At 55.7% G+C, this 136,493-nt stretch overlaps 24 non-coding genes across 24 annotated transcripts; all 24 read left to right on the forward strand.

Moving 5' to 3' along the window:
• Positions 1-17,699: 17,699 nt before the first annotated feature.
• On the forward strand, positions 17,700-17,795 carry trnai-uau (transfer RNA isoleucine (anticodon UAU)). The gene is made up of 2 exons: positions 17,700-17,737; positions 17,760-17,795. It is a non-coding gene; the product is annotated as a tRNA-Ile (tRNA).
• Positions 17,796-19,073: 1,278 nt separating this feature from the next.
• trnai-uau (transfer RNA isoleucine (anticodon UAU)) lies at positions 19,074-19,169 on the forward strand. The gene is made up of 2 exons: positions 19,074-19,111; positions 19,134-19,169. It is a non-coding gene; the product is annotated as a tRNA-Ile (tRNA).
• A 1,277-nt stretch (positions 19,170-20,446) lies between these two features.
• Positions 20,447-20,542, forward strand: trnai-uau (transfer RNA isoleucine (anticodon UAU)). The gene is made up of 2 exons: positions 20,447-20,484; positions 20,507-20,542. It is a non-coding gene; the product is annotated as a tRNA-Ile (tRNA).
• A 1,278-nt stretch (positions 20,543-21,820) lies between these two features.
• Positions 21,821-21,916, forward strand: trnai-uau (transfer RNA isoleucine (anticodon UAU)). Its single transcript has 2 exons — positions 21,821-21,858; positions 21,881-21,916. It is a non-coding gene; the product is annotated as a tRNA-Ile (tRNA).
• A 1,278-nt stretch (positions 21,917-23,194) lies between these two features.
• Positions 23,195-23,290, forward strand: trnai-uau (transfer RNA isoleucine (anticodon UAU)). The gene is made up of 2 exons: positions 23,195-23,232; positions 23,255-23,290. It is a non-coding gene; the product is annotated as a tRNA-Ile (tRNA).
• Positions 23,291-24,568: 1,278 nt separating this feature from the next.
• trnai-uau (transfer RNA isoleucine (anticodon UAU)) lies at positions 24,569-24,664 on the forward strand. Its single transcript has 2 exons — positions 24,569-24,606; positions 24,629-24,664. It is a non-coding gene; the product is annotated as a tRNA-Ile (tRNA).
• A 1,278-nt stretch (positions 24,665-25,942) lies between these two features.
• On the forward strand, positions 25,943-26,038 carry trnai-uau (transfer RNA isoleucine (anticodon UAU)). The gene is made up of 2 exons: positions 25,943-25,980; positions 26,003-26,038. It is a non-coding gene; the product is annotated as a tRNA-Ile (tRNA).
• A 1,278-nt stretch (positions 26,039-27,316) lies between these two features.
• trnai-uau (transfer RNA isoleucine (anticodon UAU)) lies at positions 27,317-27,412 on the forward strand. Its single transcript has 2 exons — positions 27,317-27,354; positions 27,377-27,412. It is a non-coding gene; the product is annotated as a tRNA-Ile (tRNA).
• A 1,278-nt stretch (positions 27,413-28,690) lies between these two features.
• Positions 28,691-28,786, forward strand: trnai-uau (transfer RNA isoleucine (anticodon UAU)). The gene is made up of 2 exons: positions 28,691-28,728; positions 28,751-28,786. It is a non-coding gene; the product is annotated as a tRNA-Ile (tRNA).
• Positions 28,787-30,064: 1,278 nt separating this feature from the next.
• Positions 30,065-30,160, forward strand: trnai-uau (transfer RNA isoleucine (anticodon UAU)). Its single transcript has 2 exons — positions 30,065-30,102; positions 30,125-30,160. It is a non-coding gene; the product is annotated as a tRNA-Ile (tRNA).
• Positions 30,161-31,438: 1,278 nt separating this feature from the next.
• On the forward strand, positions 31,439-31,534 carry trnai-uau (transfer RNA isoleucine (anticodon UAU)). Its single transcript has 2 exons — positions 31,439-31,476; positions 31,499-31,534. It is a non-coding gene; the product is annotated as a tRNA-Ile (tRNA).
• Positions 31,535-32,812: 1,278 nt separating this feature from the next.
• Positions 32,813-32,908, forward strand: trnai-uau (transfer RNA isoleucine (anticodon UAU)). Its single transcript has 2 exons — positions 32,813-32,850; positions 32,873-32,908. It is a non-coding gene; the product is annotated as a tRNA-Ile (tRNA).
• A 1,278-nt stretch (positions 32,909-34,186) lies between these two features.
• Positions 34,187-34,282, forward strand: trnai-uau (transfer RNA isoleucine (anticodon UAU)). Its single transcript has 2 exons — positions 34,187-34,224; positions 34,247-34,282. It is a non-coding gene; the product is annotated as a tRNA-Ile (tRNA).
• Positions 34,283-35,560: 1,278 nt separating this feature from the next.
• Positions 35,561-35,656, forward strand: trnai-uau (transfer RNA isoleucine (anticodon UAU)). The gene is made up of 2 exons: positions 35,561-35,598; positions 35,621-35,656. It is a non-coding gene; the product is annotated as a tRNA-Ile (tRNA).
• Positions 35,657-36,934: 1,278 nt separating this feature from the next.
• Positions 36,935-37,030, forward strand: trnai-uau (transfer RNA isoleucine (anticodon UAU)). The gene is made up of 2 exons: positions 36,935-36,972; positions 36,995-37,030. It is a non-coding gene; the product is annotated as a tRNA-Ile (tRNA).
• Positions 37,031-38,308: 1,278 nt separating this feature from the next.
• trnai-uau (transfer RNA isoleucine (anticodon UAU)) lies at positions 38,309-38,404 on the forward strand. The gene is made up of 2 exons: positions 38,309-38,346; positions 38,369-38,404. It is a non-coding gene; the product is annotated as a tRNA-Ile (tRNA).
• Positions 38,405-39,682: 1,278 nt separating this feature from the next.
• Positions 39,683-39,778, forward strand: trnai-uau (transfer RNA isoleucine (anticodon UAU)). Its single transcript has 2 exons — positions 39,683-39,720; positions 39,743-39,778. It is a non-coding gene; the product is annotated as a tRNA-Ile (tRNA).
• A 1,278-nt stretch (positions 39,779-41,056) lies between these two features.
• trnat-ugu (transfer RNA threonine (anticodon UGU)) lies at positions 41,057-41,152 on the forward strand. The gene is made up of 2 exons: positions 41,057-41,094; positions 41,117-41,152. It is a non-coding gene; the product is annotated as a tRNA-Thr (tRNA).
• A 1,278-nt stretch (positions 41,153-42,430) lies between these two features.
• On the forward strand, positions 42,431-42,526 carry trnai-uau (transfer RNA isoleucine (anticodon UAU)). The gene is made up of 2 exons: positions 42,431-42,468; positions 42,491-42,526. It is a non-coding gene; the product is annotated as a tRNA-Ile (tRNA).
• A 1,278-nt stretch (positions 42,527-43,804) lies between these two features.
• Positions 43,805-43,900, forward strand: trnai-uau (transfer RNA isoleucine (anticodon UAU)). The gene is made up of 2 exons: positions 43,805-43,842; positions 43,865-43,900. It is a non-coding gene; the product is annotated as a tRNA-Ile (tRNA).
• Positions 43,901-45,178: 1,278 nt separating this feature from the next.
• On the forward strand, positions 45,179-45,274 carry trnai-uau (transfer RNA isoleucine (anticodon UAU)). The gene is made up of 2 exons: positions 45,179-45,216; positions 45,239-45,274. It is a non-coding gene; the product is annotated as a tRNA-Ile (tRNA).
• A 1,278-nt stretch (positions 45,275-46,552) lies between these two features.
• trnai-uau (transfer RNA isoleucine (anticodon UAU)) lies at positions 46,553-46,648 on the forward strand. The gene is made up of 2 exons: positions 46,553-46,590; positions 46,613-46,648. It is a non-coding gene; the product is annotated as a tRNA-Ile (tRNA).
• A 1,278-nt stretch (positions 46,649-47,926) lies between these two features.
• trnai-uau (transfer RNA isoleucine (anticodon UAU)) lies at positions 47,927-48,022 on the forward strand. The gene is made up of 2 exons: positions 47,927-47,964; positions 47,987-48,022. It is a non-coding gene; the product is annotated as a tRNA-Ile (tRNA).
• Positions 48,023-49,300: 1,278 nt separating this feature from the next.
• trnai-uau (transfer RNA isoleucine (anticodon UAU)) lies at positions 49,301-49,396 on the forward strand. Its single transcript has 2 exons — positions 49,301-49,338; positions 49,361-49,396. It is a non-coding gene; the product is annotated as a tRNA-Ile (tRNA).
• The last annotated feature ends 87,097 nt before the right edge of the window (positions 49,397-136,493 follow it).

Genomic DNA, 136,493 nt, shown 5'->3' on the forward strand with positions numbered 1-136,493 from the left:
CGTCTGCAACACAAATTCCCAGCTCGGCGAACAGAACCACAACACACTTTAAACTTTGCACTTCAGAAACAGTGTCCCCAATTCGTCAATCATGTCATAGCAAATTCGCGTTCACAAACATGCATTGTAGCAGAATGTACAAAGTTTCATCAAGGAGAAATCACTGTAACGTGGTTGACGATTTGGGGACATCGTTTCTAAAGCACAAATTTTTAAAACGGTGTTATGTCTAACACGATTACATTGCCAACACTTTAAACGTGATTTTTATATAATGCAGGAGAAAGTGAGGGCTGCAGATGCTGGAGATCAGAGCTGAAAATGTGTTGCTGGAAAAGCGCAGTAGGTCGGAAGAATGGCTTATGCCAGAAACGTCGAATTTCCTGTTCCTTGGATGCTGCCTGACCTGCTGTGCTTTTCCAGCAACACATTTTCAGCTTTTACATAATAATGCAGGCTTGCACAAGAATGCATCTATCGCATTATGGAAGAACCACCTGCAGTCGAGCCTGAAGGTAAGGAAGAGTTTCAGGTGGATTTCAGCAGCAACTACACTGAGATGGAGACAGGCTCAAATGAGGTGACTGAGGTGCATACAGATGGTCTTAGTGCTGACACAAATATGAGATCAGAAGCTCCTCATTCCTGATGAAGGGCTTATGCCCGAAATGTTGATTCTCCTGTCCTTGGATCCTGCCTAATCTGCTGTGCGTTCCTAGTACCACACTGAATCTCAATGGTTTACAGCGGAGAGGGACAAAAGCAATAGCTTAGGAATTAAGCTTGGTGTAGGGATTGGAAACACTGGCTTAATTCTTCCCATCATTCAATTGAAGTTAATTCATCAGCATGAGGAGTCTCAGGAATCTGAATGGACCATGAGACTGGGAAGGTGAAGGAACTGCCTTCAGATGAATGGCTCTGGCAGTGAGAAATTGCAGCCATAAAGTTAGATTGGAGAAGGCTGAGAGGAGATTTAAAAGAAGGTTTCAAAATAATACATGGTCTCTACGGAGTAGCTGATGAGAAACTCTTCAGTCTGGTAAAAATCATCGAATTCTTACAGTGTGGAAACAGGCTCTTCGCCAAGAGGAGGAAGTGCTGGATGTCTGAAAATGCATAAAGGTGTTTAAATCCCCAGGACCTGATCAGGTCTACCCTAGAACTTTGTGTGAAGCGAGAGAAGTGATTGCTGAGCCTCTTGCTGAGATATTTGTATCATCGATAGTCACAGGTGAGGTGCCGGAAGACAAAGTTGGCTAACGTGGTGCCACTGTTTAAGAAGGGCAGTAAGGACAAGGAGAAAGTGAGGACTGCAGATGCTGGAGATCAGAGCTGAAAATGTGTTGCTGGAAAAGCGCAGCAGGTCAGGCAGCATCCAAGGAACAGGAGAATCGACGCTTCGGGCATAAGCCCTTCTTCAGGAATGAGGAAAGTGTGCCCAGCAGGTCAAGATAAAAGGTAGGGAGGAGGGACTTGGGGGAGTGGCGTTGGAAATGTGATAGGTGGAAGGAGGTCAAGGTGAGGATGATAGGCCGGAGTGGGGTGGGGGCGGAGAGGTCAGGAAGAAGATTGCAGGTCAGGAAGGCGGTGCTGAGTTCGAGGGATTTGACTGAGACGAGATGGGGGGAGGGGAAATGAGGAAACTGGAGAAATCTGAGTTCATCCCTTGTGGTTGGAGGGTTCCTAGGCGGAAGATGAGGCGCTCTTCCTCCAACTGTCGTGTTGCTATGGTCTGGCGATGGAGGAGTCCAAGGACCTGCATGTCCTTGGTGGAGTGGGAGGGGGAGTTGAAGTGTTGAGCCACGGGGTGGTTGGGTTGGTTGGTCCGGGTGTCCCAGAGGTGTTCTCTGAACTGTTCCGCAAGTAGGCGGCCTGTCTCCCCAATATAGAGGAGGCCACATCGGGTTCAGCGGATGCAATAGATGATGTGTGTGGAGGTGCCGGTGAATTTGTGGCGGATATGGAAGTATCCCTTGTGGCCTTGGAGGGAAGTAAGGGGGGAGGTGTGGGCGCAAGTTTTGCATTTCTTGCGGTTGCAGGGGAAGGTGCCGGGAGTGGAGGTTGGGTTGGTGGGGGGTGTGGACCTGACGAGGGAGTGGTCTTTTCAGAACAGTGATAGGGGAGGGGAGGGAAATATATTCCTGGTGGTGGGGTCCGTTTGGAGGTGGCAGAAATGACGGCGGATGATCCGCTGTACATGGAGGTTGGTGGGGTGGTAGGTGAGGACCAGTGGGGTTCTGTCCTGGTGGCGGTTGGAGGGGCGGGTCTCAAGGGCGGAGGAGCGGGAAGTGGAAAAGATGCGGTGGAGGGCATCGTCGACCACGCCTGGGGGGAAATTGCGGTCCTTGAAGAAGGCGGCCATCTGGGTTGTACAGATTTGGAATTGGTCCTACTGGGAGCAGATGCGGCGGAGACGAAGGAATTGGGAATATGGCATGGTGTTTTTACAGGGGGTAGGATGGGAGGAAGTGTAGTCTAGGTAGCTGTGGGAGTCGGTCGGTTTATAGTAAATGTCCGTGTTGATTCAATCGCCCGAGATAGAAATGGAAAGGTCTAGGAAGGGGAGGGAGGAGTCTGAGACGGTCCAGGTGAATTTGAGGTCGGGGTGGAAAGTGTTGTTAAAGTGGATGAACTGTTCAACTTCCTCATGGGAGCACGAGGCAGCGCCGATACAGTCATCGATGTAGTGGAGGAAAAGGTGGGGGGTGGTGCCAGTGTAGCTGCGGAAGATGGACTGTTCCACATATCCTACGAAGAGGCAGGCATAGCTGGGGTCCATGGCTACTCCTTTGGTTTGGAGGAAGTGAGAGGATTGGAAAGAGAAGTTGTTCAGGGTGAGGACCAGTTCAGTCAGTCAAAGGAGGGTGTCAGTGGAAGGGTACTGGTTGGTACGGCGGGAAAGGAAGAAGGGGAGGGCTTTGAGTCCTTCGTGATGGGCTTTGGAGGTGTTGGGAGGTCATGTTTTCCCTGAAGCATCGAAGGCTGAGGGGTGATCTTATAGAGGTTTACAAAATTATGAGGGACATGAATGGGGTAAATAGGCAAAGATTTTCCCCTGGGGTTGGGGAGTCCAGAACGAGAGGGCATAGGTTTAGGGTGAGAGGGGAAAAAGATATAAAAGAGACCTAAGGGGCAATGTTTTCACACAGAGGGTGGTATGAGTATGGAATGAGCTGCCAGAAGAAGTGGTGGAGGCTGGTACAATTGCAACATTTAAGAGGCATTTGGATGGGTATATGAATACGAAGGGTCCGGGTGCAGGCAGGTGGGACTAGATTGGGTTGGGATATCTGGTTGGCATAGACGAGTTGGATCAAAGGGTCTGTTTCCAAGCTGTACATCTCTCTAACTCTTTTGTTCCACTCCTCCTTATTTCCATCACCCCCAAATGTCCAGTTCTATTTTGAAAGCTTTGAATAAATCTGCCTCGACCATACACTTAGCAGTGTATTCCCGATCATACCCAGCATTGAGAATAAGAGTGCAGATTTCAAATACGTTATAAGAGAAGGAAATGTGAGGTGAGAAAGAAACATCACACCATGAGTAATTAGATCTAGAATAAGTTGCATGGAACAGTGGTTTGGAAAGGTTCAGTCAAGCGCCTGAGATAATTGTTTATCATCAATTAATGTTCAAGATTACGTAGAAAACTCAGGAGAATGGTACAAGGTCAGAAAGCTTATTTAGAGAACCATATGGACACAATGGTCTGAATGGCCTGCTTCCAAGCTTTAGTAGTAGAGTGGTTCACAATTGTTCATTGAGTCTCCAGCCAGTCAGTTATGAACATCAGGCTGATGTGCTAATCTGTATGGTCAGTCAGGGAGGATCGATCAGATCAATGTTCGGTGACAATTAATGACTGGGGTACTGTATTGATTGGTACTAGGACCTCAGCTATTCACAATATATGTCAATGATTTAGATGGGAGAACGGACTGGAATATTTCAAAGTTTGCATAAGACACAAAGCTGGGTAGATGGCTCCACGGTGAGGAGGATGCAATGTTTTTTGGATTGGCGCAGTGAGTGGGCAAATATATGGCATTTGCAGTCTGTGTGGAAAATGTGAGATGATTCACTTTGGTAGCAAAAATAGAAAAGCAGATTATTTGAATGGCTGTAAATTGAAAGAGACGAATTTTGACCGAGACCTCTGTGTCCTTGTGCACCAGTCACTGAAATTAAGTGTGCAGGTGCAACAAGCAGCAAAGAAGGCAAATGGTATCTTGGTCTTCATAGTGAGAGGTTTCTAGGGCAGGAACACAAGGCAGTCTTGCTGCAATTATACAGGGCTATGGTGAGGCCACAGCTGGAATACCGTGTGTAGTGTTGGTATCCTTATCTGGGGAAGGATGCTCTTACTATGGTGGCAGTGCAGCGAAGGTTTACCAAATTGAATCCTGGGATATGAGAGGAGATTGCATCAGTTAGGATTGTATTGACTGGAATTAATAATAATGAGGGATGCTTCTCACAGTATTCAAAAGTTTTCTCCAGTGTGTAATCACAAAATGAATAAAACAAGCTCATAACTAAGGACTAGCTGGGTCAGTCAGAAATCAGTGGTCAATAAGGAGATTCCGTTCTTGAGGTTGGGAGATTTGTTAACAAAAAATTCACCATCTAATAATCTGATCAAATCTTAAACATTGTATTCAGAGCAGGAGATAGCCACTTGGCCCATCGATTCGAGAATGTGGTGCTGGAGAAGCACAGCAGGCCAGGCAGCATCTGAGCAGCAGGAAAATCGACATTTTCGGTAAAAGTCTTTCATCAGGAATCTTGTACAAATCATTGAGCCTGCTGTATCATTCAATACAATCAATGTCTACTTGACACATACTCAAAACCTAAGCTTCCACAGCCCTCTGGAGTACAACATTCCAAAATCTGGGGGCATAAAAAGGGGAAGTGGTGGCACAAACACATGAGGTGGGTGCACAAAAATGGAGGAGGGATAACATTTGGGAGAGATCAACAGTTGGGAGAGGATGAGTCCCAAATACATGTGGGAGTGGGGGCAAGTCTCATGATTGTTGGGGTTGTGAAATCTGAGGATTGGAGAGGTGCAAAATTTAGGAACATAAAAGAGGGGGAACATAAGGGCTTGAAAATATTTTCAGGGGCTGCAAATTGTAGAGGTCACAAAATAGTGGGGTGGGGGAGTAGAATGTTGCAAAATTGTTGCAAAGGCAACACTTGGGGAGGTGCATCATTTGGGAATGGCCCTAATTTGAGGAGGGGCCACAAAACCTGGGATGGGTCACAAAATCAGAGGAGGTACTTTGCAGAGGGCTGCATAATTTGGTGACGGTGCTGCAAATGCAGCAATAGTTTGGAGGAGGAATACTTGGAGGTGCAAAATTTGGCAGGACCACAAAACCTGGGAGTGTGCAAAATGTGGAGAAGGCTGCAAAATGTTGGTTGTCATAGAAAAATGGAGAGGGGTGCAAAATTTGGGGAGGCATGCAAATTTTGAGGGAGGGCACAATATGAGGGTTGCAAAATTGGAGGGCGCCACACAAACCAGGGAGGGGGAACCAAACATAGGTGTATAAAACTTATAAGAGGATGCAATACTGGAGGTGGGCTGGAAAATTTGGGCGGGGGGGAGGTGAATGCATAATTTTGGAGGTGAATAATTTGTGGAGGGACTACAATACCTGGTGGGATCTGCAAAGAGACAGAAAAATAAAAAGTTACAATGGAAAAGAAAGAGGGAGTGGAAAATGGGAACAGGACATAGGGCAAAAAGACACAAAGGCCGAAGTGAAGGGGCACAAAAACTGCAAAAAATAGCAGGAAAAGTGGAGATAGGAAGAAAAAGAGATGGGGAAAAGGGAGCATGAGAGAAGACAGGGAAAAAAGAGGTGGAGGGATAAAAGAGAAGGAAAAAGAAGAAAGAAAAGAGTGGGGAAGAACAGAGATAAAGCCAGAAAGATGAAGAGTCAGAAATACAAGAGAAAAGAAACAGAGAGAAAAAAAGACTGAAGCGAGGAAGAAATGAAGTAGTGAGACAGGGAAAGAAAAAATAAAGAGCAAGAAAGAACAGAAACATGGAGTAAAGACAGAGAAAGTCACAGCGATGCAAAGAGACACAGAGAGAGCAAGAAAATGGCAGAAAGATGTCAGACTGCGAGATAGACCAGTTAAGAAAAGGCATGGAGAGACTCAGGAAAGGATTGTCACCATTACAGTAGATCCCAACACTCTCAATGGTTTCTCCTATTCTCTCTCTCCCATGAGGGATAGACCCTGCTCCTGGAGCCTGCTTCAGCTTGGATGGTTCAGGGAAGGTCGGGGGAGGATAAAAATTCAAAACTGGCACTGAGGTTCTAACAATACCTCACACACACACAGAGGCAAACCCACTGATACTCACCCCTTCTACTCCGTTCAAATGGCACAAGGAGCTATGGCTGCCAGGGTCTACTTTAAATACCTTCAGTTCTGTCACTCAAAGCCCTCTCTCAACCAAAATCCCAGCTCATCCGGTCAACTCCCAGTTCCCTGTACCTGGAGTAACTTCCCCCAGGAGTAGAGCATACTAAGAGGCACTTTGTGTGAGATTAAAGAGGGGAGGGAGGAGGTGTGAGAGAAAGCAGCAGGTCAATAGTTTAGTTCGGACTGGATGCCAAAACGCTTTTTAAAGATGTACTGACCTGCTTTAATAAAGGTAACAAGGAAAAGTGAGAGTGATTGCCTTGACATCTACGTAACATTTAGTTGAGTGTGGCACCAAGGAGTCCTACTAAAACTGAAATCAATAAAGTTCAGAATCAAAACTCTCCATAAGCCTTCTTCCAACATAACTTCCAACATCACGACGTTCATTGATAATTTTTGTTCATTTTACAATTCATCAGTCTTCTGAAGCAAGAGCTGGGAAACATCCAGGCTTGGGCAGTGAATGTCAAGAAAGATCTATGTCATATGAGTGCCAAAAGGTGACCATCACCAATAAGAATTCTGTCTGTCCCTCTCCTGTCCCACATACTCATCTCATACACTGGCCACAGACTTAAAACCCACATCAAGACAAAGCTGCAGTTTCAAACCAGCAGCAGCCAGAACACATGTTAATTTAGACAATGGAAGAAAGGCTTCTGTAACCAATGGACAAATTTGTTCCACAAGGGAACACAGGATTTTCACATCCACCAACACAAGGTGTAAGTGGGACTGCAAGTCAGCAAGTTTACTTTAAACAAGATTCTGAAAATTCTATTGATGAATCAATGCAGCTTACAAACAAGTTGTGATTACACAAATCTCTTGTACGAATTAACATAGTTTGTTATACAAATGAACCTGAGCTTACCGAATAGATCAATGATATACTTTGGGACATTGTGTGCATCTGTATATGGCGGTGTTTGTGAGTGTCTGTGTCTCGATATGTCTATGACCATGTGTGTTTCTGTGTCTCTCTATCTGTACATGTATGTTTCTGTATGTATTTTTCTGTGCCTGTTTGTAATTGGTGTGATTAGCTCTGTCTGCAATAGGACACACAATCCGTGGAGGGGAGTTTGAGTGTGGCTGTGTTTACCCGTCGATGTGTGTGAGTCTCAGTCTGTGTCTCTCTGAATCTGGTTTTGTGCCTGTCTGTGTGTCAGTGTGTGCATGTGAATGAATGAAATAAACTGTAATGAATCAATCACGGTCTCTCTCTCTCTGTCTCTCTCTCTCTCTCTCCCTGTCCGACTGTTGTCGAGAAATGGCACAATGCCACCCTCTGCTGGCCACCCAACGTAACATCACAAGCATCGCATATTTCCTTATTCCACTGCTCTGCTTACTGGTACTCCTCCAACGTATTGGTAACCCAGTTCTCCAGGGGATTGGATCAATTCACCGATCACATCGATCAACTAGTCCTCCATTACTTTCAGCAGAACCAGATCCCAATGGGCATGTTTCAATCGTCAATGCAGAAATGAGAAAAAAAAAATCAAACCGCGCTAGCAAATCTTAGCAGGACACTTAATGGGAGTGCTAGGGAATGTTGCTGAACAAAGAGATCTTGGAGTGCAGGTTCATAGCTCCTTGAAAGTAGAGTCGCAGGTAGATAGAATAGTGATGAAGGCATTTGGCATGCTTTCCTTTATTAGTTATTGAGTATAGGAATTGGGAGGTCATGTTACGGCTGTACAGGACATTGTTTAGGTCACTGTTGGAATATTGCGTGCAATTCTGGTCTTCCTATCAGAAAGATGTTGTGAAACTTGAAAGGGTTCAGAAAAGATTTACAAGGATGGTGCGAGGGTTGGCATATTTGAGCTATAGGGAGAGGCTGAACAGGCTGGGGCTGTTTTCCCTGGAGCGTCGAAGGCTGAGGGGTGAACTTATAGAGATTTATAAAATCATAGAACATAGAACATCAAAACGCAGTAAAGGCCCTTTGGCCCTCGATATTGTGCCGACCTGTGAAATTAATCTGATGCCCATCTAACCTGCACTGTTCCATTCTAATCCATATGTATGCCCAATGCCCATTTAAATGCCCTTAAGGTCAGCGAGTCTACGACTGTTGCGGGCAGACCCTTCCACTCCCCGACTACTCTTGAGTGAGGGAAGTGCCCCTGATATCTGTCCTAAATCTATCACCCCTCAATTTAAAGCTTTATCCTCTCTTGTTAGCCTTCACGATCCGAGGGAAAATGTTCCCCCTATTTAACCTCTGATTATTACGTCTCGATTAAGTTTCCTCTCAACCTTCTCTCCAACGAAAACAGCCTCAGCCTTTTCAGGCACGACTTTCCTTCCACACCAGGTAACATCCTAATAGAACATGGAACGTGCAATGAGGGGCATGGATAGGATAAAGCCCTGGGGTGGGGGAGTCCAGAACTAGCGGGCATAGGTTCAGGGTGAGAGGGGAAAGATATAAGAGAGACCTAAGGGGCTTTTCTTTCATGGAGAAGGTGATGCGTGTATGGAATGAACTTCCAGAGGATGTGGTGGAGGCTGGTACAATTACATCATTTAAAAGGCATCTGGTTGGGTATATGAACAGGAAGTGGTCCGAGGGATATGTGCCAAGTGCTAGCAAATGGGAATAGATTATGTTAGGATATCTGGTTGATATGGACGAGTTGGACAGAAGAATGTGTTTCCGTTCTGTACACCTTTATGTCTCCATGATTCCAAAACTCAGACGAAGGACAACCTCGGGAATCTGGTGCCCCACATGCGGTGGAGATCATTCATTGAATCTGTTCAATAATGAGATTGACTGGTTCCTACAGACTAAAGACATCGATGGCTCAGGGGAGTGTTGAGAAAATATTGGAATGCATTTTTCAATATCAATCCAGTTTAGCACTGTGTAGTTAAGCAATTTCCTCAAATAAGTCAGGAACTACCGGTGAAGTCGATCGAAGAACCCCACGTTACAACCAATTCGCCAACCGCTCAGGTATAACCCGACACATTAAGCAACCGAAAAGAATCTAGCTCCAATGGAGGAATCGTTCCGCGCGCTGTACTTATATGGCGGAGTGAGCAATACCGAGGTTGTGAGTTTAAGCATCACATGGAGCAGTTTCATCTTCTCATCGCCGATGCTGAGTTGACTAAAAAAATACCAGTTTCCGTGGATTTAATGGCTCACCAATCAACCAACACGTCCTGGAAATAATCAAAACGTGAAGAAATATATCGGGAGAAGCAAGAGAAGGTGATCTTGTTCAATTCGATGATGATTCTCAGAGAGCTGACTGCACTGAGTTAAATTGCGGGGAAAAGCTGTTTAGCTGGTACCTTTTAGTTCAATTTGCAGCAAACTCGCACAGGTTGTTTTGATAATCAAAAATGAATTAGATTTATCTCAATGAACAGGTGAATGTTGTATTCAACTTTGTTTGGAACATTTATCAGCTTAAAATACAGAACTGCTGAGAAGAAGAGGATTCAAAATGCAAAAAGACAGCGCCTTGTTTGTGGGTTTCTTGGGTGGAGGTCAGAGTGTACTAAATGGACCGAGCATCATCTGAATGTGATCAAATCTTTAAGGCACCACGGTAAAGCAGGGATTGCATCTCCGAGAGACGGTTCACATCAGACTCACGAGGGTCCAACTTTTCAAAACGATCAGCTTTTTTGCAAGTGTTCAATAAACCTCTCCACACGTGAAGTCAAAGAAATTCAGAGTTGTTCTCCATCCACTAATCGACTTTCTCCCACTGTTAAATTCTTTCCTTAGGGAACCGGGGTCCAGCCACATAATTCTTTGAAGTTTGAGGCACAATTGACAGGATGTTTAACAGTCTTTTGGTAAGTTTGCCTTTGTTGGCTCAGTGTTTGTGGAATGGAATTCGGAAGCCAGGTTGAGATTGTACAGGACACTGGTGAGGGCTTTTCTGGAATGCTGTATCCTGTTCTGGCATTATCAAGCTGTTGAGGGTTCAGAAGAAATGTACCAAGATTTTGCCTGGTATGGAAGATTTTAATGGAAGGTTAGTCAGACTGGGACTTTTTGTGTTCGAGGGTAGGAGATGGAGAGGGGAGCTTGAGAGAAGTTTATAAAATAATGAGAGGTATAGGTGATGTTAACGATAGTTGTCTTTTCCCTAGGTTGGGAGGATTCAAGATGCAGAGGCACATTTTTAAGTTGAGAGATATTTTTAAAAAACATGAGAGGCTTTTTTTGTTTCACACAGGGTGCTTTGCGTGTGGAATGAACCCCTTGAGGAAGTGTGGATGCAGGTACAATTACAACGTTTAAGAGTCATTAGAACAGGTACACGAATAGGAAAGGTTTGATTAGATTAGATTAGATTACAGTGTGGAAACAGGCCCTTCGGCCCAACAAGTCCACACCGACCCGCCGAAGCGAAACCCACCCATACCCTTACATTTACCCCTTACCTAACACTACGGGCAATTTAGCATGGCCAATTCACCTGACCCTGCACATCTTTTGGACTGTGGGCGGAAACCGGAGCACCCGGAGGAAACCCACGCAGACACGGGGAGAACGTGCAAACTCCACACAGTCAGTCGCCTGAGGCGGGAATTGAACCCGGGTCTCAGGCGCTGTGAGGCAGCAGTGCGTGCCACTGTGCCGCCCACTTTTTTTTATCAACAAGTTTTATCCCACCAAACTCATCATGGAGGGACAGGGAGCAGGATCTGGCAGGTAGGACTAGTTTAGCTTGGGATTCTGTTCGGCATGGAGTCTTTGGACTGAAGCGTTTGTTTTAGTGCTGTATGATTCTGTGACTCTATACTCGTGTGAATTTTAAAACATGCTGGAATCAGCTTCTGTATACGGTTTCTGGGAAAAGAAAAACAAAACATTCAGGAGATAAATAATTCTCTGAGTGAAAGAAACTCTGCTCTCGTCCTATATTTATCATACACCGTTTTAAATCTCTGACTTATTGATTCACCTGAAAGAGGAAATTCACTTCCTACTCAGTTAGTTCGAACATCACATCATCTGGAAAATCTGTTAGTTTACTTCCCAATTTTTCCTGTTTCTGCTACAGCATTTCCAGAATCTCGTGAATAAAATCCTTCAGCCTTCCCACCATCCCGATAAACCCCGTCTGTGTCCTTTCTGTCTTCATATCCCAGGAAACACTTCTTTGTCCTTTCCAAATTTTTCACATTTGTGGTGAAGATTGAAGATCAGGATTACACACAGTGCTCTAAGTGAGGCGGAATCATGGATATTACACTTGTACAAAGATCTCTACGCTTCTGTAGTATGATTTATTCAATTATAAACTCAAGTAATCCAATTCGTTATCTAAGCACATCATGAACATTGTCTCTATGGCGACCAAGATCTCTCCACTGACTTCTCTTTATTCGTTCATAGAATATGGGACTGGCTTGGAAGGTCAATCCCCGTGATCCCCGTGACTCTCAATTGTTTCAAAACGTAAGTGAGATTTAACCACCTCACTGTGGGGTATAATCACTCCTACTGCAGGTTGAATAAGGACAATAACGACCTTTAAACTGTCATTATGATTCGGAAATCGACACTTCAATGCAAACCTGTCCTATATATCGTGTGCTTTCTTTCTATATCAGTGTCCCGTTTGTGTACATTTCTTCATTTTACCCTTGGTCGAATTGTACACGATGATTAATTTTTGTGGATGAAGATATTGTCCTCAAATCTCATTATTCTAAACTCCATGGCACATGGACTGATTTTTTTGATATGCTCCCGGGGGACAATCTTCCCATTCCTTTGAATCCACTGAATATTTCTGATATGATCTTGAAGGCATATTTCCTTCTCCGGGTTTGGTAATCATCACCACACTGGCCGACATCGGTGTGCTCGTTAATACCAAGACAATTGCAGTTAGAGTCATATCCAAATTTCACAATCTGATTTCAAGAAAGTTTGTCCCAACAGTTACATTCCTCACTGTTGTTTGTTTGTGGATGATAAGCTTTCCTGAATTGTACAGCTTCCTGACTCACTGTGCACAGTGATTTACAAAATTCTGAGAATGCTATCACTCACTGTTATCCCTTTCGAATCCCGTTCTATATATTGCTATCACATAATTGATCGAATTACCTTAGTTTTCCAACTATTCCAACCAATCTCACTCATGATTATCATGTGGAGATGCTGGTGTTGGACTGGCACGGACAAAGTCAGAAGCCTCACGATATCAGGTTTATTTGAAATAACAAGCTTTCGGAGCGCTGCTCATTGATCAAGATAAATTATTAATTTATTAGAGCGGTACTTTCTAGACGCAACCACGAAAATGAAACTGAGGTAATTAATGACCTCAGAGTGCAGGACCCCCTCTGTAACTGAGTTTCCCGTTTACTTTGAGGGAGAGCAGGTTGGCCCTAAGCCAATCGTTTAAATCCTAAGCAAGGGCAATGGTATCAGGATGATGTTAGGGCTGAAGTTAAGTTGAAAATTAAATGAAGAGAGGGGTCAGCGTAGATGCTTTGCTGAAAAACTGTATGAATCCATGTAAGATAGTGTTAATTCATTTTTTTAAAGATTAGAATCAATCCAAACATTTTGACACAGAGAGCAGCACACAGAGGTGCTAATGCCCAATACATTATCTGGGCTGACACCAATTGTTAAAGTTCACTTGATAATGTAATTTTTTTTAAAAAAAGTTTTGCGATTTACATATGAAAGAAATGACACTATCACGGTCATTCTAACAGGTGAGAGATTTAACAAACAATCAAGATATTTTTCAATCTATAATTTCAGTTACATCACACTGTAAACTTTTACTATAAGTTCTGTGTCTTACAATCGTGGACTCCACAACCACCTGCTCAAGGAGCAGCACACGGAAAGCTAGTGTTTCCAATTAAACCTGTTGGGCTGTAACCTGTGATTTTTAACTTTGTACACCCCAGTTCAACACCGGCATCTCCAAATTATGAAGTCAGGCCAGTTTAACACAAGCTCCTCAGCGACGATCGTGACCCGAGACAAAGGAGCCGGTGAAATTGTGGCATTTCGACCACCGAACCAGCTGAGAGTCGCTCAGAGCGAAGTACATCCCACGTTGCAGCAGGAATTCCAAGCAGCAAAGAATGTCAAGAATATCTGCTTCTCGTTCTGTCTCCTTGCTGTCGGGACGGTGCTGTTTGTCCCTTCCCCCTCGGACCAAGCTGTCTCCATTATCGGAGAATTCAGCCATTTTCTCCCACTGACAGGCAGCGCCAGGGCAGGGAAGAGCAAATGCTGCCCTTTTGCCTCCTCCAACTTTGATTGTGAACTTCCTCATTTACCTGAGACAGAGACAAAGATACTGAGCTGGTGGGAAAGAGCGAAATGGACACCAGGGACACGTGGGTAACTTAATATGGGATCTTTCTATGCAGCCTATTTGCTGTTGAGGATCCGTCTTCACACAGTATTCCTGCAGAAAGATCTTCGCAATGCGGGGGTCGCTTTCTCGGCTGTGATCGGGCAGCAGTTAGTATCTGATCCCCAACGGTCCCAGATTAAGAGAATCCGATGGAAACCCTCACTCCCGGAGAGTCACCCCACGGCCCGGAGCTGGGGGGCTGCGGACAGTCGAAAGCGAAAGGTAGGGTTAAAAATGGGCCATTGCTTCTCCCTCAGCCGCTCTGTCCCAGAGACAGGGAGAGGGGCTTCACAAACATGTGGGTTCCTTCCCGCACAGATAGAAGCTGTTCAGCCCATCGAATCCACTGCGATTGTCTGTTGCTTCTGTCTCTCTGAGGTCATTCACAATTGGTGATATCTGTCGGAATGATGGGGAACTGTGTCTGTGTGGTGATGCTGTCTCCTATTTGTTGTTATTTACAATTTCCCATCTTCCCGGGAGGAGGCTGCTGTGTGGAACAGCGTGGGGAATTACTGCAGGGCGTCCTGAGCATCAAACACACTGTAACTGATGTGTTTCACCTTCACGCATTTATTATGGAGGATTCATTCAAGGTCGGATTGCGAGGGCAAACAACGTGAGATATTTAACAAAACCCAACAGTGCTGCGGATGCTGTAAGTCAAGAACAGCTGAAACGTATCAGCAGGTTGAAAACAGCTACCATCATGCACTCCCCACACAACGGGAGCAAGAGACAGGGCTTGTAGGGGATTTGAACCCGGGACATCTCACAGATGCGAAAGTTTACCCCAAGCGAGAATCGTACCGGGAGAGCAACGAGTGCGCCGTAGCATAGCTGTCTTTGAATATAAACCCAGTGACACTCAGGCGGTGACAATGTCCCCACCTCGGATGCAGGGGACCCGGGTTCAAGTTCCATCTGCTTCAGAGCTGCGCAGGGTGTTTCCATAAAAATACTATTGTCGTTGCTTCAGCCAGTAAAAACTACAATGAACAGCTCCTTCCCATTCTGTCTCTCTGCTCACAGGAGGCTTCCCTTTGCTCCCTCCCCGCGGGACCGGGATCTCTCCACGGGAAGATAGATGCAACCATTTCCCTCCGCGGGGAGGCAGTGCTGGGGGCTAGTCCAAGCTCTGCAGCTCCCTCTCAAATCACTGGAAGCGGGGAGATGCAGGAGCAGCAGAATCAGGCGACTGGGATCTTCTGTCAATGACATTGATCAAAGACAGAGAGAAGGATACGGAGCTGCTGGGAAAGAATGAAGTCAAAATGGGATCCTTTTCTCTGGTAACTTAATGTGGGATCTTTCTGTGCAGCCCTTTTGCTGTTCAGGATTATTTTTCACACATCAATCCTGCAGTAAGACTTTAGCAATACGAATGTACGTTCATTTGCTTGGACCGGGCTTGATTTAAAATCTGACATGAATGGTCCCAGATTACCAGAATTTGAGGGAAGCCCTCACTCACCGAGAGTCATCCCCATGGCCCAGGCTGCGGGGCTCCAGACAGTCCAACACGGAAGGGTGAGTTAAAAATGGGCCATTGTTTCTCCCTCAGCCGCTCTGTCCCAGAGACAGGAGAGGAGCATCACAACCGCGTTTTGTCATTCAGACAGAAGCCGTTCAACCTATCGAGTTCACGGCCACTCTGTCGCTTGCATTTGTCTAAGGTTATGACTAATGGGGAATTGGGGAATTGTGTCTTTGTGGTGATGCGGATTCAACATGCTGATCCTTTTGTTATTCACCGCTTTCCATGTCACCGGGAGGAGGCTGCTGTGTGGAACAGCGTGGGGAATTACTGCAGGGCGCCCTGAGCATCAAACACACTGTAACTGAGGTGTTTCACCTTCGCCCGTTTATTCCTATCTCAGAGAGCAGCGTTTGCAAATTAGATCAGAGCAGACCCATCGAGAACAGAAGAGCATCCAGACCTTCACAAGCGCGTCACCCCACCCTGTGTAAATGTGGCCCGTGTATCAATATGAAAGATTTATTTCAGATCCATGGAGTGACGGGAAGCAGAAAGCTGATTAAAAATGCAGCGAGTAGAACAGAGTTGTGTTACAGAGGAACACTGACGGGGACGGGGCACACATGCAGCAACATGCAGCTCGCTCACAGACCCGGACCACTCCCTGTGTGAAAACAGTCTTGCTCATGGCACTTTTACTCCTTTTCCCGGAGACTTCAAATCTCTGTCTAATCGTTCTCGATCCTTTCAGATGTGGCAGCATTTTCACTCCCGTATTTCCTCTGTCCAGATCCCCCATGACTTGGAAAGCTTCAATCAGACCAGCTTTCAGATTTCTGTTCTCCAAGGAGAAGTGTGTCTACTTCCCAATCTCTCTTCATTGCTGACATTCCTCAAACACTGCACCTTTCCTGTGAACCTGTCTCCAACCACTTCACCGCTTCCTGACGTTTCACACCCAGAATTCAGCAATGATGCAGCTGGGGGGATTCACTCAGAGTCGGATGGCGGGGGCGAACACTCGGAGACACTTGTTTTCACTTTGACCAAGTGATAGCCAATGCCCCATCTCTACTTCAGGTAGTCCAACCGCATTGAGCGAAGCTGTTTTGTTGGAAAGCGGATCGTGCATTTTGGCGAAACTGAGAACAAGCAACAAGAGCTCGTCCGGGATTGGAACTGCTGACCTCTCCCATATGCACAATATAACAAAGCGGAATCACAGGCTTCTAAGACCGAACCATCGGAGAAAACGAACATCGCGCGTCTTATCAGCTGAGACTGTCTCAGAGCGAAGTCCATCCCACCTTGTTCCGGGAATTTGAAGCAGGGAAGAGTTTCAAGAACAGACGTTTCGTCCCCTGTCTAGATGACATCCTCAGTGCTTGGCAGCCTCCTGTGAAGCGCTTCTGTTACCTCCAACATTTATAGTGGTTTGTTTCTGCCGCTTCCGGTTGTCAGTTCTAGCTGGCCGCTTCAGTGGCCGGGAAATTGGATCCAGGTCGAAGTTTTTTTGATAGAATCTATGGATGAGTGCCATGCCGCTAGGAATTCCCTGGCTGTTCTCTGTTTGGCTTGTCCGATAAAAGTAGTGTTGTCCCAGTCGAACTCATGTTGCTGGTCATCCGCGTGTGTGACGACGAAGGATAGCTGGTCATGTCGTTTCCTGGCTAGTGGGTATTCACCAGCGGCAAAAATATGCGGCTCCAGAGACGCAATCAGTCGGCGCGCAGAACTCATACGTGAATGTTTCGGCGAGCGCAATGCCGAGGGAGTAAATTCGAGCCTCACCTGGAGCAGTTTTGAGGTTTGAGGCACACGTAGACACGTTGTTTGAAGGTCACCACTCAGCCTCCGATGATCGAGGGAAAACAGCCCAAGACTGTTCACCCTCGGACTTTAGCTCAAGTCTTTTTAACCTGGCAACCTCCTTGTAAATCTTTTCTGAACACATTCATGTCGGAAGGTTTGAGAGGGATATAGGACAAATGCTGGCATACAGACGAGGTTAGATTAGGATATCTGCTCGGCATGGACGGATTGGACCGAAGGGTATGTTTCTATTTGTGTATGATGCCAAAACTCAGAGCAAGATCAACTTCTGGAACTTGGTGCCGAAGATAAGATCAGTAATTGAGGCTAACAGAGAATGAGATTATAAGGTTTCTCCTGACTAAAGACCTCAATGGCTCAGAGAACAATCGAAGAAAATATTGAAAATACATTTTCCAATATCAATCCAGTTTAGCATTGCGTAATGAAGCAAATTCCTCAAATAAGTGAGGAACCACATGTGAATACAACCGGAAAATATTACATCACATTCAATTTGTCAACCGCGGAGGTATAACACGTGATATTGGGAGCCGTGTCTTTATGCAGCTCCAGTGGCGCAATCGGTCAGCGCGCGGTACTTATATGTCAGTGTCTCGGCGTGCGCAATGCCGAGGTTGTGAGCTCGAGCCTCACCTGGAGCGGTTTTGTCTGCTCATGGCCAAAGCGTCTATTGGAAATTTCCAGTTTCTCTGCTTTGACAAATGTCTCGGCAATCAACCAACGTATCCGGGAAATATTTGAAATCTGAACAGATATCTGGGGAAGGACATGAGCAGGTGATCTTGTTCAGCTCAAAAATGCTTCGAATCAGCGGCCTGCTTGATTTAAATTGCCGGCAAGCCATGTTTAGTTGGTATTTCTTTATTCAACTGGCTACAAACTCACACAGGTCGATGTAGTAATCAAAAAGGAATTAGATTTATCTCATTGAACCGTATGAATGTTATATTCGGCTTTGCTTGGAACATTTGTCTGATTCAAATAAAGAACTGCTGAGAAGAAGAGGATCAAAATGCAAAAATACAGAACCTTGTTTGTGGGTTTCTTGGGCGGAGATCAGAGTGTTCCAAATGGACCTAGCATCATCTGAGTGTGATCAAACCTTTAAGGCACCAGGGTAAAGTAGGAAGTGCGTCTCCGGGAGATGGTTCACTTCAGACTCACGGGGGTCTAACTTTTCAAAACTCTCAGCTTTTTTCATACTCAATCTGAAGTGTTCAATAATCTTCTTCACACGTGAAGTCAAAGAAATTCGAAATTGTTCCCCAACCACCGCAAGTGGCTTTCTCTCACTGTTAAATTCCCTCCTGAGGAACCGAGGGTTGCAGGCACATAATTCTTTGAGGTTTGAGGCACACGTAGACACGTTGTTTGAAGGTCACCACTCAGCCTCCGATGATCGAGGGAAAACAGCCCAAGACTGTTCACCCTCGGACTTTAGCTCAAGTCTTTTTAACCTGGCAACCTCCTTGTAAATCTTTTCCGAACACATTCATGTCGGAAGGTTTGAGAGGGATATCGGAGAAATGCTGGCATACAGACGAGGTTAGATTAGGATATCTGCTCGGCATGGACGGATTGGACCGAAGGGTATGTTTCTATTTGTGTATGATGCCAAAACTCAGAGCAAGATCAACTTCTGGAACTTGGTGCCGAAGATAAGATCAGTAATTGAGGCTAACAGAGAATGAGATTATAAGGTTTCTCCTGACTAAAGACCTCAATGGCTCAGAGAACAATCGAAGAAAATATTGAAAATACATTTTCCAATATCAATCCAGTTTAGCATTGCGTAATGAAGCAAATTCCTCAAATAAGTGAGGAACCACATGTGAATACAACCGGAAAATATTACATCACATTCAATTTGTCAACCGCGGAGGTATAACACGTGATATTGGGAGCCGTGTCTTTATGCAGCTCCAGTGGCGCAATCGGTCAGCGCGCGGTACTTATATGTCAGTGTCTCGGCGTGCGCAATGCCGAGGTTGTGAGCTCGAGCCTCACCTGGAGCAGTTTTGTCTGCTCATGGCCAAAGCGTCTATTGGAAATTTCCAGTTTCTCTGCTTTGACAAATGTCTCGGCAATCAACCAACGTATCCGGGAAATATTTGAAATCTGAACAGATATCTGGGGAAGCACATGAGCAGGTGATCTTGTTCAGCTCAAAAATGCTTCGAATCAGCGGCCTGCTTGATTTAAATTGCCGGCAAGCCATGTTTAGTTGGTATTTCTTTATTCAACTGGCTACAAACTCACACAGGTCGATGTAGTAATCAAAAAGGAATTAGATTTATCTCATTGAACCGTATGAATGTTATATTCGGCTTTGCTTGGAACATTTGTCTGATTCAAATAAAGAACTGCTGAGAAGAAGAGGATCAAAATGCAAAAATACAGAACCTTGTTTGTGGGTTTCTTGGGCGGAGATCAGAGGGTTCCAAATGGACCTAGCATCATCTGAGTGTGATCAAACCTTTAAGGCACCAGGGTAAAGTAGGAAGTGCGTCTCCGGGAGATGGTTCACTTCAGACTCACGGGGGTCTAACTTTTCAAAACTCTCAGCTTTTTTCATACTCAATCTGAAGTGTTCAATAATCTTCTTCACACGTGAAGTCAAAGAAATTCGAAATTGTTCCCCAACCACCGCAAGTGGCTTTCTCTCACTGTTAAATTCCCTCCTGAGGAACCGAGGGTTGCAGGCACATAATTCTTTGAGGTTTGAGGCACACGTAGACACGTTGTTTGAAGGTCACCACTCAGCCTCCGATGATCGAGGGAAAACAGCCCAAGACTGTTCACCCTCGGACTTTAGCTCAAGTCTTTTTAACCTGGCAACCTCCTTGTAAATCTTTTCCGAACACATTCATGTCGGAAGGTTTGAGAGGGATATAGGACAAATCTGGCATACAGACGAGGTTAGATTAGGATATCTGCTCGGCATGGACGGATTGGACCGAAGGGTATGTTTCTATTTGTGTATGATGCCAAAACTCAGAGCAAGATCAACTTCTGGAACTTGGTGCCGAAGATAAGATCAGTAATTGAGGCTAACAGAGAATGAGATTATAAGGTTTCTCCTGACTAAAGACCTCAATGGCTCAGAGAACAATCGAAGAAAATATTGAAAATACATTTTCCAATATCAATCCAGTTTAGCATTGCGTAATGAAGCAAATTCCTCAAATAAGTGAGGAACCACATGTGAATACAACCGGAAAATATTACATCACATTCAATTTGTCAACCGCGGAGGTATAACACGTGATATTGGGAGCCGTGTCTTTATGCAGCTCCAGTGGCGCAATCGGTCAGCGCGCGGTACTTATATGTCAGTGTCTCGGCGTGCGCAATGCCGAGGTTGTGAGCTCGAGCCTCACCTGGAGCAGTTTTGTCTGCTCATGGCCAAAGCGTCTATTGGAAATTTCCAGTTTCTCTGCTTTGACAAATGTCTCGGCAATCAACCAACGTATCCGGGAAATATTTGAAATCTGAACAGATATCTGGGGAAGCACATGAGCAGGTGATCTTGTTCAGCTCAAAAATGCTTCGAATCAGCGGCCTGCTTGATTTAAATTGCCGGCAAGCCATGTTTAGTTGGTATTTCTTTATTCAACTGGCTACAAACTCACACAGGTCGATGTAGTAATCAAAAAGGAATTAGATTTATCTCATTGAACCGTATGAATGTTATATTCGGCTTTGCTTGGAACATTTGTCTGATTCAAATAAAGAACTGCTGAGAAGAAGAGGATCAAAATGCAAAAATACAGAACCTTGTTTGTGGGTTTCTTGGGCGGAGATCAGAGTGTTCCAAATGGACCTAGCATCATCTGAGTGTGATCAAACCTTTAAGGCACCAGGGTAAAGTAGGAAGTGCGTCTCCGGGAGATGGTTCACTTCAGACTCACGGGGGTCTAACTTTTCAAAACTCTCAGCTTTTTTCATACTCAATCTGAAGTGTTCAATAATCTTCTTCACACGTGAAGTCAAAGAAATTCGAAATTGTTCCCCAACCACCGCAAGTGGCTTTCTCTCACTGTTAAATTCCCTCCTGAGGAACCGAGGGTTGCAGGCACATAATTCTTTGAGGTTTGAGGCACACGTAGACACGTTGTTTGAAGGTCACCACTCAGCCTCCGATGATCGAGGGAAAACAGCCCAAGACTGTTCACCCTCGGACTTTAGCTCAAGTCTTTTTAACCTGGCAACCTCCTTGTAAATCTTTTCCGAACACATTCATGTCGGAAGGTTTGAGAGGGATATCGGAGAAATGCTGGCATACAGACGAGGTTAGATTAGGATATCTGCTCGGCATGGACGGATTGGACCGAAGGGTATGTTTCTATTTGTGTATGATGCCAAAACTCAGAGCAAGATCAACTTCTGGAACTTGGTGCCGAAGATAAGATCAGTAATTGAGGCTAACAGAGAATGAGATTATAAGGTTTCTCCTGACTAAAGACCTCAATGGCTCAGAGAACAATCGAAGAAAATATTGAAAATACATTTTCCAATATCAATCCAGTTTAGCATTGCGTAATGAAGCAAATTCCTCAAATAAGTGAGGAACCACATGTGAATACAACCGGAAAATATTACATCACATTCAATTTGTCAACCGCGGAGGTATAACACGTGATATTGGGAGCCGTGTCTTTATGCAGCTCCAGTGGCGCAATCGGTCAGCGCGCGGTACTTATATGTCAGTGTCTCGGCGTGCGCAATGCCGAGGTTGTGAGTTCGAACCTCACCTGGAGCAGTTTTGTCTGCTCATGGCCAAAGCGTCGATTGGAAATTTCCAGTTTCTCTGCTTTGACAAATATCTCGGCAATCAATCAACGTATCCTGGAAATATTTGAAATCTGAACAGATATCTGGGGAAGCACATGAGCAGGTGATCTTGTTCAGCTCAAAAATGCTTCGAATCAGCGGCCTGCTTGATTTAAATTGCCGGCAAGCCATGTTTAGTTGGTATTTCTTTATTCAACTGGCTACAAACTCACACAGGTCGATGTAGTAATCAAAAAGGAATTAGATTTATCTCATTGAACCGTATGAATGTTATATTCGGCTTTGCTTGGAACATTTGTCTGATTCAAATAAAGAACTGCTGAGAAGAAGAGGATCAAAGTGCAAAAATACAGAACCTTGTTTGTGGGTTTCTTGGGCGGAGATCAGAGTGTTCCAAATGGACCTAGCATCATCTGAGTGTGATCAAACCTTTAAGGCACCAGGGTAAAGTAGGAAGTGCGTCTCCGGGAGATGGTTCACTTCAGACTCACGGGGGTCTAACTTTTCAAAACTCTCAGCTTTTTTCATACTCAATCTGAAGTGTTCAATAATCTTCTTCACACGTGAAGTCAAAGAAATTCGAAATTGTTCCCCAACCACCGCAAGTGGCTTTCTCTCACTGTTAAATTCCCTCCTGAGGAACCGAGGGTTGCAGGCACATAATTCTTTGAGGTTTGAGGCACACGTAGACACGTTGTTTGAAGGTCACCACTCAGCCTCCGATGATCGAGGGAAAACAGCCCAAGACTGTTCACCCTCGGACTTTAGCTCAAGTCTTTTTAACCTGGCAACCTCCTTGTAAATCTTTTCCGAACACATTCATGTCGGAAGGTTTGAGAGGGATATCGGAGAAATGCTGGCATACAGACGAGGTTAGATTAGGATATCTGCTCGGCATGGACGGATTGGACCGAAGGGTATGTTTCTATTTGTGTATGATGCCAAAACTCAGAGCAAGATCAACTTCTGGAACTTGGTGCCGAAGATAAGATCAGTAATTGAGGCTAACAGAGAATGAGATTATAAGGTTTCTCCTGACTAAAGACCTCAATGGCTCAGAGAACAATCGAAGAAAATATTGAAAATACATTTTCCAATATCAATCCAGTTTAGCATTGCGTAATGAAGCAAATTCCTCAAATAAGTGAGGAACCACATGTGAATACAACCGGAAAATATTACATCACATTCAATTTGTCAACCGCGGAGGTATAACACGTGATATTGGGAGCCGTGTCTTTATGCAGCTCCAGTGGCGCAATCGGTCAGCGCGCGGTACTTATATGTCAGTGTCTCGGCGTGCGCAATGCCGAGGTTGTGAGTTCGAACCTCACCTGGAGCAGTTTTGTCTGCTCATGGCCAAAGCGTCTATTGGAAATTTCCAGTTTCTCTGCTTTGACAAATATCTCGGCAATCAATCAACGTATCCTGGAAATATTTGAAATCTGAACAGATATCTGGGGAAGCACATGAGCAGGTGATCTTGTTCAGCTCAAAAATGCTTCGAATCAGCGGCCTGCTTGATTTAAATTGCCGGCAAGCCATGTTTAGTTGGTATTTCTTTATTCAACTGGCTACAAACTCACACAGGTCGATGTAGTAATCAAAAAGGAATTAGATTTATCTCATTGAACCGTATGAATGTTATATTCGGCTTTGCTTGGAACATTTGTCTGATTCAAATAAAGAACTGCTGAGAAGAAGAGGATCAAAGTGCAAAAATACAGAACCTTGTTTGTGGGTTTCTTGGGCGGAGATCAGAGTGTTCCAAATGGACCTAGCATCATCTGAGTGTGATCAAACCTTTAAGGCACCAGGGTAAAGTAGGAAGTGCGTCTCCGGGAGATGGTTCACTTCAGACTCACGGGGGTCTAACTTTTCAAAACTCTCAGCTTTTTTCATACTCAATCTGAAGTGTTCAATAATCTTCTTCACACGTGAAGTCAAAGAAATTCGAAATTGTTCCCCAACCACCGCAAGTGGCTTTCTCTCACTGTTAAATTCCCTCCTGAGGAACCGAGGGTTGCAGGCACATAATTCTTTGAGGTTTGAGGCACACGTAGACACGTTGTTTGAAGGTCACCACTCAGCCTCCGATGATCGAGGGAAAACAGCCCAAGACTGTTCACCCTCGGACTTTAGCTCAAGTCTTTTTAACCTGGCAACCTCCTTGTAAATCTTTTCCGAACACATTCATGTCGGAAGGTTTGAGAGGGATATCGGAGAAATGCTGGCATACAGACGAGGTTAGATTAGGATATCTGCTCGGCATGGACGGATTGGACCGAAGGGTATGTTTCTATTTGTGTATGATGCCAAAACTCAGAGCAAGATCAACTTCTGGAACTTGGTGCCGAAGATAAGATCAGTAATTGAGGCTAACAGAGAATGAGATTATAAGGTTTCTCCTGACTAAAGACCTCAATGGCTCAGAGAACAATCGAAGAAAATATTGAAAATACATTTTCCAATATCAATCCAGTTTAGCATTGCGTAATGAAGCAAATTCCTCAAATAAGTGAGGAACCACATGTGAATACAACCGGAAAATATTACATCACATTCAATTTGTCAACCGCGGAGGTATAACACGTGATATTGGGAGCCGTGTCTTTATGCAGCTCCAGTGGCGCAATCGGTCAGCGCGCGGTACTTATATGTCAGTGTCTCGGCGTGCGCAATGCCGAGGTTGTGAGTTCGAGCCTCACCTGGAGCAGTTTTGTCTGCTCATGGCCAAAGCGTCTATTGGAAATTTCCAGTTTCTCTGCTTTGACAAATGTCTCGGCAATCAATCAACGTATCCTGGAAATATTTGAAATCTGAACAGATATCTGGGGAAGCACATGAGCAGGTGATCTTGTTCAGCTCAAAAATGCTTCGAATCAGCGGCCTGCTTGATTTAAATTGCCGGCAAGCCATGTTTAGTTGGTATTTCTTTATTCAACTGGCTACAAACTCACACAGGTCGATGTAGTAATCAAAAAGGAATTAGATTTATCTCATTGAACCGTATGAATGTTATATTCGGCTTTGCTTGGAACATTTGTCTGATTCAAATAAAGAACTGCTGAGAAGAAGAGGATCAAAATGCAAAAATACAGAACCTTGTTTGTGGGTTTCTTGGGCGGAGATCAGAGTGTTCCAAATGGACCTAGCATCATCTGAGTGTGATCAAACCTTTAAGGCACCAGGGTAAAGTAGGAAGTGCGTCTCCGGGAGATGGTTCACTTCAGACTCACGGGGGTCTAACTTTTCAAAACTCTCAGCTTTTTTCATACTCAATCTGAAGTGTTCAATAATCTTCTTCACACGTGAAGTCAAAGAAATTCGAAAATGTTCCCCAACCACCGCAAGTGGCTTTCTCTCACTGTTAAATTCCCTCCTGAGGAACCGAGGGTTGCAGGCACATAATTCTTTGAGGTTTGAGGCACACGTAGACACGTTGTTTGAAGGTCACCACTCAGCCTCCGATGATCGAGGGAAAACAGCCCAAGACTGTTCACCCTCGGACTTTAGCTCAAGTCTTTTTAACCTGGCAACCTCCTTGTAAATCTTTTCCGAACACATTCATGTCGGAAGGTTTGAGATGGATATAGGACAAATGCTGGCATACAGACGAGGTTAGATTCGGATATCTGCTCGGCATGGACGGATTGGACCGAAGGGTATGTTTCTATTTGTGTATGATGCCAAAACTCAGAGCAAGATCAACTTCTGGAACTTGGTGCCGAAGATAAGATCAGTAATTGAGGCTAACAGAGAATGAGATTATAAGGTTTCTCCTGACTAAAGACCTCAATGGCTCAGAGAACAATCGAAGAAAATATTGAAAATACATTTTCCAATATCAATCCAGTTTAGCATTGCGTAATGAAGCAAATTCCTCAAATAAGTGAGGAACCACATGTGAATACAACCGGAAAATATTACATCACATTCAATTTGTCAACCGCGGAGGTATAACACGTGATATTGGGAGCCGTGTCTTTATGCAGCTCCAGTGGCGCAATCGGTCAGCGCGCGGTACTTATATGTCAGTGTCTCGGCGTGCGCAATGCCGAGGTTGTGAGTTCGAGCCTCACCTGGAGCAGTTTTGTCTGCTCATGGCCAAAGCGTCTATTGGAAATTTCCAGTTTCTCTGCTTTGACAAATGTCTCGGCAATCAATCAACGTATCCTGGAAATATTTGAAATCTGAACAGATATCTGGGGAAGCACATGAGCAGGTGATCTTGTTCAGCTCAAAAATGCTTCGAATCAGCGGCCTGCTTGATTTAAATTGCCGGCAAGCCATGTTTAGTTGGTATTTCTTTATTCAACTGGCTACAAACTCACACAGGTCGATGTAGTAATCAAAAAGGAATTAGATTTATCTCATTGAACCGTATGAATGTTATATTCGGCTTTGCTTGGAACATTTGTCTGATTCAAATAAAGAACTGCTGAGAAGAAGAGGATCAAAGTGCAAAAATACAGAACCTTGTTTGTGGGTTTCTTGGGCGGAGATCAGAGTGTTCCAAATGGACCTAGCATCATCTGAGTGTGATCAAACCTTTAAGGCACCAGGGTAAAGTAGGAAGTGCGTCTCCGGGAGATGGTTCACTTCAGACTCACGGGGGTCTAACTTTTCAAAACTCTCAGCTTTTTTCATACTCAATCTGAAGTGTTCAATAATCTTCTTCACACGTGAAGTCAAAGAAATTCGAAATTGTTCCCCAACCACCGCAAGTGGCTTTCTCTCACTGTTAAATTCCCTCCTGAGGAACCGAGGGTTGCAGGCACATAATTCTTTGAGGTTTGAGGCACACGTAGACACGTTGTTTGAAGGTCACCACTCAGCCTCCGATGATCGAGGGAAAACAGCCCAAGACTGTTCACCCTCGGACTTTAGCTCAAGTCTTTTTAACCTGGCAACCTCCTTGTAAATCTTTTCCGAACACATTCATGTCGGAAGGTTTGAGAGGGATATCGGAGAAATGCTGGCATACAGACGAGGTTAGATTAGGATATCTGCTCGGCATGGACGGATTGGACCGAAGGGTATGTTTCTATTTGTGTATGATGCCAAAACTCAGAGCAAGATCAACTTCTGGAACTTGGTGCCGAAGATAAGATCAGTAATTGAGGCTAACAGAGAATGAGATTATAAGGTTTCTCCTGACTAAAGACCTCAATGGCTCAGAGAACAATCGAAGAAAATATTGAAAATACATTTTCCAATATCAATCCAGTTTAGCATTGCGTAATGAAGCAAATTCCTCAAATAAGTGAGGAACCACATGTGAATACAACCGGAAAATATTACATCACATTCAATTTGTCAACCGCGGAGGTATAACACGTGATATTGGGAGCCGTGTCTTTATGCAGCTCCAGTGGCGCAATCGGTCAGCGCGCGGTACTTATATGTCAGTGTCTCGGCGTGCGCAATGCCGAGGTTGTGAGTTCGAGCCTCACCTGGAGCAGTTTTGTCTGCTCATGGCCAAAGCGTCTATTGGAAATTTCCAGTTTCTCTGCTTTGACAAATGTCTCGGCAATCAATCAACGTATCCTGGAAATATTTGAAATCTGAACAGATATCTGGGGAAGCACATGAGCAGGTGATCTTGTTCAGCTCAAAAATGCTTCGAATCAGCGGCCTGCTTGATTTAAATTGCCGGCAAGCCATGTTTAGTTGGTATTTCTTTATTCAACTGGCTACAAACTCACACAGGTCGATGTAGTAATCAAAAAGGAATTAGATTTATCTCATTGAACCGTATGAATGTTATATTCGGCTTTGCTTGGAACATTTGTCTGATTCAAATAAAGAACTGCTGAGAAGAAGAGGATCAAAATGCAAAAATACAGAACCTTGTTTGTGGGTTTCTTGGGCGGAGATCAGAGTGTTCCAAATGGACCTAGCATCATCTGAGTGTGATCAAACCTTTAAGGCACCAGGGTAAAGTAGGAAGTGCGTCTCCGGGAGATGGTTCACTTCAGACTCACGGGGGTCTAACTTTTCAAAACTCTCAGCTTTTTTCATACTCAATCTGAAGTGTTCAATAATCTTCTTCACACGTGAAGTCAAAGAAATTCGAAAATGTTCCCCAACCACCGCAAGTGGCTTTCTCTCACTGTTAAATTCCCTCCTGAGGAACCGAGGGTTGCAGGCACATAATTCTTTGAGGTTTGAGGCACACGTAGACACGTTGTTTGAAGGTCACCACTCAGCCTCCGATGATCGAGGGAAAACAGCCCAAGACTGTTCACCCTCGGACTTTAGCTCAAGTCTTTTTAACCTGGCAACCTCCTTGTAAATCTTTTCCGAACACATTCATGTCGGAAGGTTTGAGATGGATATAGGACAAATGCTGGCATACAGACGAGGTTAGATTCGGATATCTGCTCGGCATGGACGGATTGGACCGAAGGGTATGTTTCTATTTGTGTATGATGCCAAAACTCAGAGCAAGATCAACTTCTGGAACTTGGTGCCGAAGATAAGATCAGTAATTGAGGCTAACAGAGAATGAGATTATAAGGTTTCTCCTGACTAAAGACCTCAATGGCTCAGAGAACAATCGAAGAAAATATTGAAAATACATTTTCCAATATCAATCCAGTTTAGCATTGCGTAATGAAGCAAATTCCTCAAATAAGTGAGGAACCACATGTGAATACAACCGGAAAATATTACATCACATTCAATTTGTCAACCGCGGAGGTATAACACGTGATATTGGGAGCCGTGTCTTTATGCAGCTCCAGTGGCGCAATCGGTCAGCGCGCGGTACTTATATGTCAGTGTCTCGGCGTGCGCAATGCCGAGGTTGTGAGTTCGAGCCTCACCTGGAGCAGTTTTGTCTGCTCATGGCCAAAGCGTCTATTGGAAATTTCCAGTTTCTCTGCTTTGACAAATGTCTCGGCAATCAATCAACGTATCCTGGAAATATTTGAAATCTGAACAGATATCTGGGGAAGCACATGAGCAGGTGATCTTGTTCAGCTCAAAAATGCTTCGAATCAGCGGCCTGCTTGATTTAAATTGCCGGCAAGCCATGTTTAGTTGGTATTTCTTTATTCAACTGGCTACAAACTCACACAGGTCGATGTAGTAATCAAAAAGGAATTAGATTTATCTCATTGAACCGTATGAATGTTATATTCGGCTTTGCTTGGAACATTTGTCTGATTCAAATAAAGAACTGCTGAGAAGAAGAGGATCAAAATGCAAAAATACAGAACCTTGTTTGTGGGTTTCTTGGGCGGAGATCAGAGGGTTCCAAATGGACCTAGCATCATCTGAGTGTGATCAAACCTTTAAGGCACCAGGGTAAAGTAGGAAGTGCGTCTCCGGGAGATGGTTCACTTCAGACTCACGGGGGTCTAACTTTTCAAAACTCTCAGCTTTTTTCATACTCAATCTGAAGTGTTCAATAATCTTCTTCACACGTGAAGTCAAAGAAATTCGAAATTGTTCCCCAACCACCGCAAGTGGCTTTCTCTCACTGTTAAATTCCCTCCTGAGGAACCGAGGGTTGCAGGCACATAATTCTTTGAGGTTTGAGGCACACGTAGACACGTTGTTTGAAGGTCACCACTCAGCCTCCGATGATCGAGGGAAAACAGCCCAAGACTGTTCACCCTCGGACTTTAGCTCAAGTCTTTTTAACCTGGCAACCTCCTTGTAAATCTTTTCCGAACACATTCATGTCGGAAGGTTTGAGAGGGATATAGGACAAATGCTGGCATACAGACGAGGTTAGATAAGGATATCTGCTCGGCATGGACGGATTGGACCGAAGGGTATGTTTCTATTTGTGTATGATGCCAAAACTCAGAGCAAGATCAACTTCTGGAACTTGGTGCCGAAGATAAGATCAGTAATTGAGGCTAACAGAGAATGAGATTATAAGGTTTCTCCTGACTAAAGACCTCAATGGCTCAGAGAACAATCGAAGAAAATATTGAAAATACATTTTCCAATATCAATCCAGTTTAGCATTGCGTAATGAAGCAAATTCCTCAAATAAGTGAGGAACCACATGTGAATACAACCGGAAAATATTACATCACATTCAATTTGTCAACCGCGGAGGTATAACACGTGATATTGGGAGCCGTGTCTTTATGCAGCTACAGTGGCGCAATCGGTCAGCGCGCGGTACTTATATGTCAGTGTCTCGGCGTGCGCAATGCCGAGGTTGTGAGTTCGAGCCTCACCTGGAGCAGTTTTGTCTGCTCATGGCCAAAGCGTCTATTGGAAATTTCCAGTTTCTCTGCTTTGACAAATGTCTCGGCAATCAATCAACGTATCCGGGAAATATTTGAAATCTGAACAGATATCTGGGGAAGCACATGAGCAGGTGATCTTGTTCAGCTCAAAAATGCTTCGAATCAGCGGCCTGCTTGATTTAAATTGCCGGCAAGCCATGTTTAGTTGGTATTTCTTTATTCAACTGGCTACAAACTCACACAGGTCGATGTAGTAATCAAAAAGGAATTAGATTTATCTCATTGAACCGTATGAATGTTATATTCGGCTTTGCTTGGAACATTTGTCTGATTCAAATAAAGAACTGCTGAGAAGAAGAGGATCAAAGTGCAAAAATACAGAACCTTGTTTGTGGGTTTCTTGGGCGGAGATCAGAGTGTTCCAAATGGACCTAGCATCATCTGAGTGTGATCAAACCTTTAAGGCACCAGGGTAAAGTAGGAAGTGCGTCTCCGGGAGATGGTTCACTTCAGACTCACGGGGGTCTAACTTTTCAAAACTCTCAGCTTTTTTCATACTCAATCTGAAGTGTTCAATAATCTTCTTCACACGTGAAGTCAAAGAAATTCGAAATTGTTCCCCAACCACCGCAAGTGGCTTTCTCTCACTGTTAAATTCCCTCCTGAGGAACCGAGGGTTGCAGGCACATAATTCTTTGAGGTTTGAGGCACACGTAGACACGTTGTTTGAAGGTCACCACTCAGCCTCCGATGATCGAGGGAAAACAGCCCAAGACTGTTCATCCTCGGACTTTAGCTCAAGTCTTTTTAACCTGGCAACCTCCTTGTAAATCTTTTCCGAACACATTCATGTCGGAAGGTTTGAGAGGGATATCGGAGAAATGCTGGCATACAGACGAGGTTAGATTAGGATATCTGCTCGGCATGGACGGATTGGACCGAAGGGTATGTTTCTATTTGTGTATGATGCCAAAACTCAGAGCAAGATCAACTTCTGGAACTTGGTGCCGAAGATAAGATCAGTAATTGAGGCTAACAGAGAATGAGATTATAAGGTTTCTCCTGACTAAAGACCTCAATGGCTCAGAGAACAATCGAAGAAAATATTGAAAATACATTTTCCAATATCAATCCAGTTTAGCATTGCGTAATGAAGCAAATTCCTCAAATAAGTGAGGAACCACATGTGAATACAACCGGAAAATATTACATCACATTCAATTTGTCAACCGCGGAGGTATAACACGTGATATTGGGAGCCGTGTCTTCATGCAGCTCCAGTGGCGCAATCGGTCAGCGCGCGGTACTTATATGTCAGTGTCTCGGCGTGCGCAATGCCGAGGTTGTGAGTTCGAGCCTCACCTGGAGCAGTTTTGTCTGCTCATGGCCAAAGCGTCTATTGGAAATTTCCAGTTTCTCTGCTTTGACAAATGTCTCGGCAATCAATCAACGTATCCTGGAAATATTTGAAATCTGAACAGATATCTGGGGAAGCAGATGAGCAGGTGATCTTGTTCAGCTCAAAAATGCTTCGAATCAGCGGCCTGCTTGATTTAAATTGCCGGCAAGCCATGTTTAGTTGGTATTTCTTTATTCAACTGGCTACAAACTCACACAGGTCGATGTAGTAATCAAAAAGGAATTAGATTTATCTCATTGAACCGTATGAATGTTATATTCGGCTTTGCTTGGAACATTTGTCTGATTCAAATAAAGAACTGCTGAGAAGAAGAGGATCAAAATGCAAAAATACAGAACCTTGTTTGTGGGTTTCTTGGGCGGAGATCAGAGTGTTCCAAATGGACCTAGCATCATCTGAGTGTGATCAAACCTTTAAGGCACCAGGGTAAAGTAGGAAGTGCGTCTCCGGGAGATGGTTCACTTCAGACTCACGGGGGTCTAACTTTTCAAAACTCTCAGCTTTTTTCATACTCAATCTGAAGTGTTCAATAATCTTCTTCACACGTGAAGTCAAAGAAATTCGAAATTGTTCCCCAACCACCGCAAGTGGCTTTCTCTCACTGTTAAATTCCCTCCTGAGGAACCAAGGGTTGCAGGCACATAATTCTTTGAGGTTTGAGGCACACGTAGACACGTTGTTTGAAGGTCACCACTCAGCCTCCGATGATCGAGGGAAAACAGCCCAAGACTGTTCACCCTCGGACTTTAGCTCAAGTCTTTTTAACCTGGCAACCTCCTTGTAAATCTTTTCCGAACACATTCATGTCGGAAGGTTTGAGAGGGATATAGGACAAATGCTGGCATACAGACGAGGTTAGATTCGGATATCTGCTCGGCATGGACGGATTGGACCGAAGGGTATGTTTCTATTTGTGTATGATGCCAAAACTCAGAGCAAGATCAACTTCTGGAACTTGGTGCCGAAGATAAGATCAGTAATTGAGGCTAACAGAGAATGAGATTATAAGGTTTCTCCTGACTAAAGACCTCAATGGCTCAGAGAACAATCGAAGAAAATATTGAAAATACATTTTCCAATATCAATCCAGTTTAGCATTGCGTAATGAAGCAAATTCCTCAAATAAGTGAGGAACCACATGTGAATACAACCGGAAAATATTACATCACATTCAATTTGTCAACCGCGGAGGTATAACACGTGATATTGGGAGCCGTGTCTTTATGCAGCTCCAGTGGCGCAATCGGTCAGCGCGCGGTACTTATATGTCAGTGTCTCGGCGTGCGCAATGCCGAGGTTGTGAGTTCGAGCCTCACCTGGAGCAGTTTTGTCTGCTCATGGCCAAAGCGTCTATTGGAAATTTCCAGTTTCTCTGCTTTGACAAATGTCTCGGCAATCAATCAACGTATCCGGGAAATATTTGAAATCTGAACAGATATCTGGGGAAGCACATGAGCAGGTGATCTTGTTCAGCTCAAAAATGCTTCGAATCAGCGGCCTGCTTGATTTAAATTGCCGGCAAGCCATGTTTAGTTGGTATTTCTTTATTCAACTGGCTACAAACTCACACAGGTCGATGTAGTAATCAAAAAGGAATTAGATTTATCTCATTGAACCGTATGAATGTTATATTCGGCTTTGCTTGGAACATTTGTCTGATTCAAATAAAGAACTGCTGAGAAGAAGAGGATCAAAATGCAAAAATACAGAACCTTGTTTGTGGGTTTCTTGGGCGGAGATCAGAGTGTTCCAAATGGACCTAGCATCATCTGAGTGTGATCAAACCTTTAAGGCACCAGGGTAAAGTAGGAAGTGCGTCTCCGGGAGATGGTTCACTTCAGACTCACGGGGGTCTAACTTTTCAAAACTCTCAGCTTTTTTCATACTCAATCTGAAGTGTTCAATAATCTTCTTCACACGTGAAGTCAAAGAAATTCGAAATTGTTCCCCAACCACCGCAAGTGGCTTTCTCTCACTGTTAAATTCCCTCCTGAGGAACCGAGGGTTGCAGGCACATAATTCTTTGAGGTTTGAGGCACACGTAGACACGTTGTTTGAAGGTCACCACTCAGCCTCCGATGATCGAGGGAAAACAGCCCAAGACTGTTCACCCTCGGACTTTAGCTCAAGTCTTTTTAACCTGGCAACCTCCTTGTAAATCTTTTCCGAACACATTCATGTCGGAAGGTTTGAGAGGGATATCGGAGAAATGCTGGCATACAGACGAGGTTAGATTAGGATATCTGCTCGGCATGGACGGATTGGACCGAAGGGTATGTTTCTATTTGTGTATGATGCCAAAACTCAGAGCAAGATCAACTTCTGGAACTTGGTGCCGAAGATAAGATCAGTAATTGAGGCTAACAGAGAATGAGATTATAAGGTTTCTCCTGACTAAAGACCTCAATGGCTCAGAGAACAATCGAAGAAAATATTGAAAATACATTTTCCAATATCAATCCAGTTTAGCATTGCGTAATGAAGCAAATTCCTCAAATAAGTGAGGAACCACATGTGAATACAACCGGAAAATATTACATCACATTCAATTTGTCAACCGCGGAGGTATAACACGTGATATTGGGAGCCGTGTCTTTATGCAGCTACAGTGGCGCAATCGGTCAGCGCGCGGTACTTATATGTCAGTGTCTCGGCGTGCGCAATGCCGAGGTTGTGAGTTCGAGCCTCACCTGGAGCAGTTTTGTCTGCTCATGGCCAAAGCGTCTATTGGAAATTTCCAGTTTCTCTGCTTTGACAAATGTCTCGGCAATCAATCAACGTATCCGGGAAATATTTGAAATCTGAACAGATATCTGGGGAAGCACATGAGCAGGTGATCTTGTTCAGCTCAAAAATGCTTCGAATCAGCGGCCTGCTTGATTTAAATTGCCGGCAAGCCATGTTTAGTTGGTATTTCTTTATTCAACTGGCTACAAACTCACACAGGTCGATGTAGTAATCAAAAAGGAATTAGATTTATCTCATTGAACCGTATGAATGTTATATTCGGCTTTGCTTGGAACATTTGTCTGATTCAAATAAAGAACTGCTGAGAAGAAGAGGATCAAAATGCAAAAATACAGAACCTTGTTTGTGGGTTTCTTGGGCGGAGATCAGAGAGTTCCAAATGGACCTAGCATCATCTGAGTGTGATCAAACCTTTAAGGCACAAGGGTAAAGTAGGAAGTGCGTCTCCGGGAGATGGTTCACTTCAGACTCACGGGGGTCTAACTTTTCAAAACTCTCAGCTTTTTTCATACTCAATCTGAAGTGTTCAATAATCTTCTTCACACGTGAAGTCAAAGAAATTCGCAATTGTTCCCCAACCACCGCAAGTGGCTTTCTCTCACTGTTAAATTCCCTCCTGAGGAACCGAGGGTTGCAGGCACATAATTCTTTGAGGTTTGAGGCACACGTAGACACGTTGTTTGAAGGTCACCACTCAGCCTCCGATGATCGAGGGAAAACAGCCCAAGACTGTTCACCCTCGGACTTTAGCTCAAGTCTTTTTAACCTGGCAACCTCCTTGTAAATCTTTTCCGAACACATTCATGTCGGAAGGTTTGAGAGGGATATAGGACAAATGCTGGCATACAGACGAGGTTAGATTAGGATATCTGCTCGGCATGGACGGATTGGACCGAAGGGTATGTTTCTATTTGTGTATGATGCCAAAACTCAGAGCAAGATCAACTTCTGGAACTTGGTGCCGAAGATAAGATCAGTAATTGAGGCTAACAGAGAATGAGATTATAAGGTTTCTCCTGACTAAAGACCTCAATGGCTCAGAGAACAATCGAAGAAAATATTGAAAATACATTTTCCAATATCAATCCAGTTTAGCATTGCGTAATGAAGCAAATTCCTCAAATAAGTGAGGAACCACATGTGAATACAACCGGAAAATATTACATCACATTCAATTTGTCAACCGCGGAGGTATAACACGTGATATTGGGAGCCGTGTCTTTATGCAGCTCCAGTGGCGCAATCGGTCAGCGCGCGGTACTTATATGTCAGTGTCTCGGCGTGCGCAATGCCGAGGTTGTGAGTTCGAGCCTCACCTGGAGCTGTTTTGTCTGCTCATGGCCAAAGCGTCTATTGGAAATTTCCAGTTTCTCTGCTTTGACAAATGTCTCGGCAATCAATCAACGTATCCTGGAAATATTTGAAATCTGAACAGATATCTGGGGAAGCACATGAGCAGGTGATCTTGTTCAGCTCAAAAATGCTTCGAATCAGCGGCCTGCTTGATTTAAATTGCCGGCAAGCCATGTTTAGTTGGTATTTCTTTATTCAACTGGCTACAAACTCACACAGGTCGATGTAGTAATCAAAAAGGAATTAGATTTATCTCATTGAACCGTATGTATGTTATATTCGGCTTTGCTTGGAACATTTGTCTGATTCAAATAAAGAACTGCTGAGAAGAAGAGGATCAAAGTGCAAAAATACAGAACCTTGTTTGTGGGTTTCTTGGGCGGAGATCAGAGGGTTCCAAATGGACCTAGCATCATCTGAGTGTGATCAAACCTTTAAGGCACCAGGGTAAAGTAGGAAGTGCGTCTCCGGGAGATGGTTCACTTCAGACTCACGGGGGTCTAACTTTTCAAAACTCTCAGCTTTTTTCATACTCAATCTGAAGTGTTCAATAATCTTCTTCACACGTGAAGTCAAAGAAATTCGAAATTGTTCCCCAACCACCGCAAGTGGCTTTCTCTCACTGTTAAATTCCCTCCTGAGGAACCGAGGGTTGCAGGCACATAATTCTTTGAGGTTTGAGGCACACGTAGACACGTTGTTTGAAGGTCACCACTCAGCCTCCGATGATCGAGGGAAAACAGCCCAAGACTGTTCACCCTCGGACTTTAGCTCAAGTCTTTTTAACCTGGCAACCTCCTTGTAAATCTTTTCTGAACACATTCATGTCGGAAGGTTTGAGAGGGATATAGGACAAATGCTGGCATACAGACGAGGTTAGATTCGGATATCTGCTCGGCATGGACGGATTGGACCGAAGGGTATGTTTCTATTTGTGTATGATGCCAAAACTCAGAGCAAGATCAACTTCTGGAACTTGGTGCCGAAGATAAGATCAGTAATTGAGGCTAACAGAGAATGAGATTATAAGGTTTCTCCTGACTAAAGACCTCAATGGCTCAGAGAACAATCGAAGAAAATATTGAAAATACATTTTCCAATATCAATCCAGTTTAGCATTGCGTAATGAAGCAAATTCCTCAAATAAGTGAGGAACCACATGTGAATACAACCGGAAAATATTACATCACATTCAATTTGTCAACCGCGGAGGTATAACACGTGATATTGGGAGCCGTGTCTTTATGCAGCTCCAATGGCGCAATCGGTCAGCGCGCGGTACTTATATGTCAGTGTCTCGGCGTGCGCAATGCCGAGGTTGTGAGTTCGAGCCTCACCTGGAGCAGTTTTGTCTGCTCATGGCCAAAGCGTCTATTGGAAATTTCCAGTTTCTCTGCTTTGACAAATGTCTCGGCAATCAATCAACGTATCCTGGAAATATTTGAAATCTGAACAGATATCTGGGGAAGCACATGAGCAGGTGATCTTGTTCAGCTCAAAAATGCTTCGAATCAGCGGCCTGCTTGATTTAAATTGCCGGCAAGCCATGTTTAGTTGGTATTTCTTTATTCAACTGGCTACAAACTCACACAGGTCGATGTAGTAATCAAAAAGGAATTAGATTTATCTCATTGAACCGTATGAATGTTATATTCGGCTTTGCTTGGAACATTTGTCTGATTCAAATAAAGAACTGCTGAGAAGAAGAGGATCAAAATGCAAAAATACAGAACCTTGTTTGTGGGTTTCTTGGGCGGAGATCAGAGGGTTCCAAATGGACCTAGCATCATCTGAGTGTGATCAAACCTTTAAGGCACCAGGGTAAAGTAGGAAGTGCGTCTCCGGGAGATGGTTCACTTCAGACTCACGGGGGTCTAACTTTTCAAAACTCTCAGCTTTTTTCATACTCAATCTGAAGTGTTCAATAATCTTCTTCACACGTGAAGTCAAAGAAATTCGCAATTGTTCCCCAACCACCGCAAGTGGCTTTCTCTCACTGTTAAATTCCCTCCTGAGGAACCGAGGGTTGCAGGCACATAATTCTTTGAGGTTTGAGGCACACGTAGACACGTTGTTTGAAGGTCACCACTCAGCCTCCGATGATCGAGGGAAAACAGCCCAAGACTGTTCACCCTCGGACTTTAGCTCAAGTCTTTTTAACCTGGCAACCTCCTTGTAAATCTTTTCCGAACACATTCATGTCGGAAGGTTTGAGAGGGATATAGGACAAATGCTGGCATACAGACGAGGTTAGATTAGGATATCTGCTCGGCATGGACGGATTGGACCGAAGGGTATGTTTCTATTTGTGTATGATGCCAAAACTCAGAGCAAGATCAACTTCTGGAACTTGGTGCCGAAGATAAGATCAGTAATTGAGGCTAACAGAGAATGAGATTATAAGGTTTCTCCTGACTAAAGACCTCAATGGCTCAGAGAACAATCGAAGAAAATATTGAAAATACATTTTCCAATATCAATCCAGTTTAGCATTGCGTAATGAAGCAAATTCCTCAAATAAGTGAGGAACCACATGTGAATACAACCGGAAAATATTACATCACATTCAATTTGTCAACCGCGGAGGTATAACACGTGATATTGGGAGCCGTGTCTTTATGCAGCTCCAGTGGCGCAATCGGTCAGCGCGCGGTACTTATATGTCAGTGTCTCGGCGTGCGCAATGCCGAGGTTGTGAGTTCGAGCCTCACCTGGAGCAGTTTTGTCTGCTCATGGCCAAAGCGTCTATTGGAAATTTCCAGTTTCTCTGCTTTGACAAATGTCTCGGCAATCAATCAACGTATCCTGGAAATATTTGAAATCTGAACAGATATCTGGGGAAGCACATGAGCAGGTGATCTTGTTCAGCTCAAAAATGCTTCGAATCAGCGGCCTGCTTGATTTAAATTGCCGGCAAGCCATGTTTAGTTGGTATTTCTTTATTCAACTGGCTACAAACTCACACAGGTCGATGTAGTAATCAAAAAGGAATTAGATTTATCTCATTGAACCGTATGAATGTTATATTCGGCTTTGCTTGGAACATTTGTCTGATTCAAATAAAGAACTGCTGAGAAGAAGAGGATCAAAATGCAAAAATACAGAACCTTGTTTGTGGGTTTCTTGGGCGGAGATGAGAGTGTTCCAAATGGACCTAGCATCATCTGAGTGTGATCAAACCTTTAAGGCACCAGGGTAAAGTAGGAAGTGCGTCTCCGGGAGATGGTTCACTTCAGACTCACGGGGGTCTAACTTTTCAAAACTCTCAGCTTTTTTCATACTCAATCTGAAGTGTTCAATAATCTTCTTCACACGTGAAGTCAAAGAAATTCGAAATTGTTCCCCAACCACCGCAAGTGGCTTTCTCTCACTGTTAAATTCCCTCCTGAGGAACCGAGGGTTGCAGGCACATAATTCTTTGAGGTTTGAGGCACACGTAGACACGTTGTTTGAAGGTCACCACTCAGCCTCCGATGATCGAGGGAAAACAGCCCAAGACTGTTCACCCTCGGACTTTAGCTCAAGTCTTTTTAACCTGGCAACCTCCTTGTAAATCTTTTCCGAACACATTCATGTCGGAAGGTTTGAGAGGGATATCGGAGAAATGCTGGCATACAGACGAGGTTAGATTAGGATATCTGCTCGGCATGGACGGATTGGACCGAAGGGTATGTTTCTATTTGTGTATGATGCCAAAACTCAGAGCAAGATCAACTTCTGGAACTTGGTGCCGAAGATAAGATCAGTAATTGAGGCTAACAGAGAATGAGATTATAAGGTTTCTCCTGACTAAAGACCTCAATGGCTCAGAGAACAATCGAAGAAAATATTGAAAATACATTTTCCAATATCAATCCAGTTTAGCATTGCGTAATGAAGCAAATTCCTCAAATAAGTGAGGAACCACATGTGAATACAACCGGAAAATATTACATCACATTCAATTTGTCAACCGCGGAGGTATAACACGTGATATTGGGAGCCGTGTCTTTGTGCAGCTCCAGTGGCGCAATCGGTCAGCGCGCGGTACTTATATGTCAGTGTCTCGGCGTGCGCAATGCCGAGGTTGTGAGTTCGAGCCTCACCTGGAGCAGTTTTGTCTGCTCATGGCCAAAGCGTCTATTGGAAATTTCCAGTTTCTCTGCTTTGACAAATGTCTCGGCAATCAACCAACGTATCCGGGAAATATTTGAAATCTGAACAGATATCTGGGGAAGCACATGAGCAGGTGATCTTGTTCAGCTCAAAAATGCTTCGAATCAGCGGCCTGCTTGATTTAAATTGCCGGCAAGCCATGTTTAGTTGGTATTTCTTTATTCAACTGGCTACAAACTCACACAGGTCGATGTAGTAATCAAAAAGGAATTAGATTTATCTCATTGAACCGTATGAATGTTATATTCGGCTTTGCTTGGAACATTTGTCTGATTCAAATAAAGAACTGCTGAGAAGAAGAGGATCAAAATGCAAAAATACAGAACCTTGTTTGTGGGTTTCTTGGGCGGAGATCAGAGTGTTCCAAATGGACCTAGCATCATCTGAGTGTGATCAAACCTTTAAGGCACCAGGGTAAAGTAGGAAGTGCGTCTCCGGGAGATGGTTCACTTCAGACTCACGGGGGTCTAACTTTTCAAAACTCTCAGCTTTTTTCATACTCAATCTGAAGTGTTCAATAATCTTCTTCACACGTGAAGTCAAAGAAATTCGAAATTGTTCCCCAACCACCGCAAGTGGCTTTCTCTCACTGTTAAATTCCCTCCTGAGGAACCGAGGGTTGCAGGCACATAATTCTTTGAGGTTTGAGGCACACGTAGACACGTTGTTTGAAGGTCACCACTCAGCCTCCGATGATCGAGGGAAAACAGTCCAAGACTGTTCACCCTCGGACTTTAGCTCAAGTCTTTTTAACCTGGCAACCTCCTTGTAAATCTTTTCCGAACACATTCATGTCGGAAGGTTTGAGAGGGATATAGGACAAATGCTGGCATACAGACGAGGTTAGATTAGGATATCTGCTCGGCATGGACGGATTGGACCGAAGGGTATGTTTCTATTTGTGTATGATGCCAAAACTCAGAGCAAGATCAACTTCTGGAACTTGGTGCCGAAGATAAGATCAGTAATTGAGGCTAACAGAGAATGAGATTATAAGGTTTCTCCTGACTAAAGACCTCAATGGCTCAGAGAACAATCGAAGAAAATATTGAAAATACATTTTCCAATATCAATCCAGTTTAGCATTGCGTAATGAAGCAAATTCCTCAAATAAGTGAGGAACCACATGTGAATACAACCGGAAAATATTACATCACATTCAATTTGTCAACCGCGGAGGTATAACACGTGATATTGGGAGCCGTGTCTTTGTGCAGCTCCAGTGGCGCAATCGGTCAGCGCGCGGTACTTGTATGTCAGTGTCTCGGCGTGCGCAATGCCGAGGTTGTGAGTTCGAGCCTCACCTGGAGCAGTTTTGTCTGCTCATGGCCAAAGCGTCTATTGGAAATTTCCAGTTTCTCTGCTTTGACAAATGTCTCGGCAATCAATCAACGTATCCTGGAAATATTTGAAATCTGAACAGATATCTGGGGAAGCACATGAGCAGGTGATCTTGTTCAGCTCAAAAATGCTTCGAATCAGCGGCCTGCTTGATTTAAATTGCCGGCAAGCCATGTTTAGTTGGTATTTCTTTATTCAACTGGCTACAAACTCACACAGGTCGATGTAGTAATCAAAAAGGAATTAGATTTATCTCATTGAACCGTATGAATGTTATATTCGGCTTTGCTTGGAACATTTGTCTGATTCAAATAAAGAACTGCTGAGAAGAAGAGGATCAAAATGCAAAAATACAGAACCTTGTTTGTGGGTTTCTTGGGCGGAGATCAGAGGGTTCCAAATGGACCTAGCATCATCTGAGTGTGATCAAACCTTTAAGGCACCAGGGTAAAGTAGGAAGTGCGTCTCCGGGAGATGGTTCACTTCAGACTCACGGGGGTCTAACTTTTCAAAACTCTCAGCTTTTTTCATACTCAATCTGAAGTGTTCAATAATCTTCTTCACACGTGAAGTCAAAGAAATTCGCAATTGTTCCCCAACCACCGCAAGTGGCTTTCTCTCACTGTTAAATTCCCTCCTGAGGAACCGAGGGTTGCAGGCACATAATTCTTTGAGGTTTGAGGCACACGTAGACACGTTGTTTGAAGGTCACCACTCAGCCTCCGATGATCGAGGGAAAACAGCCCAAGACTGTTCACCCTCGGACTTTAGCTCAAGTCTTTTTAACCTGGCAACCTCCTTGTAAATCTTTTCCGAACACATTCATGTCGGAAGGTTTGAGAGGGATATAGGACAAATGCTGGCATACAGACGAGGTTAGATTAGGATATCTGCTCGGCATGGACGGATTGGACCGAAGGGTATGTTTCTATTTGTGTATGATGCCAAAACTCAGAGCAAGATCAACTTCTGGAACTTGGTGCCGAAGATAAGATCAGTAATTGAGGCTAACAGAGAATGAGATTATAAGGTTTCTCCTGACTAAAGACCTCAATGGCTCAGAGAACAATCGAAGAAAATATTGAAAATACATTTTCCAATATCAATCCAGTTTAGCATTGCGTAATGAAGCAAATTCCTCAAATAAGTGAGGAACCACATGTGAATACAACCGGAAAATATTACATCACATTCAATTTGTCAACCGCGGAGGTATAACACGTGATATTGGGAGCCGTGTCTTTATGCAGCTCCAGTGGCGCAATCGGTCAGCGCGCGGTACTTATATGTCAGTGTCTCGGCGTGCGCAATGCCGAGGTTGTGAGTTCGAGCCTCACCTGGAGCAGTTTTGTCTGCTCATGGCCAAAGCGTCTATTGGAAATTTCCAGTTTCTCTGCTTTGACAAATGTCTCGGCAATCAATCAACGTATCCTGGAAATATTTGAAATCAGAACAGATATCTGGGGAAGCACATGAGCAGGTGATCTTGTTCAGCTCAAAAATGCTTCGAATCAGCGGCCTGCTTGATTTAAATTGCCGGCAAGCCATGTTTAGTTGGTATTTCTTTATTCAACTGGCTACAAACTCACACAGGTCGATGTAGTAATCAAAAAGGAATTAGATTTATCTCATTGAACCGTATGTATGTTATATTCGGCTTTGCTTGGAACATTTGTCTGATTCAAATAAAGAACTGCTGAGAAGAAGAGGATCAAAGTGCAAAAATACAGAACCTTGTTTGTGGGTTTCTTGGGCGGAGATCAGAGGGTTCCAAATGGACCTAGCATCATCTGAGTGTGATCAAACCTTTAAGGCACCAGGGTAAAGTAGGAAGTGCGTCTCCGGGAGATGGTTCACTTCAGACTCACGGGGGTCTAACTTTTCAAAACTCTCAGCTTTTTTCATACTCAATCTGAAGTGTTCAATAATCTTCTTCACACGTGAAGTCAAAGAAATTCGAAATTGTTCCCCAACCACCGCAAGTGGCTTTCTCTCACTGTTAAATTCCCTCCTGAGGAACCGAGGGTTGCAGGCACATAATTCTTTGAGGTTTGAGGCACACGTAGACACGTTGTTTGAAGGTCACCACTCAGCCTCCGATGATCGAGGGAAAACAGCCCAAGACTGTTCACCCTCGGACTTTAGCTCAAGTCTTTTTAACCTGGCAACCTCCTTGTAAATCTTTTCTGAACACATTCATGTCGGAAGGTTTGAGAGGGATATAGGACAAATGCTGGCATACAGACGAGGTTAGATTCGGATATCTGCTCGGCATGGACGGATTGGACCGAAGGGTATGTTTCTATTTGTGTATGATGCCAAAACTCAGAGCAAGATCAACTTCTGGAACTTGGTGCCGAAGATAAGATCAGTAATTGAGGCTAACAGAGAATGAGATTATAAGGTTTCTCCTGACTAAAGACCTCAATGGCTCAGAGAACAATCGAAGAAAATATTGAAAATACATTTTCCAATATCAATCCAGTTTAGCATTGCGTAATGAAGCAAATTCCTCAAATAAGTGAGGAACCACATGTGAATACAACCGGAAAATATTACATCACATTCAATTTGTCAACCGCGGAGGTATAACACGTGATATTGGGAGCCGTGTCTTTGTGCAGCTCCAGTGGCGCAATCGGTCAGCGCGCGGTACTTATATGTCAGTGTCTCGGCGTGCGCAATGCCGAGGTTGTGAGTTCGAGCCTCACCTGGAGCAGTTTTGTCTGCTCATGGCCAAAGCGTCTATTGGAAATTTCCAGTTTCTCTGCTTTGACAAATGTCTCGGCAATCAACCAACGTATCCGGGAAATATTTGAAATCTGAACAGATATCTGGGGAAGCACATGAGCAGGTGATCTTGTTCAGCTCAAAAATGCTTCGAATCAGCGGCCTGCTTGATTTAAATTGCCGGCAAGCCATGTTTAGTTGGTATTTCTTTATTCAACTGGCTACAAACTCACACAGGTCGATGTAGTAATCAAAAAGGAATTAGATTTATCTCATTGAACCGTATGAATGTTATATTCGGCTTTGCTTGGAACATTTGTCTGATTCAAATAAAGAACTGCTGAGAAGAAGAGGATCAAAATGCAAAAATACAGAACCTTGTTTGTGGGTTTCTTGGGCGGAGATCAGAGGGTTCCAAATGGACCTAGCATCATCTGAGTGTGATCAAACCTTTAAGGCACCAGGGTAAAGTAGGAAGTGCGTCTCCGGGAGATGGTTCACTTCAGACTCACGGGGGTCTAACTTTTCAAAACTCTCAGCTTTTTTCATACTCAATCTGAAGTGTTCAATAATCTTCTTCACACGTGAAGTCAAAGAAATTCGAAATTGTTCCCCAACCACCGCAAGTGGCTTTCTCTCACTGTTAAATTCCCTCCTGAGGAACCGAGGGTTGCAGGCACATAATTCTTTGAGGTTTGAGGCACACGTAGACACGTTGTTTGAAGGTCACCACTCAGCCTCCGATGATCGAGGGAAAACAGTCCAAGACTGTTCACCCTCGGACTTTAGCTCAAGTCTTTTTAACCTGGCAACCTCCTTGTAAATCTTTTCCGAACACATTCATGTCGGAAGGTTTGAGAGGGATATAGGACAAATGCTGGCATACAGACGAGGTTAGATTAGGATATCTGCTCGGCATGGACGGATTGGACCGAAGGGTATGTTTCTATTTGTGTATGATGCCAAAACTCAGAGCAAGATCAACTTCTGGAACTTGGTGCCGAAGATAAGATCAGTAATTGAGGCTAACAGAGAATGAGATTATAAGGTTTCTCCTGACTAAAGACCTCAATGGCTCAGAGAACAATCGAAGAAAATATTGAAAATACATTTTCCAATATCAATCCAGTTTAGCATTGCGTAATGAAGCAAATTCCTCAAATAAGTGAGGAACCACATGTGAATACAACCGGAAAATATTACATCACATTCAATTTGTCAACCGCGGAGGTATAACACGTGATATTGGGAGCCGTGTCTTTGTGCAGCTCCAGTGGCGCAATCGGTCAGCGCGCGGTACTTATATGTCAGTGTCTCGGCGTGCGCAATGCCGAGGTTGTGAGTTCGAGCCTCACCTGGAGCAGTTTTGTCTGCTCATGGCCAAAGCGTCTATTGGAAATTTCCAGTTTCTCTGCTTTGACAAATGTCTCGGCAATCAATCAACGTATCCTGGAAATATTTGAAATCTGAACAGATATCTGGGGAAGCACATGAGCAGGTGATCTTGTTCAGCTCAAAAATGCTTCGAATCAGCGGCCTGCTTGATTTAAATTGCCGGCAAGCCATGTTTAGTTGGTATTTCTTTATTCAACTGGCTACAAACTCACACAGGTCGATGTAGTAATCAAAAAGGAATTAGATTTATCTCATTGAACCGTATGAATGTTATATTCGGCTTTGCTTGGAACATTTGTCTGATTCAAATAAAGAACTGCTGAGAAGAAGAGGATCAAAATGCAAAAATACAGAACCTTGTTTGTGGGTTTCTTGGGCGGAGATCAGAGGGTTCCAAATGGACCTAGCATCATCTGAGTGTGATCAAACCTTTAAGGCACCAGGGTAAAGTAGGAAGTGCGTCTCCGGGAGATGGTTCACTTCAGACTCACGGGGGTCTAACTTTTCAAAACTCTCAGCTTTTTTCATACTCAATCTGAAGTGTTCAATAATCTTCTTCACACGTGAAGTCAAAGAAATTCGAAATTGTTCCCCAACCACCGCAAGTGGCTTTCTCTCACTGTTAAATTCCCTCCTGAGGAACCGAGGGTTGCAGGCACATAATTCTTTGAGGTTTGAGGCACACGTAGACACGTTGTTTGAAGGTCACCACTCAGCCTCCGATGATCGAGGGAAAACAGTCCAAGACTGTTCACCCTCGGACTTTAGCTCAAGTCTTTTTAACCTGGCAACCTCCTTGTAAATCTTTTCCGAACACATTCATGTCGGAAGGTTTGAGAGGGATATAGGACAAATGCTGGCATACAGACGAGGTTAGATTAGGATATCTGCTCGGCATGGACGGATTGGACCGAAGGGTATGTTTCTATTTGTGTATGATGCCAAAACTCAGAGCAAGATCAACTTCTGGAACTTGGTGCCGAAGATAAGATCAGTAATTGAGGCTAACAGAGAATGAGATTATAAGGTTTCTCCTGACTAAAGACCTCAATGGCTCAGAGAACAATCGAAGAAAATATTGAAAATACATTTTCCAATATCAATCCAGTTTAGCATTGCGTAATGAAGCAAATTCCTCAAATAAGTGAGGAACCACATGTGAATACAACCGGAAAATATTACATCACATTCAATTTGTCAACCGCGGAGGTATAACACGTGATATTGGGAGCCGTGTCTTTATGCAGCTCCAGTGGCGCAATCGGTCAGCGCGCGGTACTTATATGTCAGTGTCTCGGCGTGCGCAATGCCGAGGTTGTGAGTTCGAGCCTCACCTGGAGCAGTTTTGTCTGCTCATGGCCAAAGCGTCTATTGGAAATTTCCAGTTTCTCTGCTTTGACAAATGTCTCGGCAATCAATCAACGTATCCTGGAAATATTTGAAATCTGAACAGATATCTGGGGAAGCACATGAGCAGGTGATCTTGTTCAGCTCAAAAATGCTTCGAATCAGCGGCCTGCTTGATTTAAATTGCCGGCAAGCCATGTTTAGTTGGTATTTCTTTATTCAACTGGCTACAAACTCACACAGGTCGATGTAGTAATCAAAAAGGAATTAGATTTATCTCATTGAACCGTATGAATGTTATATTCGGCTTTGCTTGGAACATTTGTCTGATTCAAATAAAGAACTGCTGAGAAGAAGAGGATCAAAATGCAAAAATACAGAACCTTGTTTGTGGGTTTCTTGGGCGGAGATCAGAGTGTTCCAAATGGACCTAGCATCATCTGAGTGTGATCAAACCTTTAAGGCACCAGGGTAAAGTAGGAAGTGCGTCTCCGGGAGATGGTTCACTTCAGACTCACGGGGGTCTAACTTTTCAAAACTCTCAGCTTTTTTCATACTCAATCTGAAGTGTTCAATAATCTTCTTCACACGTGAAGTCAAAGACATTCGAAATTGTTCCCCAACCACCGCAAGTGGCTTTCTCTCACTGTTAAATTCCCTCCTGAGGAACCGAGGGTTGCAGGCACATAATTCTTTGAGGTTTGAGGCACACGTAGACACGTTGTTTGAAGGTCACCACTCAGCCTCCGATGATCGAGGGAAAACAGCCCAAGACTGTTCACCCTCGGACTTTAGCTCAAGTCTTTTTAACCTGGCAACCTCCTTGTAAATCTTTTCTTAACACATTCATGTCGGAAGGTTTGAGAGGGATATAGGACAAATGCTGGCATACAGACGAGGTTAGATTAGGATATCTGCTCGGCATGGACGGATTGGACCGAAGGGTATGTTTCTATTTGTGTATGATGCCAAAACTCAGAGCAAGATCAACTTCTGGAACTTGGTGCCGAAGATAAGATCAGTAATTGAGGCTAACAGAGAATGAGATTATGAGGTTTCTCCTGACTAAAGACCTCAATGGCTCAGAGAACAATCGAAGAAAATATTGAAAATACATTTTCCAATATCAGTCCAGTTTAGCATTGCGTAATGAAGCAAATTCCTCAAATAAGTGAGGAACCACATGTGAATACAACCGGAAAATATTACATCACATTCAATTTGTCAACCGCGGAGGTATAACACGTGATATTGGGAGCCGTGTCTTTATGCAGCTCCAGTGGCGCAATCGGTCAGCGCGCGGTACTTATATGTCAGTGTCTCGGCGTGCGCAATGCCGAGGTTGTGAGTTCGAGTCTCACCTGGAGCAGCTTTGTCTGCTCATGGCCAAAGCGTCTATTGGAAATTTCCAGTTTCTCTGCTTTGACAAATGTCTCGGCAATCAATCAACGTATCCTGGAAATGTTTGAAATCTGAACAGATATCTGGGGAAGCACATGAGCAGGTGATCTTGTTCAGCTCAAAAATGCTTCGAATCAGCGGCCTGCTTGATTTAAATTGCCGGCAAGCCATGTTTAGTTGGTATTTCTTTATTCAACTGGCTACAAACTCACACAGGTCGATGTAGTAATCAAAAAGGAATTAGATTTATCTCATTGAACCGTATGAATGTTATATTCGGCTTTGCTTGGAACATTTGTCTGATTCAAATAAAGAACTGCTGAGAAGAAGAGGATCAAAATGCAAAAATACAGAACCTTGTTTGTGGGTTTCTTGGGCGGAGATCAGAGTGTTCCAAATGGACCTAGCATCATCTGAGTGTGATCAAACCTTTAAGGCACCAGGGTAAAGTAGGAAGTGCGTCTCCGGGAGATGGTTCACTTCAGACTCACGGGGGTCTAACTTTTCAAAACTCTCAGCTTTTTTCATACTCAATCTGAAGTGTTCAATAATCTTCTTCACACGTGAAGTCAAAGAAATTCGACATTGTTCCCCAACCACCGCAAGTGGCTTTCTCTCACTGTTAAATTCCCTCCTGAGGAACCGAGGGTTGCAGGCACATAATTCTTTGAGGTTTGAGGCACACGTAGACACGTTGTTTGAAGGTCACCACTCAGCCTCCGATGATCGAGGGAAAACAGCCCAAGACTGTTCACCCTCGGACTTTAGCTCAAGTCTTTTTAACCTGGCAACCTCCTTGTAAATCTTTTCTGAACACATTCATGTCGGAAGGTTTGAGAGGGATATAGGACAAATGCTGGCATACAGACGAGGTTAGATTAGGATATCTGCTCGGCATGGACGGATTGGACCGAAGGGTATGTTTCTATTTGTGTATGATGCCAAAACTCAGAGCAAGATCAACTTCTGGAACTTGGTGCCGAAGATAAGATCAGTAATTGAGGCTAACAGAGAATGAGATTATAAGGTTTCTCCTGACTAAAGACCTCAATGGCTCAGAGAACAATCGAAGAAAATATTGAAAATACATTTTCCAATATCAATCCAGTTTAGCATTGCGTAATGAAGCAAATTCCTCAAATAAGTGAGGAACCACATGTGAATACAACCGGAAAATATTACATCACATTCAATTTGTCAACCGCGGAGGTATAACACGTGATATTGGGAGCTGTGTCTTTATGCAGCTCCAGTGGCGCAATCGGTCAGCGCGCGGTACTTATATGTCAGTGTCTCGGCGTGCGCAATGCCGAGGTTGTGAGTTCGAGCCTCACCTGGCGCAGTTTTGTCTGCTCATGGCCAAAGCGTCTAGTGGAAATTTCCAGTTTCTCTGCTTTGACAAATGTCTCGGCAATCAATCCACGTATCCTGGAAATATTTGAAATCTGAACAGATATCTGGGGAAGCACATGAGCAGGTGATCTTGTTCAGCTCAAAAATGCTTCGAATCAGCGGCCTGCTTGATTTAAATTGCCGGCAAGCCATGTTTAGTTGGTATTTCTTTATTCAACTGGCTACAAACTCACACAGGTCCCTGAATGTGTCCCTGAAGAGGCCAGTGTGGGAGTGTGCCTCAGTCCAGGCCAGTGCGGGAGTGTGTTCCAGACCAGACAAATGCGGGAGTGAGTCCCAGACCAGGCCAGTGCGGGGTTGAGTCCCAGACCAGGCCAGTGCGAGAGTATGTCCCAGACTAGGCCATTGCAGGAGTGAGTCCCGGAACAAGCCAGTGCGGGAGTGTGCCCCAGACCAGACCGGTGTGGGAGTGAGTCCCAGACCAGGCCAGTGTGGAAGTGTGTCCCAGACCAGGCCAGTGCAGGAATGAGTCCCAGACCAGGCTAGTGCGGGATTGAGTCACAGACCAGACTAGTGCGGGAGTGAGTCACAGACCAGGTCAGTGTGGAATTGAAAACACCGACCAGGCCAGTGCAGTGGTGTGTCCCAGACCAGGCCAGTGCAGAGTGAGTCCCTGTCTAGGCCAGTGCAGTGGTGTGTCCCAGACCAGGCCAGTGCAGGAGTGTGCCCCAGACCAGGCCAGTGTGGGAGTGTGTCCCAGGCCAGTCTAGTGCAGGAGTGTGTCCCAGACCAGACATGTGCGGTATTGAGTCCCCGATCAGGCCAGTGTGGAAGTGACTACCAGACCAGGCCAGTGCAGGTGTGCGTCCCAGACCAAGCCAGATTGTGAGTGTGTCCCAGAGCAGGCCAGCATGGGAGTGTGCCCCAGACCAGGCCAGAGCGAGAGTGACTCACAGACCAGGCCAGTGCGGGCGTGTGTCTCAGACCATGCCAATGCGGGAGTGTGTCACAGACCAGGCCAGTGCGGGAGTGAGTCCCAGACCAGGCCAGTGTGGAAGTGAGACCCAGACCAGGCCAGTGCAGGGGTGTGTCCCAGATCAGGCCAGTGCGGGAGTGAGTCCCAGACCAGGCCAGTGCGGGAGTGATTCGCAGACCAGGCCAGTGCAGGAGTGCGTCCCAGACCACGCCAGTGCGGGAGTGAGTCACAGACTAGGCCAGTACAGGAGTCTGTCCCAGGCCAGGCCAGTGTGGGAGTGAGTCCCAGACCAGACCAATGCGGGAGTTACTCCCTGACCAGGCCAGGGCAGTGTGTGTCCCAGAGCTGGCCAATGCGGGATTGAATCTCAGACCAGGCCAGTGCAAGAGTGAGTCACAGACCAGGCCAGTGCGGGTGTGAGTCCCAGACCAGGTCAGTGCAAGAGTGAGTCCCAGATCAGGCCAGCGTGAAAGTGAGTCCCAGACCAGGCCAGTACGGGTGTGTGCCACAGACTAGGCCAGCGTGGGAGTGAATCCCAGACCAGGCCAGTGCGGGGGTTAGTCCTACACGAGGCCAGTGTAGGGGTGTGTCCCAGATCACGTCAGTACGGGAGTGGGTCGCAGACCAGGCCAGTACGGGAGTGAGTCCCAGAGTAGGACAGTGCGGGAGTGAGTCCCAGACCAGGCCAGTGCGGGAATGTGTCCCAGACCAGATCAGTACGGGAGTGTGTCCCAGACCAGGTCAGTACGGGAGTGGGTCCCAGACCAGACCAGGATGGGAGTGAGTCCCAGAGTAGGACTGTGTGGGAGTGGGTCCCAGACAAGGCCAGTACAGGAGTGCGTCCCAGACCACGCCAGTGCGGGAGTGAGTCACAGACTAGGCCAGTACAGGAGTCTGTCCCAGGCCTGGCCAGTGTGGGAGTGAGTCCCAGACTAGACCAATGCGGGAGTTACTCCCTGACCAGGCCAGGGCAGTGTGTGTCCCAGAGCTGGCCAATGCGGGATTGAATCTCAGACCAGGCCAGTGCAAGAGTGAGTCACAGACCAGGCCAGTGCGGGTGTGAGTCCCAGACCAGGTCAGTGCAAGAGTGAGTCCCAGATCAGGCCAGCGCAAAAGTGAGTCCCAGACCAGACCAGTACGGGTGTGTGCCACAGACTAGGCCAGCGTGGGAGTGAATCCCAGACCAGGCCAGTGCGGGAGTTAGTCCTACACGAGGCCAGTGTAGGGGTGTGTCCCAGATCACGTCAGTACGGGAGTGGGTCGCAGACCAGGCCAGTACGGGAGTGAGTCCCAGAGTAGGACAGTGCGGGAGTGAGTCCCAGACTAGGCCAGTGCGGGAATGTGTCCCAGACCAGGTCAGTACGGGAGTGTGTCCCAGACCAGGTCAGTACGGGAGTGGGTCCCAGACCAGACCAGTATGGGAGTGAGTCCCAGAGTAGGACTGTGTGGGAGTGGGTCCCAGACAAGGCCAGTACAGGAGTGCGTCCCACACCAGGCCAGCGTGGGAGTGAGTCCCAGTGTCGGACACTGCAGGAGTGAGTCCCAGACCAGGCCAGTGTGGGAGTGAGTCTCCGAGCAGGACAGTGCGGGAGTGTGTCCCAGACCAGGCCAGTGCTGGAGTGAGTCCCTGAGTAGGACAGTGCGGGAGTGAATCCCAGACCAGGCCAGTTCGGGAGCGTGTCCCCGAGCAGGACAGTGCGGGAGTAAGTCCCAGACCAGGCCAGTGTGGGAGTGAGTCCTAGACCAGGCCAGTGTGGGCATGTGTCCTAGACAAGGTCAGTGGGGCAGTGAGTCCCAGACCGGGCCAGTGCGGGAGATTGTCCCAGACCAAGCCACTGCAGGAGTGAGTCCCTGACCAGGCCAGTGCGGGAGAGATTCCCGGACCAGGCCAGTGTGGGAGTGAGTCACAGACCAGGCCAGTGCGGGAGTTACTCCCAAACCAGGCCAGTGTGGAAGTGAGTCCCCGACCAGTCCAGTACGGCAGTGTGCTCCAGATCAGGCCAGTGCGGGAGTGAGTCCCAGACCAGTCCAGTGCGGGAGTGAGTCCCAGACCAAGACAAGTGTGGGAGTGTATCCCAATCCAGGCCAGTGTGGGAGAGAGTCCCAGAACAGGCCAGTGCAGGAGTGTATCCCAGACCAGGCCATTGTGGAAGTGTGTCCCAGACCAGGCCAGTGCGGGCATGTGTCCTAGACAAGGTCAGTGGGGCAGTGAGTCCGAGACCGGCCCAGTGCGGGAGATTGTCCCAGACCAAGCCACTGCAGGAGTGAGTCCCTGACCAGGCCAGTGCGGGAGAGATTCCCAGACCAGGACAGTGCAGGAGTGAGTCCCAGTTCAGGCCAGTGCGGAAGTGAGTTCCAGACCAGGCCAGTGTAGGGGTGTGTCCCAGACCAGGCCAGTGTAGGAATGAGTTCCAGACCAGACCGATTAGGGAATGTGTCGCAGACCAGGCCAGTGTGGGAGTGTGTTCCAGACCAGACAAGTGCAGGAGTGAGTCCCAGTCCAGGCCAGTGCAGGAGTGAGTCCCTGACTAGGCCAGTGCAGGAGTGAGTCCCAGAACAGGCCAGTTCCCGAGTGAGTCCCAGACCAGGCCAGTGCGGGGGTGAGTCCCAGAGCAGGCCAGTGCAGTGGTGTGTCCCAGACTAGGCCATTGCAGGAGTGAGTCCCATAACAAGCCAGTGCAGGAGTGAGTCCCAGTCCATGCCAGTGCAGGAGTGAATCACAGACCAGGCCAGTGTGGGAGTGTGTCCCAGACCAGGCCAGTGCGGGAGATTGTCCCAGACCAAGCCACTGCCGGAGTGAGTCCCTGACCAGGCCAGTGCGGGAGGGATTCCCAGACCAGGCCAGATGCAGGAGTGAGTCGCAGACCAGGCCAGTGCGGGAGTGAGTCACAGACCAGGCCAGTGCGGGAGTTACTCCCAGACCAGGCAAGTGTGGAAGTGAGTCCCCGACCAGTCCAGTACGGCAGTGTGCTCCAGATCAGGCCAGTGCGGGAGTGAGTCCCAGACCAGTCCAGTGCGGGAGTGAGTCCCAGACCAAGGCCAGTGTGGGAGTGTATCCCAATCCAGGCCAGTGTGGGAGAGAGTCCCAGAACAGGCCAGTGCAGGAGTGTATCCCAGACCAGGCCAGTGTGGAAGTGTGTCCCAGACCAGGCCAGTGCGGGGGTGAGTCCCAGAGCAGGCCAGTGCAGGGGTGTGTCCCAGACTAGGCCATTGCAGGAGTGAGTCCCATAACAAGCCAGTGCAGGAGTGAGTCCCAGTCCATGCCAGTGCTGGAGTGAATCACAGACCAGGCCAGTGTGGGAGTGTGTCCCAGACCAGGCCAGTGTGGGAGTGTGTTCCAGACCAGACAAGTGAGGGGTGAGTCCCAGACCAGGCCAGTGCAAAGAGCATTCCAGACCAGGTTAGTGCTGTAATGTGTCCCAGATCAGGCCAGTGCGGGAGTGTTTCCCAGGCCAATCTAGTGCAGGAGTGTGTCCCAGACCAGGCCAGTGCAGGTGTGTGTCCCAGAGCAGGCCAGCATGGGAGTGTGCCCCAAACCAGGCCAGTGCGAGAGTGACTCACAGACCAGGCCAGTGCGGGATTAAGTCCCAGACCAGGCCTATGTGGGAGTGTATCCCAGACCAGGCCAGTGCGGGAGTGAGTCACAGACCAGGCCAGTGCGGGAGTTACTCCCAGACCAGGCCAGTGTGGAAGTGAGTCCCCGACCAGTCCTAAACGGCAGTGTGCTCCAGATCAGGCCAGTGCGGGAGTGATTCCCAGACCAGTCCAGTGCGGGAGTGAGTCCCAGACCAAGGCCAGTGTGGGAGTGTATCCCAATCCAGGCCAGTGTGGGAGAGAGTCCCAGAACAGGCCAGTGCAGGAGTGTATCCCAGACCAGGCCAGTGTGGAAGTGTGTCCCAGACCAGGTCAGTGCAGGAGTGAGTCCCAGACCAGGCCATTGCAGGAGTGAGTCCCAGGCCAGGCCAGTGCATGAATGAGTCCAAGGCCAGGCCAGTGCGGGAGAGGGTCCCAGAACAGGCCAGTGCAGGAGTGTATCCCAGACCAAGGCCAGTGTGGGAGTGTATCCCAATCCAGGCCTGTGTGGGAGAGAGTCCGAGATCAGGCCAATGCAGGAGTGTATCCCAGACCAGGCCAGTGCGGAAGTGTGTCCCAGACCAGGCCAGTGCGGGAGTGAGTCACAGACCAGGCCAGTGCGGGAGTGAGTCCCAGACCAGGCCAGTGTGGAATTGAAAACCGAGACCAGGCCAGCGCAGAGGTATGTCCCAGACCAGGCTAGTGTGGCAGCGAGACCCGGACCATTCCAGTACAGAGTTAGACCCAGACGGGGCCTGTGCGGGTCTGAGTCATAGACCAGGCCAGTGCGGGAGTGTGTCCCAGATCAATCCTGCGCGGGTGTAAGTCAAGACCAGGCCAGTGCGGGAGTCTGTCCCAGACCAGGCCTGTGCCAGAGTGTGTCCCAGACCAGGCCAGAGCAGGAGTGAGTCCCAGATCAGGCCTGTGCCAGAGTGTGTCCCAGACCAGGCCAGAGCAGGAGTGAGTCCCAGGCCAGGGCAACGCGGGAGTGAGTCCCAGACGATGCCAGTGCAGGAGTGAGTCTCAGACCAGGCCAGTGCGGGAGTGAGTCCCAGACCAGACCTGTGCGGTAGTGAGTCCCCGACCAGGCCAGTGTGGAAGTGACTACCAGACCAGGCCAGTGCAGGTGTGCGTCCCAGACCAGGCCAGTGCAGGTGTGTGTCCCAGAGCAGGCCAGCATGGGAGTGTGCCCCAAACCAGGCCAGTGCGAGAGTGACTCACAGACCAGGCCAGTGCGGGATTAAGTCCCAGACCAGGCCTATGTGGGAGTGTATCCCAGACCAGGCCAGTGCGGGAGTGAGTCACAGACCAGGCCAGTGCGGGAGTTACTCCCAGACCAGGCCAGTGTGGAAGTGAGTCCCCGACCAGTCCAGTACGGCAGTGTGCTCCAGATCAGGCCAGTGCGGGAGTGAGTCCCAGACCAGTCCAGTGCGGGAGTGAGTCCCAGACCAAGGCCAGTGTGGGAGTGTATCCCAATCCAGGCCAGTGTGGGAGAGAGTCCCAGAACAGGCCAGTGCAGGAGTGTATCCCAGACCAGGCCAGTGTGGAAGTGTGTCCCAGACCAGGCCAGTGCGGGCATGTGTCCTAGACAAGGTCAGTGGGGCAGTGAGTCCCAGACCGGGCCAGTGCGGGAGATTGTCCCAGACCAAGCCACTGCAGGAGTGAGTCCCTGACCAGGCCAGTGCGGGAGAGATTCCCAGACCAGGCCAGTGCAGGAGTGAGTCGCAGACCAGGCCATTGCAGGTGTGAGTCCCAGACCAGGACAGTGCAGGAGTGAGTCCCAGATCAGGCCAGTGCGGAAGTGAGTTCCAGACCAGGCCAGTGTAGGGGTGTGTCCCAGACCAGGCCAGTGTAGAAATGAGTTCCAGACCAGACCGATTAGGGAATGTGTCGCAGACCAGGCCAGTGTGGGAGTGTGTTCCAGACCAGACAAGTGCAGGAGTGAGTCCCAGGCCAGGCCAGAGCAGGTGTGTGTCCCAGACCAGGCCAGTGCGGGAGTGAGTCCCAGACCAGGCCATTCCAGTAGTGAGTCCTAGACAAGGCAAGTTATGGAATGTGTCCCAGACCAGGCCAGTGTGGGTGGGTGTCACAGACCAGGCCAGTGCGGGAGTGTGCCTCAGTCCAGGCCAGTGTGGGAGTGTGTCCCAGACCAGGCCAGTTCGGGAGTGTGTTCCAGACCAGACAAGTGCGGGATTGAGTCCCAGAACAGGCCAGAGTGGGGGTGCGTACCAGACTAGACCAGTGCGTGAGTGAATCTCAGACCAGGCCAGAGCGGGAGTGTGTCCCAGAACAGTCCAGTCGGGAGTGAGTCTCAGGCTAGGCTAGTGCAGGAGTGAGTCCCAGACCAGGCCAGTGCAGGAGTGCGTCCCACACCAGGCCAGTGTGGGATTGTGTCCCAGACCAGGCCAGCGCGGGAGTGAGTCCCAGTCCAGGCCAGTGCAGGAGTGAGTCCCTGACTAGGCCAGTGCAGGAGTGAGTTCCAGAACAGGCCAGTTCCCGAGTGAGTCCCAGAGCAGGCCAGTGCGGGGGTGAGTCCCAGAGCAGGCCAGTGCAGGGGTGTGTCCCAGACTAGGCCATTGCAGGAGTGAGTCCCATAACAAGCCAGTGCGGGAGTGAGTCCCAGTCCATGCCAGTGCAGGAGTGAATCACAGACCAGGCCAGTGTGGGTGTGTGTCCCAGACCAGGCCAGTGTGGGTGTGAGTCCCAGACCAGGCCTGTGCGGGTGTGTGTACCTGAACAGGGCAATGCCGGAGTTAATCCCGGGCCAGGCTAGTGCGGGAGTGAGTCCCAGAGAAGAACAGTGCAGGAGTGAATCAAACTCCAGGACAGTGTGGGAGTGTGTCCCAAACCAGGCCAGTGCGGGGGTGAGTCACAGACCAGGCCAGTGCGGGAGTTACTCCCAGACCAGGCCAGTGTGGAAGTGAGTCCCCGACCAGTCCAGTACGGCAGTGTGCTCCAGATCAGGCCAGTGCGGGAGTGAGTCCCAGACCAGTCCAGTGCGGGAGTGAGTCCCAGACCAAGGCCAGTGTGGGAGTGTATCCCAATCCAGGCCAGTGTGGGAGAGAGTCCCAGAACAGGCCAGTGCAGGAGTGTATCCCAGACCAGGCCAGTGTGGAAGTGTGTCCCAGACCAGGTCAGTGCAGGAGTGAGTCCCACACCAGGCCATTGCAGGAGTGAGTCCCAGGCCAGGCCAGTGCATGAATGAGTCCAAGGCCAGGCCAGTGCGGGAGAGGGTCCCAGAACAGGCCAGTGCAGGAGTGTATCCCAGACCAAGGCCAGTGTGGGAGTGTATCCCAATCCAGGCCTGTGTGGGAGAGAGTCCGAGATCAGGCCAATGCAGGAGTGTATCCCAGACCAGGCCAGTGCGGAAGTGTGTCCCAGACCAGGCCAGTGCGGGAGTGAGTCACAGACCAGGCCAGTGCGGGAGTGAGTCCCAGACCAGGCCAGTGTGGAATTGAAAACCGAGACCAGGCCAGCGCAGAGGTATGTCCCAGACCAGGCTAGTGTGGCAGCGAGACCCGGACCATTCCAGTACAGAGTTAGACCCAGACGGGGCCTGTGCGGGTCTGAGTCATAGACCAGGCCAGTGCGGGAGTGTGTCCCAGATCAATCCTGCGCGGGTGTAAGTCAAGACCAGGCCAGTGCGGGAGTCTGTCCCAGACCAGGCCTGTGCCAGAGTGTGTCCCAGACCAGGCCAGAGCAGGAGTGAGTCCCAGATCAGGCCTGTGCCAGAGTGTGTCCCAGACCAGGCCAGAGCAGGAGTGAGTCCCAGGCCAGGGCCACGCGGGAGTGAGTCCCAGACGATGCCAGTGCAGGAGTGAGTCTCAGACCAGGCCAGTGCGGGAGTGAGTCCCAGACCAGGCCAGTGTGGAATTGAAAACCCAGACCAGGACAGTGCGGGGTAAGACCCAGATGAGGCCAGTGCGGGAGTAAGTCCCAGACCAGGCCAGTGCTGGAGTGAGTCCCTGAGGAGGACAGTGCGGGAGTGAATCCCAGACCAGGCCAGTTCGGGAGTGTGTCCCCGAGCAGGACAGTGCGGGAGTGTGTCCCAGACCAGGCCAGTGCTGGAGTGAGTCCCTGAGTAGGACAGTGCGGGAGTGAATCCCAGACCAGGCCAGTTCGGGAGCGTGTCCCCGAGCAGGACAGTGCGGGAGTAAGTCCCAGACCAGGCCAGTGTGGGAGTGAGTCCCAGACCAGGCCAGTGTGGGAATGTGTCCTAGACAAGGTCAGTGGTGCAGTGAGTCCCAGACCGGGCCAGTGCGGGAGATTGTCCCAGACCAAGCCACTGCAGGAGTGAGTCCCTGACCAGGCCAGTGCGGGAGAGATTCCCAGACCAGGCCAGTGTGGGAGTGAGTCCCAGACCAGGCCAGTGCGGGCATGTGTCCTAGACAAGGTCAGTGGGGCAGTGAGTCCCAGACCGGGCCAGTGCGGGAGATTGTCCCAGACCAAGCCACTGCAGGAGTGAGTCCCTGACCAGGCCAGTGCGGGAGAGATTCCCAGACCAGGCCAGTACAGGAGTGCGTCCCACACCAGGCCAGCGTGGGAGTGAGTCCCAGTGTCGGACACTGCAGGAGTGAGTCCCAGACCAGGCCAGTGTGGGAGTGAGTCTCCGAGCAGGACAGTGCGGGAGTGTGTCCCAGACCAGGCCAGTGCTGGAGTGAGTCCCTGAGTAGGACAGTGCGGGAGTGAATCCCAGACCAGGCCAGTTCGGGAGTGTGTCCCCGAGCAGGACAGTGCGGGAGTAAGTCCCAGACCAGGCCAGTGTGGGAGTGAGTCTCAGACCAGGCCAGTGTGGGCATGTGTCCTAGACAAGGTCAGTGGGGCAGTGAGTCCCAGACCGGGCCAGTGCGGGAGATTGTCCCAGACCAAGCCACTGCAGGAGTGAGTCCCTGACCAGGCCAGTGCGGGAGAGATTCCCAGACCAGGCCAGATGCAGGAGTGAGTCGCAGACCAGGCCAGTGCGGGAGTTACTCCCAGACCAGGCCAGTGTGGAATTGAAAACACCGACCAGGCCAGTGCAGTGGTGTGTCCCAGACCAGGCCAGTGCAGAGTGAGTCCCTGTCTAGGCCAGTGCAGTGGTGTGTCCCAGACCAGGCCAGTGCAGGAGTGTGCCCCAGACCAGGCCAGTGTGGGAATGTGTCCCAGGCCAGTCTAGTGCAGGAGTGTTTCCCAGACCAGACATGTGCGGTATTGAGTCCCCGATCAGGCCAGTGTGGAAGTGACTACCAGACCAGGCCAGTGCAGGTGTGCGTCCCAGACCAAGCCAGATTGTGAGTGTGTCCCAGAGCAGGCCAGCGTGGGAGTGTGCCCCAGACCAGGCCAGAGCGAGAGTGACTCACAGACCAGGCCAGTGCGGGCGTGTGTCTCAGACCATGCCAATGCGGGAGTGTGTCACAGACCAGGCCAGTGCGGGAGTGAGTCCCAGACCAGGCCAGTGTGGAAGTGAGACCCAGACCAGGCCAGTGCAGGGGTGTGTCCCAGATCAGGCCAGTGCGGGAGTGAGTCCCAGACCAGGCCAGTGCGGGAGTGATTCGCAGACCAGGCCAGTGCAGGAGTGCGTCCCAGACCACGCCAGTGCGGGAGTGAGTCACAGACTAGGCCAGTACAGGAGTCTGTCCCAGGCCAGGCCAGTGTGGGAGTGAGTCCCAGACCAGACCAATGCGGGAGTTACTCCCTGACCAGGCCAGGGCAGTGTGTGTCCCAGAGCTGGCCAATGCGGGATTGAATCTCAGACCAGGCCAGTGCAAGAGTGAGTCACAGACCAGGCCAGTGCGGGTGTGAGTCCCAGACCAGGTCAGTGCAAGAGTGAGTCCCAGATCAGGCCAGCGTGAAAGTGAGTCCCAGACCAGGCCAGTACGGGTGTGTGCCACAGACTAGGCCAGCGTGGGAGTGAATCCCAGACCAGGCCAGTGCGGGGGTTAGTCCTACACGAGGCCAGTGTAGGGGTGTGTCCCAGATCACGTCAGTACGGGAGTGGGTCGCAGACCAGGCCAGTACGGGAGTGAGTCCCAGAGTAGGACAGTGCGGGAGTGAGTCCCAGACCAGGCCAGTGCGGGAATGTGTCCCAGACCAGATCAGTACGGGAGTGTGTCCCAGACCAGGTCAGTACGGGAGTGGGTCCCAGACCAGACCAGTATGGGAGTGAGTCCCAGAGTAGGACTGTGTGGGAGTGGGTCCCAGACAAGGCCAGTACAGGAGTGCGTCCCAGACCACGCCAGTGCGGGAGTGAGTCACAGACTAGGCCAGTACAGGAGTCTGTCCCAGGCCTGGCCAGTGTGGGAGTGAGTCCCAGACCAGACCAATGCGGGAGTTACTCCCTGACCAGGCCAGGGCAGTGTGTGTCCCAGAGCTGGCCAATGCGGGATTGAATCTCAGACCAGGCCAGTGCAAGAGTGAGTCACAGACCAGGCCAGTGCGGGTGTGAGTCCCAGACCAGGTCAGTGCAAGAGTGAGTCCCAGATCAGGCCAGCGCGAATGTGAGTCCCAGACCAGACCAGTACGGGTGTGTGCCACAGACTAGGCCAGCGTGGGAGTGAATCCCAGACCAGGCCAGTGCGGGAGTGAGTCCCAGAGTAGGACTGTGTGGGAGTGGGTCCCAGACAAGGCCAGTACAGGAGTGCGTCCCACACCAGGCCAGCGTGGGAGTGAGTCCCAGTGTCGGACACTGCAGGAGTGAGTCCCAGACCAGGCCAGTGTGGGAGTGAGTCTCCGAGCAGGACAGTGCGGGAGTGTGTCCCAGACCAGGCCAGTGCTGGAGTGAGTCCCTGAGTAGGACAGTGCGGGAGTGAATCCCAGACCAGGCCAGTTCGGGAGCGTGTCCCCGAGCAGGACAGTGCGGGAGTAAGTCCCAGACCAGGCCAGTGTGGGAGTGAGTCCTAGACCAGGCCAGTGTGGGCATGTGTCCTAGACAAGGTCAGTGGGGCAGTGAGTCCCAGACCGGGCCAGTGCGGGAGATTGTCCCAGACCAAGCCACTGCAGGAGTGAGTCCCTGACCAGGCCAGTGCGGGAGAGATTCCCGGACCAGGCCAGTGTGGGAGTGAGTCACAGACCAGGCCAGTGCGGGAGTTACTCCCAAACCAGGCCAGTGTGGAAGTGAGTCCCCGACCAGTCCAGTACGGCAGTGTGCTCCAGATCAGGCCAGTGCGGGAGTGAGTCCCAGACCAGTCCAGTGCGGGAGTGAGTCCCAGACCAAGACAAGTGTGGGAGTGTATCCCAATCCAGGCCAGTGTGGGAGAGAGTCCCAGAACAGGCCAGTGCAGGAGTGTATCCCAGACCAGGCCATTGTGGAAGTGTGTCCCAGACCAGGCCAGTGCGGGCATGTGTCCTAGACAAGGTCAGTGGGGCAGTGAGTCCGAGACCGGCCCAGTGCGGGAGATTGTCCCAGACCAAGCCACTGCAGGAGTGAGTCCCTGACCAGGCCAGTGCGGGAGAGATTCCCAGACCAGGACAGTGCAGGAGTGAGTCCCAGTTCAGGCCAGTGCGGAAGTGAGTTCCAGACCAGGCCAGTGTAGGGGTGTGTCCCAGACCAGGCCAGTGTAGGAATGAGTTCCAGACCAGACCGATTAGGGAATGTGTCGCAGACCAGGCCAGTGTGGGAGTGTGTTCCAGACCAGACAAGTGCAGGAGTGAGTCCCAGTCCAGGCCAGTGCAGGAGTGAGTCCCTGACTAGGCCAGTGCAGGAGTGAGTCCCAGAACAGGCCAGTTCCCGAGTGAGTCCCAGACCAGGCCAGTGCGGGGGTGAGTCCCAGAGCAGGCCAGTGCAGTGGTGTGTCCCAGACTAGGCCATTGCAGGAGTGAGTCCCATAACAAGCCAGTGCAGGAGTGAGTCCCAGTCCATGCCAGTGCAGGAGTGAATCACAGAACAGGCCAGTGTGGGAGTGTGTCCCAGACCAGGCCAGTGCGGGAGATTGTCCCAGACCAAGCCACTGCCGGAGTGAGTCCCTGACCAGGCCAGTGCGGGAGAGATTCCCAGACCAGGCCAGATGCAGGAGTGAGTCGCAGACCAGGCCAGTGCGGGAGTGAGTCACAGACCAGGCCAGTGCGGGAGTTACTCCCAGACCAGGCAAGTGTGGAAGTGAGTCCCCGACCAGTCCAGTACGGCAGTGTGCTCCAGATCAGGCCAGTGCGGGAGTGAGTCCCAGACCAGTCCAGTGTGGGAGTGAGTCCCAGACCAAGGCCAGTGTGGGAGTGTATCCCAATCCAGGCCAGTGTGGGAGAGAGTCCCAGAACAGGCCAGTGCAGGAGTGTATCCCAGACCAGGCCAGTGTGGAAGTGTGTCCCAGACCAGGCCAGTGCGGGGGTGAGTCCCAGAGCAGGCCAGTGCAGGGGTGTGTCCCAGACTAGGCCATTGCAGGAGTGAGTCCCATAACAAGCCAGTGCAGGAGTGAGTCCCAGTCCATGCCAGTGCTGGAGTGAATCACAGACCAGGCCAGTGTGGGAGTGTGTCCCAGACCAGGCCAGTGTGGGAGTGTGTTCCAGACCAGACAAGTGAGGGGTGAGTCCCAGACCAGGCCAGTGCAAAGAGCATTCCAGACCAGGTTAGTGCTGTAATGTGTCCCAGATCAGGCCAGTGCGGGAGTGTTTCCCAGGCCAATCTAGTGCAGGAGTGTGTCCCAGACCAGACCTGTGCGGTAGTGAGTCCCCGACCAGGCCAGTGTGGAAGTGACTACCAGACCAGGCCAGTGCAGGTGTGCGTCCCAGACCAGGCCAGTGCAGGTGTGTGTCCCAGAGCAGGCCAGCATGGGAGTGTGCCCCAAATCAGGCCAGTGCGAGAGTGACTCACAGACCAGGCCAGTGCGGGATTAAGTCCCAGACCAGGCCTATGTGGGAGTGTATCCCAGACCAGGCCAGTGCGGGAGTGAGTCACAGACCAGGCCAGTGCGGGAGTTACTCCCAGACCAGGCCAGTGTGGAAGTGAGTCCCCGACCAGTCCAGTACGGCAGTGTGCTCCAGATCAGGCCAGTGCGGGAGTGAGTCCCAGACCAGTCCAGTGCGGGAGTGAGTCCCAGACCAAGGCCAGTGTGGGAGTGTATCCCAATCCAAGCCAGTGTGGGAGAGAGTCCCAGAACAGGCCAGTGCAGGAGTGTATCCCAGACCAGGCCAGTGTGGAAGTGTGTCCCAGACCAGGTCAGTGCAGGAGTGAGTCCCAGACCAGGCCATTGCAGGAGTGAGTCCCAGGCCAGGCCAGTGCATGAATGAGTCCAAGGCCAGGCCAGTGCGGGAGAGGGTCCCAGAACAGGCCAGTGCAGGAGTGTATCCCAGACCAAGGCCAGTGTGGGAGTGTATCCCAATCCAGGCCTGTGTGGGAGAGAGTCCGAGATCAGGCCAATGCAGGAGTGTATCCCAGACCAGGCCAGTGCGGAAGTGTGTCCCAGACCAGGCCAGTGCGGGAGTGAGTCACAGACCAGGCCAGTGCGGGAGTGAGTCCCAGACCAGGCCAGTGTGGAATTGAAAACCGAGACCAGGCCAGCGCAGAGGTATGTCCCAGACCAGGCTAGTGTGGCAGCGAGACCCGGACCATTCCAGTACAGAGTTAGACCCAGACGGGGCCTGTGCGGGTCTGAGTCATAGACCAGGCCAGTGCGGGAGTGTGTCCCAGATCAATCCTGCGCGGGTGTAAGTCAAGACCAGGCCAGTGCGGGAGTCTGTCCCAGACCAGGCCTGTGCCAGAGTGTGTCCCAGACCAGGCCAGAGCAGGAGTGAGTCCCAGATCAGGCCTGTGCCAGAGTGTGTCCCAGACCAGGCCAGAGCAGGAGTGAGTCCCAGGCCAGGGCAACGCGGGAGTGAGTCCCAGACGATGCCAGTGCAGGAGTGAGTCTCAGACCAGGCCAGTGCGGGAGTGAGTCCCAGACCAGACCTGTGCGGTAGTGAGTCCCCGACCAGGCCAGTGTGGAAGTGACTACCAGACCAGGCCAGTGCAGGTGTGCGTTCCAGACCAGGCCAGTGCAGGTGTGTGTCCCAGAGCAGGCCAGCATGGGAGTGTGCCCCAAACCAGGCCAGTGCGAGAGTGACTCACAGACCAGGCCAGTGCGGGATTAAGTCCCAGACCAGGCCTATGTGGGAGTGTATCCCAGACCAGGCCAGTGCGGGAGTGAGTCACAGACCAGGCCAGTGCGGGAGTTACTCCCAGACCAGGCCAGTGTGGAAGTGAGTCCCCGACCAGTCCAGTACGGCAGTGTGCTCCAGATCAGGCCAGTGCGGGAGTGAGTCCCAGACCAGTCCAGTGCGGGAGTGAGTCCCAGACCAAGGCCAGTGTGGGAGTGTATCCCAATCCAGGCCAGTGTGGGAGAGAGTCCCAGAACAGGCCAGTGCAGGAGTGTATCCCAGACCAGGCCAGTGTGGAAGTGTGTCCCAGACCAGGCCAGTGCGGGCATGTGTCCTAGACAAGGTCAGTGGGGCAGTGAGTCCCAGACCGGGCCAGTGCGGGAGATTGTCCCAGACCAAGCCACTGCAGGAGTGAGTCCCTGACCAGGCCAGTGCGGGAGAGATTCCCAGACCAGGCCAGTGCAGGAGTGAGTCGCAGACCAGGCCATTGCAGGTGTGAGTCCCAGACCAGGACAGTGCAGGAGTGAGTCCCAGATCAGGCCAGTGCGGAAGTGAGTTCCAGACCAGGCCAGTGTAGGGGTGTGTCCCAGACCAGGCCAGTGTAGAAATGAGTTCCAGACCAGACCGATTAGGGAATGTGTCGCAGACCAGGCCAGTGTGGGAGTGTGTTCCAGACCAGACAAGTGCAGGAGTGAGTCCCAGGCCAGGCCAGAGCAGGTGTGTGTCCCAGACCAGGCCAGTGCGGGAGTGAGTCCCAGACCAGGCCATTCCAGTAGTGAGTCCTAGACAAGGCAAGTTATGGAATGTGTCCCAGACCAGGCCAGTGTGGGTGGGTGTCACAGACCAGGCCAGTGCGGGAGTGTGCCTCAGTCCAGGCCAGTGTGGGAGTGTGTCCCAGACCAGGCCAGTTCAGGAGTGTGTTCCAGACCAGACAAGTGCGGGATTGAGTCCCAGAACAGGCCAGAGCGGGGGTGCGTACCAGACTAGACCAGTGCGTGAGTGAATCTCAGACCAGGCCAGAGCGGGAGTGTGTCCCAGAACAGTCCAGTCGGGAGTGAGTCTCAGGCTAGGCTAGTGCAGGAGTGAGTCCCAGACCAGGCCAGTGCAGGAGTGCGTCCCACACCAGGCCAGTGCGGGATTGTGTCCCAGACCAGGCCAGCGCGGGAGTGAGTCCCAGTCCAGGCCAGTGCAGGAGTGAGTCCCTGACTAGGCCAGTGCAGGAGTGAGTTCCAGAACAGTCCAGTTCCCGAGTGAGTCCCAGAGCAGGCCAATGCGGGGGTGAGTCCCAGAGCAGGCCAGTGCAGGGGTGTGTCCCAGACTAGGCCATTGCAGGAGTGAGTCCCATAACAAGCCAGTGCGGGAGTGAGTCCCAGTCCATGCCAGTGCAGGAGTGAATCACAGACCAGGCCAGTGTGGGTGTGTGTCCCAGACCAGGCCAGTGTGGGTGTGAGTCCCAGACCAGGCCTGTGCGGGTGTGTGTACCTGAACAGGGCAATGCCGGAGTTAATCCCGGGCCAGGCTAGTGCGGGAGTGAGTCCCAGAGAAGAACAGTGCAGGAGTGAATCAAACTCCAGGACAGTGTGGGAGTGTGTCCCAAACCAGGCCAGTGCGGGGGTGAGTCACAGACCAGGCCAGTGCGGGAGTTACTCCCAGACCAGGCCAGTGCGGGAGTGAGTCCCAGACCAGTCCAGTGCGGGAGTGAGTCCCAGACCAAGGCCAGTGTGGGAGTGTATCCCAATCCAGGCCAGTGTGGGAGAGAGTCCCAGAACAGGCCAGTGCAGGAGTGTATCCCAGACCAGGCCAGTGTGGAAGTGTGTCCCAGACCAGGTCAGTGCAGGAGTGAGTCCCACACCAGGCCATTGCAGGAGTGAGTCCCAGGCCAGGCCAGTGCATGAATGAGTCCAAGGCCAGGCCAGTGCGGGAGAGGGTCCCAGAACAGGCCAGTGCAGGAGTGTATCCCAGACCAAGGCCAGTGTGGGAGTGTATCCCAATCCAGGCCTGTGTGGGAGAGAGTCCGAGATCAGGCCAATGCAGGAGTGTATCCCAGACCAGGCCAGTGCGGAAGTGTGTCCCAGACCAGGCCAGTGCGGGAGTGAGTCACAGACCAGGCCAGTGCGGGAGTGAGTCCCAGACCAGGCCAGTGTGGAATTGAAAACCGAGACCAGGCCAGCGCAGAGGTATGTCCCAGACCAGGCTAGTGTGGCAGCGAGACCCGGACCACTCCAGTACAGAGTTAGACCCAGACGGGGCCTGTGCGGGTCTGAGTCATAGACCAGGCCAGTGCGGGAGTGTGTCCCAGATCAATCCTGCGCGGGTGTAAGTCAAGACCAGGCCAGTGCGGGAGTCTGTCCCAGACCAGGCCTGTGCCAGAGTGTGTCCCAGACCAGGCCAGAGCAGGAGTGAGTCCCAGATCAGGCCTGTGCCAGAGTGTGTCCCAGACCAGGCCAGAGCAGGAGTGAGTCCCAGGCCAGGGCCACGCGGGAGTGAGTCCCAGACGATGCCAGTGCAGGAGTGAGTCTCAGACCAGGCCAGTGCGGGAGTGAGTCCCAGACCAGGCCAGTGTGGAATTGAAAACCCAGACCAGGACAGTGCGGGGTAAGACCCAGATGAGGCCAGTGCGGGAGTAAGTCCCAGACCAGGCCAGTGCTGGAGTGAGTCCCTGAGGAGGACAGTGCGGGAGTGAATCCCAGACCAGGCCAGTTCGGGAGTGTGTCCCCGAGCAGGACAGTGCGGGAGTGTGTCCCAGACCAGGCCAGTGCTGGAGTGAGTCCCTGAGTAGGACAGTGCGGGAGTGAATCCCAGACCAGGCCAGTTCGGGAGCGTGTCCCCGAGCAGGACAGTGCGGGAGTAAGTCCCAGACCAGGCCAGTGTGGGAGTGAGTCCCAGACCAGGCCAGTGTGGGAATGTGTCCTAGACAAGGTCAGTGGTGCAGTGAGTCCCAGACCGGGCCAGTGCGGGAGATTGTCCCAGACCAAGCCACTGCAGGAGTGAGTCCCTGACCAGGCCAGTGCGGGAGAGATTCCCAGACCAGGCCAGTGTGGGAGTGAGTCCCAGACCAGGCCAGTGCGGGCATGTGTCCTAGACAAGGTCAGTGGGGCAGTGAGTCCCAGACCGGGCCAGTGCGGGAGATTGTCCCAGACCAAGCCACTGCAGGAGTGAGTCCCTGACCAGGCCAGTGCGGGAGAGATTCCCAGACCAGGCCAGTACAGGAGTGCGTCCCACACCAGGCCAGCGTGGGAGTGAGTCCCAGTGTCGGACACTGCAGGAGTGAGTCCCAGACCAGGCCAGTGTGGGAGTGAGTCTCCGAGCAGGACAGTGCGGGAGTGTGTCCCAGACCAGGCCAGTGCTGGAGTGAGTCCCTGAGTAGGACAGTGCGGGAGTGAATCCCAGACCAGGCCAGTTCGGGAGTGTGTCCCCGAGCAGGACAGTGCGGGAGTAAGTCCCAGACCAGGCCAGTGTGGGAGTGAGTCTCAGACCAGGCCAGTGTGGGCATGTGTCCTAGACAAGGTCAGTGGGGCAGTGAGTCCCAGACCGGGCCAGTGCGGGAGATTGTCCCAGACCAAGCCACTGCAGGAGTGAGTCCCTGACCAGGCCAGTGCGGGAGAGATTCCCAGACCAGGCCAGATGCAGGAGTGAGTCGCAGACCAGGCCAGTGCGGGAGTTACTCCCAGACCAGGCCAGTGTGGAATTGAAAACACCGACCAGGCCAGTGCAGTGGTGTGTCCCAGACCAGGCCAGTGCAGAGTGAGTCCCTGTCTAGGCCAGTGCAGTGGTGTGTCCCAGACCAGGCCAGTGCAGGAGTGTGCCCCAGACCAGGCCAGTGTGGGAATGTGTCCCAGGCCAGTCTAGTGCAGGAGTGTTTCCCAGACCAGACATGTGCGGTATTGAGTCCCCGATCAGGCCAGTGTGGAAGTGACTACCAGACCAGGCCAGTGCAGGTGTGCGTCCCAGACCAAGCCAGATTGTGAGTGTGTCCCAGAGCAGGCCAGCGTGGGAGTGTGCCCCAGACCAGGCCAGAGCGAGAGTGACTCACAGACCAGGCCAGTGCGGGCGTGTGTCTCAGACCATGCCAATGCGGGAGTGTGTCACAGACCAGGCCAGTGCGGGAGTGAGTCCCAGACCAGGCCAGTGTGGAAGTGAGACCCAGACCAGGCCAGTGCAGGGGTGTGTCCCAGATCAGGCCAGTGCGGGAGTGAGTCCCAGACCAGGCCAGTGCGGGAGTGATTCGCAGACCAGGCCAGTGCAGGAGTGCGTCCCAGACCACGCCAGTGCGGGAGTGAGTCACAGACTAGGCCAGTACAGGAGTCTGTCCCAGGCCAGGCCAGTGTGGGAGTGAGTCCCAGACCAGACCAATGCGGGAGTTACTCCCTGACCAGGCCAGGGCAGTGTGTGTCCCAGAGCTGGCCAATGCGGGATTGAATCTCAGACCAGGCCAGTGCAAGAGTGAGTCACAGACCAGGCCAGTGCGGGTGTGAGTCCCAGACCAGGTCAGTGCAAGAGTGAGTCCCAGATCAGGCCAGCGTGAAAGTGAGTCCCAGACCAGGCCAGTACGGGTGTGTGCCACAGACTAGGCCAGCGTGGGAGTGAATCCCAGACCAGGCCAGTGCGGGGGTTAGTCCTACACGAGGCCAGTGTAGGGGTGTGTCCCAGATCACGTCAGTACGGGAGTGGGTCGCAGACCAGGCCAGTACGGGAGTGAGTCCCAGAGTAGGACAGTGCGGGAGTGAGTCCCAGACCAGGCCAGTGCGGGAATGTGTCCCAGACCAGATCAGTACGGGAGTGTGTCCCAGACCAGGTCAGTACGGGAGTGGGTCCCAGACCAGACCAGTATGGGAGTGAGTCCCAGAGTAGGACTGTGTGGGAGTGGGTCCCAGACAAGGCCAGTACAGGAGTGCGTCCCAGACCACGCCAGTGCGGAAGTGTGTCCCAGACCAGGCCAGTGCGGGAGTGAGTCACAGACCAGGCCAGTGCGGGAGTGAGTCCCAGACCAGGCCAGTGTGGAATTGAAAACCGAGACCAGGCCAGCGCAGAGGTATGTCCCAGACCAGGCTAGTGTGGCAGCGAGACCCGGACCACTCCAGTACAGAGTTAGACCCAGACGGGGCCTGTGCGGGTCTGAGTCATAGACCAGGCCAGTGCGGGAGTGTGTCCCAGATCAATCCTGCGCGGGTGTAAGTCAAGACCAGGCCAGTGCGGGAGTCTGTCCCAGACCAGGCCTGTGCCAGAGTGTGTCCCAGACCAGGCCAGAGCAGGAGTGAGTCCCAGATCAGGCCTGTGCCAGAGTGTGTCCCAGACCAGGCCAGAGCAGGAGTGAGTCCCAGGCCAGGGCCACGCGGGAGTGAGTCCCAGACGATGCCAGTGCAGGAGTGAGTCTCAGACCAGGCCAGTGCGGGAGTGAGTCCCAGACCAGGCCAGTGTGGAATTGAAAACCCAGACCAGGACAGTGCGGGGTAAGACCCAGATGAGGCCAGTGCGGGAGTAAGTCCCAGACCAGGCCAGTGCTGGAGTGAGTCCCTGAGGAGGACAGTGCGGGAGTGAATCCCAGACCAGGCCAGTTCGGGAGTGTGTCCCCGAGCAGGACAGTGCGGGAGTGTGTCCCAGACCAGGCCAGTGCTGGAGTGAGTCCCTGAGTAGGACAGTGCGGGAGTGAATCCCAGACCAGGCCAGTTCGGGAGCGTGTCCCCGAGCAGGACAGTGCGGGAGTAAGTCCCAGACCAGGCCAGTGTGGGAGTGAGTCCCAGACCAGGCCAGTGTGGGAATGTGTCCTAGACAAGGTCAGTGGTGCAGTGAGTCCCAGACCGGGCCAGTGCGGGAGATTGTCCCAGACCAAGCCACTGCAGGAGTGAGTCCCTGACCAGGCCAGTGCGGGAGAGATTCCCAGACCAGGCCAGTGTGGGAGTGAGTCCCAGACCAGGCCAGTGCGGGCATGTGTCCTAGACAAGGTCAGTGGGGCAGTGAGTCCCAGACCGGGCCAGTGCGGGAGATTGTCCCAGACCAAGCCACTGCAGGAGTGAGTCCCTGACCAGGCCAGTGCGGGAGAGATTCCCAGACCAGGCCAGTACAGGAGTGCGTCCCACACCAGGCCAGCGTGGGAGTGAGTCCCAGTGTCGGACACTGCAGGAGTGAGTCCCAGACCAGGCCAGTGTGGGAGTGAGTCTCCGAGCAGGACAGTGCGGGAGTGTGTCCCAGACCAGGCCAGTGCTGGAGTGAGTCCCTGAGTAGGACAGTGCGGGAGTGAATCCCAGACCAGGCCAGTTCGGGAGTGTGTCCCCGAGCAGGACAGTGCGGGAGTAAGTCCCAGACCAGGCCAGTGTGGGAGTGAGTCTCAGACCAGGCCAGTGTGGGCATGTGTCCTAGACAAGGTCAGTGGGGCAGTGAGTCCCAGACCGGGCCAGTGCGGGAGATTGTCCCAGACCAAGCCACTGCAGGAGTGAGTCCCTGACCAGGCCAGTGCGGGAGAGATTCCCAGACCAGGCCAGATGCAGGAGTGAGTCGCAGACCAGGCCAGTGCGGGAGTTACTCCCAGACCAGGCCAGTGTGGAATTGAAAACACCGACCAGGCCAGTGCAGTGGTGTGTCCCAGACCAGGCCAGTGCAGAGTGAGTCCCTGTCTAGGCCAGTGCAGTGGTGTGTCCCAGACCAGGCCAGTGCAGGAGTGTGCCCCAGACCAGGCCAGTGTGGGAATGTGTCCCAGGCCAGTCTAGTGCAGGAGTGTTTCCCAGACCAGACATGTGCGGTATTGAGTCCCCGATCAGGCCAGTGTGGAAGTGACTACCAGACCAGGCCAGTGCAGGTGTGCGTCCCAGACCAAGCCAGATTGTGAGTGTGTCCCAGAGCAGGCCAGCGTGGGAGTGTGCCCCAGACCAGGCCAGAGCGAGAGTGACTCACAGACCAGGCCAGTGCGGGCGTGTGTCTCAGACCATGCCAATGCGGGAGTGTGTCACAGACCAGGCCAGTGCGGGAGTGAGTCCCAGACCAGGCCAGTGTGGAAGTGAGACCCAGACCAGGCCAGTGCAGGGGTGTGTCCCAGATCAGGCCAGTGCGGGAGTGAGTCCCAGACCAGGCCAGTGCGGGAGTGATTCGCAGACCAGGCCAGTGCAGGAGTGCGTCCCAGACCACGCCAGTGCGGGAGTGAGTCACAGACTAGGCCAGTACAGGAGTCTGTCCCAGGCCAGGCCAGTGTGGGAGTGAGTCCCAGACCAGACCAATGCGGGAGTTACTCCCTGACCAGGCCAGGGCAGTGTGTGTCCCAGAGCTGGCCAATGCGGGATTGAATCTCAGACCAGGCCAGTGCAAGAGTGAGTCACAGACCAGGCCAGTGCGGGTGTGAGTCCCAGACCAGGTCAGTGCAAGAGTGAGTCCCAGATCAGGCCAGCGTGAAAGTGAGTCCCAGACCAGGCCAGTACGGGTGTGTGCCACAGACTAGGCCAGCGTGGGAGTGAATCCCAGACCAGGCCAGTGCGGGGGTTAGTCCTACACGAGGCCAGTGTAGGGGTGTGTCCCAGATCACGTCAGTACGGGAGTGGGTCGCAGACCAGGCCAGTACGGGAGTGAGTCCCAGAGTAGGACAGTGCGGGAGTGAGTCCCAGACCAGGCCAGTGCGGGAATGTGTCCCAGACCAGATCAGTACGGGAGTGTGTCCCAGACCAGGTCAGTACGGGAGTGGGTCCCAGACCAGACCAGTATGGGAGTGAGTCCCAGAGTAGGACTGTGTGGGAGTGGGTCCCAGACAAGGCCAGTACAGGAGTGCGTCCCAGACCACGCCAGTGCGGGAGTGAGTCACAGACTAGGCCAGTACAGGAGTCTGTCCCAGGCCTGGCCAGTGTGGGAGTGAGTCCCAGACCAGACCAATGCGGGAGTTACTCCCTGACCAGGCCAGGGCAGTGTGTGTCCCAGAGCTGGCCAATGCGGGATTGAATCTCAGACCAGGCCAGTGCAAGAGTGAGTCACAGACCAGGCCAGTGCGGGTGTGAGTCCCAGACCAGGTCAGTGCAAGAGTGAGTCCCAGATCAGGCCAGCGCGAATGTGAGTCCCAGACCAGACCAGTACGGGTGTGTGCCACAGACTAGGCCAGCGTGGGAGTGAATCCCAGACCAGGCCAGTGCGGGAGTTAGTCCTACACTAGGCCAGTGTAGGGGTGTGTCCCAGATCACGTCAGTACGGGAGTGGGTCGCAGACCAGGCCAGTACGGGAGTGAGTCCCAGAGTAGGACAGTGCGGGAGTGAGTCCCAGACTAGGCCAGTGCGGGAATGTGTCCCAGACCAGGTCAGTACGGGAGTGTGTCCCAGACCAGGCCAGTACAGGAGTGCGTCCCACACCAGGCCAGCGTGGGAGTGAGTCCCAGTGTCGGACACTGCAGGAGTGAGTCCCAGACCAGGCCAGTGTGGGAGTGAGTCTCCGAGCAGGACAGTGCGGGAGTGTGTCCCAGACCAGGCCAGTGCTGGAGTGAGTCCCTGAGTAGGACAGTGCGGGAGTGAATCCCAGACCAGGCCAGTTCGGGAGTGTGTCCCCGAGCAGGACAGTGCGGGAGTAAGTCCCAGACCAGGCCAGTGTGGGAGTGAGTCTCAGACCAGGCCAGTGTGGGCATGTGTCCTAGACAAGGTCAGTGGGGCAGTGAGTCCCAGACCGGGCCAGTGCGGGAGATTGTCCCAGACCAAGCCACTGCAGGAGTGAGTCCCTGACCAGGCCAGTGCGGGAGAGATTCCCAGACCAGGCCAGTGTGGAAGTGAGTCCCCGACCAGTCCAGTACGGCAGTGTGCTCCAGATCAGGCCAGTGCGGGAGTGAGTCCCAGACCAGTCCAGTGTGGGAGTGAGTCCCAGACCAAGGCCAGTGTGGGAGTGTATCCCAATCCAGGCCAGTGTGGGAGAGAGTCCCAGAACAGGCCAGTGCAGGAGTGTATCCCAGACCAGGCCAGTGTGGAAGTGTGTCCCAGACCAGGCCAGTGCGGGCATGTGTCCTAGACAAGGTCAGTGGGGCAGTGAGTCCGAGACCGGCCCAGTGCGGGAGATTGTCCCAGACCAAGCCACTGCAGGAGTGAGTCCCTGACCAGGCCAGTGCGGGAGAGATTCCCAGACCAGGCCAGATGCAGGAGTGAGTCGCAGACCAGGCCAGTGCGGGAGTGAGTCACAGACCAGGCCAGTGCGGGAGTTACTCCCAGACCAGGCCAGTGTGGAAGTGAGTCCCCGACCAGTCCAGTACGGCAGTGTGCTCCAGATCAGGCCAGTGCGGGAGTGAGTCCCAGACCAGTCCAGTGTGGGAGTGAGTCCCAGACCAAGGCCAGTGTGGGAGTGTATCCCAATCCAGGCCAGTGTGGGAGAGAGTCCCAGAACAGGCCAGTGCAGAAGTGTATCCCAGACCAGGCCAGTGTGGAAGTGTGTCCCAGACCAGGCCAGTGCGGGCATGTGTCCTAGACAAGGTCAGTGGGGCAGTGAGTCCGAGACCGGCCCAGTGCGGGAGATTGTCCCAGACCAAGCCACTGCAGGAGTGAGTCCCTGACCAGGCCAGTGCGGGAGAGATTCCCAGACCAGGACAGTGCAGGAGTGAGTCCCAGATCAGGCCATTGCAGGTGTGAGTCCCAGACCAGGACAGTGCAGGAGTGAGTCCCAGACCAGACCGATTAGGGAATGTGTCGCAGACCAGGCCAGTGTGGGAGTGTGTTCCAGACCAGACAAGTGCAGGAGTGAGTCCCAGTCCAGGCCAGTGCAGGAGTGAGTCCCTGACTAGGCCAGTGCAGGAGTGAGTCCCAGAACAGGCCAGTTCCCGAGTGAGTCCCAGACCAGGCCAGTGCGGGGGTGAGTCCCAGAGCAGGCCAGTGCAGGGGTGTGTCCCAGACTAGGCCATTGCAGGAGTGAGTCCCATAACAAGCCAGTGCGGGAGTGAGTCCCAGTCCATGCCAGTGCAGGAGTGAATCACAGACCAGGCCAGTGTGGGAGTGTGTCCCAGACCAGGCCAGTGTGGGTGTGAGTCCCAGACCAGGCCTGTGCGGGTGTGTGTACCTGAACAGGGCAATGCCGGAGTTAATCCCAGGCCAGGCTAGTGCGGATGTGAGTCCCAGAGAAGAACAGTGCAGGAGTGAATCAAACTCCAGGACAGTGTGGGAGTGTGTCCCAAACCAGGCCAGTGCGGGAGTGCATCCGAGACCAGGCTAGTGCGGTAGTGTGTCCCAGACCAGGCCTGTCCGGGAGTGTGTCCCAGACCAGCCCATGCAGGTGTGAGTCCCAGACCAGGCCAGTGTGGGAGTGTGTTCCAGACCAGACAAGTGCGGGGTGAGTCCCAGACCAGGCCAGTGCAAAGAGCGTTCCAGACCAGGTTAGTGCTGTAATGTGTCCCAGATCAGGCCAGTGCGGGAGTGTTTCCCAGGCCAATCTAGTGCAGGAGTGTGTCCCAGACCAGACCTGTGCGGTAGTGAGTCCCCGACCAGGCCAGTGTGGAAGTGACTACCAGACCAGGCCAATGCAGGTGTGCGTCCCAGACCAGGCCAGTGCAGGTGTGTGTCCCAGAGCAGGCCAGCATGGGAGTGTGCCCCAAACCAGGCCAGTGCGAGAGTGACTCACAGACCAGGCCAGTGCGGGATTAAGTCCCAGACCAGCAATATGTGGGAGTGTATCACAGACCAGGCCAGTGCGGGCATGTGTCCTAGACAAGGTCAGTGGGGCAGTGAGTCCCAGACCGGGCCAGTGCGGGAGATTGTCCCAGACCAAGCCACTGCAGGAGTGAGTCCCTGACCAGGCCAGTGCGGGAGAGATTCCCAGACCAGGCCAGTACAGGAGTGCGTCCCACACCAGGCCAGCGTGGGAGTGAGTCCCAGTGTCGGACACTGCAGGAGTGAGTCCCAGACCAGGCCAGTGTGGGAGTGAGTCTCCGAGCAGGACAGTGCGGGAGTGTGTCCCAGACCAGGCCAGTGCTGGAGTGAGTCTCTGAGTAGGACAGTGCGGGAGTGAATCCCAGACCAGGCCAGTTCGGGAGTGTGTCCCCGAGCAGGACAGTGCGGGAGTAAGTCCCAGACCAGGCCAGTGTGGGAGTGAGTCTCAGACCAGGCCAGTGTGGGCATGTGTCCTAGACAAGGTCAGTGGGGCAGTGAGTCCCAGACCGGGCCAGTGCGGGAGATTGTCCCAGACCAAGCCACTGCAGGAGTGAGTCCCTGACCAGGCCAGTGCGGGAGAGATTCCCAGACCAGGCCAGATGCAGGAGTGAGTCGCAGACCAGGCCAGTGCGGGAGTGAGTCACAGACCAGGCCAGTGCGGGAGTTACTCCCAGACCAGGCCAGTGTGGAAGTGAGTCCCCGACCAGTCCAGTACGGCAGTGTGCTCCAGATCAGGCCAGTGCGGGAGTGAGTCCCAGACCAGTCCAGTGTGGGAGTGAGTCCCAGACCAAGGCCAGTGTGGGAGTGTATCCCAATCCAGGCCAGTGTGGGCGAGAGTCCCAGAACAGGCCAGTGCAGGAGTGTATCCCAGACCAGGCCAGTGTGGAAGTGTGTCCCAGACCAGGCCAGTGCGGGCATGTGTCCTAGACAAGGTCAGTGGGGCAGTGAGTCCGAGACCGGCCCAGTGCGGGAGATTGTCCCAGACCAAGCCACTGCAGGAGTGAGTCCCTGACCAGGCCAGTGCGGGAGAGATTCCCAGACCAGGCCAGATGCAGGAGTGAGTCGCAGACCAGGCCAGTGCGGGAGTGAGTCACAGACCAGGCCAGTGCGGGAGTTACTCCCAGACCAGGCCAGTGTGGAAGTGAGTCCCCGACCAGTCCAGTACGGCAGTGTGCTCCAGATCAGGCCAGTGCGGGAGTGAGTCCCAGACCAGTCCAGTGTGGGAGTGAGTCCCAGACCAAGGCCAGTGTGGGAGTGTATCCCAATCCAGGCCAGTGTGGGAGAGAGTCCCAGAACAGGCCAGTGCAGAAGTGTATCCCAGACCAGGCCAGTGTGGAAGTGTGTCCCAGACCAGGCCAGTGCGGGCATGTGTCCTAGACAAGGTCAGTGGGGCAGTGAGTCCGAGACCGGCCCAGTGCGGGAGATTGTCCCAGACCAAGCCACTGCAGGAGTGAGTCCCTGACCAGGCCAGTGCGGGAGAGATTCCCGGACCAGGACAGTGCAGGAGTGAGTCCCAGAACAGGCCAGTGCGGAAGTGAGTTCTAGACCAGGCCAGTGTAGGGGTGTGTCCCAGACCAGGCCAGTGTAGGAATGAGTTCCAGACCAGACCGATTAGGGAATGTGTCGCAGACCAGGCCAGTGTGGGAGTGTGTTCCAGACCAGACAAGTGCAGGAGTGAGTCCCAGTCCAGGCCAGTTCAGGAGTGAGTCCCTGACTAGGCCAGTGCAGGAGTGAGTCCCAGAACAGGCCAGTTCCCGAGTGAGTCCCAGACCAGGCCAGTGCGGGGGTGAGTCCCAGAGCAGGCCAGTGCAGGGGTGTGTCCCAGACTAGGCCATTGCAGGAGTGAGTCCCATAACAAGCCAGTGCGGGAGTGAGTCCCAGTCCATGCCAGTGCAGGAGTGAATCACAGACCAGGCCAGTGTGGGAGTGTGTCCCAGACCAGGCCAGTGTGGGTGTGAGTCCCAGACCAGGCCTGTGCGGGTGTGTGTACCTGAACAGGGCAATGCCGGAGTTAATCCCAGGCCAGGCTAGTGCGGGAGTGAGTCCCAGAGAAGAACAGTGCAGGAGTGAATCAAACTCCAGGACAGTGTGGGAGTGTGTCCCAAACCAGGCCAGTGCGGGAGTGCATCCGAGACCAGGCTAGTGCGGTAGTGTGTCCCAGACCAGGCCTGTCCGGGAGTGTGTCCCAGACCAGCCCATGCAGGTGTGAGTCCCAGACCAGGCCAGTGTGGGAGTGTGTTCCAGACCAGACAAGTGCGGGGTGAGTCCCAGACCAGGCCAGTGCAAAGAGCGTTCCAGACCAGGTTAGTGCTGTAATGTGTCCCAGATCAGGCCAGTGCGGGAGTGTTTCCCAGGCCAATCTAGTGCAGGAGTGTGTCCCAGACCAGACCTGTGCGGTAGTGAGTCCCCGACCAGGCCAGTGTGGAAGTGACTACCAGACCAGGCCAATGCAGGTGTGCGTCCCAGACCAGGCCAGTGCAGGTGTGTGTCCCAGAGCAGGCCAGCATGGGAGTGTGCCCCAAACCAGGCCAGTGCGAGAGTGACTCACAGACCAGGCCAGTGCGGGATTAAGTCCCAGACCAGGCCTATGTGGGAGTGTATCACAGACCAGGCCAGTGCGGGAGTGAGTCACAAACCAGGCCAGTGCGGGAGTTACTCCCAGACCAGGCCAGTGTGGAAGTGAGTCCCCGACCAGTCCAGTACGGCAGTGTGCTCTTGATCAGGCCAGTGCGGGAGTCTGTCCCCGACCAGGCCTGTGCCAGAGTGTGTCCCAGACCAGGCCAGTGCAGGAGTGAGTCCCAGATCAGGCCTGTGCCAGAGTGTGTCCCAGACCAGGCCAGAGCAGGAGTGAGTCCCAGGCCAGGGCAACGCGGGAGTGAGTCCCAGACGATGCCAGTGCAGGAGTGAGTCCTAGGCCAGGCCAGTGCATGAATGAGTCCAAGGCCAGGCCAGTGCGGGAGAGGGTCCCAGAACAGGCCAGTGCAGGAGTGTATCCCAGACCAAGGCCAGTGTGGGAGTGTATCCCAATCCAGGCCTGTGTGGGAGAGAGTCCGAGACCAGGCCAGTGCGGAAGTGTGTCCCAGACCAGGCCAGTGCGGGAGTCAGTCACAGACCAGGCCAGTGTGGGAGTGAGTCCAAGACCAAGGCCAGTGTGGGAGTGTATCCCAATCCAGGCCAGTGTGGGAGAGAGTCCCAGAACAGGCCAGTGCAGAAGTGTATCCCAGACCAGGCCAGTGTGGAAGTGTGTCCCAGACCAGGCCAGTGCGGGCATGTGTCCTAGACAAGGTCAGTGGGGCAGTGAGTCCGAGACCGGCCCAGTGCGGGAGATTGTCCCAGACCAAGCCACTGCAGGAGTGAGTCCCTGACCAGGCCAGTGCGGGAGAGATTCCCAGACCAGGACAGTGCAGGAGTGAGTCCCAGATCAGGCCATTGCAGGTGTGAGTCCCAGACCAGGACAGTGCAGGAGTGAGTCCCAGACCAGACCGATTAGGGAATGTGTCGCAGACCAGGCCAGTGTGGGAGTGTGTTCCAGACCAGACAAGTGCAGGAGTGAGTCCCAGTCCAGGCCAGTGCAGGAGTGAGTCCCTGACTAGGCCAGTGCAGGAGTGAGTCCCAGAACAGGCCAGTTCCCGAGTGAGTCCCAGACCAGGCCAGTGCGGGGGTGAGTCCCAGAGCAGGCCAGTGCAGGGGTGTGTCCCAGACTAGGCCATTGCAGGAGTGAGTCCCATAACAAGCCAGTGCGGGAGTGAGTCCCAGTCCATGCCAGTGCAGGAGTGAATCACAGACCAGGCCAGTGTGGGAGTGTGTCCCAGACCAGGCCAGTGTGGGTGTGAGTCCCAGACCAGGCCTGTGCGGGTGTGTGTACCTGAACAGGGCAATGCCGGAGTTAATCCCAGGCCAGGCTAGTGCGGAAGTGAGTCCCAGAGAAGAACAGTGCAGGAGTGAATCAAACTCCAGGACAGTGTGGGAGTGTGTCCCAAACCAGGCCAGTGCGGGAGTGCATCCGAGACCAGGCTAGTGCGGTAGTGTGTCCCAGACCAGGCCTGTCCGGGAGTGTGTCCCAGACCAGCCCATGCAGGTGTGAGTCCCAGACCAGGCCAGTGTGGGAGTGTGTTCCAGACCAGACAAGTGCGGGGTGAGTCCCAGACCAGGCCAGTGCAAAGAGCGTTCCAGACCAGGTTAGTGCTGTAATGTGTCCCAGATCAGGCCAGTGCGGGAGTGTTTCCCAGGCCAATCTAGTGCAGGAGTGTGTCCCAGACCAGACCTGTGCGGTAGTGAGTCCCCGACCAGGCCAGTGTGGAAGTGACTACCAGACCAGGCCAATGCAGGTGTGCGTCCCAGACCAGGCCAGTGCAGGTGTGTGTCCCAGAGCAGGCCAGCATGGGAGTGTGCCCCAAACCAGGCCAGTGCGAGAGTGACTCACAGACCAGGCCAGTGCGGGATTAAGTCCCAGACCAGCAATATGTGGGAGTGTATCACAGACCAGGCCAGTGCGGGCATGTGTCCTAGACAAGGTCAGTGGGGCAGTGAGTCCCAGACCGGGCCAGTGCGGGAGATTGTCCCAGACCAAGCCACTGCAGGAGTGAGTCCCTGACCAGGCCAGTGCGGGAGAGATTCCCAGACCAGGCCAGTACAGGAGTGCGTCCCACACCAGGCCAGCGTGGGAGTGAGTCCCAGTGTCGGACACTGCAGGAGTGAGTCCCAGACCAGGCCAGTGTGGGAGTGAGTCTCCGAGCAGGACAGTGCGGGAGTGTGTCCCAGACCAGGCCAGTGCTGGAGTGAGTCCCTGAGTAGGACAGTGCGGGAGTGAATCCCAGACCAGGCCAGTTCGGGAGTGTGTCCCCGAGCAGGACAGTGCGGGAGTAAGTCCCAGACCAGGCCAGTGTGGGAGTGAGTCTCAGACCAGGCCAGTGTGGGGATGTGTCCTAGACAAGGTCAGTGGGGCAGTGAGTCCCAGACCGGGCCAGTGCGGGAGATTGTCCCAGACCAAGCCACTGCAGGAGTGAGTCCCTGACCAGGCCAGTGCGGGAGAGATTCCCAGACCAGGCCAGATGCAGGAGTGAGTCGCAGACCAGGCCAGTGCGGGAGTGAGTCACAGACCAGGCCAGTGCGGGAGTTACTCCCAGACCAGGCCAGTGTGGAAGTGAGTCCCCGACCAGTCCAGTACGGCAGTGTGCTCCAGATCAGGCCAGTGCGGGAGTGAGTCCCAGACCAGTCCAGTGTGGGAGTGAGTCCCAGACCAAGGCCAGTGTGGGAGTGTATCCCAATCCAGGCCAGTGTGGGCGAGAGTCCCAGAACAGGCCAGTGCAGGAGTGTATCCCAGACCAGGCCAGTGTGGAAGTGTGTCCCAGACCAGGCCTGTGCGGGCATGTGTCCTAGACAAGGTCAGTGGGGCAGTGAGTCCGAGACCGGCCCAGTGCGGGAGATTGTCCCAGACCAAGCCACTGCAGGAGTGAGTCCCTGACCAGGCCAGTGCGGGAGAGATTCCCAGACCAGGCCAGATGCAGGAGTGAGTCGCAGACCAGGCCAGTGCGGGAGTGAGTCACAGACCAGGCCAGTGCGGGAGTTACTCCCAGACCAGGCCAGTGTGGAAGTGAGTCCCCGACCAGTCCAGTACGGCAGTGTGCTTCAGATCAGGCCAGTGCGGGAGTGAGTCCCAGACCAGTCCAGTGTGGGAGTGAGTCCCAGACCAAGGCCAGTGTGGGAGTGTATCCCAATCCAGGCCAGTGTGGGAGAGAGTCCCAGAACAGGCCAGTGCAGAAGTGTATCCCAGACCAGGCCAGTGTGGAAGTGTGTCCCAGACCAGGCCAGTGCGGGCATGTGTCCTAGACAAGGTCAGTGGGGCAGTGAGTCCGAGACCGGCCCAGTGCGGGAGATTGTCCCAGACCAAGCCACTGCAGGAGTGAGTCCCTGACCAGGCCAGTGCGGGAGAGATTCCCGGACCAGGACAGTGCAGGAGTGAGTCCCAGAACAGGCCAGTGCGGAAGTGAGTTCTAGACCAGGCCAGTGTAGGGGTGTGTCCCAGACCAGGCCAGTGTAGGAATGAGTTCCAGACCAGACCGATTAGGGAATGTGTCGCAGACCAGGCCAGTGTGGGAGTGTGTTCCAGACCAGACAAGTGCAGGAGTGAGTCCCAGTCCAGGCCAGTGCAGGAGTGAGTCCCTGACTAGGCCAGTGCAGGAGTGAGTCCCAGAACAGGCCAGTTCCCGAGTGAGTCCCAGACCAGGCCAGTGCGGGGGTGAGTCCCAGAGCAGGCCAGTGCAGGGGTGTGTCCCAGACTAGGCCATTGCAGGAGTGAGTCCCATAACAAGCCAGTGCGGGAGTGAGTCCCAGTCCATGCCAGTGCAGGAGTGAATCACAGACCAGGCCAGTGTGGGAGTGTGTCCCAGACCAGGCCAGTGTGGGTGTGAGTCCCAGACCAGGCCTGTGCGGGTGTGTGTACCTGAACAGGGCAATGCCGGAGTTAATCCCAGGCCAGGCTAGTGCGGGAGTGAGTCCCAGAGAAGAACAGTGCAGGAGTGAATCAAACTCCAGGACAGTGTGGGAGTGTGTCCCAAACCAGGCCAGTGCGGGAGTGCATCCGAGACCAGGCTAGTGCGGTAGTGTGTCCCAGACCAGGCCTGTCCGGGAGTGTGTCCCAGACCAGCCCATGCAGGTGTGAGTCCCAGACCAGGCCAGTGTGGGAGTGTGTTCCAGACCAGACAAGTGCGGGGTGAGTCCCAGACCAGGCCAGTGCAAAGAGCGTTCCAGACCAGGTTAGTGCTGTAATGTGTCCCAGATCAGGCCAGTGCGGGAGTGTTTCTCAGGCCAATCTAGTGCAGGAGTGTGTCCCAGACCAGACCTGTGCGGTAGTGAGTCCCCGACCAGGCCAGTGTGGAAGTGACTACCAGACCAGGCCAATGCAGGTGTGCGTCCCAGACCAGGCCAGTGCAGGTGTGTGTCCCAGAGCAGGCCAGCATGGGAGTGTGCCCCAAACCAGGCCAGTGCGAGAGTGACTCACAGACCAGGCCAGTGCGGGATTAAGTCCCAGACCAGGCCTATGTGGGAGTGTATCACAGACCAGGCCAGTGCGGGAGTGAGTCACAAACCAGGCCAGTGCGGGAGTTACTCCCAGACCAGGCCAGTGTGGAAGTGAGTCCCCGACCAGTCCAGTACGGCAGTGTGCTCTTGATCAGGCCAGTGCGGGAGTCTGTCCCCGACCAGGCCTGTGCCAGAGTGTGTCCCAGACCAGGCCAGTGCAGGAGTGAGTCCCAGATCAGGCCTGTGCCAGAGTGTGTCCCAGACCAGGCCAGAGCAGGAGTGAGTCCCAGGCCAGGGCAACGCGGGAGTGAGTCCCAGACGATGCCAGTGCAGGAGTGAGTCCTAGGCCAGGCCAGTGCATGAATGAGTCCAAGGCCAGGCCAGTGCGGGAGAGGGTCCCAGAACAGGCCAGTGCAGGAGTGTATCCCAGACCAAGGCCAGTGTGGGAGTGTATCCCAATCCAGGCCTGTGTGGGAGAGAGTCCGAGACCAGGCCAGTGCGGAAGTGTGTCCCAGACCAGGCCAGTGCGGGAGTCAGTCACAGACCAGGCCAGTGTGGGAGTGAGTCCAAGACCAGGCCAGTGTGGAATTGAAAACCGAGACCAGGCCAGCGCAGAGGTATGTCCCAGACCAGGCCAGTGTGGCAGCGAGACCCGGACCATTCCAGTACAGAGTTAGACCCAGACGGGGCCTGTGCGGGTCTGAGTTGTAGACCAGGCCAGTGCGGGAGTGTGTCCCAGATCAATTCTGCGCGGGTGTAAGTCAAGACCAGGCCAGTGCGGGAGTCTGTCCCAGACCAGGCCTGTGCCAGAGTGTGTCCCAGACCAGGCCAGAGCAGGAGTGAGTCCCAGATCAGGCCTGTGCCAGAGTGTGTCCCAGACCAGGCCAGAGCAGGAGTGAGTCCCAGGCCAGGGCAACGCGGGAGTGAGTCCCAGACGATGCCAGTGCAGGAGTGAGTCCCAGACCAGGCCAGTGTGGAATTGAAAACCCAGACCAGGACAGTGCGGGGTAAGACCCAGATGATGCCAGTGCGGGAGTGAGTCCCACACCAGGCCAGTGCGCGAGGGTGTCCCAGACCAGGCCAGTGCGGGATTGAGGCCCAGAGCAGGCCAGTGCAGGAGTGAGTCCCTGTCTAGGCCAGTGCGGGAGTGAGTCCCAGACCAGGTCAGTGCAGGAATGAGTCCCAGACCAGGCCAGTGTGGGAGTGAGTCCCAGACCAGGCCAGTGTGGGAGTGAGTCCCAGACCAGGCCAGTGCCGTAGTGCGTCGTTGACCAGGCCAGTGTGGAAGTGACTACCAGACTAGGCCAATGCAGGTGTGTGTCCCAGACCAAGGCAGATCAGGAGTGTGTCCCAGAGCAGGCCAGCGTGGGAATGTGCACCAGACCAGGCCAGTGGGACAGTGACTCAGACACCAGGCCAGTGCGGGATTAAGTCCCAGACCAGGCCTATGTGGGAGTGTGTCCCAGACCAGTCCATGCAGGTGTGAGTCCCAGACCAGGCCAGTGTGGGAGTGTGTTCCAGACCAGACAAGTGCGGGAGTGAGTCCCAGACCAGGCCAGTGCAAAGAGTGTTCGAGACCAGGTTAGTGCTGGAATGTGTCCCAGATCAGGCCAGTGCGGGAGTGTTTCCCAGGCCAATCTAGTGCAGGAGTGTGTCCCAGACCAGACCTGTGCAGTAGTGAGTCCCCGACCAGGCCAGTGTGGAAGTGACTACCAGACCAGGCCAATGCAGGTGTGCTTCCCAGACCAGGCCAGTGCAGGTGTGTGTCCCAGAGCAGGCCAGCGTGGGAGTGTGCCCCAAACCAGGCCAGTGCGAGAGTGACTCACAGACCAGGCCAGTGCGGGATTAAGTCCCAGACCAGGCCTATGTGGGAGTGTATCCCAGACCAGGCCAGTGCGGGAGTGAGTCACAGACCAGGCCAGTGCGGGAGTTACTCCCAGACCAGGCCAGTGTGGAAGTGAGTCCCCGACCAGTCCAGTACGGCAGTGTGCTCCAGATCAGGCCAGTGCGGGAGTGAGTCCCAGACCAGTCCAGTGCGGGAGTGAGTCCCAGACCAAGGCCAGTGTGGGAGTGTATCCCAATCCAGGCCAGTGTGGGAGAGAGTCCCAGAACAGGCCAGTGCAGGAGTGTATCCCAGACCAGGCCAGTGTGGAAGTGTGTCCCAGACCAGGCCAGTGCAGGAGTGAGTCCCAGACCAGGCCAGTGCAGGAGTGAGTCCCAGGCCAGGCCAGTGCAGGAATGAGTCCAAGGCCAGGCCAGTGCGGGAGAGGGTCCCAGAACAGGCCAGTGCAGGAGTGTATCCCAGACCAGGCCAGTGCGGAAGTGTGTCCCAGACCAGGCCAGTGCGGGAGTGAGTCACAGACCAGGCCAGTGCGGGAGTGAGTCCCAGACCAGGCCAGTGTGAAATTGAAAACCGAGACCAGGCCAGCGCAGAGGTATGTCCCAGACCAGGCTAGTGTGGCAGCGAGACCCGGACCATTCCAGTACAGTGTTAGACCCAGACGGGGCGGGTCGGTGCGGGTCCGAGTCGTAGACCAGGCCAGTGCGGGAGTGTGTCCCAGATCAATCCTGCGCGGGTGTAAGTCAAGACCAGGCCAGTGCGGGAGTCTGTCCCAGACCAGGCCTGTGCCAGAGTGTGTCCCAGACCAGGCCAGAGCAGGAGTGAGTCCCAGACCAGGCCTGTGCCAAAGTGTGTCCCAGACCAGGTCAGAGCAGGAGTGAGTCCCAGGCCAGGGCAACGCGGGAGTGGGTCCCAGACGATGCCAGTGCAGGAGTGAGTCTCAGACCAGGCCAGTGCGGGAGTGAGTCCCAGACCAGGCCAGTGCAGGAGTGAGTCCCAGGCCAGGCCAGTGTGGGAGAGAGTCCCAGAACAGGCCAGTGCAGGAGTTTATCCCAGACCAGGCCAGTGTGGAATTGAAAACCCAGAGCAGGCCAGTGCAGGGGTGTGTCCCAGACCAGGCCAGTGCGGGAGAGAGTCCCAGAACAGGCCAATGCAGGAGTTTATCCCAGACCAGGCCAGTGTGGAATTGAAAACCCAGACCAGGCCAGTGCAGGGGTGTGTCCCAGACCAGGCCAGTGCAGGAGTGAGTCCCTGTCTAGGCCATTGCGGGAGAGACTCCCAGAACAGGTCGGTGCAGGAGTTTATCCCAGACCAGGCCAGTGCGGAAGTGTGTCCCAGACCACGCCAGTGGAGGAGTGAGTCCCAGACCAGGCCAGTGCGGGAATGTGCCCCAGTCCAGACCAGTGCAGGGGTGTGCCCAGACCAGGCCAAAGCAGGGGTGAGTCCCAGACTGGGCAAGTGCGGGAGTCAGTCCCAGGCCAGGCCAGTGTGAGAGTGCGTCCCAGACCAGACCAGTGCAGGAGTGAGTCCCAGACCAGGCCAGTGCGGGAATGTGCCCCAGTCCAGACCAGTGCAGGGGTGTGCCCAGACCAGGCCAAAGCAGGGGTGAGTCCCAGACTGGGAAAGTGCGGGAGTCAGTTCCAGGCCAGGCCAGTGCGAGAGTGAGTCCCAGACCAGGCCAATGTGGGAATATGCGCCAGACCAGGCAGGTGCAGGGGTGTGCCCAGACCAGGCCAGAGCGGGAGTGAGTCCCACACCAGGCAAGCACGGGAGTGAGTCCAAGGCGAGGGCAGTGCAGGAGCGAGTCCCAGACCAGGCCAGTGCGGGGGTGATTGCTAGACCAGGCCAGTGCGGGAATGTGTCCCAGACCAGGCCAGTGCGGGAGTGAGTCCAAGACCAGGTCAGTGCAGGAGTGAGTCCCAGGACAAGCCAGTGCGGGAGTGAGTCCCAGACCAGGCCAGTGCGGGAGTGAGTCCCAGACCAGGCCAGTGCAGGAGTGATTCCCAGACCAGGCCTGTGCGGGAGTGTGTTCCAGACTAGGCCAATGCGGGAGTGAGTCCCAGACCAGGCCAGTGCGGGAGTGAGTCCCAGACCAGGCCAATGTGGGAATATGCCCCAGACCAGGCAGGTGCAGGGGTGTGCCCAGACCAGGCCAGAGCGGGAGTGAGTCCCGCACCAGGCAAGCCCGGGAGTTAGTCCCAGGCCAGGGCAGTGCAGGAGCGAGTCCCAGACCAGGCCACTGCACGAGTGAGTCCAAGACCAGGTCAGTGCAGGAGTGAGTCCCAGGCCTGGCCAGTGCGGGAATGTGTTCCAGACTAGGCCCGTGCGGGAGTGAGTCCCAGGTCAGGCCAGTGCGGAAGTGAGTCCCAGATCAGTCCAGTGCGGGAGTGAGTTCCAGACCAGGCCAGTGCGAGACGGTATCCCAGACTAGGCCGGTGCGGGAGTGAGTCCCGGAACAGGCCAGTGCAGGAGTGTACCCCAGACCAGGCCAGTGCGGAGGTGTGTCCCAGACCAGGCCAGTGCAGGAGTGAGTCCCAGACCAGGCCAGTGCGGGAGTGAGTTCCAGGCCAGGACAGTGCAAGACGGTATCCCAGACTAGGCCGGTGCGGGAGTGAGTCCCGGAACAGGCCAGTGCAGGAGTGTATCCCAGACCAGGCCAGTGCGGAAGTGTGTCCCAGACCAGGCCAGTGCAGGAGTGATTCCCAGACCAGGCCTGTGCGAGAATGTGTTCCAGACTAGGCCAGTGCGGGAGTGAGTCCCAGGTCAGGCCAGTGCGGAAGTGAGTCCCAGATCAGTCCAGTGCGGGAGTGAGTTCCAGACCAGGCCAGTGCGAGACAGTATCCCAGACTAGGCCGGTGCGGGAGTGAGTTCCGGAACAGGCCAGTGCGGGTGTGAGTCCCAGACCAGGCCAGTGCGGGAGTGAGTCCCAGACCAGGCCAGTGCAGGAGTGATTCCCAGACCAGGCCTGTGCGAGAGTGTGTCCCAGACTAGGCCCGTGCGGGAGTGAGTCCCAGGTCAGGCCAGTGCGGAAGTGAGTCCCAGGTCAGTCCAGTGCGGGAGTGAGTTCCAGACCAGGCCAGTGCGAGACGGTATCCCAGACTAGGCCGGTGCGGGAGTGAGTCCCGGAACAGGCCAGTGCAGGAGTGTACCCCAGACCAGGCCAGTGCGGAGGTGTGTCCCAGACCAGGCCAGTGCAGGAGTGAGTCCCAGACCAGGCCAGTGCGGGAGTGAGTTCCAGGCCAGGACAGTGCAAGACGGTATCCCAGACTAGGCCGGTGCGCGAGTGAGTCCCGGAACAGGCCAGTGCAGGAGTGTATCCCAGACCAGGCCAGTGAGGAAGTGTGTCCCAGACCAGGCCAGTGCAGGAGTGATTCCCAGACCAGGCCTGTGCGAGAATGTGTTCCAGACTAGGCCAGTGCGGGAGTGAGTCCCAGGTCAGGCCAGTGCGGAAGTGAGTCCCAGATCAGTCCAGTGCGGGAGTGAGTTCCAGACCAGGCCAGTGCGAGACAGTATCCCAGACTAGGCTGGTGCGGGAGTGAGTTCCGGAACAGGCCAGTGCGGGTGTGAGTCCCAGACCAGAACAGTGCGGGAGTGTGCCCCAGACCAGCCCAGTGCGGGAATGAGTCCCAGACCAGGCAAGTGCGGGATTGTGTCCCAGATCAGGCTAGTGCAGGAGTGAATCCCAGGCCAGGCCAGCGCGGGAGTGAGGCCCAGACAAGGCAGTGCGGGACTGAGTCCCAGACCAGGCCAGTGCAGGAGTGAGTCCCAGACCAGGCTCGTGTGGGAGTGTGTCCCAGACCAGGCCAGTGCAATAGTGAGTCCCAGACTAGGCCTGTGTGATAGTGTGTCCCAGACCAGGCCAGTGCAGGAGTGAGTCCCAGACCAGGTCAGTGTGGAATTGAAAACCCAGACCAGGACAGTGCGAGGTAAGACCCAGATGAGGCCAGTGCGGGAGTGAGTCCCACACCAGGCCAGTACGGGAGTGAGTCCAAGACCAGGCCAGTGCTGGAGCCTGTCCCAGACCAGGCCAGTGCAGGAGTGAGTCCCAGGCCAGGCCAGTGTTGGAGTGAGTCCCAGACCAGGCCAGTGCGGGAATAAGTCCCAGACAAGGCCAATGTGGGAATATGCCACAGACCAGACAGGTGCAGGGGTGTGCCCAGACCAGGCCAGAGCGGGAGTGAGTCCCACACCAGGCAAGCCCGGGAGTTAGTCCCAGGCCAGGGCAGTGCAGGAGCGAGTCCCAGACCAGGCCAGGGCCGGAGTGAGTCCCATACCAGGCCAGTGTGGGAGTGTGTCCCAGACCAGGCCAGTGCCGGAGTGAGTACCAGACCAGGCCTGTGCCATAGTGTGTCCCAGACCAGGCCTGTGCATGCGTGTGCCCAGACCTGACCAGAGCAGGAGTGAGCCCCAGACCAGGCCAACGCGGGAGTGAGTCCCAGGCCAGGCCAATGTGGGATTGTGTCACAGAACAGGCCAGCGCGCTACTGACTCCCAGAGCAGGCCAGTGCGGGAGTGTGTCCCAGGCCAGGCCAGTGCAGGAGTGAGTCCCAGACCAGGCAAGTGCGGGAGTGAGTCCCAGGCCAGGCCAGTGTTCGTGTGTGTACCAGACTAGACCAGTGCAGGAGTGATTCCCGGACCAGGCCTGTGCGAGAGTGTGTTCCAGACTAGGCCAGTGCGGGAGTGAGTCCCAGGCCAGGCCAGTGCGGAAGTGAGTCCCAGATCAGTCCAGTGCGGAAGTGAGTTCCAGACCAGGCCAGTGCGAAACGGTATCCCAGACTAGGCCGGTGTGGGAGTGAGTCCCGGAACAGGCCAGTGCGGGCGTGAGTCCCAGACCAGAACAGTGCGGGAGTGTGCCCCAGACCAGCCCAGTGCGGGAATGAGTCCCAGACCAGGCCAGTGCTGGAGTGTGTCCAAGACCAGGCTAGTGTGGGAGTATGTCCCAGACCAGGCCAGTGCAGTAGTGCGTCCCAGACTAGGCCTGTGCGATAGTGTGTCCCAGACCAGGCCAGTGCAGGAGTGAGTACCAGACTAGGCCTGTGCGATAGTGTGTCCCAGACCAGGCCAGTGCAGGAGTGAGTACCAGATCAGGCCAGTGCGTGTGTGAGTCCCAGACTAGGCCAGTGCGGGTGTGTGTTCCAGACCAGGCCAGTGTGGGAGTGTGTCCCAGACCAGGCCAGTGCGCTACTGACTGCCAGAGCAGGCCAGTGCGGGATTGTGTCCCATGCCAGGCCAGTGCAGGAGTGAGTCCCAGACAAGGCAAGTGCGGGAGTGAATCCCAGGCCAGGCCAGTGTGAGAGTGTGTACCAGACTAGACCAGTGCAGGAGTGATTCCCAGACCAGGCCTGTGAGAGAGTGTATCCCAGACTAGGCCAGTGCACGAGTGAGTCCCGGAACAGGCCAATGCGGGCGTGAGTCCCTGACCAGGCCAGTGTGGGAGTGTGTTCCAGACTAGGCCAGTGCGGGAGTGAGTCCCAGACCAGGCCAGTGCGGGAGTGAGTCCCAGACCAGGCCAATGTGGGAATATGCCCCAGACCAGACAGGTGCAGGGGTGAGTCCCAGACCAGGCCAGTGCGGGAGTGAGTCCCCGACCAGGCAAGTGCGGGAGTGAGTCCCAGGCCAGGCCAGTGTGAGAGTGTGCCCCAGACCAGCCCAGTGCGGGAATGAGTCCCAGATCAGGCAACTGCGGGATTGTGTCACAGATCAGGCCAGAGCAGGAGTGAATCCCAGGCCAGGCCAGCGCGGGGGTGAGGCCCAGAGCAGGCCAGTGCAGGAGTGAGCCCCAGACCAGGCCAGTGCGGGGGTCTGTCCTAGACCAGGCCAGTGCGGGAGTGAGTCCCAGACCAGGCAAGTGCGGGAGTGAGTCCCAGGCCAGGCCAGTGTGAGAGTGTGTCCCAGACTGGAGCAGTGCAGGAGTGATTCCCAGACCAGGCCTGTGCGAGAGTGTGTCCCAGACTAGGCCAGTGCACGAGTGAGTCCCACACCAAGCCAATGCGGGCGTGAGTCCGTGACCAGGCCAGTGCGGGAGTGTGTTCCAGACTAGGCCAGTGCGGGAGTGAGTCCCAGACCAGGCCAGTGCGGGAGTGAGTCCCAGACTAGGCCAATGTGGGAATATGCCACAGACCAGACAGGTGCAGGGGTGTGCCCAGACCAGGCCAGAGCGGGAGTGAGTCCCACACCAAGGCAAGCCCGGGAGTTAGTCCCAGGACAGGGCAGTGCAGGAGCGAGTCCCAGACCAGGCCAGTGCCGGAGTGAGTCCCAGACCAGGCCAGTGTGGGAGTGTGTCCCAGACCAGGCCAGTGCCGGAGTGAGTCCCAGACCAGGCCTGTGCCATGGTGTGTCCCAGACCAGGCCTGTGCATGCGTGTGCCCAGACCTGACCAGAGCAGGTGTGAGCCCCAGACCAGGCAAACGCGGGAGTGAGTCCCAGGCCAGGCCAATGTGGAATTGTGTCCAAGAACAGGCCAGCGCGCTACTGACTCCCAGAGCAGGCCAGTGCGGGAGTGTGTCCCAGGCCAGGCCAGTGCAGGAGTGAGTCCCAGACCAGGCAAGTGCGGGAGTGAGTCCCAGGCCAGGCCAGTGTTAGAGTGTGTACCAGACTAGGCCAGTGCGGGAGTGAGTCCCAGACCAGGCTAGTGTGGGAGTGTGTTCCAGACTAGGCCTGTGCGAGAGTGTGTCCCAGACTAGGCCAGTGCACGAGTGAGTCCCGGAACAGGCCAGTGCGGGAGTGAGTCCCAAGCCAGGCCAGTGTGAGAGTGTGTCCCAAACTAGGCCAGTGCGGGAGTGAGTCCCAGGCCAGGCCAGTGCGGAAGTGAGTCCCAGATCAGTCCAGTGCGGGAGTGAGTTCCAGACCAGGCCAGTGTGAGACGGTATCCCAGACTAGGCCGGTGTGGGAGTGAGCCTGGAACAGGCCAGTGCGGGCGTGAGTCCCAGAACAGAACAGTGCGGGAGTGTGACCCAGACCAGCCCAGTGCGGGAGTGAGGCCCAGACCAGGCCAGTGCTGGAGTGTGTCCCAGACCAGGCTAGTGTGGGAGTTTGTCCCAGACCAGGCCAGTGCAGTAGTGCGTCCCAGACTTGGCCTGTGCGATAGTGTGTCCCAGACCAGGCCAGTGCAGGAGTGAGTCCCAGATCAGGCCAGTGCGTGTGTGAGTCCCAGACCAGGCCAGTGCGGGAGTGTGTTCCAGACCAGGCCAGTGTGGGAGTGTGTCCCAGACCAGGCCAGTGCCGGAGTGAGTCCCAGACCAGGCCTGTGCCATAGTGTGTCCCAGACCAGGCCTGTGCATGCGTGTGCCCAGACCAGACCAGAGCAGGAGTGAGCCCCAGACCAGGGCAACGCGGGAGTGAGACCCAGGCCAGGCCAATGTGGGATTGTGTCCCAGAACAGGCCAGTGCGCTACTGACTCCCAGAGCAGGCCAGTGCGGGAGTGTGTCACAGGCCAGGCCAGTGCAGGAGTGAGTCCCAGACTAGACCAGTGCAGAGTGATTCCCAGACCAGCCCAGTGCGGGAATGAGTCCCAGACCAGGCCAGTGCTGGAGTGTGTCCCAGACCAGGCTAGTGTGGGAGTATGTCCCAGACTAGGCCTGTGCGATAGTGTGTCCCAGACCAGGCCAGTGCAGGAGTGAGTACCAGATCAGGCCAGTGCGTGTGTGAGTCCCAGACGAGGCCAGTGCGGGTGTGTGTTCCAGACCAGGCCAGTGTGGGAGTGTGTCCCAGACCAGGCCAGTGCGCTACTGACTGCCAGAGCAGGCCAGTGCGGGATTGTGTCCCATGCCAGGCCAGTGCAGGAGTGAGTCCCACACAAGGCAAGTGCGGGAGTGAGTCCCAGGCCAGGCCAGTGTGAGAGTGTGTACCAGACTAGACCAGTGCAGGAGTGATTCCCAGACCAGGCCTGTGAGAGAGTGTATCCCAGACTAGGCCAGTGCACGAGTGAGTCCCGGAACAGGCCAATGCGGGCGTGAGTCCCTGACCAGGCCAGTGTGGGAGTGTGTTCCAGACTAGGCCAGTGCGTGAGTGAGTCCCACACCAGGCCAGTGCGGGAGTGAGTCCCAGACCAGGCCAATGTGGGAATATGCCCCAGACCAGACAGGTGCAGGGGTGAGTCCCAGACCAGGCCAGTGCGGGAGTGAGTCCCAGACCAGGCAGGTGCGGGAGTGAGTCCCCGACCAGGCAAGTGTGGGAGTGAGTCCCAGGCCAGGCCAGTGTGAGAGTGTGGCCCAGACCAGCCCAGTGCGGGAATGAGTCCCAGATCAGGCAACTGCGGGATTGTGTCACAGATCAGGCCAGAGCAGGAGTGAATCCCAGGCCAGGCCAGCGCGGGAGTGAGGCCCAGAGCAGGCCAGTGCGGGACTGAGTCCCAGACCAGGCCAGTGCAGGAGTGAGCCCCAGACCAGGCCAGTGCGGGAGTCTGTCCTAGACCAGGCCAGTGCGGTAGTGAGTCCCAGACCAGGCAAGTGCGGGAGTGAGTCCCAGGCCAGGCCAGTGTGAGAGTGTGTCCCAGACTAGAGCAGTGCAGGAGTGATTACCAGACCAGGCCTGTGCGAGAGTGTGTCCCAGACTAGGCCAGTGCACGAGTGAGTCCCACACCAAGCCAATGCGGGCGTGAGTCCCTGACCAGGCCAGTGCGGGAGTGTGTTCCAGACTAGGCCAGTGCGGGAGTGAGTCCCAGACCAGGCCAGTGCGGGAGTGAGTCCCAGACTAGGCCAATGTGGGAATATGCCACCGACCAGACAGGTGCAGGGGTGTGCCCAGACCAGGCCAGAGTGGGAGTGAGTCCCACACCAGGCAAGCCCGGGAGTTAGTCCCAGGCCAGGGCAGTGCAGGAGCGAGTCCCAGACCAGGCCAGTGCAGGAGTGAGTCCCAGACCAGGCCAGTGTGGGAGTGTGTCCCAGACCAGGCCAGTGCCGGAGTGAGTCCCAGACCAGGCCTGTGCCATAGTGTGTCCCAGACCAGGCCTGTGCATGCGTGTGCCCAGACCTGACCAGAGCAGGTGTGAGCCCCAGACCAGGCAAACGCGGGAGTGAGTCCCAGGCCAGGCCAATGTGGAATTGTGTCCAAGAACAGGCCAGCGCGCTACTGACTCCCAGAGCAGGCCAGTGCGGGAGTGTGTCCCAGGCCAGGCCCGTGCAGGAGTGAGTCCCAGACCAGGCAAGTGCGGGAGTGAGTCCCAGGCCAGGCCAGTGTTAGAGTGTGTACCAGACTAGACCAGTGCAGGAGTGAGTCCCGGAACAGGCCAATGCGGGCGTGAGTCCCTGACTAGGTCAGTGCGGGAGTGTGTTCCAGACTAGGCCAGTGCGGGAGTGAGTCCCAGACCAGGCTAGTGTGGGAGTGTGTTCCAGACTAGGCCTGTGCGAGAGTGTGTCCCAGACTAGGCCAGTGCGGGAGTGAGTCCCGGAACAGGCCAGTGCGGGAGTGAGTCCCAAGCCAGGCCAGTGTGAGAGTGTGTCCCAAACTAGGCCAGTGCGGGAGTGAGTCCCAGGCCAGGCCAGTGCGGAAGTGAGTCCCAGATCAGTCCAGTGCGGGCGTGAGTCCCAGAACAGAACAGTGCGGGAGTGTGCCCCAGACCAGCCCAGTGCGGGAATGAGGCCCAGACCAGGCCAGTGCTGGAGTGTGTCCCAGACCAGGCTAGTGTGGGAGTTTGTCCCAGACCAGGCCAGTGCAGTAGTGCGTCCCAGACTTGGCCTGTGCGATAGTGTGTCCCAGACCAGGCCAGTGCAGGAGTGAGTCCCAGATCAGGCCAGTGCGTGTGTGAGTCCCAGACCAGGCCAGTGCGGGAGTGTGTTCCAGACCAGGCCAGTGTGGGAGTGTGTCCCAGACCAGGCCAGTGGCGGAGTGAGTCCCAGACCAGGCCTGTGCCATAGTGTGTCCCAGACCAGGCCTGTGCATGCGTGTGCCCAGACCAGACCAGAGCAGGAGTGAGCCCCAGACCAGGGCAAAGCGGGAGTGAGTCCCAGGCCAGGCCAATGTGGGATTGTGTCCCAGAACAGGCCAGTGCGCTACTGACTGCCAGAGCAGGCCAGTGCGGGAGTGTGTCACAGGCCAGGCCAGTGCAAGAGTGAGTCCCAGACTAGACCAGTGCAGAGTGATTCCCAGACCAGGCCTGTGCGAGAGTGTGTCCCAGACTAGGCCAGTGCACGAGTGAGTTCCGGAACATGCCAATGCGGGCGTGAGTCCCTGACCAGGCCAGTGCGGGCGTGTGTTCCAGACTAGGCCAGTGCGGGAGTGAGTCCCAGACCAGGCCAATGTGGGAATATGCCCCAGACCAGACAGGTGCAGGGGTGTGCCCAGACCAGGCCAGAGCGGGAGTGAGTCCCACATCAGGCAAGCTCGGGAGTTAGTCCCTGGCCAGGGCAGTGCAGGAGCGAGTCCCAGACCAGGCCAGTGCGGGAGTGAGTCCCAGACCAGGCCAGTGCAGGAGTGAGTGCCAGACCAGGCCAGTGTGGGAGTGTGTTCCAGACTAGGACTGTGCGAGAGTGTGTCCCAGACTAGGCCAGTGCACGAGTGAGTCCCGGAACAGGCCAGTGCGGGAGTGAGTCCCAAGCCAGGCCTGTGTGAGAGTGTGTCCCAGACTAGACCAGTGCAGGAGTGATTCCCAGACCAGGCCTGTGCGAGAGTGTGTTCCAGACTAGGCCAGTGCGGGAGTGAGTCCCAGGCCAGGCCAGTGCGGAAGTGAGTCCCAGATCAGTCCAGTGCGGGAATGAGTCCCAGACCAGGCAAGTGGGGGATTGTCTCCCAGATCAGGCCAGTGCAGGAGTGAATCCCAGGCCAGGCCAGCGCTGGAGTGAGGCCCAGTCCAGGCCAGTGCGGGACTGAGTCCAAGACCAGGCCAGTGCAGGAGTGAGTCCCAGACCAGGCTAGTGTGTGAGTGTGTCCCAGACCAAGCCAGTGCAGTAGTGAGTCCCAGACTAGGCCTGTGCGATAGTGTGTCCCAGACCAGGCCAGTGCAGGAGTGAGTCCAAGACCAGGCCAGTGCGGGAGTGAGTCCCAGACCAGGCCAGTGTGGAATTGAAAACCCAGACCAGGACAGTGCAGGGTAAGACCCAGATGAGGCCAGTGCGGGAGTGAGTCCCACACCAGGCCAGTGCGGGAGTATGTCCCAGACCAGGCCAGTGCTGGAGTGAGTCCAAGACCAGGCCAGTGCGGGAGCCTCTCCCAGACCAGGCCAGTGCAGGAGTGAGTCCCAGGCCAGGCCAGTGTGGGAGAGAGTCCCAGAACAGGCCAGTGCAGGAGTTTATCCCAGACCAGGCCAGTGCGGTAGTGTGTCCCAGACCACGCCAGTGCAGGAGTGAGTCCCAGACCAGGCCAGTGCGGGAATGTGCCCCAGTCCAGGCCAGTGCAGGGGTGTGCCCAGACCAGGCCAGAGCAGGAGTGAGTCCCAGACCGGGCAAGTGCGGGAGTGAGTCCCAGGCCAGGCCAGTGTGAGAGTGCGTCCCAGACCAGACCAGTGCAGGAGTGATTCCCAGACCAGGCCAGTGCGAGAGTGTGTCCCAGACTAGGCCAGTGCGGGAGTGAGTCCGAGACCAGGCCAGTGTGGGAGTGAGTCCCAGACCAGGCCAATGTGGGAATATGCCCCAGCCCAGGCAGGTGCAGGGGTGTGCCCAGACCAGGCCACTGCGGGAGTGAGTCCAAGACCAGGCCAGAGCGGGAGTGAGTCCCACACCAGGCAAGCACGGGAGTGAGTCTCAGACCAGGCCAGTGCAGGGATGATTGCTAGACCAGGCCAGTGCGGGCGTGTGTCCCAGACCAGGCCACTGCGGGAGTGAGTCCCGGAACAGGCCAGTGCAGGAGTGTATCCCAGACCAGGCCAATGCGGAAGTGTGTCCCAGACCAGGCCAGTGCAGGAGTGATTCCCAGACCAGGCCTGTGCGAGAATGTGTTCCAGACTAGGCCCGTGCGGGAGTGAGTCCCAGGTCAGGCCAGTGCGGAAGTGAGTCCCAGATCAGTCCAGTGCGGGAGTGAGTTCCAGACCAGGCCAGTGCGAGACAGTATCCCAGACTAGGCCGGTGCGGGAGTGAGTTCCGGAACAGGCCAGTGCGGGTGTGAGTCCCAGACCAGAACAGTGCGGGAGTGTGCCCCAGACCAGCCCAGTGCGGGAATGAGTCCCAGACCAGGCAAGTGCGGGATTGTGTCCCAGATCAGGCTAGTGCAGGAGTGAATCCCAGGCCAGGCCAGCGCGGGAGTGAGGCCCAGACAAGGCCAGTGCGGGACTGAGTCCCAGACCAGGCCAGTGCAGGAGTGAGTCCCAGACCAGGCTCGTGTGGGAGTGTGTCCCAGACCAGGCCAGTGCAATAGTGAGTCCCAGACTAGGCCTGTGTGATAGTGTGTCCCAGACCAGGCCAGTGCAGGAGTGAGTCCCAGACCAGGTCAGTGTGGAATTGAAAACCCAGACCAGGACAGTGCGAGGTAAGACCCAGATGAGGCCAGTGCGGGAGTGAGTCCCACACCTGGCCAGTACGGGAGTGAGTCCAAGACCAGGCCAGTGCGGGAGCCTGTCCCAGACCAGGCCAGTGCAGGAGTGAGTCCCAGGCCAGGCCAGTGTTGGAGAGAGTCCCAGAACAGGCCAGTGCAGGAGTGTATCCCAGACCAGGCCTGTGCAGGAGTGAGTCCCAGACCGGGCAAGTGCGGGAGTGAGTCCCAGGCCAGGCCATTGTGAGAGTGCGTCCCAGACCAGACCAGTGCAGGAGTGGTTCCCAGACCAGGCCTGTGCGAGAGTGTGTCCCAGACTAGGCCAGTGCGGGAGTGAGTCCCAGACCAGGCCAGTGCGGGAGTGAGTCCCAGACCAGGCCAATGTGGGAATATGCCCCAGACCAGGCAGTTGCAGGGGTGTGCCCAGACCAGGCCACTGCGGGAGTGAGTCCCCGACCAGGCCAGAGCGGGAGTGAGTCCCAGACCAGTCCAGTGCGGGAGTGAGTCCCAGACCAGGCCAATGTGGGAATATGCCCCAGACCAGGCAGTTGCAGGGGTGTGTCCCAGACCAGGCCACTGCGGTAGTGAGTCCAAGACCAGGCCAGTGCAGGGGTGATTGCTAGACCAGGCCAGTGCGGGAGTGTATCCCAGAACAGGCCACTGCGGGAGTGAGTCCAAGACCAGGTCAGTGCAGGAGTGAGTCTCAGGACAGAGCAGTGCTGGAGTGAGTCCCAGACCAGGCCAGTGTGAGAGTGCGTCCCAGACTAGATCAGTGCAGGAGTGATTCCCAGACCAGGCCTGTGCGAGAGTGTGTCCCAGACCAGGCCAGTGCACGAGTGAGTCCCGGAACAGGCCAGTGCGGGCGTGAGTCCCTGACCAGGCCAGTGCGGGAGTGTGTTCCAGACTAGGCCAGTGCAGGAGTGAGTCCCAGACCAGGCCAGTGCGGGAGTGAGTCCCAGACCAGGCAAGTGCGGGAGTGAGTCCCAGGCCAGGCCAGTGTGAGAGTGTGTCCCAGACTAGACCAGTGCAGGAGTGATTACCAGACCAGGCCTGTGCGAGAGTGTGTCCCAGACAAGGCCAGTGCACGAGTGAGTCCCGGAACAGTCCAATGCGGGCGTGAGTCCCTGACCAGGCCAGTGCGGGAGTGTGTTCCAGACTAGGCCAATGCGGGAGTGAGTCCCAGACCAGGCCAGTGCGGGAATAAGTCCCAGACTAGGCCAATGTGGGAATATGCCACAGACCAGACAGGTGCAGGGGTGTGCCCAGACCAGGCCAGCGCGGGAGTGAGGACCAGACCAGGCCAGTGCGGGAGTGAGTCCCAGACCAGGCAAGTGCGGGAGTGAGTCCCAGGCCAGGCCAGTGTGAGAGTGTGTCCCAGACTAGAGCAGTGCAGGAGTGATTCCCAGACCAGGCCTGTGCGAGAGTGTGTCCCAGACTAGGCCAGTGCACGAGTGAGTCCCACACCAAGCCAATGCGGGCGTGAGTCCGTGACCAGGCCAGTGCGGGAGTGTGTTCCAGACTAGGCCAGTGCGGGAGTGAGTCCCAGACCAGGCCAGTGCGGGAGTGAGTCCCAGACTAGGCCAATGTGGGAATATGCCACAGACCAGACAAGTGCAGGGGTGTGCCCAGACCAGGCCAGAGCGGGAGTGAGTCCCACACCAGGCAAGCCCGGGAGTTAGTCCCAGGCCAGGGCAGTGCAGGAGCGAGTCCCAGACCAGGCCAGTGCCGGAGTGAGTCCCAGACCAGGCCAGTGTGGGAGTGTGTCCCAGACCAGGCCAGTGCCGGAGTGAGTCCCAGACCAGGCCTGTGCCATAGTGTGTCCCAGACCAGGCCTGTGCATGCGTGTGCCCAGACCTGACCAGAGCAGGTGTGAGCCCCAGACCAGGCAAACGCGGGAGTGAGTCCCAGGCCAGGCCAATGTGGAATTGTGTCCCAGAACAGGCCAGCGCGCTACTGACTCCCAGAGCAGGCCAGTGCGGGAGTGTGTCCCAGGCCAGGCCAGTGCAGGAGTGAGTCCCAGACCAGGCAAGTGCGGGAGTGAGTCCCAGGCCAGGCCAGTGTTAGAGTGTGTACCAGACTAGACTAGTGCAGGAGTGAGTCCCGGAACAGGCCAATGCGGGCGTGAGTCCCTGACTAGGCCAGTGCGGGAGTGTGTTCCAGACTAGGCCAGTGCGGGAGTGAGTCCCAGACCAGGCCAGTGCAGGAGTGAGTCCCAGACCAGGCTAGTGTGCGAGTGTGTTCCAGACTAGGCCTGTGCGAGAGTGTGTCCCAGACTAGGCCAGTGCACGAGTGAGTCCCGGAACAGGCCAGTGCGGGAGTGAGTCCCAAGCCAGGCCAGTGTGAGAGTGTGTCCCAAACTAGGCCAGTGCGGGAGTGAGTCCCAAGCCAGGCCAGTGCGGAAGTGAGTCCCAGATCAGTCCAGTGCGGGAGTGAGTTCCAGACCAGGCCAGTGCGAGACGGTATCCCAGACTAGGCCGGTGTGGGAGTGAGCCCGGAACAGGCCAGTGCGGGTGTGAGTCCCAGAACAGAACAGTGCGGGAGTGTGCCCCAGACCAGCCCAGTGCGGGAATGAGGCCCAGACCAGGCCAGTGCTGGAGTGTGTCCCAGACCAGGCTAGTGTGGGAGTTTGTCCCAGACCAGGCCAGTGCAGTAGTGCGTCCCAGACTTGGCCTGTGCGATAGTGTGTCCCAGACCAGGCCAGTGCAGGAGTGAGTCCCAGATCAGGCCAGTGCGTGTGTGAGTCCCAGACCAGGCCAGTGCGGGAGTGTGTTCCAGACCAGGCCAGTGTGGGAGTGTGTCCCAGACCAGGCCAGTGGCGGAGTGAGTCCCAGACCAGGCCTGTGCCATAGTGTGTCCCAGACCAGGCCTGTGCATGCGTGTGCCCAGACCAGACCAGAGCAGGAGTGAGCCCCAGACCAGGGCAAAGCGGGAGTGAGTCCCAGGCCAGGCCAATGTGGGATTGTGTCCCAGAACAGGCCAGTGCGCTACTGACTGCCAGAGCAGGCCAGTGCGGGAGTGTGTCACAGGCCAGGCCAGTGCAGGAGTGAGTCCCAGACTAGACCAGTGCAGAGTGATTCCCAGACCAGGCCTGTGCGAGAGTGTGTCCCAGACTAGGCCAGTGCACGAGTGAGTTCCGGAACATGCCAATGCGGGCGTGAGTCCCTGACCAGGCCAGTGCGGGCGTGTGTTCCAGACTAGGCCAGTGCGGGAGTGAGTCCCAGACCAGGCCAATGTGGGAATATGCCCCAGACCAGACAGGTGCAGGGGTGTGCCCAGACCAGGCCAGAGCGGGAGTGAGTCCCACATCAGGCAAGCTCGGGAGTTAGTCCCTGGCCAGGGCAGTGCAGGAGCGAGTCCCAGACCAGGCCAGTGCGGGAGTGAGTCCCAGACCAGGCCAGTGCAGGAGTGAGTGCCAGACCAGGCCAGTGTGGGAGTGTGTTCCAGACTAGGACTGTGCGAGAGTGTGTCCCAGACTAGGCCAGTGCACGAGTGAGTCCCGGAACAGGCCAGTGCGGGAGTGAGTCCCAAGCCAGGCCTGTGTGAGAGTGTGTCCCAGACTAGACCAGTGCAGGAGTGATTCCCAGACCAGGCCTGTGCGAGAGTGTGTTCCAGACTAGGCCAGTGCGGGAGTGAGTCCCAGGCCAGGCCAGTGCGGAAGTGAGTCCCAGATCAGTCCAGTGCGGGAATGAGTCCCAGACCAGGCAAGTGGGGGATTGTCTCCCAGATCAGGCCAGTGCAGGAGTGAATCCCAGGCCAGGCCAGCGCTGGAGTGAGGCCCAGTCCAGGCCAGTGCGGGACTGAGTCCAAGACCAGGCCAGTGCAGGAGTGAGTCCCAGACCAGGCTAGTGTGTGAGTGTGTCCCAGACCAAGCCAGTGCAGTAGTGAGTCCCAGACTAGGCCTGTGCGATAGTGTGTCCCAGACCAGGCCAGTGCAGGAGTGAGTCCAAGACCAGGCCAGTGCGGGAGTGAGTCCCAGACCAGGCCAGTGTGGAATTGAAAACCCAGACCAGGACAGTGCAGGGTAAGACCCAGATGAGGCCAGTGCGGGAGTGAGTCCCACACCAGGCCAGTGCGGGAGTATGTCCCAGACCAGGCCAGTGCTGGAGTGAGTCCAAGACCAGGCCAGTGCGGGAGCCTCTCCCAGACCAGGCCAGTGCAGGAGTGAGTCCCAGGCCAGGCCAGTGTGGGAGAGAGTCCCAGAACAGGCCAGTGCAGGAGTTTATCCCAGACCAGGCCAGTGCGGTAGTGTGTCCCAGACCACGCCAGTGCAGGAGTGAGTCCCAGACCAGGCCAGTGCGGGAATGTGCCCCAGTCCAGGCCAGTGCAGGGGTGTGCCCAGACCAGGCCAGAGCAGGAGTGAGTCCCAGACCGGGCAAGTGCGGGAGTGAGTCCCAGGCCAGGCCAGTGTGAGAGTGCGTCCCAGACCAGACCAGTGCAGGAGTGATTCCCAGACCAGGCCAGTGCGAGAGTGTGTCCCAGACTAGGCCAGTGCGGGAGTGAGTCCGAGACCAGGCCAGTGTGGGAGTGAGTCCCAGACCAGGCCAATGTGGGAATATGCCCCAGCCCAGGCAGGTGCAGGGGTGTGCCCAGACCAGGCCACTGCGGGAGTGAGTCCAAGACCAGGCCAGAGCGGGAGTGAGTCCCACACCAGGCAAGCACGGGAGTGAGTCTCAGACCAGGCCAGTGCAGGGATGATTGCTAGACCAGGCCAGTGCGGGCGTGTGTCCCAGACCAGGCCACTGCGGGAGTGAGTCCCGGAACAGGCCAGTGCAGGAGTGTATCCCAGACCAGGCCAATGCGGAAGTGTGTCCCAGACCAGGCCAGTGCAGGAGTGATTCCCAGACCAGGCCTGTGCGAGAATGTGTTCCAGACTAGGCCCGTGCGGGAGTGAGTCCCAGGTCAGGCCAGTGCGGAAGTGAGTCCCAGATCAGTCCAGTGCGGGAGTGAGTTCCAGACCAGGCCAGTGCGAGACAGTATCCCAGACTAGGCTGGTGCGGGAGTGAGTTCCGGAACAGGCCAGTGCGGGTGTGAGTCCCAGACCAGAACAGTGCGGGAGTGTGCCCCAGACCAGCCCAGTGCGGGAATGAGTCCCAGACCAGGCAAGTGCGGGATTGTGTCCCAGATCAGGCGAGTGCAGGAGTGAATCCCAGGCCAGGCCAGCGCGGGAGTGAGGCCCAGACAAGGCCAGTGCGGGACTGAGTCCCAGACCAGGCCAGTGCAGGAGTGAGTCCCAGACCAGGCTCGTGTGGGAGTGTGTCCCAGACCAGGCCAGTGCAATAGTGAGTCCCAGACTAGGCCTGTGTGATAGTGTGTCCCAGACCAGGCCAGTGCAGGAGTGAGTCCCAGACCAGGTCAGTGTGGAATTGAAAACCCAGACCAGGACAGTGCGAGGTAAGACCCAGATGAGGCCAGTGCGGGAGTGAGTCCCACACCAGGCCAGTACGGGTGTGAGTCCAACACCAGGCCAGTGCGGGAGCCTGTCCCAGACCAGGCCAGTGCAGGAGTGAGTCCCAGGCCAGGCCAGTGTTGGAGAGAGTCCCAGAACAGGCCAGTGCAGGAGTGTATCCCAGACCAGGCCTGTGCAGGAGTGAGTCCCAGACCGGGCAAGTGCGGGAGTGAGTCCCAGGCCAGGCCATTGTGAGAGTGCGTCCCAGACCAGACCAGTGCAGGAGTGGTTCCCAGACCAGGCCTGTGCGAGAGTGTGTCCCAGACTAGGCCAGTGCGGGAGTGAGTCCCAGACCAGGCCAGTGCGGGAGTGAGTCCCAGACCAGGCCAATGTGGGAATATGCCCCAGACCAGGCAGTTGCAGGGGTGTGCCCAGACCAGGCCACTGCGGGAGTGAGTCCCCGACCAGGCCAGAGCGGGAGTGAGTCCCAGACCAGTCCAGTGCGGGAGTGAGTCCCAGACCAGGCCAATGTGGGAATATGCCCCAGACCAGGCAGTTGCAGGGGTGTGTCCCAGACCAGGCCACTGCGGTAGTGAGTCCAAGACCAGGCCAGTGCAGGGGTGATTGCTAGACCAGGCCAGTGCGGGAGTGTATCCCAGAACAGGCCACTGCGGGAGTGAGTCCAAGACCAGGTCAGTGCAGGAGTGAGTCTCAGGACAGAGCAGTGCTGGAGTGAGTCCCAGACCAGGCCAGTGTGAGAGTGCGTCCCAGACTAGATCAGTGCAGGAGTGATTCCCAGACCAGGCCTGTGCGAGAGTGTGTCCCAGACCAGGCCAGTGCACGAGTGAGTCCCGGAACAGGCCAGTGCGGGCGTGAGTCCCTGACCAGGCCAGTGCGGGAGTGTGTTCCAGACTAGGCCAGTGCAGGAGTGAGTCCCAGACCAGGCCAGTGCGGGAGTGAGTCCCAGACCAGGCAAGTGCGGGAGTGAGTCCCAGGCCAGGCCAGTGTGAGAGTGTGTCCCAGACTAGACCAGTGCAGGAGTGATTACCAGACCAGGCCTGTGCGAGAGTGTGTCCCAGACAAGGCCAGTGCACGAGTGAGTCCCGGAACAGTCCAATGCGGGCGTGAGTCCCTGACCAGGCCAGTGCGGGAGTGTGTTCCAGACTAGGCCAATGCGGGAGTGAGTCCCAGACCAGGCCAGTGTGGGAATAAGTCCCAGACTAGGCCAATGTGGGAATATGCCACAGACCAGACAGGTGCAGGGGTGTGCCCAGACCAGGCCAGCGCGGGAGTGAGGACCAGACCAGGCCAGTGCGGGAGTGAGTCCCAGACCAGGCAAGTGCGGGAGTGAGTCCCAGGCCAGGCCAGTGTGAGAGTGTGTCCCAGACTAGACCAGTGCAGGAGTGATTACCAGACCAGGCCTGTGCGAGAGTGTGTCCCAGACAAGGCCAGTGCACGAGTGAGTCCCGGAACAGTCCAATGCGGGCGTGAGTCCCTGACCAGGCCAGTGCGGGAGTGTGTTCCAGACTAGGCCAATGCGGGAGTGAGTCCCAGACCAGGCCAGTGCGGGAATAAGTCCCAGACTAGGCCAATGTGGGAATATGCCACAGACCAGACAGGTGCAGGGGTGTGCCCAGACCAGGCCAGCGCGGGAGTGAGGACCAGACCAGGCCAGTGCGGGAGTGAGTCCCAGACCAGGCAAGTGCGGGAGTGAGTCCCAGGCCAGGCCAGTGTGAGAGTGTGTCCCAGACTAGAGCAGTGCAGGAGTGATTCCCAGACCAGGCCTGTGCGAGAGTGTGTCCCAGACTAGGCCAGTGCACGAGTGAGTCCCACACCAAGCCAATGCGGGCGTGAGTCCGTGACCAGGCCAGTGCGGGAGTGTGTTCCAGACTAGGCCAGTGCGGGAGTGAGTCCCAGACCAGGCCAGTGCGGGAGTGAGTCCCAGACTAGGCCAATGTGGGAATATGCCACAGACCAGACAAGTGCAGGGGTGTGCCCAGACCAGGCCAGAGTGGGAGTGAGTCCCACACCAGGCAAGCCCGGGAGTTAGTCCCAGGCCAGGGCAGTGCAGGAGCGAGTCCCAGACCAGGCCAGTGCCGGAGTGAGTCCCAGACCAGGCCAGTGTGGGAGTGTGTCCCAGACCAGGCCAGTGCCGGAGTGAGTCCCAGACCAGGCCTGTGCCATAGTGTGTCCCAGACCAGGCCTGTGCATGCGTGTGCCCAGACCTGACCAGAGCAGGTGTGAGCCCCAGACCAGGCAAACGCGGGAGTGAGTCCCAGGCCAGGCCAATGTGGAATTGTGTCCCAGAACAGGCCAGCGCGCTACTGACTCCCAGAGCAGGCCAGTGCGGGAGTGTGTCCCAGGCCAGGCCAGTGCAGGAGTGAGTCCCAGACCAGGCAAGTGCGGGAGTGAGTCCCAGGCCAGGCCAGTGTTAGAGTGTGTACCAGACTAGACTAGTGCAGGAGTGAGTCCCGGAACAGGCCAATGCGGGCGTGAGTCCCTGACTAGGCCAGTGCGGGAGTGTGTTCCAGACTAGGCCAGTGCGGGAGTGAGTCCCAGACCAGGCCAGTGCAGGAGTGAGTCCCAGACCAGGCTAGTGTGCGAGTGTGTTCCAGACTAGGCCTGTGCGAGAGTGTGTCCCAGACTAGGCCAGTGCACGAGTGAGTCCCGGAACAGGCCAGTGCGGGAGTGAGTCCCAAGCCAGGCCAGTGTGAGAGTGTGTCCCAAACTAGGCCAGTGCGGGAGTGAGTCCCAGGCCAGGCCAGTGCGGAAGTGAGTCCCAGATCAGTCCAGTGCGGGAGTGAGTTCCAGACCAGGCCAGTGCGAGACGGTATCCCAGACTAGGCCGGTGTGGGAGTGAGCCCGGAACAGGCCAGTGCGGGTGTGAGTCCCAGAACAGAACAGTGCGGGAGTGTGCCCCAGACCAGCCCAGTGCGGGAATGAGGCCCAGACCAGGCCAGTGCTGGAGTGTGTCCCAGACCAGGCTAGTGTGGGAGTTTGTCCCAGACCAGGCCAGTGCAGTAGTGCGTCCCAGACTTGGCCTGTGCGATAGTGTGTCCCAGACCAGGCCAGTGCAGGAGTGAGTCCCAGATCAGGCCAGTGCGTGTGTGAGTCCCAGACCAGGCCAGTGCGGGAGTGTGTTCCAGACCAGGCCAGTGTGGGAGTGTGTCCCAGACCAGGCCAGTGGCGGAGTGAGTCCCAGACCAGGCCTGTGCCATAGTGTGTCCCAGACCAGGCCTGTGCATGCGTGTGCCCAGACCAGACCAGAGCAGGAGTGAGCCCCAGACCAGGGCAAAGCGGGAGTGAGTCCCAGGCCAGGCCAATGTGGGATTGTGTCCCAGAACAGGCCAGTGCGCTACTGACTGCCAGAGCAGGCCAGTGCGGGAGTGTGTCACAGGCCAGGCCAGTGCAGGAGTGAGTCCCAGACTAGACCAGTGCAGAGTGATTCCCAGACCAGGCCTGTGCGAGAGTGTGTCCCACACTAGGCCAGTACACGAGTGAGTTCCGGAACATGCCAATGCGGGCGTGAGTCCCTGACCAGGCCAGTGCGGGCGTGTGTTCCAGACTAGGCCAGTGCGGGAGTGAGTCCCAGACCAGGCCAATGTGGGAATATGCCCCAGCCCAGGCAGGTGCAGGGGTGTGCCCAGACCAGGCCACTGCGGGAGTGAGTCCAAGACCAGGCCAGAGCGGGAGTGAGTCCCACACCAGGCAAGCACGGGAGTGAGTCTCAGACCAGGCCAGTGCAGGGATGATTGCTAGACCAGGCCAGTGCGGGCGTGTGTCCCAGACCAGGCCACTGCGGGAGTGAGTCCCGGAACAGGCCAGTGCAGGAGTGTATCCCAGACCAGGCCAATGCGGAAGTGTGTCCCAGACCAGGCCAGTGCAGGAGTGATTCCCAGACCAGGCCTGTGCGAGAATGTGTTCCAGACTAGGCCCGTGCGGGAGTGAGTCCCAGGTCAGGCCAGTGCGGAAGTGAGTCCCAGATCAGTCCAGTGCGGGAGTGAGTTCCAGACCAGGCCAGTGCGAGACAGTATCCCAGACTAGGCCGGTGCGGGAGTGAGTTCCGGAACAGGCCAGTGCGGGTGTGAGTCCCAGACCAGAACAGTGCGGGAGTGTGCCCCAGACCAGCCCAGTGCGGGAATGAGTCCCAGACCAGGCAAGTGCGGGATTGTGTCCCAGATCAGGCTAGTGCAGGAGTGAATCCCAGGCCAGGCCAGCGCGGGAGTGAGGCCCAGACAAGGCCAGTGCGGGACTGAGTCCCAGACCAGGCCAGTGCAGGAGTGAGTCCCAGACCAGGCTCGTGTGGGAGTGTGTCCCAGACCAGGCCAGTGCAATAGTGAGTCCCAGACTAGGCCTGTGTGATAGTGTGTCCCAGACCAGGCCAGTGCAGGAGTGAGTCTCAGACCAGGTCAGTGTGGAATTGAAAACCCAGACCAGGACAGTGCGAGGTAAGACCCAGATGAGGCCAGTGCGGGAGTGAGTCCCACACCAGGCCAGTACGGGAGTGAGTCCAAGACAGGCCAGTGCTGGAGCCTGTCCCAGACCAGGCCAGTGCAGGAGTGAGTCCCAGGCCAGGCCAGTGTTGGAGAGAGTCCCAGAACAGGCCAGTGCAGGAGTGTATCCCAGACCAGGCCTGTGCAGGAGTGAGTCCCAGACCGGGCAAGTGCGGGAGTGAGTCCCAGGCCAGGCCATTGTGAGAGTGCGTCCCAGACCAGACCAGTGCAGGAGTGGTTCCCAGACCAGGCCTGTGCGAGAGTGTGTCCCAGACTAGGCCAGTGCGGGAGTGAGTCCCAGACCAGGCCAGTGCGGGAGTGAGTCCCAGACCAGGCCAATGTGGGAATATGCCCCAGACCAGGCAGTTGCAGGGGTGTGCCCAGACCAGGCCACTGCGGGAGTGAGTCCCCGACCAGGCCAGAGCGGGAGTGAGTCCCAGACCAGTCCAGTGCGGGAGTGAGTCCCAGACCAGGCCAATGTGGGAATATGCCCCAGACCAGGCAGTTGCAGGGGTGTGTCCCAGACCAGGCCACTGCGGTAGTGAGTCCAAGACCAGGCCAGTGCAGGGGTGATTGCTAGACCAGGCCAGTGCGGGAGTGTATCCCAGAACAGGCCACTGCGGGAGTGAGTCCAAGACCAGGTCAGTGCAGGAGTGAGTCTCAGGACAGAGCAGTGCTGGAGTGAGTCCCAGACCAGGCCAGTGTGAGAGTGCGTCCCAGACTAGATCAGTGCAGGAGTGATTCCCAGACCAGGCCTGTGCGAGAGTGTGTCCCAGACCAGGCCAGTGCACGAGTGAGTCCCGGAACAGGCCAGTGCGGGCGTGAGTCCCTGACCAGGCCAGTGCGGGAGTGTGTTCCAGACTAGGCCAGTGCAGGAGTGAGTCCCAGACCAGGCCAGTGCGGGAGTGAGTCCCAGACCAGGCAAGTGCGGGAGTGAGTCCCAGGCCAGGCCAGTGTGAGAGTGTGTCCCAGACTAGACCAGTGCAGGAGTGATTACCAGACCAGGCCTGTGCGAGAGTGTGTCCCAGACAAGGTCAGTGCACGAGTGAGTCCCGGAACAGTCCAATGCGGGTGTGAGTCCCTGACCAGGCCAGTGCGGGAGTGTGTTCCAGACTAGGCCAATGCGGGAGTGAGTCCCAGACCAGGCCAGTGCGGGAATAAGTCCCAGACTAGGCCAATGTGGGAATATGCCACAGACCAGACAGGTGCAGGGGTGTGCCCAGACCAGGCCAGCGCGGGAGTGAGGACCAGACCAGGCCAGTGCGGGAGTGAGTCCCAGACCAGGCAAGTGCGGGAGTGAGTCCCAGGCCAGGCCAGTGTGAGAGTGTGTCCCAGACTAGAGCAGTGCAGGAGTGATTCCCAGACCAGGCCTGTGCGAGAGTGTGTCCCAGACTAGGCCAGTGCACGAGTGAGTCCCACACCAAGCCAATGCGGGCGTGAGTCCGTGACCAGGCCAGTGCGGGAGTGTGTTCCAGACTAGGCCAGTGCGGGAGTGAGTCCCAGACCAGGCCAGTGCAGGAGTGAGTCCCAGACTAGGCCAATGTGGGAATATGCCACAGACCAGACAAGTGCAGGGGTGTGCCCAGACCAGGCCAGAGCGGGAGTGAGTCCCACACCAGGCAAGCCCGGGAGTTAGTCCCAGGCCAGGGCAGTGCAGGAGCGAGTCCCAGACCAGGCCAGTGCCGGAGTGAGTCCCATACCAGGCCAGTGCAGGAGTGTGTCCCAGACCAGGCCAGTGCCGGAGTGAGTCCCAGACCAGGCCTGTGCCATAGTGTGTCCCAGACCAGGCCTGTGCATGCGTGTGCCCAGACCTGACCAGAGCAGGTGTGAGCCCCAGACCAGGCAAACGCGGGAGTGAGTCCCAGGCCAGGCCAATGTGGAATTGTGTCCCAGAACAGGCCAGCGCGCTACTGACTCCCAGAGCAGGCCAGTGCGGGAGTGTGTCCCAGGCCAGGCCAGTGCAGGAGTGAGTCCCAGACCAGGCAAGTGCGGGAGTGAGTCCCAGGCCAGGCCAGTGTTAGAGTGTGTACCAGACTAGACTAGTGCAGGAGTGAGTCCCGGAACAGGCCAATGCGGGCGTGAGTCCCTGACTAGGCCAGTGCGGGAGTGTGTTCCAGACTAGGCCAGTGCGGGAGTGAGTCCCAGACCAGGCCAGTGCAGGAGTGAGTCCCAGACCAGGCTAGTGTGCGAGTGTGTTCCAGACTAGGCCTGTGCGAGAGTGTGTCCCAGACTAGGCCAGTGCACGAGTGAGTCCCGGAACAGGCCAGTGCGGGAGTGAGTCCCAAGCCAGGCCAGTGTGAGAGTGTGTCCCAAACTAGGCCAGTGCGGGAGTGAGTCCCAGGCCAGGCCAGTGCGGAAGTGAGTCCCAGATCAGTCCAGTGCGGGAGTGAGTTCCAGACCAGGCCAGTGCGAGACGGTATCCCAGACTAGGCCGGTGTGGGAGTGAGCCCGGAACAGGCCAGTGCGGGTGTGAGTCCCAGAACAGAACAGTGCGGGAGTGTGCCCCAGACCAGCCCAGTGCGGGAATGAGGCCCAGACCAGGCCAGTGCTGGAGTGTGTCCCAGACCAGGCTAGTGTGGGAGTTTGTCCCAGACCAGGCCAGTGCAGTAGTGCGTCCCAGACTTGGCCTGTGCGATAGTGTGTCCCAGACCAGGCCAGTGCAGGAGTGAGTCCCAGATCAGGCCAGTGCGTGTGTGAGTCCCAGACCAGGCCAGTGCGGGAGTGTGTTCCAGACCAGGCCAGTGTGGGAGTGTGTCCCAGACCAGGCCAGTGGCGGAGTGAGTCCCAGACCAGGCCTGTGCCATAGTGTGTCCCAGACCAGGCCTGTGCATGCGTGTGCCCAGACCAGACCAGAGCAGGAGTGAGCCCCAGACCAGGGCAAAGCGGGAGTGAGTCCCAGGCCAGGCCAATGTGGGATTGTGTCCCAGAACAGGCCAGTGCGCTACTGACTGCCAGAGCAGGCCAGTGCGGGAGTGTGTCACAGGCCAGGCCAGTGCAGGAGTGAGTCCCAGACTAGACCAGTGCAGAGTGATTCCCAGACCAGGCCTGTGCGAGAGTGTGTCCCAGACTAGGCCAGTGCACGAGTGAGTTCCGGAACATGCCAATGCGGGCGTGAGTCCCTGACCAGGCCAGTGCGGGCGTGTGTTCCAGACTAGGCCAGTGCGGGAGTGAGTCCCAGACCAGGCCAATGTGGGAATATGCCCCAGACCAGACAGGTGCAGGAGTGTGCCCAGACCAGGCCAGAGCGGGAGTGAGTCCCACATCAGGCAAGCTCGGGAGTTAGTCCCAGGCCAGGGCAGTGCAGGAGCGAGTCCCAGACCAGGCCAGTGTGGGACTGAGTCCCAGACCAGGCCAGTGCAGGAGTGAGTGCCAGACCAGGCCAGTGTGGGAGTGTGTTCCAGACTAGGCCTGTGCGAGAGTGTGTCCCAGACTAGGCCGGTGCACGAGTGAGTCCCGGAACAGGCCAGTGCGGGAGTGAGTCCCAAGCCAGGCCTTTGTGAGAGTGTGTCCCAGACTAGACCAGTGCAGGAGTGATTCCCAGACCAGGCCTGTGCAAGAGTGTGTTCCAGACTAGGCCAGTGCGGGAGTGAGTCCTAGGCCAGGCCAGTGCGGAAGTGAGTCCCAGATCAGTCCAGTGCGTGTGTGAGTCCCAGACCAGGCCAGTGTGGGAGTGTGTCCCAGACCAGGCCAGTGCCGGAGTGAGTCCCAGACCAGGCCTGTGCCATAGTGTGTCCCAGACCAGGCCTGTGCATGCGTGTGCCCAGACCTGACCAGAGCAGGTGTGAGCCCCAGACCAGGCAAACGCGGGAGTGAGTCCCAGGCCAGGCCAATGTGGAATTGTTTCCCAGAACAGGCCAGCGCGCTACTGACTCCCAGAGCAGGCCAGTGCGGGAGTGTGTCCCAGGCCAGGCCAGTGCAGGAGTGAGTCCCAGACCAGGCAAGTGCGGGAGTGAGTCCCAGGCCAGGCCAGTGTTAGAGTGTGTACCAGACTAGACTAGTGCAGGAGTGAGTCCCGGAACAGGCCAATGCGGGCGTGAGTCCCTGACTAGGCCAGTGCGGGAGTGTGTTCCAGACTAGGCCAGTGCGGGAGTGAGTCCCAGACCAGGCCAGTGCAGGAGTGAGTCCCAGACCAGGCTAGTGTGCGAGTGTGTTCCAGACTAGGCCTGTGCGAGAGTGTGTCCCAGACTAGGCCAGTGCACGAGTGAGTCCCGGAACAGGCCAGTGCGGGAGTGAGTCCCAAGCCAGGCCAGTGTGAGAGTGTGTCCCAAACTAGGCCAGTGCGGGAGTGAGTCCCAGGCCAGGCCAGTGCGGAAGTGAGTCCCAGATCAGTCCATTGCGGGAGTGAGTTCCAGACCAGGCCAGTGCGAGACGGTACCCCAGACTAGGCCGGTGTGGGAGTGAGCCCGGAACAGGCCAGTGCTGGAGTGTGTCCCAGACCAGGCTAGTGTGGGAGTATGTCCCAGACCAGGCCAGTGCAGTAGTGCGTCCCAGACTAGGCCTGTGCGATAGTGTGTCCCAGACCAGGCCAGTGCAGGAGTGAGTCCCAGATCAGGCCAGTGCGTGTGTGAGTCCCAGACCAGGCCAGTGCGGGAGTGTGTTCCAGACCAGGCCAGTGTGGGAGTGTGTCCCAGACCAGGCCAGTGGCGGAGTGAATCCCAGACCAGGCCTGTGCCATAGTGTGTCCCAGACCAGGCCTGTGCATGCGTGTGCCCAGACCAGACCAGAGCAGGAGTGAGCCCCAGACCAGGGCAAAGCGGGAGTGAGTCCCAGGCCAGGCCAATGTGGGATTGTGTCCCAGAACAGGCCAGTGCGCTACTGACTGCCAGAGCAGGCCAGTGCGGGAGTGTGTCACAGGCCAGGCCAGTGCAGGAGTGAGTCCCAGACTAGACCAGTGCAGAGTGATTCCCAGACCAGGCCTGTGCGAGAGTGTGTCCCAGACTAGGCCAGTGCACGAGTGAGTTCCGGAACATGCCAATGCGGGCGTGAGTCCCTGACCAGGCCAGTGCGGGCGTGTGTTCCAGACTAGGCCAGTGCGGGAGTGAGTCCCAGACCAGGCCAATGTGGGAATATGCCCCAGACCAGACAGGTGCAGGGGTGTGCCCAGACCAGGCCAGAGCGGGAGTGAGTCCCACATCAGGCAAGCTCGGGAGTTAGTCCCAGGCCAGGGCAGTGCAGGAGCGAGTCCCAGACCAGGCCAGTGTGGGACTGAGTCCCAGACCAGGCCAGTGCAGGAGTGAGTGCCAGACCAGGCCAGTGTGGGAGTGTGTTCCAGACTAGGCCTGTGCGAGAGTGTGTCCCAGACTAGGCCAGTGCACGAGTGAGTCCCGGAACAGGCCAGTGCGGGAGTGAGTCCCAAGCCAGGCCTTTGTGAGAGTGTGTCCCAGACTAGACCAGTGCAGGAGTGATTCCCAGACCAGGCCTGTGCAAGAGTGTGTTCCAGACTAGGCCAGTGCGGGAGTGAGTCCTAGGCCAGGCCAGTGCGGAAGTGAGTCCCAGATCAGTCCAGTGTGTGTGTGAATCCCAGACCAGGCCAGTGCCGGAGTGAGTCCCAGACCAGGCCTGTGCATGCGTGTGCCCTGACCTGACCAGAGCAGGTGTGAGCCCCAGACCAGGCAAACGCGGGAGTGAGTCCCAGGCCAGGCCAATGTGGAATTGTTTCCCAGAACAGGCCAGCGCGCTACTGACTCCCAGAGCAGGCCAGTGGGGGAGTGTGTCCCAGGCCAGGCCAGTGCAGGAGTGAGTCCCAGACCAGGCAAGTGCGGGAGTATGTTCCAGACTAGGCCTGTGCGAGAGTGTGTCCCAGACTAGGCCAGTGCACGAGTGAGTCCCGGAACAGGCCAGTGCGGGAGTGAGTCCCAAGCCAGGCCTTTGTGAGAGTGTGTCCCAGACTAGACCAGTGCAGGAGTGATTCCCAGACCAGGCCTGTGCAAGAGTGTGTTCCAGACTAGGCCAGTGCGGGAGTGAGTCCTAGGCCAGGCCAGTGCGGAAGTGAGTCCCAGATCAGTCCAGTGCGTGTGTGAATCCCAGACCAGGCCAGTGTGGGAGTGTGTCCCAGACCAGGCCAGTGCCGGAGTGAGTCCCAGACCAGGCCTGTGCCATAGTGTGTCCCAGACCAGGCCTGTGCATTCGTGTGCCCAGACCTGACCAGAGCAGGTGTGAGCCCCAGACCAGGCAAACGCGGGAGTGAGTCCCAGGCCAGGCCAATGTGGAATTGTTTCCCAGAACAGGCCAGCGCGCTACTGACTCCCAGAGCAGGCCAGTGCGGGAGTGTGTCCCAGGCCAGGCCAGTGCAGGAGTGAGTCCCAGACCAGGCAAGTGCGGGAGTGAGTCCCAGGCCAGGCCAGTGTTAGAGTGTGTACCAGACTAGACTAGTGCAGGAGTGAGTCCCGGAACAGGCCAATGCGGGCGTGAGTCCCTGACTAGGCCAGTGCGGGAGTGTGTTCCAGACTAGGCCAGTGCGGGAGTGAGTCCCAGACCAGGCCAGTGCAGGAGTGAGTCCCAGACCAGGCTAGTGTGGGAGTGTGTTCCAGACTAGGCCTGTGCGAGAGTGTGTCCCAGACTAGGCCAGTGCACGAGTGAGTCCCGGAACAGGCCAGTGCGGGAGTGAGTCCCAAGCCAGGCCAGTGTGAGAGTGTGTCCCAAACTAGGCCAGTGCGGGAGTGAGTCCCAGGCCAGGCCAGTGCGGAAGTGAGTCCCAGATCAGTCCAGTGCGGGAGTGAGTTCCAGACCAGGCCAGTGCGAGACGGTATCCCAGACTAGGCCGGTGTGGGAGTGAGCCCGGAACAGGCCAGTGCTGGAGTGTGTCCCAGACCAGGCTAGTGTGGGAGTATGACCCAGACCAGGCCAGTGCAGTAGTGCGTCCCAGACTAGGCCTGTGCGATAGTGTGTCCCAGACCAGGCCAGTGCAGGAGTGAGTCCCAGATCAGGCCAGTGCGTGTGTGAGTCCCAGACCAGGCCAGTGCGGGAGTGTGTTCCAGACCAGGCCAGTGTGGGAGTGTGTCCCAGACCAGGCCAGTGGCGGAGTGAGTCCCAGACCAGGCCTGTGCCATATTGTGTCCCAGACCAGGCCTGTGCATGCGTGTGCCCAGACCAGACCAGAGCAGGAGTGAGCCCCAGACCAGGGCAAAGCGGGAGTGAGTCCCAGGCCAGGCCAATGTGGGATTGTGTCCCAGAACAGGCCAGTGCGCTACTGACTGCCAGAGCAGGCCAGTGCGGGAGTGTGTCACAGGCCAGGCCAGTGCAGGAGTGAGTCCCAGACTAGACCAGTGCAGAGTGATTCCCAGACCAGGCCTGTGCGAGAGTGTGTCCCAGACTAGGCCAGTGCACGAGTGAGTCCCAGGTCAGGCCAGTGCGGAAGTGAGTCCCAGATCAGTCCAGTGCGGGAGTGAGTTCCAGACCAGGCCAGTGCGAGACAGTATCCCAGACTAGGCTGGTGCGGGAGTGAGTTCCGGAACAGGCCAGTGCGGGTGTGAGTCCCAGACCAGAACAGTGCGGGAGTGTGCCCCAGACCAGCCCAGTGCGGGAATGAGTCCCAGACCAGGCAAGTGCGGGATTGTGTCCCAGATCAGGCTAGTGCAGGAGTGAATCCCAGGCCAGGCCAGCGCGGGAGTGAGGCCCAGACAAGGCAGTGCGGGACTGAGTCCCAGACCAGGCCAGTGCAGGAGTGAGTCCCAGACCAGGCTCGTGTGGGAGTGTGTCCCAGACCAGGCCAGTGCAATAGTGAGTCCCAGACTAGGCCTGTGTGATAGTGTGTCCCAGACCAGGCCAGTGCAGGAGTGAGTCCCAGACCAGGTCAGTGTGGAATTGAAAACCCAGACCAGGACAGTGCGAGGTAAGACCCAGATGAGGCCAGTGCGGGAGTGAGTCCCACACCAGGCCAGTACGGGAGTGAGTCCAAGACCAGGCCAGTGCTGGAGCCTGTCCCAGACCAGGCCAGTGCAGGAGTGAGTCCCAGGCCAGGCCAGTGTTGGAGTGAGTCCCAGACCAGGCCAGTGCGGGAATAAGTCCCAGACAAGGCCAATGTGGGAATATGCCACAGACCAGACAGGTGCAGGGGTGTGCCCAGACCAGGCCAGAGCGGGAGTGAGTCCCACACCAGGCAAGCCCGGGAGTTAGTCCCAGGCCAGGGCAGTGCAGGAGCGAGTCCCAGACCAGGCCAGTGCCGGAGTGAGTCCCATACCAGGCCAGTGTGGGAGTGTGTCCCAGACCAGGCCAGTGCCGGAGTGAGTACCAGACCAGGCCTGTGCCATAGTGTGTCCCAGACCAGGCCTGTGCATGCGTGTGCCCAGACCTGACCAGAGCAGGAGTGAGCCCCAGACCAGGCCAACACGGGAGTGAGTCCCAGGCCAGGCCAATGTGGGATTGTGTCACAGAACAGGCCAGCGCGCTACTGACTCCCAGAGCAGGCCAGTGCGGGAGTGAGTCCCAGGCCAGGCCAATGTGGGATTGTGTCACAGAACAGGCCAGCGCGCTACTGACTCCCAGAGCAGGCCAGTGCGGGAGTGTGTCCCAGGCCAGGCCAGTGCAGGAGTGAGTCCCAGACCAGGCAAGTGCGGGAGTGAGTCCCAGGCCAGGCCAGTGTTCGGGTGTGTACCAGACTAGACCAGTGCAGGAGTGATTCCCGGACCAGGCCTGTGCGAGAGTGTGTTCCAGACTAGGCCAGTGCGGGAGTGAGTCCCAGGCCAGGCCAGTGCGGAAGTGAGTCCCAGATCAGTCCAGTGCGGAAGTGAGTTCCAGACCAGGCCAGTGCGAAACGGTATCCCAGACTAGGCCGGTGTGGGAGTGAGTCCCGGAACAGGCCAGTGCGGGCGTGAGTCCCAGACCAGAACAGTGCGGGAGTGTGCCCCAGACCAGCCCAGTGCGGGAATGAGTCCCAGACCAGGCCAGTGCTGGAGTGTGTCCAAGACCAGGCTAGTGTGGGAGTATGTCCCAGACCAGGCCAGTGCAGTAGTGCGTCCCAGACTAGGCCTGTGCGATAGTGTGTCCCAGACCAGGCCAGTGCAGGAGTGAGTACCAGATCAGGCCAGTGCGTGTGTGAGTCCCAGACTAGGCCAGTGCGGGTGTGTGTTCCAGACCAGGCCAGTGTGGGAGTGTGTCCCAGACCAGGCCAGTGCGCTACTGACTGCTAGAGCAGGCCAGTGCGGGATTGTGTCCCATGCCAGGCCAGTGCAGGAGTGAGTCCCAGACAAGGCAAGTGCGGGAGTGAATCCCAGGCCAGGCCAGTGTGAGAGTGTGTACCAGACTAGACCAGTGCAGGAGTGATTCCCAGACCAGGCCTGTGAGAGAGTGTATCCCAGACTAGGCCAGTGCACGAGTGAGTCCCGGAACAGGCCAATGCGGGCGTGAGTCCCTGACCAGGCCAGTGTGGGAGTGTGTTCCAGACTAGGCCAGTGCGGGAGTGAGTCCCAGACCAGGCCAGTGCGGGAGTGAGTCCCAGACCAGGCCAATGTGGGAATATGACCCAGACCAGACAGGTGCAGGGGTGAGTCCCAGACCAGGCCAGTGCGGGAGTGAGTCCCCGACCAGGCAAGTGCGGGAGTGAGTCCCAGGCCAGGCCAGTGTGAGAGTGTGCCCCAGACCAGCCCAGTGCGGGAATGAGTCCCAGATCAGGCAACTGCGGGATTGTGTCACAGATCAGGCCAGAGCAGGAGTGAATCCCAGGCCAGGCCAGCGCGGGGGTGAGGCCCAGAGCAGGCCAGTGCAGGAGTGAGCCCCAGACCAGGCCAGTGCGGGGGTCTGTCCTAGACCAGGCCAGTGCGGGAGTGAGTCCCAGACCAGGCAAGTGCGGGAGTGAGTCCCAGGCCAGGCCAGTGTGAGAGTGTGTCCCAGACTGGAGCAGTGCAGGAGTGATTCCCAGACCAGGCCTGTGCGAGAGTGTGTCCCAGACTAGGCCAGTGCACGAGTGAGTCCCACACCAAGCCAATGCGGGCGTGAGTCCCTGACCAGGCCAGTGCGGGAGTGTGTTCCAGACTAGGCCAGTGCGGGAGTGAGTCCCAGACCAGGCCAGTGCGGGAGTGAGTCCCAGACTAGGCCAATGTGGGAATATGCCACAGACCAGACAGGTGCAGGGGTGTGCCCAGACCAGGCCAGAGCGGGAGTGAGTCCCACACCAAGGCAAGCCCGGGAGTTAGTCCCAGGACAGGGCAGTGCAGGAGCGAGTCCTAGACCAGGCCAGTGCCGGAGTGAGTCCCAGACCAGGCCAGTGTGGGAGTGTGTCCCAGACCAGGCCAGTGCCGGAGTGAGTCCCAGACCAGGCCTGTGCCATGGTGTGTCCCAGACCAGGCCTGTGCATGCGTGTGCCCAGACCTGACCAGAGCAGGTGTGAGCCCCAGACCAGGCAAACGCGGGAGTGAGTCCCAGGCCAGGCCAATGTGGAATTGTGTCCAAGAACAGGCCAGCGCGCTACTGACTCCCAGAGCAGGCCAGTGCGGGAGTGTGTCCCAGGCCAGGCCAGTGCAGGAGTGAGTCCCAGACCAGGCAAGTGCGGGATTGAGTCCCAGGCCAGGCCAGTGTTAGAGTGTGTACCAGACTAGGCCAGTGCGGGAGTGAGTCCCAGACCAGGCTAGTGTGGGAGTGTGTTCCAGACTAGGCCTGTGCGAGAGTGTGTCCCAGACTAGGCCAGTGCACGAGTGAGTCCCGGAACAGGCCAGTGCGGGAGTGAGTCCCAAGCCAGGCCAGTGTGAGAGTGTGTCCCAAACTAGGCCAGTGCGGGAGTGAGTCCCAGGCCAGGCCAGTGCGGAAGTGAGTCCCAGATCAGTCCAGTGCGGGAGTGAGTTCCAGACCAGGCCAGTGTGAGACGGTATCCCAGACTAGGCCGGTGTGGGAGTGAGCCTGGAACAGGCCAGTGCGGGCGTGAGTTCCAGAACAGAACAGTGCGGGAGTGTGACCCAGACCAGCCCAGTGCGGGAGTGAGGCCCAGACCAGGCCAGTGCAGTAGTGCGTCCCAGACTTGGCCTGTGCGATAGTGTGTCCCAGACCAGGCCAGTGCAGGAGTGAGTCCCAGATCAGGCCAGTGCGTGTGTGAGTCCCAGACCAGGCCAGTGCGGGAGTGTGTTCCAGACCAGGCCAGTGTGGGAGTGTGTCCCAGACCAGGCCAGTGCCGGAGTGAGTCCCAGACCAGGCCTGTGCCATATTGTGTCCCAGACCAGGCCTGTGCATGCGTGTGCCCAGACCAGACCAGAGCAGGAGTGAGCCCCAGACCAGGGCAACGCGAGAGTGAGACCCAGGCCAGGCCAATGTGGGATTGTGTCCCAGAACAGGCCAGTGCGCTACTGACTCCCAGAGCAGGCCAGTGCGGGAGTGTGTCACAGGCCAGGCCAGTGCAGGAGTGAGTCCCAGACTAGACCAGTGCAGAGTGATTCCCAGACCAGCCCAGTGCGGGAATGAGTCCCAGACCAGGCCAGTGCTGGAGTGTGTCCCAGACCAGGCTAGTGTGGGAGTATGTCCCAGACCAGGCCAGTGCAGTAGTGCGTCCCAGACTAGGCCTGTGCGATAGTGTGTCCCAGACCAGGCCAGTGCAGGAGTGAGTACCAGATCAGGCCAGTGCGTGTGTGAGTCCCAGACTAGGCCAGTGCGGGTGTGTGTTCCAGACCAGGCCAGTGTGGGAGTGTGTCCCAGACCAGGCCAGTGCGCTACTGACTGCCAGAGCAGGCCAGTGCGGGATTGTGTCCCATGCCAGGCCAGTGCAGGAGTGAGTCCCAGACAAGGCAAGTGCGGGAGTGAGTCCCAGGCCAGGCCAGTGTGAGAGTGTGTACCAGACTAGACCAGTGCAGGAGTGATTCCCAGACCAGGCCTGTGAGAGAGTGTATCCCAGACTAGGCCAGTGCACGAGTGAGTCCCGGAACAGGCCAATGCGGGCGTGAGTCCCTGACCAGGCCAGTGTGGGAGTGTGTTCCAGACTAGGCCAGTGCAGGAGTGAGTCCCACACCAGGCCAGTGCGGGAGTGAGTCCCAGACCAGGCCAATGTGGGAATATGCCCCAGACCAGACAGGTGCAGGGGTGAGTCCCAGACCAGGCCAGTGCGGGAGTGAGTCCCAGACCAGGCAGGTGCGGGAGTGAGTCCCCGACCAGGCAAGTGCGGGAGTGAGTCCCAGGCCAGGCCAGTGTGAGAGTGTGCCCCAGACCAGCCCAGTGCGGGAATGAGTCCCAGATCAGGCAACTGCGGGATTGTGTCACAGATCAGGCCAAAGCAGGAGTGAATCCCAGGCCAGGCCAGCGCGGGAGTGAGGCCCAGAGCAGGCCAGTGCGGGACTGAGTCCCAGACCAGGCCAGTGCAGGAGTGAGCCCCAGACCAGGCCAGTGCGGGAGTCTGTCCTAGACCAGGCCAGTGCGGTAGTGAGTCCCAGACCAGGCAAGTGCGGGAGTGAGTCCCAGGCCAGGCCAGTGTGAGAGTGTGTCCCAGACTAGAGCAGTGCAGGAGTGATTACCAGACCAGGCCTGTGCGAGAGTGTGTCCCAGACTAGGCCAGTGCACGAGTGAGTCCCACACCAAGCCAATGCGGGCGTGAGTCCCTGACCAGGCCAGTGCGGGAGTGTGTTCCAGACTAGGCCAGTGCGGGAGTGAGTCCCAGACCAGGCCAGTGCGGGAGTGAGTCCCAGACTAGGCCAATGTGGGAATATGCCACCGACCAGACAGGTGCAGGGGTGTGCCCAGACCAGGCCAGAGTGGGAGTGAGTCCCACACCAGGCAAGCCCGGGAGTTAGTCCCAGGCCAGGGCAGTGCAGGAGCGAGTCCCAGACCAGGCCAGTGCAGGAGTGAGTCCCAGACCAGGCCAGTGTGGGAGTGTGTCCCAGACCAGGCCAGTGCCGGAGTGAGTCCCAGACCAGGCCTGTGCCATAGTGTGTCCCAGACCAGGCCTGTGCATGCGTGTGCCCAGACCTGACCAGAGCAGGTGTGAGCCCCAGACCAGGCAAACGCGGGAGTGAGTCCCAGGCCAGGCCAATGTGGAATTGTGTCCAAGAACAGGCCAGCGCGCTACTGACTCCCAGAGCAGGCCAGTGCGGGAGTGTGTCCCAGGCCAGGCCCGTGCAGGAGTGAGTCCCAGACCAGGCAAGTGCGGGAGTGAGTCCCAGGCCAGGCCAGTGTGAGAGTGTGTTCCAGACTAGACTAGTGCAGGAGTGAGTCCCGGAACAGGCCAATGCGGGCGTGAGTCCCTGACTAGGTCAGTGCGGGAGTGTGTTCCAGACCAGGCCAGTGCGGGAGTGAGTCCCAGACCAGGCTAGTGTGGGAGTGTGTTCCAGACTAGGCCTGTGCGAGAGTGTGTCCCAGACTAGGCCAGTGCGGGAGTGAGTCCCGGAACAGGCCAGTGCGGGAGTGAGTCCCAAGCCAGGCCAGTGTGAGAGTGTGTCCCAAACTAGGCCAGTGCGGGAGTGAGTCCCAGGCCAGGCCAGTGCGGAAGTGAGTCCCAGATCAGTCCAGTGCGGGAGTGAGTTCCAGACCAGGCCAGTGCGAGACGGTATCCCAGACTAGGCCGGTGTGGGAGTGAGCCTGGAACAGGCCAGTGCGGGCGTGAGTCCCAGAACAGAACAGTGCGGGAGTGTGCCCCAGACCAGCCCAGTGCGGGAATGAGGCCCAGACCAGGCCAGTGCTGGAGTGTGTCCCAGACCAGGCTAGTGTGGGAGTTTGTCCCAGACCAGGCCAGTGCAGTAGTGCGTCCCAGACTTGGCCTGTGCGATAGTGTGTCCCAGACCAGGCCAGTGCAGGAGTGAGTCCCAGATCAGGCCAGTGCGTGTGTGAGTCCCAGACCAGGCCAGTGCGGGAGTGTGTTCCAGACCAGGCCAGTGTGGGAGTGTGTCCCAGACCAGGCCAGTGGCGGAGTGAGTCCCAGACCAGGCCTGTGCCATAGTGTGTCCCAGACCAGGCCTGTGCATGCGTGTGCCCAGACCAGACCAGAGCAGGAGTGAGCCCCAGACCAGGGCAACGCGGGAGTGAGTCCCAGGCCAGGCCAATGTGGGATTGTGTCCCAGAACAGGCCAGTGCGCTACTGACTGCCAGAGCAGGCCAGTGCGGGAGTGTGTCACAGGCCAGGCCAGTGCAGGAGTGAGTCCCAGACTAGACCAGTGCAGAGTGATTCCCAGACCAGGCCTGTGCGAGAGTGTGTCCCAGACTAGGCCAGTGCACGAGTGAGTTCCGGAACATGCCAATGCGGGCGTGAGTCCCTGACCAGGCCAGTGCGGGCGTGTGTTCCAGACTAGGCCAGTGCGGGAGTGAGTCCCAGACCAGGCCAATGTGGGAATATGCCCCAGACCAGACAGGTGCAGGGGTGTGCCCAGACCAGGCCAGAGCGGGAGTGAGTCCCACATCAGGCAAGCTCGGGAGTTAGTCCCAGGCCAGGGCAGTGCAGGAGCGAGTCCCAGACCAGGCCAGTGCGGGAGTGAGTCCCAGACCAGGCCAGTGCAGGAGTGAGTGCCAGACCAGGCCAGTGTGGGAGTGTGTTCCAGACTAGGACTGTGCGAGAGTGTGTCCCAGACTAGGCCAGTGCACGAGTGAGTCCCGGAACAGGCCAGTGCGGGAGTGAGTCCCAAGCCAGGCCTGTGTGAGAGTATGTCCCAGACTAGACCAGTGCAGGAGTGATTCCCAGACCAGGCCTGTGCGAGAGTGTGTTCCAGACTAGGCCAGTGCGGGAGTGAGTTCCAGGCCAGGCCAGTGCGGAAGTGAGTCCCAGATCAGTCCAGTGCGGGAATGAGTCCCAGACCAGGCAAGTGGGGGATTGTCTCCCAGATCAGGCCAGTGCAGGAGTGAATCCCAGGCCAGGCCAGCGCTGGAGTGAGGCCCAGTCCAGGCCAGTGCGGGACTGAGTCCAAGACCAGGCCAGTGCAGGAGTGAGTCCCAGACCAGGCTAGTGTGTGAGTGTGTCCCAGACCAAGCCAGTGCAGTAGTGAGTCCCAGACTAGGCCTGTGCGATAGTGTGTCCCAGACCAGGCCAGTGCAGGAGTGAGTCCAAGACCAGGCCAGTGCGGGAGTGAGTCCCAGACCAGGCCAGTGTGGAATTGAAAACCCAGACCAGGACAGTGCAGGGTAAGACCCAGATGAGGCCAGTGCGGGAGTGAGTCCCACACCAGGCCAGTGCGGGAGTATGTCCCAGACCAGGCCAGTGCTGGAGTGAGTCCAAGACCAGGCCAGTGCGGGAGCCTCTCCCAGACCAGGCCAGTGCAGGAGTGAGTCCCAGGTCAGGCCAGTGTGGGAGAGAGTCCCAGAACAGGCCAGTGCAGGAGTTTATCCCAGACCAGGCCAGTGCGGTAGTGTGTCCCAGACCACGCCAGTGCAGGAGTGAGTCCCAGACCAGGCCAGTGCGGGAATGTGCCCCAGTCCAGGCCAGTGCAGGGGTGTGCCCAGACCAGGCCAGAGCAGGAGTGAGTCCCAGACCGGGCAAGTGCGGGAGTGAGTCCCAGGCCAGGCCAGTGTGAGAGTGCGTCCCAGACCAGACCAGTGCAGGAGTGATTCCCAGACCAGGCCAGTGCGAGAGTGTGTCCCAGACCAGGCCAGTGCGGGAGTGAGTCCGAGACCAGGCCAGTGTGGGAGTGAGTCCCAGACCAGGCCAATGTGGGAATATGCCCCAGCCCAGGCAGGTGCAGGGGTGTGCCCAGACCAGGCCACTGCGGGAGTGAGTCCAAGACCAGGCCAGAGCGGGAGTGAGTCCCACACCAGGCAAGCACGGGAGTGAGTCTCAGACCAGGCCAGTGCAGGAATGATTGCTAGACCAGGCCAGTGCGGGCGTGTGTCCCAGACCAGGCCACTGCGGGAGTGAGTCCCGGAACAGGCCAGTGCAGGAGTGTATCCCAGACCAGGCCAATGCGGAAGTGTGTCCCAGACCAGGCCAGTGCAGGAGTGATTCCCAGACCAGGCCTGTGCGAGAATGTGTTCCAGACTAGGCCCGTGCGGGAGTGAGTCCCAGGTCAGGCCAGTGCGGAAGTGAGTCCCAGATCAGTCCAGTGCGGGAGTGAGTTCCAGACCAGGCCAGTGCGAGACAGTATCCCAGACTAGGCCGGTGCGGGAGTGAGTTCCGGAACAGGCCAGTGCGGGTGTGAGTCCCAGACCAGAACAGTGCGGGAGTGTGCCCCAGACCAGCCCAGTGCGGGAATGAGTCCCAGACCAGGCAAGTGCGGGATTGTGTCCCAGATCAGGCTAGTGCAGGAGTGAATCCCAGGCCAGGCCAGCGCGGGAGTGAGGCCCAGACAAGGCCAGTGCGGGACTGAGTCCCAGACCAGGCCAGTGCAGGAGTGAGTCCCAGACCAGGCTCGTGTGGGAGTGTGTCCCAGACCAGGCCAGTGCAATAGTGAGTCCCAGACTAGGCCTGTGTGATAGTGTGTCCCAGACCAGGCCAGTGCAGGAGTGAGTCCCAGACCAGGTCAGTGTGGAATTGAAAACCCAGACCAGGACAGTGCGAGGTAAGACCCAGATGAGGCCAGTGCGGGAGTGAGTCCCACACCAGGCCAGTACGGGAGTGAGTCCAAGACCAGGCCAGTGCGGGAGCCTGTCCCAGACCAGGCCAGTGCAGGAGTGAGTCCCAGGCCAGGCCAGTGTTGGAGAGAGTCCCAGAACAGTCCAGTGCAGGAGTGTATCCCAGACCAGGCCTGTGCAGGAGTGAGTCCCAGACCGGGCAAGTGCGGGAGTGAGTCCCAGGCCAGGCCATTGTGAGAGTGCGTCCCAGACCAGACCAGTGCAGGAGTGGTTCCCAGACCAGGCCTGTGCGAGAGTGTGTCCCAGACTAGGCCAGTGCGGGAGTGAGTCCCAGACCAGGCCAGTGCGGGAGTGAGTCCCAGACCAGGCCAATGTGGGAATATGCCCCAGACCAGGCAGTTGCAGGGGTGTGCCCAGACCAGGCCACTGCGGGAGTGAGTCCCCGACCAGGCCAGAGCGGGAGTGAGTCCCAGACCAGTCCAGTGCGGGAGTGAGTCCCAGACCAGGCCAATGTGGGAATATGCCCCAGACCAGGCAGTTGCAGGGGTGTGTCCCAGACCAGGCCACTGCGGTAGTGAGTCCAAGACCAGGCCAGTGCAGGGGTGATTGCTAGACCAGGCCAGTGCGGGAGTGTATCCCAGAACAGGCCACTGCGGGAGTGAGTCCAAGACCAGGTCAGTGCAGGAGTGAGTCTCAGGACAGAGCAGTGCTGGAGTGAGTCCCAGACCAGGCCAGTGTGAGAGTGCGTCCCAGACTAGATCAGTGCAGGAGTGATTCCCAGACCAGGCCTGTGCGAGAGTGTGTCCCAGACCAGGCCAGTGCACGAGTGAGTCCCGGAACAGGCCAGTGCGGGCGTGAGTCCCTGACCAGGCCAGTGCGGGAGTGTGTTCCAGACTAGGCCAGTGCAGGAGTGAGTCCCAGACCAGGCCAGTGCGGGAGTGAGTCCCAGACCAGGCAAGTGCGGGAGTGAGTCCCAGGCCAGGCCAGTGTGAGAGTGTGTCCCAGACTAGACCAGTGCAGGAGTGATTACCAGACCAGGCCTGTGCGAGAGTGTGTCCCAGACAAGGCCAGTGCACGAGTGAGTCCCGGAACAGTCCAATGCGGGCGTGAGTCCCTGACCAGGCCAGTGCGGGAGTGTGTTCCAGACTAGGCCAATGCGGGAGTGAGTCCCAGACCAGGCCAGTGCGGGAATAAGTCCCAGACTAGGCCAATGTGGGAATATGCCACAGACCAGACAGGTGCAGGGGTGTGCCCAGACCAGGCCAGCGCGGGAGTGAGGACCAGACCAGGCCAGTGCGGGAGTGAGTCCCAGACCAGGCCAGTGCGGGAGTGAGTCCCAGGCCAGGCCAGTGTGAGAGTGTGTCCCAGACTAGAGCAGTGCAGGAGTGATTCCCAGACCAGGCCTGTGCGAGAGTGTGTCCCAGACTAGGCCAGTGCACGAGTGAGTCCCACACCAAGCCAATGCGGGCGTGAGTCCGTGACCAGGCCAGTGCGGGAGTGTGTTCCAGACTAGGCCAGTGCGGGAGTGAGTCCCAGACCAGGCCAGTGCGGGAGTGAGTCCCAGACTAGGCCAATGTGGGAATATGCCACAGACCAGACAAGTGCAGGGGTGTGCCCAGACCAGGCCAGAGCGGGAGTGAGTCCCACACCAGGCAAGCCCGGGAGTTAGTCCCAGGCCAGGGCAGTGCAGGAGCGAGTCCCAGACCAGGCCAGTGCCGGAGTGAGTCCCAGACCAGGCCAGTGTGGGAGTGTGTCCCAGACCAGGCCAGTGCCGGAGTGAGTCCCAGACCAGGCCTGTGCCATAGTGTGTCCCAGACCAGGCCTGTGCATGCGTGTGCCCAGACCTGACCAGAGCAGGTGTGAGCCCCAGACCAGGCAAACGCGGGAGTGAGTCCCAGGCCAGGCCAATGTGGAATTGTGTCCCAGAACAGGCCAGCGCGCTACTGACTCCCAGAGCAGGCCAGTGCGGGAGTGTGTCCCAGGCCAGGCCAGTGCAGGAGTGAGTCCCAGACCAGGCAAGTGCGGGAGTGAGTCCCAGGCCAGGCCAGTGTTAGAGTGTGTACCAGACTAGACTAGTGCAGGAGTGAGTCCCGGAACAGGCCAATGCGGGCGTGAGTCCCTGACTAGGCCAGTGCGGGAGTGTGTTCCAGACTAGGCCAGTGCGGGAGTGAGTCCCAGACCAGGCCAGTGCAGGAGTGAGTCCCAGACCAGGCTAGTGTGCGAGTGTGTTCCAGACTAGGCCTGTGCGAGAGTGTGTCCCAGACTAGGCCAGTGCACGAGTGAGTCCCGGAACAGGCCAGTGCGGGAGTGAGTCCCAAGCCAGGCCAGTGTGAGAGTGTGTCCCAAACTAGGCCAGTGCGGGAGTGAGTCCCAGGCCAGGCCAGTGCGGAAGTGAGTCCCAGATCAGTCCAGTGCGGGAGTGAGTTCCAGACCAGGCCAGTGCGAGACGGTATCCCAGACTAGGCCGGTGTGGGAGTGAGCCCGGAACAGGCCAGTGCGGGTGTGAGTCCCAGAACAGAACAGTGCGGGAGTGTGCCCCAGACCAGCCCAGTGCGGGAATGAGGCCCAGACCAGGCCAGTGCTGGAGTGTGTCCCAGACCAGGCTAGTGTGGGAGTTTGTCCCAGACCAGGCCAGTGCAGTAGTGCGTCCCAGACTTGGCCTGTGCGATAGTGTGTCCCAGACCAGGCCAGTGCAGGAGTGAGTCCCAGATCAGGCCAGTGCGTGTGTGAGTCCCAGACCAGGCCAGTGCGGGAGTGTGTTCCAGACCAGGCCAGTGTGGGAGTGTGTCCCAGACCAGGCCAGTGGCGGAGTGAGTCCCAGACCAGGCCTGTGCCATAGTGTGTCCCAGACCAGGCCTGTGCATGCGTGTGCCCAGACCAGACCAGAGCAGGAGTGAGCCCCAGACCAGGGCAAAGCGGGAGTGAGTCCCAGGCCAGGCCAATGTGGGATTGTGTCCCAGAACAGGCCAGTGCGCTACTGACTGCCAGAGCAGGCCAGTGCGGGAGTGTGTCACAGGCCAGGCCAGTGCAGGAGTGAGTCCCAGACTAGACCAGTGCAGAGTGATTCCCAGACCAGGCCTGTGCGAGAGTGTGTCCCAGACTAGGCCAGTACACGAGTGAGTTCCGGAACATGCCAATGCGGGCGTGAGTCCCTGACCAGGCCAGTGCGGGCGTGTGTTCCAGACTAGGCCAGTGCGGGAGTGAGTCCCAGACCAGGCCAATGTGGGAATATGCCCCAGCCCAGGCAGGTGCAGGGGTGTGCCCAGACCAGGCCACTGCGGGAGTGAGTCCAAGACCAGGCCAGAGCGGGAGTGAGTCCCACACCAGGCAAGCACGGGAGTGAGTCTCAGACCAGGCCAGTGCAGGGATGATTGCTAGACCAGGCCAGTGCGGGCGTGTGTCCCAGACCAGGCCACTGCGGGAGTGAGTCCCGGAACAGGCCAGTGCAGGAGTGTATCCCAGACCAGGCCAATGCGGAAGTGTGTCCCAGACCAGGCCAGTGCAGGAGTGATTCCCAGACCAGGCCTGTGCGAGAATGTGTTCCAGACTAGGCCCGTGCGGGAGTGAGTCCCAGGTCAGGCCAGTGCGGAAGTGAGTCCCAGATCAGTCCAGTGCGGGAGTGAGTTCCAGACCAGGCCAGTGCGAGACAGTATCCCAGACTAGGCCGGTGCGGGAGTGAGTTCCGGAACAGGCCAGTGCGGGTGTGAGTCCCAGACCAGAACAGTGCGGGAGTGTGCCCCAGACCAGCCCAGTGCGGGAATGAGTCCCAGACCAGGCAAGTGCGGGATTGTGTCCCAGATCAGGCTAGTGCAGGAGTGAATCCCAGGCCAGGCCAGCGCGGGAGTGAGGCCCAGACAAGGCCAGTGCGGGACTGAGTCCCAGACCAGGCCAGTGCAGGAGTGAGTCCCAGACCAGGCTCGTGTGGGAGTGTGTCCCAGACCAGGCCAGTGCAATAGTGAGTCCCAGACTAGGCCTGTGTGATAGTGTGTCCCAGACCAGGCCAGTGCAGGAGTGAGTCTCAGACCAGGTCAGTGTGGAATTGAAAACCCAGACCAGGACAGTGCGAGGTAAGACCCAGATGAGGCCAGTGCGGGAGTGAGTCCCACACCAGGCCAGTACGGGAGTGAGTCCAAGACCAGGCCAGTGCGGGAGCCTGTCCCAGACCAGGCCAGTGCAGGAGTGAGTCCCAGGCCAGGCCAGTGTTGGAGAGAGACCCAGAACAGGCCAGTGCAGGAGTGTATCCCAGACCAGGCCTGTGCAGGAGTGAGTCCCAGACCGGGCAAGTGCGGGAGTGAGTCCCAGGCCAGGCCATTGTGAGAGTGCGTCCCAGACCAGACCAGTGCAGGAGTGGTTCCCAGACCAGGCCTGTGCGAGAGTGTGTCCCAGACTAGGCCAGTGCGGGAGTGAGTCCCAGACCAGGCCAGTGCGGGAGTGAGTCCCAGACCAGGCCAATGTGGGAATATGCCCCAGACCAGGCAGTTGCAGGGGTGTGCCCAGACCAGGCCACTGCGGGAGTGAGTCCCCGACCAGGCCAGAGCGGGAGTGAGTCCCAGACCAGTCCAGTGCGGGAGTGAGTCCCAGACCAGGCCAATGTGGGAATATGCCCCAGACCAGGCAGTTGCAGGGGTGTGTCCCAGACCAGGCCACTGCGGTAGTGAGTCCAAGACCAGGCCAGTGCAGGGGTGATTGCTAGACCAGGCCAGTGCGGGAGTGTATCCCAGAACAGGCCACTGCGGGAGTGAGTCCAAGACCAGGTCAGTGCAGGAGTGAGTCTCAGGACAGAGCAGTGCTGGAGTGAGTCCCAGACCAGGCCAGTGTGAGAGTGCGTCCCAGACTAGATCAGTGCAGGAGTGATTCCCAGACCAGGCCTGTGCGAGAGTGTGTCCCAGACCAGGCCAGTGCACGAGTGAGTCCCGGAACAGGCCAGTGCGGGCGTGAGTCCCTGACCAGGCCAGTGCGGGAGTGTGTTCCAGACTAGGCCAGTGCAGGAGTGAGTCCCAGACCAGGCCAGTGCGGGAGTGAGTCCCAGACCAGGCAAGTGCGGGAGTGAGTCCCAGGCCAGGCCAGTGTGAGAGTGTGTCCCAGACTAGACCAGTGCAGGAGTGATTACCAGACCAGGCCTGTGCGAGAGTGTGTCCCAGACAAGGCCAGTGCACGAGTGAGTCCCGGAACAGTCCAATGCGGGCGTGAGTCCCTGACCAGGCCAGTGCGGGAGTGTGTTCCAGACTAGGCCAATGCGGGAGTGAGTCCCAGACCAGGCCAGTGCGGGAATAAGTCCCAGACTAGGCCAATGTGGGAATATGCCACAGACCAGACAGGTGCAGGGGTGTGCCCAGACCAGGCCAGCGCGGGAGTGAGGACCAGACCAGGCCAGTGCGGGAGTGAGTCCCAGACCAGGCAAGTGCGGGAGTGAGTCCCAGGCCAGGCCAGTGTGAGAGTGTGTCCCAGACTAGAGCAGTGCAGGAGTGATTCCCAGACCAGGCCTGTGCGAGAGTGTGTCCCAGACTAGGCCAGTGCACGAGTGAGTCCCACACCAAGCCAATGCGGGCGTGAGTCCGTGACCAGGCCAGTGCGGGAGTGTGTTCCAGACTAGGCCAGTGCGGGAGTGAGTCCCAGACCAGGCCAGTGCGGGAGTGAGTCCCAGATTAGGCCAATGTGGGAATATGCCACAGACCAGACAAGTGCAGGGGTGTGCCCAGACCAGGCCAGAGCGGGAGTGAGTCCCACACCAGGCAAGCCCGGGAGTTAGTCCCAGGCCAGGGCAGTGCAGGAGCGAGTCCCAGACCAGGCCAGTGCCGGAGTGAGTCCCAGACCAGGCCAGTGTGGGAGTGTGTCCCAGACCAGGCCAGTGCCGGAGTGAGTCCCAGACCAGGCCTGTGCCATAGTGTGTCCCAGACCAGGCCTGTGCATGCGTGTGCCCAGACCTGACCAGAGCAGGTGTGAGCCCCAGACCAGGCAAACGCGGGAGTGAGTCCCAGGCCAGGCCAATGTGGAATTGTGTCCCAGAACAGGCCAGCGCGCTACTGACTCCCAGAGCAGGCCAGTGCGGGAGTGTGTCCTAGGCCAGGCCAGTGCAGGAGTGAGTCCCAGACCAGGCAAGTGCGGGAGTGAGTCCCAGGCCAGGCCAGTGTTAGAGTGTGTACCAGACTAGACTAGTGCAGGAGTGAGTCCCGGAACAGGCCAATGCGGGCGTGAGTCCCTGACTAGGCCAGTGCGGGAGTGTGTTCCAGACTAGGCCAGTGCGGGAGTGAGTCCCAGACCAGGCCAGTGCAGGAGTGAGTCCCAGACCAGGCTAGTGTGCGAGTGTGTTCCAGACTAGGCCTGTGCGAGAGTGTGTCCCAGACTAGGCCAGTGCACGAGTGAGTCCCGGAACAGGCCAGTGCGGGAGTGAGTCCCAAGCCAGGCCAGTGTGACAGTGTGTCCCAAACTAGGCCAGTGCGGGAGTGAGTCCCAGGCCAGGCCAGTGCGGAAGTGAGTCCCAGATCAGTCCAGTGCGGGAGTGAGTTCCAGACCAGGCCAGTGCGAGACGGTATCCCAGACTAGGCCGGTGTGGGAGTGAGCCCGGAACAGGCCAGTGCGGGTGTGAGTCCCAGAACAGAACAGTGCGGGAGTGTGCCCCAGACCAGCCCAGTGCGGGAATGAGGCCCAGACCAGGCCAGTGCTGGAGTGTGTCCCAGACCAGGCTAGTGTGGGAGTTTGTCCCAGACCAGGCCAGTGCAGTAGTGCGTCCCAGACTTGGCCTGTGCGATAGTGTGTCCCAGACCAGGCCAGTGCAGGAGTGAGTCCCAGATCAGGCCAGTGCGTGTGTGAGTCCCAGACCAGGCCAGTGCGGGAGTGTGTTCCAGACCAGGCCAGTGTGGGAGTGTGTCCCAGACCAGGCCAGTGGCGGAGTGAGTCCCAGACCAGGCCTGTGCCATAGTGTGTCCCAGACCAGGCCTGTGCATGCGTGTGCCCAGACCAGACCAGAGCAGGAGTGAGCCCCAGACCAGGGCAAAGCGGGAGTGAGTCCCAGGCCAGGCCAATGTGGGATTGTGTCCCAGAACAGGCCAGTGCGCTACTGACTGCCAGAGCAGGCCAGTGCGGGAGTGTGTCACAGGCCAGGCCAGTGCAGGAGTGAGTCCCAGACTAGACCAGTGCAGAGTGATTCCCAGACCAGGCCTGTGCGAGAGTGTGTCCCAGACTAGGCCAGTGCACGAGTGAGTTCCGGAACATGCCAATGCGGGCGTGAGTCCCTGACCAGGCCAGTGCGGGCGTGTGTTCCAGACTAGGCCAGTGCGGGAGTGAGTCCCAGACCAGGCCAATGTGGGAATATGCCCCAGACCAGACAGGTGTAGGAGTGTGCCCAGACCAGGCCAGAGCGGGAGTGAGTCCCACATCAGGCAAGCTCGGGAGTTAGTCCCAGGCCAGGGCAGTGCAGGAGCGAGTCCCAGACCAGGCCAATGTGGGACTGAGTCCCAGACCAGGCCAGTGCAGGAGTGAGTGCCAGACCAGGCCAGTGTGGGAGTGTGTTCCAGACTAGGCCTGTGCGAGAGTGTGTCCCAGACTAGGCCGGTGCACGAGTGAGTCCCGGAACAGGCCAGTGCGGGAGTGAGTCCCAAGCCAGGCCTTTGTGAGAGTGTGTCCCAGACTAGACCAGTGCAGGAGTGATTCCCAGACCAGGCCTGTGCAAGAGTGTGTTCCAGACTAGGCCAGTGCGGGAGTGAGTCCTAGGCCAGGCCAGTGCGGAAGTGAGTCCCAGATCAGTCCAGTGCGTGTGTGAGTCCCAGACCAGGCCAGTGTGGGAGTGTGTCCCAGACCAGGCCAGTGCCGGAGTGAGTCCCAGACCAGGCCTGTGCCATAGTGTGTCCCAGACCAGGCCTGTGCATGCGTGTGCCCAGACCTGACCAGAGCAGGTGTGAGCCCCAGACCAGGCAAACGCGGGAGTGAGTCCCAGGCCAGGCCAATGTGGAATTGTTTCCCAGAACAGGCCAGCGCGCTACTGACTCCCAGAGCAGGCCAGTGCGGGAGTGTGTCCCAGGCCAGGCCAGTGCAGGAGTGAGTCCCAGACCAGGCAAGTGCGGGAGTGAGTCCCAGGCCAGGCCAGTGTTAGAGTGTGTACCAGACTAGACTAGTGCAGGAGTGAGTCCCGGAACAGGCCAATGCGGGCGTGAGTCCCTGACTAGGCCAGTGCGGGAGTGTGTTCCAGACTAGGCCAGTGCGGGAGTGAGTCCCAGACCAGGCCAGTGCAGGAGTGAGTCCCAGACCAGGCTAGTGTGGGAGTGTGTTCCAGACTAGGCCTGTGCGAGAGTGTGTCCCAGACTAGGCCAGTGCACGAGTGAGTCCCGGAACAGGCCAGTGCGGGAGTGAGTCCCAAGCCAGGCCAGTGTGAGAGTGTGTCCCAAACTAGGCCAGTGCGGGAGTGAGTCCCAGGCCAGGCCAGTGCGGAAGTGAGTCCCAGATCAGTCCATTGCGGGAGTGAGTTCCAGACCAGGCCAGTGCGAGACGGTACCCCAGACTAGGCCGGTGTGGGAGTGAGCCCGGAACAGGCCAGTGCTGGAGTGTGTCCCAGACCAGACTAGTGTGGGAGTATGTCCCAGACCAGGCCAGTGCAGTAGTGCGTCCCAGACTAGGCCTGTGCGATAGTGTGTCCCAGACCAGGCCAGTGCAGGAGTGAGTCCCAGATCAGGCCAGTGCGTGTGTGAGTCCCAGACCAGGCCAGTGCGGGAGTGTGTTCCAGACCAGGCCAGTGTGGGAGTGTGTCCCAGACCAGGCCAGTGGCGGAGTGAATCCCAGACCAGGCCTGTGCCATAGTGTGTCCCAGACCAGGCCTGTGAATGCGTGTGACCAGACCAGACCAGAGCAGGAGTGAGCCCCAGACCAGGGCAAAGCGGGAGTGAGTCCCAGGCCAGGCCAATGTGGGATTGTGTCCCAGAACAGGCCAGTGCGCTACTGACTGCCAGAGCAGGCCAGTGCGGGAGTGTGTCACAGGCCAGGCCAGTGCAGGAGTGAGTCCCAGACTAGACCAGTGCAGAGTGATTCCCAGACCAGGCCTGTGCGAGAGTGTGTCCCAGACTAGGCCAGTGCACGAGTGAGTTCCGGAACATGCCAATGCGGGCGTGAGTCCCTGACCAGGCCAGTGCGGGCGTGTGTTCCAGACTAGGCCAGTGCGGGAGTGAGTCCCAGACCAGGCCAATGTGGGAATATGCCCCAGACCAGACAGGTGCAGGGGTGTGCCCAGACCAGGCCAGAGCGGGAGTGAGTTCCACATCAGGCAAGCTCGGGAGTTAGTCCCAGGCCAGGGCAGTGCAGGAGCGAGTCCCAGTCCAGGCCAGTGTGGGACTGAGTCCCAGACCAGGCCAGTGCAGGAGTGAGTGCCAGACCAGGCCAGTGTGGGAGTGTGTTCCAGACTAGGCCTGTGCGAGAGTGTGTCCCAGACTAGGCCAGTGCACGAGTGAGTCCCGGAACAGGCCAGTGCGGGAGTGAGTCCCAAGCCAGGCCTTTGTGAGAGTGTGTCCCAGACTAGACCAGTGCAGGAGTGATTCCCAGACCAGGCCTGTGCAAGAGTGTGTTCCAGACTAGGCCAGTGCGGGAGTGAGTCCTAGGCCAGGCCAGTGCGGAAGTGAGTCCCAGATCAGTCCAGTGTGTGTGTGAATCCCAGACCAGGCCAGTGCCGGAGTGAGTCCCAGACCAGGCCTGTACCATAGTGTGTCCCAGACCAGGCCTGTGCATGCGTGTGCCCTGACCTGACCAGAGCAGGTGTGAGCCCCAGACCAGGCAAACGCGGGAGTGAGTCCCAGGCCAGGCCAATGTGGAATTGTTTCCCAGAACAGGCCAGCGCGCTACTGACTCCCAGAGCAGGCCAGTGGGGGAGTGTGTCCCAGGCCAGGCCAGTGCAGGAGTGAGTCCCAGACCAGGCAAGTGCGGGAGTATGTTCCAGACTAGGCCTGTGCGAGAGTGTGTCCCAGACTAGGCCAGTGCACGAGTGAGTCCCGGAACAGGCCAGTGCGGGAGTGAGTCCCAAGCCAGGCCTTTGTGAGAGTGTGTCCCAGACTAGACCAGTGCAGGAGTGATTCCCAGACCAGGCCTGTGCAAGAGTGTGTTCCAGACTAGGCCAGTGCGGGAGTGAGTCCTAGGCCAGGCCAGTGCGGAAGTGAGTCCCAGATCAGTCCAGTGCGTGTGTGAATCCCAGACCAGGCCAGTGTGGGAGTGTGTCCCAGACCAGGCCAGTGCCGGAGTGAGTCCCAGACCAGGCCTGTGCCATAGTGTGTCCCAGACCAGGCCTGTGCATTCGTGTGCCCAGACCTGACCAGAGCAGGTGTGAGCCCCAGACCAGGCAAACGCGGGAGTGAGTCCCAGGCCAGGCCAATGTGGAATTGTTTCCCAGAACAGGCCAGCGCGCTACTGACTCCCAGAGCAGGCCAGTGCGGGAGTGTGTCCCAGGCCAGGCCAGTGCAGGAGTGAGTCCCAGACCAGGCAAGTGCGGGAGTGAGTCCCAGGCCAGGCCAGTGTTAGAGTGTGTACCAGACTAGACTAGTGCAGGAGTGAGTCCCGGAACAGGCCAATGCGGGCGTGAGTCCCTGACTAGGCCAGTGCGGGAGTGTGTTCCAGACTAGGCCAGTGCGGGAGTGAGTCCCAGACCAGGCCAGTGCAGGAGTGAGTCCCAGACCAGGCTAGTGTGGGAGTGTGTTCCAGACTAGGCCTGTGCGAGAGTGTGTCCCAGACTAGGCCAGTGCACGAGTGAGTCCCGGAACAGGCCAGTGCGGGAGTGAGTCCCAAGCCAGGCCAGTGTGAGAGTGTGTCCCAAACTAGGCCAGTGCGGGAGTGAGTCCCAGGCCAGGCCAGTGCGGAAGTGAGTCCCAGATCAGTCCAGTGCGGGAGTGAGTTCCAGACCAGGCCAGTGCGAGACGGTATCCCAGACTAGGCCGGTGTGGGAGTGAGCCCGGAACAGGCCAGTGCTGGAGTGTGTCCCAGACCAGGCTAGTGTGGGAGTATGACCCAGACCAGGCCAGTGCAGTAGTGCGTCCCAGACTAGGCCTGTGCGATAGTGTGTCCCAGACCAGGCCAGTGCAGGAGTGAGTCCCAGATCAGGCCAGTGCGTGTGTGAGTCCCAGACCAGGCCAGTGCGGGAGTGTGTTCCAGACCAGGCCAGTGTGGGAGTGTGTCCCAGACCAGGCCAGTGGCGGAGTGAGTCCCAGACCAGGCCTGTGCCATAGTGTGTCCCAGACCAGGCCTGTGCATGCGTGTGCCCAGACCAGACCAGAGCAGGAGTGAGCCCCAGACCAGGGCAAAGCGGGAGTGAGTCCCAGGCCAGGCCAATGTGGGATTGTGTCCCAGAACAGGCCAGTGCGCTACTGACTGCCAGAGCAGGCCAGTGCGGGAGTGTGTCACAGGCCAGGCCAGTGCAGGAGTGAGTCCCAGACTAGACCAGTGCAGAGTGATTCCCAGACCAGGCCTGTGCGAGAGTGTGTCCCAGACTAGGCCAGTGCACGAGTGAGTTCCGGAACATGCCAATGCGGGCGTGAGTCCCTGACCAGGCCAGTGCGGGCGTGTGTTCCAGACTAGGCCAGTGCGGGAGTGAGTCCCAGACCAGGCCAATGTGGGAATATGCCCCAGACCAGACAGGTGCAGGGGTGTGCCCAGACCAGGCCAGAGCGGGAGTGAGTCCCAGACCAGGCAAGTGCGGGAGTGAGTCCAAGGCCAGGCCAGTGTTAGAGTGTGGACCAGACTAGACTAGTGCAGGAGTGAGTCCCCGAACAGGCCAATGCGGGCGTGAGTCCCTGACTAGGCCAGTGCGGGAGTGTGTTCCAGACTAGGCCAGTGCGGGAGTGAGTCCCAGACCAGGCCAGTGCAGGAGTGAGTCCCAGACCAGGCTAGTGTGCGAGTGTGTTCCAGACTAGGCCTGTGCGAGAGTGTGTCCCAGACTAGGCCAGCGCACGAGTGAGTCCCGGAACAGGCCAGTGCGGGAGTGAGTCCCAAGCCAGGCCAGTGTGAGAGTGTGTCTCAAACTAGGCCAGTGCGGGACTGAGTCCCAGGCCAGGCCAGTGCGGAAGTGAGTCCCAGATCAGTCCAGTGCGGGAGTGAGTTCCAGACCAGGCCAGTGCGAGACGGTATCCCAGACTAGGCCGGTGTGGGAGTGAGCCCGGAACAGGCCAGTGCGGGTGTGAGTCCCAGAACAGAACAGTGCGGGAGTGTGCCCCAGACCAGCCCAGTGCGGGAATGAGGCCCAGACCAGACCAGTGCTGGAGTGTGTCCCAGACCAGGCTAGTGTGGGAGTTTGTCCCAGACCAGGCCAGTGCAGTAGTGCGTCCCAGACTTGGCCTGTGCGATAGTGTGTCCCAGACCAGGCCAGTGCAGGAGTGAGTCCCAGATCAGGCCAGTGCGTGTGTTAGTCCCAGACCAGGCCAGTGCGGGAGTGTGTTCCAGACCAGGCCAGTGTGGGAGTGTGTCCCAGACCAGGCCAGTGGCGGAGTGAGTCCCAGACCAGGCCTGTGCCATAGTGTGTCCCAGACCAGGCCTGTGCATTCGTGTGCCCAGACCAGACCAGAGCAGGAGTGAGCCCCAGACCAGGGCAACGCGGGAGTGAGTCCCAGGCCAGGCCAATGTGGGATTGTGTCCCAGAACAGGCCAGTGCGCTAATGACTCCCAGAGCAGTCCAGTGCGGGAGTGTGTCACAGGCCAGGCCAGTGCAGGAGTGAGTTCCAGACTAGACCAGTGCAGAGTGATTCCCAGACCAGGCCTGTGCGAGAGTGTGTCCCAGACTAGGCCAGTGCACCAGTGAGTTCCGAAACATGCCAATGCGGGCGTGAGTCCCTGACCAGGCCAGTGCGGGCGTGTGTTCCAGACTAGGCCAGTGCGGGAGTGAGTCCCAGACCAGGCCAATGTGGGAATATGCCCCAGACCAGACAGGTGCAGGGGTGTGCCCAGACCAGGCCAGAGCGGGAGTGAGTCCCACATCAGGCAAGCTCGGGAGTTAGTCCCAGGCCAGGGCAGTGCAGGAGCGAGTCCCAGACCAGGCCAGTGCGGGAGTGAGTCCCAGACCAGGCCAGTGCAGGAGTGAGTGCCAGACCAGGCCAGTGTGGGAGTGTGTTCCAGACTAGGCCTGTGCGAGAGTGTGTTCCAGACTAGGCCAGTGCACGAGTGAGTCCCGGAACAGGCCAGGGCGGGAGTGAGTCCCAAGCCAGGCCTGTGTGAGAGTGTGTCCCAGACTAGACCAGTGCAGGAGTGATTCCCAGACCAGGCCTGTGCGAGAGTGTGTCCCAGGCCAGGCCAGTGCGGAAGTGAGTCCCAGATCAGTCCAGTGCGGGAGTGAGTCCCAGGCCAGGCCAGTGTGAGAGTGAGTCCCAGACCAGACCAGTGCAGGAGTGATTCCCAGACCAGGCCTGTGCGAGAGTGTGTCCCAGACTAGGCCAGTGCGGGAGTGAGTCCGAGACCAGGCCAGTGCGGGAGTGAGTCCCAGACCAGGCCAATGTGGGAATATGCCCCAGACCAGGCAGGTGCAGGGGTGTGCCCAGACCAGGCCACTGCGGGAGTGAGTCCAAGACCAGGCCAGAGCGGGAGTGAGTCCCACACCAGGCAAGCACGGGAGTGAGTCTCAGACCAGGCCAGTGCAGGGATGATTGCTAGACCAGGTCAGTGCAGGAGTGAGTCCCAGGACAGGCCAGTGCTGGAGTGAGTCCCAGACCAGGCCAGTGTGAGAGTGCGTGCCAGACTGGACCAGTGCAGGAGTGATTCCCAGACCAGGCCTGTGCGAGAGTGTGTCCCAGACCAAGCCAGTGCATGAGTGAGTCCCGGAACAGGCCTGTGCGGGCGTGGGTCCCTGACCAGGCCAGTGCGGGAGTGTGTTCCAGACTAGGCCAGTGCGGGAGTGAGTCCCAGACCTGGCCAGTGCGGGAGTGAGTCCCAGACCAGCAAGTGCGGGAGTGAGTCCCAGGCCAGGCCATTGTGAGAGTGTGTCCCAGACTAGACCAGTGCAGGAGTGATTACCAGACCAGGCCTGGGCGAGAGTGTGTCCCAGACTAGGCCAGTGCACGAGTGAGTCCCACACCAGGCCAATCCGGGCGTGAGTCCCTGGCCAGGCCAGTGCGGGAGTGTGTTCCAGACCTGGCAAGTGCGGGAGTGAGTCCCAGACCAGGCCAGTGCGGGAATAAGTCCCAGACTAGGCCAATGTGGGAATATGCCCCAGACCAGACAGGTGCAGGGGTGTGCCCAGACCAGGCCAGAGCGGGAGTGAGTCCCACACCAGGCAAGCCCGGGAGTTAGTCCCAGGCCAGGGCAGTGCAGGAGCGAGTCCCAGACCAGGCCAGTGCGGGAGTGAGTCCCATACCAGGCCAGTGCAGGAGTGTGTTCCAGACCAGGCCAGTGTGGGAGTGTGTCCCAGACCAAGCCAGTGCCGGA

The sequence above is a fragment of the Chiloscyllium plagiosum genome, unplaced genomic scaffold, assembly GCF_037043375.1.
Source record: "Chiloscyllium plagiosum isolate Xiang-an unplaced genomic scaffold, Cpla_swu_hap1 HiC_scaffold_21, whole genome shotgun sequence".
NCBI classification, from domain to species: domain Eukaryota; kingdom Metazoa; phylum Chordata; class Chondrichthyes; order Orectolobiformes; family Hemiscylliidae; genus Chiloscyllium; species Chiloscyllium plagiosum.